This window comes from Mesoplodon mirus (genome assembly GCF_964341445.2).
Source record: "Mesoplodon mirus genome assembly, chromosome: 3".
NCBI classification, from domain to species: Eukaryota; Metazoa; Chordata; class Mammalia; order Artiodactyla; family Ziphiidae; genus Mesoplodon; species Mesoplodon mirus.
The window spans coordinates 90494307-90638485 of NC_138978.1; the positions used below are offsets into that span (position 1 = coordinate 90494307).

General features: G+C 39.4%; 2 protein-coding genes across 6 annotated transcripts; both read left to right on the plus strand.

The window, feature by feature from the left end:
* Nucleotides 1–27531: 27531 nt before the first annotated feature.
* Nucleotides 27532–92127, plus strand: LOC309799007 (TLC domain-containing protein 4-like). Of its 2 annotated transcripts, XM_082611968.1 has the most exons (8): nucleotides 27539–27618; nucleotides 48158–48186; nucleotides 48567–48732; nucleotides 52926–53015; nucleotides 54755–54813; nucleotides 57008–57102; nucleotides 71657–71730; nucleotides 86370–92127. In XM_082611968.1, the coding sequence occupies exons 3-8, from the start codon at nucleotides 48578–48580 to the stop codon at nucleotides 86686–86688; spliced, it is 792 nt and encodes a 263-aa protein (XP_082468094.1). In that variant the 5' UTR covers nucleotides 27539–27618; nucleotides 48158–48186; nucleotides 48567–48577; the 3' UTR covers nucleotides 86689–92127. The 2 variants fall into 2 exon arrangements, with proteins under 2 accessions (XP_082468093.1, XP_082468094.1); XM_082611967.1 differs by lacking the exon at nucleotides 48158–48186 and having other exon boundaries at nucleotides 27532–27618.
* Nucleotides 92128–129349: 37222 nt separating this feature from the next.
* RWDD3 (RWD domain containing 3) lies at nucleotides 129350–140806 on the plus strand. 4 transcript variants are annotated; one of them, XM_082615342.1, is made up of 4 exons: nucleotides 129350–129460; nucleotides 137408–137889; nucleotides 140022–140137; nucleotides 140236–140806. In XM_082615342.1, the coding sequence occupies exons 1-4, from the start codon at nucleotides 129376–129378 to the stop codon at nucleotides 140348–140350; spliced, it is 798 nt and encodes a 265-aa protein (XP_082471468.1). In that variant the 5' UTR covers nucleotides 129350–129375; the 3' UTR covers nucleotides 140351–140806. The 4 variants fall into 4 exon arrangements, with proteins under 4 accessions (XP_082471468.1, XP_082471467.1, XP_082471470.1 ...); XM_082615341.1 differs by having other exon boundaries at nucleotides 137402–137889; nucleotides 140236–140805; XM_082615344.1 differs by having other exon boundaries at nucleotides 137402–137842; nucleotides 140236–140358.
* Nucleotides 140807–144179: the final 3373 nt, after the last annotated feature.

The following is a 144179-nucleotide window of genomic DNA, read 5'->3' on the forward strand; positions in this document are numbered from 1 at the left end:
ATTTGGGGGGAATTCAAAGTAGTTCAATTGTGCTGAAAAATTGAGTTAGGAGCTAGAAATTGCTGGAGAGGAGGCTAATGGGGTAAAATCTGCTCTTCTAAGGAATCTGGACTAAGGGCAATGGGAAGCCATTCAAGTGTTTAAGCAGAGGAGTGACATTTAGAAAGAATACCCCGATTATAATATGGAGAACAGAAGGAGCCGGACAGAAAGCCCGCTACCTGAGTTTGTAAAAACGTTTTATTGGAACACAGCCATATCCATTCATTTACGTATTGTGTACTGCTGCTTCCAGGCCTTAAGTGCAGAGCTGAGTAACTGACCGTCTGGCCCAGAAAGCCTGAAATATTTATGATCTGGTTCTTTAAGAAAATGTTTGCTAATCCCAGGGAGACTACTGTAGTAACCTGGGTAAGACAACATTCCTGTCTTCCCAGCTCTGGGGAAGACTGGAATCCTAGAAAGGCAGTCATTGTCAATAAGTGAAGAAATCATGACCTAGATATCAGTTGTGATAATCTGTTGTTTTTCAACTAAATAAGTGTTCTTCCTATGTTTTCTTCTAAGAGTGTTAGAGTAGCCAGTCTTACATTTAGGTCTTTAATCCTTTTTGAGTTTGTTTTTGTGTATGGGGTTAGAAAATGTTCTAATTTCATTCTTTTACATGTAACTGTCTGGTTTTCCCAGCACCACTTATTAAAGAGACTGTCTTTTCTCCGTTGTATATTCTCTCCTCCTATGTCATAGGTTAATTGATCTTAGGTGCATGGGTTTATTTCTGAGCTTTCTATCCTGTTCCATTGATCTATATTTCTCTTTTGGTGCCAGGACCATACTGTTTTAATTACTGTTGCTTTGAAGTATAGTCTGAAATCAGGGAGCCTCATTCTTCCAGCTCCATTTTTCTTTCTCAGGATTGCTTTTGCTATTCGGGGTCTTTTGTGTTTCCATACAAATTTTAAATTTTTTTGTTCTAGTTCCATGAAAAATGCCATTCATAATTTGACAGGGATTGCACTGAGTCTGTAGATTGCCTTGGGTAATATACTCATTTTGACAATATTCATTCTTCCAATCCAAGAACATGGTATATCTTTCCATCTGTTTGTGTCATCTTTGATTTCTCTCATCAGCATTTTATAGTTTTCACAGCACAGGTCTTTTGTCTCCTCAGGTAGGTTTTTTCCTAGGTATTTTATTCTTTTGATGCAATGGTAAATGGGACTGTTTCCTTAATTTCTCTTTCTGATCTTTCTTTGTTAGTGTATAGAAATGCAACAGATTTCTGTGTATTAATTTTGTACCCTGCAACTTTACCAAATTCATTGATTAGCTCTAGTAGTTTTCTGGTTTTTTTAAAATTTTCTTTAGAATTCTGATTCTCATCTTTTTTTCCCCCAACATCTTATTTTTTTTAATTTTATTTTATTTATTTTTTTATATAGCAGGTTCTTATTAGTCATCAATTTTATACACACAAGTGTATACATGTCAATCCCAATCTACCAATTCATCACACCCTCACCCCCACCCCTAGGCACTTTCCCACCTTGGTGTCCATATGCTTGTTCTCTAAATCTGTGTCTCAATTTCGGCCCTGCAAACCGGTTCATCTGTACCACTTTTTTAGGTTCCACATATATGCCTTAATATACGATATTTGTTTTCCTCTTTCTGACTTACTTCACTCTGTATGACAGTCTCTAGATCCAGCCACGTCTCAACAAATGACCCAATTTCATCCCTTTTTATGGCTGAGTAATATTCCATTGTATACATGTACCACTTCTTCTTTATCCATTTGTCTGTTGATGGGCATTTAGGTTGCTTCCATGACCTGGCTATTGTAAACACTGCTGCAATGAACATTGGGGTGCATGTGTCTTTTTGAATTATGGTTTTCTCTGGGTATATGCCCAGTAGTGGGGTTGCTTGGTCATATGGTAATTCTATTTTTAGCATTTTAAGGAACCTCTATACTGTTCTCCATAGTGGCTCTATCAATTTACATTCCCACCAACAGTGCAAAACAGTTCCCTTTTCTCCACACCCTCTCCAGCATTTATAGTTTGTAGATTTTCTGATGATGCCCATTCTAACTGGTGTGAGGTGATACCTCATTGTAGTTTTAATTTGCATTTCTCTAATAATTAGTGATGTTGAGCAGGTTTTCATGTGCTTCTTGGCCATCTGTATGTCTTCTTTGGAGAAATGTCTATTTAGGTCTTTGCCCATTTTTGGATTGGGTTATTTGCTTTTTTAATATTGAGCTGCATGAGCTGTTTATATATTTTGGAGATTAATCCTGTGTCCGTTGATTCATTTGCAAATATTTTCTCACATTCTAAGGTTGTCTTTTCACCTTGTTTGTACTTTCCTTTGTTTTGCAAAAGCTTTTAAGTTTCATTAGGTCCCATTTGTTTATTTTTCTTTTTATTTCCATTACTCTAGGAGGTGGATCAAAAAAGATCTTGCTGTGATTTATGTCAAAGAGTGTTCTTCCTATGTTTTTCTCTAAGAGTTTTATAGTGTCTGGTCTTACATTTAGGTCTCTAATCCATTTTGAGTTTATTTTTGTGTATGGTGTTATGGAGTGTTCTAATTTCATTCTTTTACATGTAGCTGTCCAGTTTTCCCAGCACCACTTATTGAAGAGACTGTCTTTTCTCCACTGTATATCCTTGCCTTCTTTGTCATAGATTAGTTGACCATAGGTGCGTGGGCTTACCTCTGAGCTTTCTATCTTGTTCCATTGATCTATATTTCTGTTTTTGTGCCAGTACCACATTGACTTGATTCCTGTAGCTTTGCAGTATAGTCTGAAGTCAAGGAGTCTGATTCCTCCAGCTCTGTTTTTTCCGTGAAGATTGCTTTGGATATTCGGGGTCTTTTGTGTCTCCATACAAATTGTAAGATTTTTTAATCTAGATCTGTAAAAAATGCCATTGGTAATTTGATAGGGATTGCATTGAATCTGTAGATTGCTTTGGGTAGTAGAGTCATTTTCACAGTATTGATTCTTCCAATCCAAGAATATGGTATAACTCTACATCTGTTGGTATCATCTTTAATTTCTTTCAGCAGTGTCTTTTACTTTTCTGCATGCAGGGCTTTTGTCTCCCTAGGTAGGTTTATTCCTAGGTAGTTTATTCTTTTTGTTGCAATGTAAATGGGAGTGTTTCCTTAATTTCTCTTTCAGATGTCTCATCATTCATGTATAGGAATGCAAGAGATTTCTGTGCATTAATTTGTATTCTGCAACTTTACCAAATTCATTGATTGGCTCTAGTAGTTTTCTGGTGACATCTTCAGGATTCACTATGTATAGTATCATGTCATCTGAAAACAGTGACAGTTTTACTTCTTCTTTTCCAATTTGGATTCCTTTTATTTCTTTTTCTTCTCTGATTGCCATGGCTAGGACTTCCAAAACTATGTTGAATAATAGTGGTGAGAGTGGACATCCTTGTCTTGTTCCTGATCTTAGAGGAAATGCTTTCAGTTTTTCACCATTGAGAATGATGTTTGCTGTGGGTTTGTTGCATATGGCCTTTATTATGTTGAGGTAGGTTCCCTCTATGCCCACTTTCTGGAGAGTTTTATCATAAATGGGTGTTGAATTCTGTCAAAAGCTTTTTCTGCATCTATTGAGATGATCATATGGTTTTTCTTCTTCAATTTGTTAACATGGTGTATCACATTGATTGATTTGCATGTATTGAAGAATCCTTGCATCCCTGGGTTAAATCCCAGTTGATCATGGTGTATGATCCTTTTAATGTGTGGTTGGATTCAGTTTGCTAATATTTTGTTGAGGATTTTTGCATTTATATTCATCAGTGATATTGGTCTGTAATCTTCTTTTTTTTGTGGTATCTTTGTCTGGTTTTGGTATCAGGGTGATGGTGGTCTCATAGAATGAGTTTGGGAGTGTTCCTTCCTCTGCAATTTTTTGGAGGAGTTTGAGAAGGATGGGTGTTAGCTCTTCTCTAAATGTTTGATAGAATTCACCTGTGAAGCCATCTGGTCCTGGACTTTTGTTTGTTGGAAGATTTTTAATCACAGTTTCAATTTCATTACTTGTGATTGGCCTGTTCATATTTTCTATTTCTTCCTGGTTCAGTCTTGGAAGGTTATACCTTTCTAAGAATTTGTCCATTTCTTCCAGGTTGTCCATTTTATTGGCATAGAGTTGCTTGTAGTAGTCTCTTAGGATGCTTTGTATTTCTGTTGTGTCTGTTGTAACGTCTCCGTTTTCATTTCTAATTTTATTGATTTGAGTCCTCTCCTGCTTTTTCTTGATGAGTCTGGCTAATGGTTTATCAATTTTGTTTATCTTCTCAAAGAACCAGATTTTAGTTTTATTGATCTTTGCTGTTGTTTTCTTTGTTTCTGTTTCATTTATTTCTGCTCTGATCTTTATGATTTCTTTCCTTCTGCTAACTTTGGGTTTTGTTTGTTCTTCTTCCTCTAGTTCCTTTAGGTGTAAGGTGAGATTGTTTTTTTGACACTTTTCTTGTTTCTTGAGGTAGGCTTGTATAGCTATAAACTTCCCTCTTAGAACTGCTTTTGCTGCATCCCATAGGTTTTGGACTGTCGTGTTTTCATTGTCATTTGTCTCTGGGTATGTTTTGGTTTCCTCTTTGATTTCTTCAGTGATCTCTTGGTTATTTAGTAACGTATTATTTATCCTCCATGTGTTTGGTTTTTTTATGTATTTTTCCCTGTAATTCATTTCTAATCTCATAGCCTTGTAGTCAGAAAAGATGCTTGATATGATTTCAATTTTCTTAAATTTACTGAAGCTTGATTTGTGACCCAAGATGTGATCTATCCTGGAGAATGTTCCATGCGCACTTGAGAAGAAAGTGTAATCTGCTGTTTTTGGATGGAATGTCCTATAAATATCAATTAAAACTATCTGGTCTATTGTGTTATTTAAAGCTTCTGTTTCCTTATCTATTTTCATTTTGGATTATCTGTCCATTGCTGTAAGTGAGGTTTACAAGTCCCCCACTCTTATTGTGTTACTGTTGATTTCCTCTTTTAGAGCCGTTAGCAGTTGCCTTATGTACTGAGGTGCTCCTATGTTGGGTGCATATATATATATATATATATATATAATTGTTATATCTTCTTCTTGGATTGATCCCTTGATCATTATGTAGTGTCCTTCCTTGTCTCTTGTAACATTCTTTATTTTAAAGTCTATTTTATGTGATATGAGTATTGCTACTCCAGCTTTCTTTTGATATCCACTTGCATGGAATATCTTTTTCCATCCCCTCACTTTCAGTCTATATGTGTCCCTAGGTCTGAAGTGGGTCTCTTGTAGATCGCATATATATGGGTATTGTTTTTGTATCCATTCAGCGAGCCTGTGTCTTTTGGTTGGAGCATTTAGTCCGTTCACGTTTAAGGTAATTATCGATATGTATGTTCCTATGACCATTTTCTTAATTGTTTTGGGTTTGTTTTTGTAGGTCCTTCTCTTGTGTTTCCCACTTAGAGAAGTTCCTTCAGCCTTTGTTGTAGAGCTGTTTTGGTGGTGCTGAAATCTCTTAGCTTTTGCTTGTCTGTAAAGCTTTAGATTTCTCCATCAAATCTGAGTGAGATCCTTGCTGGGTAGAGTAATCTTGGTTGTAGGTTCTTCCCTTTCATCACTTTAAGTATATCATGCCACTCCCTTCTGGCTTGTAGAGTTTCTGCTGAGAAATCAGCTGTTAACTTTATGGGAGTTCCCTTGTATGTTATTTGTCATTTTTCCCTTGCTGCTTTCAATAATTTTTCTTTGTCTTTAATTTTTGCCAGTTTGATTACTATGTGTCTTGGTGTGTTTCTCCTTGGGTTTATCTTGTATGGGACTCTCTTCACTTCCTGGACTTGGGTGGCTATTTCCTTTTTCATGTTAGGGAAGTTTTCAACTATAATCTCTTCAATATTTTCTCGGGTCCTTTCTCTCTCTCATCTCCTTCTGGGACCCGTATAATGTGAATGTTGTTAGGTTTAATGTTGTCCCAGAGGTCTCCTAGGCTGTCTTCATTTATTTTCATTCTTTTTTCTTTATTCTATTCTGCAGCAGTGAATTCGACCATTCTGTCCTCCAGGTCACTTATCCATTCTTCTGCCTCAGTTATTCTGCTATTGATTCCTTCTAGTGTAGTTTTCATTTCAGTTATTGTATTGTTCATCTCTGTTTGTTTGTTCTTTAATTCTTCTAGGTCTTTGTTAAACATTTCTTGTATCTTTTCGATCTTTGTCTCCATTCTTTTTCCAATGTCCTGGATCATCTTCACTATCATTATTCTGAATTCTTTTTCTGGAATGTTGCCTATCTCCACTTCATTTAGTTGTTTTTCTGGGGTTTTATCTTGGTCCTTCACCTGGTACATTAGTTCTAGTAGTTTTCTGGTAGCATCTTTAGGATTTTCTATGTATAGTATCATGTTAAGATTGGTTCAAGCCCCTATTACACAACTCTTCAACAAAGTATCTCCTGAAGTGTTCTGCCAATTTTCTAGACATATACGGTTTTAGCATTATCTTGGGCACTGCTTCTACTGACAGGTTCAGTTTATGGACTTTCTCATTGTTCTGGGTGTGCTGTCTCCATTCTGCTCCTTTTTGATCCAGCAGTGGAACTTGGCCCCATGCTTTCTTTACTTACCCCACCACCATCTCCACTCACAATGTGTGTACTGTGGGGAGGTGTGGTGGTGTAGGGGTAATGGAAGACTAACTGAAGATTTGGAAGACATGAGAGGAGTTGAAGTAATGCAAATAACTTAGAATACTGCACACGAAGAGAAAGCATTTTAGGCATATTATGGAGTTACTCTGCCTTCTGTCTCTTTTCTTTCTCTTCTGTCTTCTCTTTTCTCCCCAACTTTTTCCATGCCCCCAAGTGAATTTCTAATGTAGAACAGTCTTTCTTTGATTATTTTCTCTCTTGCTGACCCAAGTTCTCAAGCACTCTGTGTCTACTCATAGCAACTCATCAAAGCATTTCCTCTGAGAAGAATTCTGGTGCCAGCTGTTGAGAGAATTGGTTTAACTTCACTACAATAGCAAGGTTCCTTGGAACCAGGATAGGGTTCTGAGGATAGGTTTCGATCAGATAAGGTGTAATCTTACTCATCCAGGAAAGGAAGGAGTACAAATTTGGGGGAGGAGAGTAATGAAGTAGGGAAACCAAGATCACTTCCAAAGAGTAGTGTAAATATCAGACCCAAGGGGCGAGTGAGAGGCTGTAAGTAAAAGAGGAGGCCAGGGATCTAGAATAAAGGAAATCAGCCCAAAGAACTGTATTGTAGATACAATACAGTTTGACTCCTTGTGAAGGGAGACTGTGTTTTAACTATTTATATGTATGCAACACTTAATATAGTGTTGGACACAAGAAATGTTTGATAAACTGAACCCTCAACCTCATGCCATTCCTGAAATCTGGTTTTCTTTGTGCTCCTGGGACTTTGCTGTTCTGATACAGGTCAATTTACTATGTCTGAAAAAATCAAGCAGTATTGGTTTTATTTCTAAACGACCCAGATAAAAGCACACCACTAAGTGTATTTAACATGTTCTTCCTTGAAAAAGGCCTACACTAGGTCTCAAGATATCTGTCTCACAACAAAAATAGCAACAGACAACTGTTAATACAAGCACCATCATTTATTGAATGCCTACTAGATCTAAAGTACAGTCAGGTGCTTACCTATGTTCTTTCATTTACACCTCATAATGACTGTATTATATTCATTTTACAGATGAGGAGACTGGCTCAAAGAGATTCTCTTTCCTTAGGTCGTGATAAGTGACATGGTGTCTGGCTTCAAAACTCTTGATCTCAATAATACTAGCCTTTGCTGCTTCATAACTCTTTGCCCTGCCTCCCATCTAAACCTTTGTTTGCTTTATTCCCTTGCTTAAAGTCATCCACTGTTTCCTCATTTGCTCCTGAACAGAGTCTGCAATATTTAGTGTGGCATAATTTATTTTTCACAATCCCTGAAGTGATCTTTAGGGGCCTCATCTCCTGTTGCTGTTTCTATATATGCATATTGAGTTTCAAACATTTTTGGTTCCTGGGGACAGGCCACGCTCCTCCATGCTCCCAAGGTTTTGGACGTTCTCCTTCTTTCTGGAGTGCTCTTCCTCCCCAACTTGCTTGGGCTTTAAAACCAGGAACCCAGGGGACTTACCTGGTGGTGCAGTGGTTAAGAATCTGCCTGCCAGTGCAGGGGACACAGGTTTGATCCCTGGTCCAGGAAGATCCCACATGCCGCGGAGCAACTAAGCCCGTGCGCAACAACTACTGAGCCTGCACTCTAGAGCCCACGAGCCACAACTACTGAAGCCCACATGCCACAACTACTGAAACCCATGAGCCTAGAGCCCATGCGCCAAAACAAGAGAAGCCACCACAATGAGAAGCCCTCACAATGCAACGAAGACCCAACACAGCCAAAACTAAATTAAAAAAAATAAAATAAATTTATTTTAAAAAGACTGTGAATCGTAAAAAATATATATATTAAAAAAAAAAAACCCAGGAGCCCAGTTGCTAATCAGTTTTTCCTGGAAGTTCTCATAATTTCTCTGGGTTTTGATTCTCTTATTAGTAAATGGAGATGATATTTCCTACATTTTGGAAAGAGGTTATCTGGGATGAATTCTGGCTTTGCCACTCACCGGCTGCATCATCTTGGGAAAGTTGCTTGATTTCTCTAAGCCTCAGGTTTTTTTCTTCATAAAATAGGATAATGAAGGTTATTTTAAAAAGGGCCTGACACAAAGTAAGTACTCAATTAGTGTGCACTATTATTATACGACTCTTGTGTGAATTAAATAAGATTAACATACATAATGATCTAGCACAATAATTGTTAACACACTGTGCTTCCTTAGTGACTTCCTGGTCACCCTTCAAAATTCAGCTCAAATTCACCTTTATAACACTTTTCTGGAAGCATTCTGTACATGCCACACACGGTTAGCCATTTTGTTAATTGTGCTCACATACCTCTATTTTTACTTTTTGTATCCCGTGTAACTATTTGTTTAACTTCTCATCTCCTCTGCTGGCCTGGACTCCTTGCAGGCGGAGACCATTTTATAATCCACCCAAACATAGCATAAATAGGTATTTTATACACATTGGTTGATTGATTGAATGACTACATTCACTCATAAACAAAAATGAGTCTTAAGGAACTTCTAGTTGGTAGTAATAGTACCAGTAGTACTACTACCGCTGTGAAATGTTTATCGAGTGTCACCTGTGCATCACTGTCCTAAGCTCTTGGAACTCATTAGCTCATTTAATTTTCACAATAGCTCTGTCAGGTAATTATTGTCCCCATTTAAACTGTTCAAAAACTATGAAATTTTATTACCATTTTACAGATGAAGTAACTGAGGATCAGAGAAGTTAATACACTCAAAATTGTACAGCCAGTAAGAGGTATAGAAAAAATGCCATGTTTTAGTAGAAAACTTGGCATTGCCTACAAGACACCTTCCAGGTCATCTCACTCTTGCCTTTCATTGTCTTTGAACTATTGCACATCCTTCTGGATTATCTGATTGTAGCCGTTTATCATCTTTGCATCATTTTACAACTCTGTATAAATGTCTTTTTTCAGATTCTCTTTTGAACAGGTTATAACGTCTCCCTGTTTCCCTCACTGAATGACTTAAATAACGTCTTTAACTTTTTTTCTTTTCTATCTGTATCAGAGTCACGATTTTTGCTTTTTCTGAAAATTATCTTTTAACAGAGATACAACTGGAATGCAACTCCCAGTTGGACTGACTTCAAGTCCCGTTTCTGTACCTCACAGGCCTCCAACTTCTCTGTGCCCTTTACTGGGGAGCCTGTTTTCAAATTGCAGAGTTCTGAGTTCTACCTCAAAAGAGTCTGATTCAGTAGCGGTTTTGTTTTGTTTTTGTTTTTAACAAGACTCCTGTTATTCTGCTGGTGGTGGTCTGAAAAGCACTGCTTTGAAAAACTGTATGATACTGCTTCTTTAGTAGGAGAAATAAAATACTTGTACAAAGCAAGTAACAAACTAGTTTCAAAGAAGGAGAGAAGAGGAAGAGAGAAATTTTGTCTGGAAGAAACAGTAAGTTTTATGGAGAAATTGGCATTTGATCTGGGCCTTAAAACTAGGAAAGCTTTTGACAGAAAGATATGAAGACAAGACATCCTATGTTTTGGAAGCAGCATGAGCAAAGGCAAGGAGGCAGGAAAATGCACAGCATTTTGGGGGAGAATGACTGGTGGTTGAATTTGGCTAAATTGAGTAAAGAATATGAGAGGGAGGGTATGAACAAGAAGACTGGAAAGGTAAGTCTGAGCTAGAAAGGAGGATTTTGGTGCCATGCATTTACTTGATAGGCAATAGAGAGTAATAGAAAGCTTTGATTGGAGGTAAAAGGATAAGAAGAAAATCAACAGCAAGTTAGAAGAATCCTGAAGAAACACGAGGTTGGATGTAGAGACAGAGGAAATCAATGAATGGCGAGGAAAGGAAAGATGTGAGATCACGAGGATTTGAAGTCTCTTCTGTAATTAATGAATGCTTATTGATGGTCTGTCATGTGTGAAACCTGTGGTGCTAGGCACTGGGAAGGAAATTATTATCCTGGAACTTCCTGTGTAAAGGCTCAAAGAGGGAATACACGAGAGAGACATCAGAGGTTAAAGAAGGCATATGGGCCTAAACTGGGTGAGTGAAAGAGGAAGGGTAGAGAACATAAATATATGAAAGATCTTTAGGGAGTAGAATTGACAGAATTTGGTGTCTACTTAGATACAGAGGGCTAAGTAAGAGGGAGGAGTCTAGGAAAATTGAGGTTTCTGGGTTGGGTGATTAGGTGCACAATGACTCAAACTGAGAAAAGTGAGAAAGAAGAGTATGGGGAGGAGTGGGGGGATAATGAGTTACATTTTATTGCATTTGAAGAACCTGAGAACACGTAGTAGGATATTGGGAACGTTGGTCTGGAGCTCAAGAAAGAGAGCTTTAGATAGCTATTGTGTAAGTGGAGTTGATATCAGATGTACCTTGGTGGATTGTGGAAATAGGAAGAACAGAGTTGGAGCCAAAGCTGAAATCAGGTCCAAAACTAGATGAGGCTGTTTCCTGGAGTGGATGGAAGTGAACTGAGCAAAGGTTAATTGCAAAAGTTAGAGCTCAGAATTAAAGCAGAAAAGCCCATATGTTATCGGGCTACGCAAGAAGTTGTCAAAACTTGGAGATGAAAATGTCAAGGGGCTAGGAGAGTGTAAGAGTGTACTGAGAAATGAAAGCAAGGGAGGTGAATCAAGTTGAAGAAAGTTTTTCACAGGACTTATTTTAGGATTAGTGCTGTATTTGTTTGGAAGAACTACTTTAGGTAAGCAGTGAAACTCCAAGGAGTTTGAGAGACAGAAGATGCCCATTCAACTGTCATGTAAGGAAAAAGAGAGAGAGGAACACAGAGCTGATGGCAGACCATTCAACTTCTCAGGAATCTCCTTAATCGTATGTAAAGTTGGGGTAAATCATGAAATTCTTGGAGACAATTTTCTATGAAAACTAGAGAGAGGGCTGAACTCTGGGTCCAGGGTGATGAAGCACAACAGGGGTGTCAGTGAGTTGACTCTTTGTATTTTTATGTTGATTTCCAAATTCAAAGAATGATTGGTTTTTACTGTTGTAATGGTCATTACAAACCAAAGAAGGGCAGATCTACCAAAAAACACATCTCAATATTGAGACACATGATTTTGAACTTTAGCTCTATTTGTTTGTTTGTCCCCTCTCCCTTCCAAATCAGTATAATAAATGCTAAATCTAGACAGTTGGTGTTTTTAGCTATTAGTGATAGTTACTTTTTTCTAAGAATTTCTTGTCTGGCTTGCAATCAAAATTTATGCAATTTAAAAAGTTTCCCGTGATGCCCTTACAATGTGCATTCTTTGTTGAAAGATTTAATAATTTGGATTAAGACAAAGTGAATTGAAATTGAGTTCCTTTCACTTGTGATATATTAGAGGGCTTACTTTCCCTTTCTGTACTAGTAGAATATTGTGTGCATAAAACTGTGTTAAAAGCCAAATCCTGATAGTTTGTAAAATGTCATCTGGTACAGCACTTCCTGTACAAACCAGAGGGCAGTTTCTCTGTAGGAGCTCTAAAAGGAAAGGCAAAGTATTTCTTTAAATCACTTGATTCCCTTTTATTAACTTTAGGTAATTGCTCAGGATAAAAAATGAGGGAAAACATGTCGTTCTTTTGCCCTTTTCCACTCTAGAATGTAGACTGTGAGTTTAGACTCTCCCCTAGCCATAGAACTTCCAAGTCTTTTTTTAAAATATATTTATTTATTGTATTTATTATTATTATTATTATTTTTTGGCTGTGTCAGGTCTTCTTTGTGGCACAAAGGATCTATCAACACGGCGTGCAGGCTCTTCGTTGCCTTGTGAGGCCTTCTCTCTAGTTGTGGCTCGCAAGCTCCAGGGCGTGTGGGCTCTGTAGTTTGCGGCACGTGGGCTTAGTTGCCCCGAGGAATGTGGGATCTTAGTTCCCCGACCAGGGATCGAACCTGTGTCCCCTGCTTTGGAAGGTGGATTCTTTACCACTGGACCACCTGGGAAGTCCCAGAACTTCCAACTCTTAACTGAGTTCCTTTGCTAGCTAAGAAAAGTGGGAAAAATAGGTATGGGGAGAACACATAGAGAGCACCCACCTTGCAAGGTGCAGTGTAAGGTGCAAAGGTGGAGAAGACAGAAACTTTGTCTTCAACCAACTTAAAATCCATGTGTGTTCAGTGATCAAACTCCCAGAACACAATTGTGAGGCTCTCAGTTGTGCTTTGGACTCTGATGTACCACAATGTTGTCTCTTCTATTGGTGGTGGGCTTTGATAATTAGGTACTTGTCCAGAAGTCAGCTGGACTTTGGGTGAGTATGTGATTTCATTTATTCCTAAGTTCAGAAAATATTCATTGTTTTCTTACTGACGGCAGCAATTGAGGTAGATTAGAAGATGTGGGAACAAGACTGGAACAAAGGAGACTACTTTGCAGGCAGTTGCTCTAATGCACATCCTAAAGCTTCTGTGGAGTGAGAAAGGAGTCAAAGGTGACTTCCAGTTGCTGGTGGATCATGTTAGCCATGCAGAGAGATAGACAACCACTGCAGATAATATTCTCTTTGCCAATTGGTTATCACCAAACATCCAAATTCTGAAGACCTCACCTTCTATCTCTACATGTTTAGAGAAATAGTGAATTTCACATCTACATCAAAAGAAATAATTTCTAGGCTAAAAATATTGACATTTCATTTTGACTTGGTATATATATTATTTTTGTGAAATGCTTGATGTGTATTTGATTGGAGGAAGAATTCATAGATTAAATTAAATTTCCTTATCCTGATGGTCTTTTTTTTTTTTTTTTTTGCTATACACGGGCCTCTCACTGCTGTGGCCTCTCCCATTGTGGAGCCCAGGCTCCGGACGCGCAGGCTCAGCGGCCATGGCTCACGGGCCCAGCCGCTCCGCGGCATGTGGGATCCTCCCAGACCGGGGCACGAACCCGTGTCCCCTGCATCGGCAGGCGGACTCTCAACCACTGCGCCACCAGGGGAGCCCTCCTGATGGTCTTTTGATTATTGATATTATAGTTCCTAATATGCCACATATAAATAGAATTAATAGTTAAAATTTTCTTTACCCAACAATTCATTTCTACCTACTTTTTATCTATTAAATATTATGTTACCATTTTGGGATACTCCACATTTTATTACAGAATATATTTGTCAAAGTTTGAAGACACTTAACTGTAACACTTGATTATTTTTAACCTTGTACTTTCTGCCAAGGAGAATTTAAAAATCTGTGACTAACGACTTCTCTGGTGGCACAGTGGTTAAGAATCCACCTGCCAATGCAGGGGACATGGGTTCAAGCCCTGGTCCGGGAAGATCCCACATGCCATGGAGCAACTAAGCCCGTACACAACAACTACTGAGCCTGAGCTCTAGAGCCACGAGCCACACCTGCTGAGCCTGCGTGCTGCAACTACTGAAGCCTGCATGCCTAGAGTCTGTGCTCTGCAACAAGAGAAACCACAGTGAGAAGCCCATGCACCACAACGGAGAGTAGCCCCCACTCACCGCAACTAGAGAAAGCCCGTGCACAGCAATGAAGACCCAATGCAGCCAAAAATAATAAATTATTAATTAATTAAAAAATAAAAAATAAAAATCTGTGACTAGAACCACAAATTTCCCATTGGAAAATAAATTTACAAAGGGTGATTTCTTTTTTATTAAAACTAGATTGCCTTCTTAGTATATTGCAAAGTATAACAAGTATTTCGAAAAGAGATGGAAATGGATAATTTTTTTAAATTGTTACTTGCTAGAGGGCAAAAATGTTTTGTTTGTACTAAAATGCAAACAACGCAGGCCTCAAGATTAAGTGGGAGATCTGAATGTAGCATGTGCATTTTCTATATAAACAATAATTATAACTCTCATTTTTTAAACTGTTTTTTTAATTTAATTTTATAATTTTTTAATACAGCAGATCCTTATTAGTTATCCATTTTATACATATTAGTGTATATATGTCAATCCTGATCACCCAATTCATCACACAACACCCTCCCTGCCACCTTCCCCCCTTAGTGTCCATACGTTTCTTCTGTACATCTGTGTCTCAGTTTCTGCCCTGCAAACCAGTTCATCTGTACAGTTTTTCTAGGTTCCACATATATGCATTAATATACGATATTTGTTTTTCTCTTTCTGACTTACTTCACTCTGTATGACAGTCTCTAGATCCATCCACAACTCTACAAATGACTCAATTTTGTTCCATTTTATGGCTGAGTAATATTCTATTGTATATATGTACCACTTCTTCTTTATCCATTCATCTGTCGATGGGCATTTAGGTTGCTTCCATGACCTGGTTATTGTAAATAGTACTGCAGTGAACACTGGGGTACATGTGTCTTTTTGAATTATGGTTTTCTCTGGGTATATGCCCAGTACTGGGATTGCTGGATCATATGGTAATTCTATTTTTAGTTTTTTAAGGAACCTCCATACTGTTCTCCATAGTGGCTCTATCAATTTACATTCCCACCAACAGTGCAAGAGGGTTCCCTTTTCTCCACACCCTCTCCAGCATTTGTTGTTTGTAGATTATCTGATGATGCCCATTCTAACTGGTGTGAGGTGATATCTCATTGCAGTTTTGATTTGCATTTCTCTAATAATTAGTGATGTTGAGCAGGTTTTCATGTGCTTCTTGGCCATCTGTATGTCTTCTTTGGAGAAATGTCTATTTAGGTCTTTGCCCATTTTTGGATTGGGTTATTTGCTTTTTTAATATTGAGCTGCATGAGCTGTTTATATATTTTGGAGATTAATCCTGTGTCCGTTGATTCATTTGCAAATATTTTCTCACATTCTGAGGTTGTCTTTTCACCTTGTTTGTACTTTCCTTTGCTTTGCAAAAGCTTTTAAGTTTCATTAGGTCCCATTTGTTTATTTTTGTTTTTATTTCCATTACTCTAGGAAGTAAATCAAAAAAGATCTTGATGTAATTTATGTCAAAGAGTGTTCTTCCCATGTTTTTATCTAAGAGTTTTATTGTGCCCGGTCTAACATTTAGGTCTCTAATCCATTTTGAGTTTATTTTTGTGTATGGTGTTATGGAGTGTTCTAATTTCATTCTTTTACATGTAGCTGTCCAGTTTTCCCAGCACCCCTTATTGAAGAGACTGTCTTTTCTCCATTGTATATCCTTTCGTCCTTTGTCATAGATTAGTTGACCACAGGTGCATGGGTTTATCTCTGGGCTTTCTATCCTGTTCCATTGATCTGTTTCTGTTTTGTGCCAGTACCATATTGTCTTGATGCCTGTAGCTTTGCAGTATAATCTGAAGTCAGGAGAAGTCAGTCTGATTCCTCCAGCTCCATTTTTTCCCCTTAAGACGGCTTTGGATATTCAGGGTCTTTTGTGTCTCCATACAAATTGTAAGATTTTTTAATCTAGATCCGTAAAAAATGCCATTGGTAATTTGATAGGGATTGCATTGAATCTGTAGATTGCTTTGCGTAGTATAGTCATTTTCACAATATTGATTCTTCCAGTCCAAGAATATGGTATAACTCTACATCTGTTGGTATCATCTTTAATTTCTTTCAGCAGTGTCTTTTACTTTTCTGCATGCAGGGCTTTTGTCTCCCTAGGTAGGTTTATTCCTAGGGAGTTTATTCTCTTTGTTGCAATGGTAAATGGGAGTGCTTCCTTAATTTCCCTTCAGATTTTTCATCATTTGTGTATAAGAATGCAACAGATTTCTGTGCGTTAATTTTGTATTCTGCAACTTTACCAAATTCATTGATTGGCTCTAGTAGTTTTCCGATGGCATCTTCAGGATTCTCTATGTATAGTATCATGTCATCTGCAAACAGTGACAGTTTTACTTCTTCTTTTCCAATTTGGATTCCTTTTATTTCTTTTTCTTCTCTGATTGCCATGGCTAGGACTTCCAAAACTATGTTGAATAATAGTGGTGAGAGTGGATATCCTTGTCTTGTTCCTGATCTTAGAGGAAATGCTTTCAGTTTTTCACCATTGAGAATGATGTTTGCTGTGGGTTTGTTGCATATGGCCTTTATTATGTTGAGGTAGGTTCCCTCTATGCCCACTTTCTGGAGAGTTTTTATCATAAATGGGTGTTGAATTCTGTCAAAAGCTTTTTCTGCATCTATTGAGATGATCATATGGTTTTTCTTCTTCAATTTGTTAACATGGTGTATCACATTGATTGATTTGCATGTATTGAAGAATCCTTGCATCCCTGGGTTAAATCCCAGTTGATCATGGTGTATGATCCTTTTAATGTGTGGTTGGATTCAGTTTGCTAATATTTTGTTGAGGATTTTTGCATTTATATTCATCAGTGATATTGGTCTGTAATCTTCTTTTTTTTGTGGTATCTTTGTCTGGTTTTGGTATCAGGGTGATGGTGGTCTCATAGAATGAGTTTGGGAGTGTTCCTTCCTCTGCAATTTTTTGGAGGAGTTTGAGAAGGATGGGTGTTAGCTCTTCTCTAAATGTTTGATAGAATTCACCTGTGAAGCCATCTGGTCCTGGACTTTTGTTTGTTGGAAGAATTTTAATCACAGTTTCAATTTCATTACTTGTGATTGGTCTGTTCATATTATCTATTTCTTCCTGGTTCAGTCTTGGAAGGTTATACCTTTCTAAGAATTTGTCCATTTCTTCCAGGTTGTCCATTTTATTGGCATAGAGTTGCTTGTAGTAGTCTCTTAGGATGCTTTGTATTTCTGTTGTGTCTGTTGTAACATCTCTGTTTTCATTTCTAATTTTATTGATTTGAGTCCTCTCCTGCTTTTTCTTGATGAGTCTGGCTAATGGTTTATCAATTTTGTTTATCTTCTCAAAGAACCAGATTTTAGTTTTATTGATCTTTGCTGTTGTTTTCTTTGTTTCTGTTTCATTTATTTCTGCTCTGATCTTTATGATTTCTTTCCTTCTGCTAACTTTGGGTTTTGTTTGTTCTTCTTTCTCTAGTTCCTTTAGGTGTAAGGTGAGATTGTTTTTTTTGAGACTTTTCTTGTTTCTTGAGGTAGGCTTGTATAGCTATAAACTTCCTTCTTAGAACTGCTTTTGCTGTATCCCATAGGTTTTGGATCATTGTGTTTCCATTGTCATTTGTCTCTAGGTATTTTTTGATTTCCTCTTTGAGTTCTTCAGTGATCTCTTGGTTATTTAGCAATGTATTGTTTAGCCTCCATGTGTTTGTGATTTTTACGTTTTTTTCCCTGTATTTGATTTCCAGTCTCATAGCATTGTGGTCGGAAAAGATGCTTGATATGATTTCAGTTTTCTTAAATTTACTGAGGCTTGATTTGTGACCCAAGATGTGATCTACCCTGGAGGAGGTTCCATGTGCACTTGAGAAGAAAGTGTAATCTGTTGTTTTTGGATGGAATGTTCTATAAATATCAATTAAATCTATCTGGTCTATTGTGTCATTTAAAGCTTCTGTTTCCTTATTAATTTTCTGTTTGTATGATCTGACCATTGGTGTAAGTGAGGTGTTAAAGTCCTCCACTATTCTTGTGTTACTGTCATTTTCCTCTTTTATAGCTGTTAGCAGTTGCCTTGTGTATTGAGGTGCTCGTATGTTGAGTGCATATATATTTATAATTGTTATATCTTCTTCTTGGATTGATCCCTTGATCATTATGTAGTGTCCTTCCTTGTCTCTTGTAACATTCTTTATTTTAAAGTCTATTTTATCTGATATGAATATTGCTACTCCAGCTTTCTTTTGATATCCATTTGCATGGAATATCTTATTCCATCCCCTCACTCCAGTCTATATGTGTCCCTAGGTCTAAAGTGGGTCTCTTGTAGATCGCATATATATGGGTATTGTTTTTGTATCCGTTCAGTGAGCCTGTGTCTTTTGGTTGGAGCATTTAATCCATTCATGTTTAAGGTAATTATCGATATGTGTGTTCTTATTACCATTTTCTTAATGTTTTGCGTTTGTTTTTCTAGGTCCTTTCCTTCTCTTGTGTTTCCCACTTAGAGAAGTTCCTTTAGCATTTGTTGTAGAGCTGTTTTGGTGGTGCTGAAATCTCTTAGCTTTTGCTTGTCTGTAAAGCTTTTGATTTCTCCATCGAATCTGAATGAGATCCTTGTCCTCACGGTGAGACACAGCCACCCCCTGCCTCTGCAGTAGACCCTCCAACACTAGCAGGTAGGTCTGGTTAAGTCTTCTATGGGGTCACTGCTCCTTCCCCTGGGTCCCTATGCTCACATCACTTTATATGTGTCCTCCAAGAGTGCAGTCTCTGTTTCCCCCACTCCTGTTGAAGTCCTGCAGTCAAATTCTGCTAGCTTTCAAAGTCTGATTCTCTAGGAATTCCTCCTCCCATTGCTGGACCCCCAGGTTGGGAAGCCTGACGTGGGGCTCAGAACCTTCACTCCAGTGGTGGACTTCTGTTGTATAAGTGTTCTCCAGTTTGTGAGTCACCCACCCAGCAGTTATGGGATTTGATTTTATTGTGATTGCGCCCCTCCTACCATATCGCTGTGGCTTCTCCTTTGTCTTTCGATGTGGGGGATCTTTTTTGGTGAGTTCCAGTGTCCTCCTGTTGATGATTGTTCAGCAGTTAGTTGTGATTCCGGTGCTCTTGCAAGATGGAGTGAGAGCACGTCCTTCTACTCCACCATCTTGAACCAGTCCCCCATAACTCTCATTCTTGATGCTTCTAACTTCTCATACAGAGTGCCTAAAACTGGAACTTCAGTTAGTGATGAACAGGATTTAAATCTTGGGTTGATTACAGTAATAATATCACATGAATGATAGTCGTGATGACATTAGGAGATCAATTTGATTGGGACATATAAGGGAGATAATATGTTTGTATATTAAAACAATACTGTCATGGAAATTGCTCTTGTTTTTTCTTTTTAGTTACTTTTAAGATAGTTCATATGACCAGTGCATATGAACACATGACTAGTGAAGTAGTTGAATTATATCAGTACAAAAATTTGATTCTTTTGGAACTGAATATATTTGGCAGAGGATGGGGCTAGGGTAGGAGATGTTTATACTAAGGAATATTTCTAAATTTTAAAATTGTATTTAACTATAATTATGAATAATTTAACTATCAACTTAATTTTTTTAAATTTGTTCATAAGATGAAGATACATACTTGTTCTGATTTTTATCATAATGATATATGGGTTCTTCATATTTCAAAACAGCAAGTATGAATTTTAATATGTTGATAAACAGTAACACTCTAATGTTATCCAGTTAAGGTCTATCTGCCTTGTTAACAAAATGTGCTATAGAACTTAAAGAAAGACATAGCTTCATAAATTTCCCATTTTTTCTCAAAATGATAATGGGTAGATTCCAATCTAAAGAGAATGTAGTGAGAGGTGAATGCTCCAAGTTCAGAGAATAGTGAGAAAGTAAAATAACAATCTGTGTATAAGATGAGGTTGGTTAGTTCTAATTTGCTTATCTTTATGAATGAGGGCCATTTATAATGTGTAAGGGTCATTTTTATATTTCTTTTTCTGTCACTTGTCTGTTAAGGTCTTCTTTTCTTTTTTCTTTTTGAGTGGCAGAATTTTTTCTTCTTGATTTCTAGAAGCTTCTTATACATTAAGGAGGTTAGCCCTTTATCTATGATTTGAGTACCAGATTTTTTCCCCTAATTTGTAATTTGTGTTTCAACTTTGCTTATGTTATTGTTATTAGTTTTTGCCTTGTAGTAGTTTTAGATTTTTAATTAGTTACATTTATTAATATTTTATGGCTTCTAGATTTTGAGTCACACTTAGAAAGGCCTTCCCATTCCAAAGTAAGATGAGAATTCACCTATATTTTCTTAGAGTACATTTGTGTGTTCACAGTATATATTTAAATATTTGACCCATTTGGAATTTATCCTAGTATACAATATGAGATATAGATTTAAATTAATTTTTCCAGATGTTATCCATTTATTAAAAAGCCTATTTTATACCAGTGGTTTGAGATGCCCCTAATTTGGGTCTATTTCTGGACTTTTTATTCAATTCCATTAGTCTCTCTATTCCTATGGCTTATCCAAATGTATTTCATTATTGAGGTTCTGTAGTATTTTTTAATACATAGGAAGCTATTCTTCCCTTTCAAAAGAGTTTTTCTGTGATTCTTGCTTGTTAATTTTTCCATATGAACTTTAGAATCAGCTTGTCCTATTCCCAAAAATAGTATTTTCATTGACATTGCAGTAAATTTAAAAATTAAAGTTTAGGGAGAATTGACATACATTGACTTTTCCTATTTAACAACATGGTCTATCTTTTCGTTGTTCGAGTCTACTTTGGGTCCTGTAGGAGTGTTTTAAAGGTTTTCTCATATAAGTTTTTCATATTTATATTGTTATTCGTATTGTTAAGTTTATTCCTAGGCACTTTATATTTTTCGCTGCAGTTGTAATTGGAAGCTTTTCTGTCTTTTATTTTGTAAGGGGGTATTGTGTGTGTGTGTGTGTGTGTGTCTACAAATATATATGTGTATTTATATATGTATATATACACACATGTACACAGTTATATGTATACATATATATCTATATATATCAGATTTCCACAAATTAATTTTATATCCTGCTCCCTTACTTAATTTTCTATTGTTTATATATTTTTTCAGTTGATTTTCTTGGGTTTTCCAAGTATATAATCATAATCTACAAATATTAACAACTTTATCATCTTTTTCCCCAATGGTTATTGTCTTTACTTTTTCTCTTTCACTAGTACCCTTGACTGATACCTCCAGTACCACTGTATTAGCAGTGGGAGAGTGGCCATCCCCCTTGTCTTCCTCTTTTTTTTTTTCTTCCTCTTGATCTGAGCAGGAATCCTCCAGTGTTTCCCCGTTAATCTTGAAACTGGCTTTGAATCTTAAAATTAATTTCTAGTCAGACATTACTACTTTACTGTATTGGGAAAACTGAAAATTTGGTCCAACAGTAAGGTCTATAAATGTCTAACAGTAAGAGATAGGTTAAATACATTATGGTGCACCCATTGAATGGAATAGTCTGAGCAATTACACAATAATATGTACTGTTTTAATTCGTTTTGTTGTTTAAAAAATCCTAAAGTATATGCAAGTATGCATGGAAAAGTATCTGGAAGGATATTCAACAAACTGATCTAAAAGTTATAAACATATATGTAAACTAGTGATTGTTAACATCTATTTAATTAAAAAAATTTTTTTTAATTTGTGAAAATATTTTGGCACAATTAAAAATATAAGTTAGAAATTTAAGAAAAATAGATCCATGTTCTTCCCCTTCCTCTGTTTTGGGTCCCTTTCTGTTACTTAATTTTTTTTAATCACTTATTCTTTACAGAGTAGCACTAAAATGATAGTGTACAAAGGGCTTTACAAGATATAAGCCACAAGAAAGAAGAGGATGGGAGAAAAGTACACAGCAGATGGGAGATCTCAGTAAAATTTGGAAGCCAGAAGTTGGATGGAGTAGAGATGCAGTTATACCTCGGTATCTTTGGGGGATTGGTTCCAGGACCTCCTTTGGATGTCACAATCCATGGATGCTCAAGTTCCTTACATAAAATGGTGAAGTACAGCCTGCCCTCCTTATGACTGGGTTCCACATCCACAGAAATGGCAGGCCGACTGTAATTGACTTGGCAAAGTGGGAGAGGGGCTAACCTAAGTGCTTGGAGGAGACTTAGCATTTCGAGGTGCAGTGTATGGTGGAAGGCAGGTTGAGGAATAAACCTGAAGAAGGGGGATTGACCAAAGCTGTTTACAAAGCTCTTGGACCACTGGTTCTCCTCCCCACCTCATACAGCCAGCCTGCACTCATGCACTCCACTCTTGACTGTACCACTACCAACACAATCTTTCTGTGAAGTATGAAATTTCTTTTCTGGAGAAAGGAGTTTATTTTTTGATGGAGAGTTCCCATAACAAAAGAGCTAATCAGAGAATGGGAAAGAAAAATATGTTTGAAATAGAAACTTTAGAAGGTTGGAAGATAAAGTTAAGTAATTCTCCTGGTCCAGAATTTCTCAATCTTGGAATGACTGACATTTCGGGCTGGAAATTCTTTGTCATGGGAGGCTGTCCTATGCATTGTAACACGCTTAGCAGCCTCCCTGGCCTTTACTCACTAGATGCCAGTGCATGCCCTTTTTTCCTGTGGTGACAACCAAAAGTATCACTAGACATTGCCAAATGGCTGGGGTGGGGAGAATCAACTCTCCCTCCCCCATTTTTTAAAAATTATTTATTTATTGGCTGTGTTGGGTCTTTGCTGCTGCGGGCAGGCTTTCTCTAGTTGCGGTGAGCGGGGGCTACTCTTCGTTGTGGTGCACGGGCTTCTCATTGCGGTGGCTTCTCTTGCTGTGGAGTACAGGCTCTAGGTACACGGGCTTCAGTAGTTATGGCGTGCGGGCTCTAGAGCACAGACTCAGTAGTTCTGGCGCATGGGCTTAGTTGCTCTGCAGCATGTGGGATCTTCCTGGACCAGGGCTCAAACCCGTGGCCCCTGCATTGGCAGGCAGATTCTTAACCACTGCGCCACCAGGGAAGTCCCCCTCCCCCCCCAATTTAGAACCTCTGTCTTAGACAGTAGAAAAGAAAGATGCAGAGATGATCAATCAGATAAAAGGACAATAAATCTAGAGAATAATATTGAAGTCCCAACATCCTAGTAACAAGAGCTCACAAAGAGGGAACAAGAAAATGGGAGGGAGGAAATTAGCAAAGAAATAATAAAAGAAAATAATTGCAGATAAGATCAAAAGAACCCCTGAGTATCCAGCACAATCAATGAAAAAAGAACCATTCTAAGGTACATCACTGTGAACTTTTAGACTACTAGAGATAATGGGATGATTCTAGAAGGAAAAATAGATCAGATACAGAGGAATGGGAACTAGAAAGGTATTAGACATTGCAGTGGCAACGCTGGAAGTAAAAGACAGTGGAACAATGTTTTTAAAATGCTGAGGGAAAATGATCTTCAGTTTATCCAAATTATCAATCAAGGATGAGAATAGAATAAAGACATTTTCAGACAGTCAAGCCCTCTAAAAATTTACTTCTATGCACCCCTTCTGAGTAAGCTACTGGGGTCTGTGCTTTAGCAAAGTAAAAGAATAAATGAAAAATCATGTGTTTGGGCATTAGAAGATATTATTGATGGGCATTTGACAGTTACATTGAAGCATCTGGATAAAATTCAGTTTAGGTACATTTTTTTTAAAGTGAAAAAATAAAGCATTTTTAACTCCAGAAAGAACAGGAGATTTTCAAGAAAAGCATTATCATAGTAACTTACTTGATTCAGCAACACCCTATATTTGTATTGTCAAGATGATACAACCCTGATTGCTGACTTGAACGAGAGTTGGGATGTGGCTATGTCAGAGGAAGGGTGAGGGCAAAGTGGGTGGTGGTGTGTATAAAAGAGCTAAATCCTCAAATACCGTGACAAGAAGTCAATCAATAATGTCTAAACCTGAAAATCAAGAAACATTGGTATAAGTTTATCATTTAGGAAATGAAGAACACCTAGCAGGGTTGTGGGGAACTGGGTGAAGCTAGGTGGTGGAGAAGTTGGTCAGGGGACAGATGGGACTCCTGGGTATTTTTTGTTAAAAGCCTTTAAGAACCACTTGAATTTTCACTTAACTGTATTACTTTCATTAAAAATAAAAATGCAGGACTTCCCTGGTGGCACAGTGGTTGAGAGTCCGCCTGCCGATGCAGGGGACACGGGTTCGTGCCCCGGTCTGGGAAGATCCCACATGCTGCGGAGCGGCTAGGCCCGTGAGCCATGGCCGCTGAGCCTGCGCGTCCGGAGCCTGTGCTCTGCAGCGGGAGAGGCCACAACAGTGAGAGGCCCGCCTACCGCAAAAAAAAAAAAAAAAAATGCAGACAAATGTAAGACATATATATTATGGGAAGAAAGTCTCATAAAATAAGAGAACCAACAGAACACAAAAGACAGAGAATCTCACCCACCCAGAGATAACCACTGTTAATATCCTGAAATAGTTTCTTCTTGAAAAATTCTGAAAAACAAATGAAAATACTTTTAATTATTAAAAAAAACCTTACAAAAAAACTTCTTAACATACTAAAACTACCAATTAAGGGAAAAGTTGTGCCCGGGGCTATTCATTTCTGACTAAATCAACTTTTCTATCAAAATGTTTGGTGCCATTTTGGTTATAGCTTCACTAACAGAGCAGAATGGAGAACTGAGGCCGTTTCCCCAAAATACTTTTGCTTTACTTATCTTGTAATTTCAGGAAGGAGCAGCTTTTGGTCTCAGTTTTCCAAATAATTGGCTCTAATTAGAAGTTTAGGAATTTTTGGAAACAGACATTTATCAGGAAAATTTGCCTCAAAAGAATTTTAGTATTTTTTTCTCTTTTTAAGTATGGAAAATTTCATTTCTCTGAACAGTTTCTTTGAACTATTTCAATGAACAAAAATATAAAAAGTACAATCCAGCTTTGAGGCATATTCAAAATGCAGAAAAACTGAGGTAGTAAATACAGAATTTGTGGGAACTGTCCTTGGAAAAACAGTATTGGTAAAACAAAGGTAAGAATAGTAATTAAAGATGTAAATGTGAATAATGAAATGGGTATTTTTGAAGAAATTAAGCTGCATTAAAAATTTGAGGAAAAATGTGCAGTTGGTGTATTCTTCTACCTCCTAAGGTCATTGAGTTTTAATTAGTTTAAAAGCTTCAAAATTCAACTAATATTTACTGAATTCCTTTCATATATCAGGCCTTATCCTTGATGTGTTCACTTACGCACTCTCTATAATCCTAAAAACAATCCTGCAGATTTGAGGATGCATTTGTAGAGGTCTAACATGAAGGAGTATGGTGGGATAAGAGTATGCTGGATTCCTGTGGGTTTACTTTGTCTTGGCTACTGCTGTGGGTGTTAGAGAATATGCATATAAAAGATAACCGTGGTGTGTTTATCAGGAAAGAACAGAGCAACTATCAGCCACTGCAGACAAGCACAGGACAAGAGTCTGGAGGAGGTAATCTTTTTTTTTTTTTAAATAAATTTATTTATTTTATTTTATTATTATTATTTTTTAATTTTGGCTGCACTGGGTCTTTGTTGCTGCGTGCAGGCTTTTTCTAGTTGTGGCGAGGGGGGACTACTCTTCCTTGTGGTGTGTGGGCTTCTCATTGCAGTGACTTCTCTTGTTGTGGAGCTCGGGTTCTAGGCACACGGGTTTCAGTAGTTGCAGCACGCAGGCTCAGTAGTTGTGGCTCGCGGGCTCTAGAGCGCAGGCTCAGTAGTTGTGGCGCACGGGCTTAGTTGCTCCCCGTGTCATGTGGGATCTTCCCAGATCAGGGATCGAACCCATGTCCCCTGCATTGGCAGGTGGATTCCTAACCACCTCGCCACCAGGGAAGCCCCTGGAAGAGGTAGTCTAGATGCAGATTCCTGAGATAATGTGTGTAATCTGTACTTGCAGGGCTGATCCCACTGATGTGCACCTACAACCATCCTGTCCGTAGATAGTTATGAAATACCTGAGTGAGTGCATAGACAGGTATGGGGCAAACCAAAGTTGTCAAGGACTATGCACACTGTGAAGCGACTGTGATGGGACAGATTGTTGTCAAAGGTCATTGGTACCCTGGTATGTCCTGAGAATCTTGGGGAGAAAAAGGGGAACATGCACTTGGGGGCCTGCAAGATCTTCCTCCCTGCTTGACTACAGGGCAGGTTTCTGTCACTGTAGCTTGGAATGGGTTTTGTCTTTTCTAAGTCAGTCTGAAGTCCATTTGCCAAGACACTTCAGAGATGTCTGTGAATTATTATCCCCATTATAGAGATGATGAAATTGAACCTCAGTGAGGTTCTTTCTAAAAAAAGTATTTGTGATTTTTTTTTTGCAAATTATAACAGCCTAAATGTATTTCTTCATTATTTTGTTCTATTCAGAACAATTCTATCTTTTTGATCCAGGACACCTGGAAGTTTTTGAGGCCGTATTTAACAGGTCAGAAGAGTTACTATTTAACAGCAAACTTTATGCACTGGGCAACTTGGAATTCTCAGCCAGCACCCAAAAAATTCCAAATCCTACTTCCCCCCACTAACAGCAGAGGGGCTCCGCGTGTAGGTGGTGTTTTTCAGGGATTCCGGAGGAGGCTGCTCCAAAGGAACTTGCCTCTTCCACACACGCCCCCTACCCAGTTTGGAACGCATCTGCAGCCCCAAACCAAAAACTGCGAGGGACTTTGGCTAAGAGAGACGTGGCAGGAAAAATCAGCAATTGCCCTTTCACTTCCTTTCTGATAATCAAATCGTGCGCTTGCTTCATTAACCAGAATTTGGGCATCTAAGGAAAAATGTAAACTCATAATCTGAAAAGAATTTTGGTTACGTGGCTAGTCCAGGTACTGACCGCTGCGGAAGCGGACTCAGACCAGTGTCCCACTTGCTAGTTTTTTACTTGCTTTGGAAAGCCGAGGAACCTTACGCTCTGTCCCTGGCGAGGTGTGCTCTTCCAGGATCCCACCGCAGCCCGCCTCGGGTGTTCCCGGTTTTGAGCCCTTTCCGGGACCCAAGTTCCAGGACCCGAAGGTCTGCCCTACTGCCGGCCTCGGGGCCCCGGGCCCCGCCCACTTTGGCCTGGGGTCGGAGCCTCCTTGAGCCGGAGCGGGAGCCTGAGCCCAAGCGCCGCGGCCCCTTTAAGGAGCCGCTCTGCGGTAACCCGAGCCCGCAGTCCAGGCGGGCGCGGCGGCCGCGGCGGTAGCAGTATCCTCCGCGGCTGTTCCTCCTTGCGGCTCGGAGCCCGCGGCTCCCCTGGCTCCCAAAGAGCATCTCGCGGGGCGCCTCTGGCCGGCGCCAGCCCTCGGGCCGGGCCGGGTGACCAGGCGACTGTAACCGCTCGCCGCCCTCTCCCGGCCCGGCGCACCGCTGCCCGCGCGCGAGTCGCCCCGGGACCCGGCACAGGTGACGCCGTTTGGAGAGGGCTCGGGAGGAGGGCGGGCTCGCTTTGCCCCGTGGCTTCCTGCGCCGCCGAGCGCAGCCCGCTGGCAGGGGCGCCGCGGCTTCCCGCCCCCGGCCTAGCGCGGCCGAGAGCTCCGGCGCCTGGAGGTTGGGTGGGCGTCCCCGGCGCGGGAGGCGGCCCGGGGCTCCGCGGAGGGCTCCAGCAGGTGTGTGCTGCCGGCTCAGCATCCTCCTAGCCCGGCGGGCTCCGGCGCAGCTCTGGGCGCAGATGGTGTCCCGAGGCCCGAGGCCCCAGCGCTGCCCAGACGCCCAGCGTTCCACTCGCGTTTCCCGGGCTGTGTGATTCGGGCTGCTGGGGCTGCCTGGGGGTGCCTCCCGGGTCTCAGCTCGAAGGGATGGGTGCTTTGGGCATCCAGGGAAAGCTTTCTTGTTAGAGGCCGGTACAGGATCAGGTGCATCAAGTGGGTAAGTCTCCCCCTCTTCCACCTTCCCACAACTAAATAAAACAAGAAGCTTTTATTTACGCTTGCAGTTCTCAAGTGGGTCCCATTTTTAGCTACCGAGTGCTGAAGAGTCTAGTGGGAGAGGGACTGGGCGCAGAATCAGAGGGAGAAATTGGTTTCTGTTTCCATCTCTACCACTGTATACCCGAGCAAGTTTATTGAACTAAGTACCTCGGTTTACCCAGCCATGAAATGGGATCCGTAATGCTAGCATTTTCCTATCGCCCTCCGTGAAAGCGCTTTGAGTTGTCTAATTTCATTAAAGGTTCACTGTTGCTGGCCAGTATTTTCTTAGTTGTACACATCTGAGTGTGAATGTGGTGCACATTTTTATATGAAATTATAAAATTATTCTTAAAGAGTGATCTTTGATAATGTTTAATTGAATCTGATTCCAATTTGGGGACAAGTTGGAAGAGTCTGTGTGGATGTTAGGAGTTGATGTGTAGTAGGAAAAAAGACTCACTTTAGTGAAATCTTTACCCATTCATAAACGGAGTTGAGAAAAATGGATCTTAGATTGTGTATTTTAAGTGAGATACTGCTGTGTGAGCACAGGGTATAGTTTGGAATGCAGTTTCATCTTTTTGTAGCCAGTTAAGGTAATACGGTAGAATTAATGCCAGTCCCCTTTTAAGTGTGCTATATGTGAAGTAGAGAGTTTTTCCCTTGTTTATCTTGTCCTTAAATTGTATGGGTGAAACTAAATTAGAAAAGTGGACTCCTGCGACACTAGAAAATTTGAAAGATTGGCTTGAGGAACCATGGATTTTAGTTTATTTGCCATCCTCCTTCCTGTGCCATTAGGTGATCCTGAGGATAATATATTTTGAGGATGCCTTTTTTTCCCTACCCCTGCAGCTCCCTTTTGTCACATTACCTCCCGCCAGAGTTTGAATCCTTACTGTGTGATCTTGCGTGAGTTTTACCTATCTAGGGTGGATGCCTCACACCCAGCTGCTCAGTCAGTCATGATTTTTTACACTATTAGCTTTCTGTTCCTGTCCTTTCACTCTAATCCTTCTTTACCTTGTTGGAAAGAAGAATGGGTTTTTGCAGCTCAAGCTGTATACTTTGAGGTGCCTAGGAATGGCAATGGTCAAGGGGCTGAAACTTTATAGTAAATTCCAAAGAAGGAAGCCTTCTACATAGACCCTAGAGTATGGATGCAAGAGTTGGCCTATCTTTTCCTTCATTTTCTGAAATCTCCATCGGAGAGAGATTCATTTGATTAACAAGGTAAACAGAGGCCTCCGGAGCAGGGAGCCATCAGAAAAATAACTCAGTGCTAGATTGGTTAAGAGCTTTCCCAGCTAGGAGAGGGGAAGGAGGAAGAAGCGACTTGGGTGGGGCTGGAGGGCCTGTCCTCCCAATAACCAGATGACCAGAGAGGTGCTAAAGGAGCCCTGGATTCCTGACTGGGAAATGGGAAAAGGGCCGGGTCGCAGAGAGCGAGTGGTGGGGCTGCGAGGAGAATTCTGGAATGTGCCCTAGATGTGACTTGCCTTTTTTACCTTTCCCTTTGAGAGTGTTTCTCGCCCTTCAGAGCCTAGCACAGCTGTCCTGCAGTTCTCAGACCTGTTCACTCTCTCCCTTGGTGCTCTAACCGATGCCCCACGTTTATGTTCCTCCCTCAAAGCTGGCCTTCCGTGTAAGAGAGGAAACTGAGCAGTTTGCTTCATAAGAGACCTTCAGACCTCATTGTCTCCCCACTACCTTCATGTCGAACTAATGTCCCACATCCTGCAGATTAAGGACTCATTTAGCTTTGTTATCTCTTGGAAGATTAAAAAGTGGGATACTCAGTTTGACTGAGAAAAGTAAACTGAACGGTCTACAGGAAGATACAGAAAACGAGTTTTTCTGTAGAGGAAGATAATGCATGAATTGTCTGGGTGAGAATTGTGGGCAATTGGACATGGGAGGGCAGGACCGGGGGTGGAGCTGTGCTGGACAGCTTTTGCCCTTGTCCTTGAGAGAGGAGAGGATGCCCCCACACTCCTACAATCACCTCGTTGGGCCTTCTCTCCTTCCATTTGCCTTGTGAGAGGAAGAAGAGAGCAACATGGCGGTGGAGTAGCCATCTGTTCTCAAGGATGGCAGACAGGCTTTAGGGATGAGTGAGCTCCTTTCACCTGGTGTTGGTATCAGGCACTGGCTGTATTACATCAGGGAACGCATTACATCAGGAAAGTGAAGTTAATTTTGTAAGAAAATCTAAGGTGTTTCAAGAGTGACTTTGGTGATGTTTTTTCTCATTGGAGATGAAAGGTAGCATACAAAGAAATGGAGTCCTACTGCTGTGGGTTTGTTATTCATAGTGAGACAGTTGGAGGTGCTGTGAGCAGATCCTGAAAAGAGGGCTAAGGATAGCAAATGGGTGTGTGTGTGTGTGTGTGTGTGTGTGTGTGTGTGTGTGTTTGCTCAGAACATAAGTCTTTTCAAGGAGAAGGCAGTCCTGTGGCTACATGAGAAGGAGCTTGTGAGTCACTCTAAAAGGCCAAGGTTTGTGCAAACAGCCGATGAAGAAGACAGCTGGCAGTCTATTCAGAGCTTGAGCCGGCACGGGGAAAGGAGTCGCTGAGCAGCCGGCCCAGTAGCAAGGGGGAAGTCTGACTAGATGGACAAAGACTTGTTTCAGGCATTTCTGGATTACAACACAGTACAATTTTCACATTGACTCAGGGCACAAGTAAAGTGTATGTGTATCTGAAACAGGTTTCATGAAACAATATGTACCCTTAACTGTGTATTGTTTCTATTTTCATTTCTATTTCTACTCTATTTCTGTTTCTGTTCTGTGTTCTGAAAAACTCATCAACTATTAATGGGTCACAGTCCACTCTTTGGAAACCATTTGTCTGCTGGATGGAAAAACAGGTTGCAGTGGAGCAGCCTGGGTCTTGGGGTTGGAGACGCTGGAGGAAGTGGGGGGCGCTTAGAGTGGTTGGGAGATCTCTGGACCCCTGTCGGTGGGGACAGGGGGGAGTGTGGGAGCTCATCTGGTGTCTGGAGGGTCAAGGACTCACGTTAGTTAAAGGCAGCTGGATGGGCAGGTGCAAAAATAGAACTTCCTACCAGTTCTGTCCACTTCAAAGCAAAACAGTTCGTTTTGAGGGAAAAGGAGGCGTGGAAGGAGTAAGCTTCGATTTGAAAGTAGTATCCTTAGAGCAGTAGATTTTTCTCTGTAGGTTAAATAAGAAGACAAATGGATCCAGAACGAATTGGCTGATAGATTTAGGCCACTTTGATCAGCTGGGTAGGGAGCAAAGGGCGTCACAGTGCAGAGTGGGTGAGTAGGCAGCACACGTCTCCCCTTCCAGCTTTGAGAAGTTCTTGCAGAAGAAGCGGATGGATGTGTTGTTTCAAAACCCCATTTGCTGATCAAACTCCTTAGGAAGTTGGCTGCTTGCCTCACAGTGAATTGGAAAAGTATTCTCATTACATTTTATAAAAGGGTTTATCAAGACTTCCTTAGACATCTATTTCAAGATCTACAGTCAAACTGGAATCATCATTCATAGTCTTCGGCATTGCCAAAAAAGCTTCTTGGAGAAATAGGTGAGACAGCGTCCAGCATCCTTGAGCTAATTCCACTAGCTGTGCCCTGGATGTTAATCAAGGGCAGAGTCTATCTGTAGGCCTCTGATTTCCTTTTTATAATAATTAACGTCTGACTCCAATACCTAACACCCTCACCAGTGGACAAATACAACAAAGCTGGGAGGAAAACGTACACAGGTATCAGAGATCACCCGGGTTGCTTGGTTACTGCTTGCTTTTATCATCCACATTCTGACCTAGTTGGATCCTTCCTTTGACCCATCCCTGCCTTGTCTGATTTTCTTAGTTGATATATTTTCAGTGTCTGACTTCGCTGCTCCTCCGCTGTCTGCTATCTAGCTGATGCTTTCAATCCTGGTTTCTCTGACATCATCTCTGAGCTCCAGACGTATAGTCTCCACCTGACTGTTCCCATGGAGCCCAGGCTTGGAGCCCACGTTGGATCCCGGCCTGGGCTGTGTTGGTGTCCACTGTGACATGGCCACTTTAGAAATAACTGGTACATTGGTAGATTTATACATCGGCTTTGATTTAACTTTAAAATTTGGGGGACATGGAGAAACTATCTTGGTCAAGTTAATTTAATTAGCTTTCTTCAAATAGGCGTAAAAAAACCTTTAAAAAGTACATTTTGAAGGCATAGAAAACTTCTCTTTGTTTGGCACATATTTATTTAGCGGAAGAGGAGGAAGGAGGAATTTTTGTTTGATAAAAAAATTGAGAACAAATGAAAAACCACCCTTTACAAAGTGTTTCATTTTAGGGGTATAATTCCCCAAACTAGTCTTTCTCAATTAACATGTTTTGCTCTAATACATGTGAAAATATTGAGCCAATTATGAATTTAAATGCTTTATAATTTGTTATATGCTGTTTTAAGGACTTATAAATTCTATAGCTATGTTCCGATGGAGAAAGATTCTTTGCCTTTTCATATTTTAACAACCTGTATGAGTATTAACTGAACACATCAATTTCTTACAATTTCTTTGTGCAGAAATCCAGGGCAAGATAAAGTCGATAGGGAGGAAGGCCAAGTTGCGGGAAGGAGAGGCCTGGCTGCTTGGAGCAAAGGCAGCATGTTTGGAGTATCCCAGTGGAGCCTCTCGGAACAAACCCTTAAGACATAAGGCATTTTGAGGATTTGAGAATGCATTATACCCTCAAGTCTCTAAATGTTTCCTTCAGTGTTTTTTATTTTTGAATTACAAAAGTGACACTTGCACATTATAAGAAACATTACAGACAGTCAGTGTTCAAGAGAATGAAAGTTCACTTCTTCCCCTTCCCCCAGCTCCCACCTCCCGGGGCTTCACCCCCAACCTCAACCAGTTAGCAGTTTGGGGGGTATAGCTCTTCAGACCTTCTTTCTATACAAATGCCAGAGTGTGCCAAGCTATGTATTTATGACAAATGTATCGTTTCGCAGCCTACTTTTTTTCCTACTTGGTAGTATGTGATGGACATTTCTTTTGTATCCTCTTGTTCATTTCAGTGTCTGTGTAACTTGGGATAGTGTGCCTGTACCAATATATTTAAGCATTTCCCTAGCACTGCACCTTAAGGTTGCTTCTGATAACTAATGCAATAGTTAACGCTCTTGTACGTGCATCCTTTCACACTCATGTGAGCTTGTTTTGAGGATAAAAGATAAAATCATTAGTATACTGTGTATTTCATAGTTCAGGTAACATAGTGCTATCAAAATGTACATATTCTGCCATTTAATTCCTCCCAATATTTTTTTAGCAGTAAAAGCACAGCACTGGACACTGTAGGGATTTTAAAGTGGGGCAATACACAGCCCTTGCTTACAAGGGCTCTCTCTCTAGAGTAGGGGGATTAGGCATACACACTGACTATAATATCTTTACTTTTATTTATACCCCACCTTGTTCCAAAAAAGATTAGGGAAGGGGCTTCCCAGGTGGCGCAGTGGTTGAGAGTCCGCCTGCCGATGCAGGGGACACGGGTTCGTGCCTCGGTCCGGGCGGCTGGGCCCGTGAGCCATGGCCGCTGAGCCTGCATGTCCGGAGCCTGTACTCCACAACGGGAGAGGCCACAGCAGTGAGAGGCCCATGTACCGCAAAAAAAAAAAAAAATTAAGGAAGGCTTGCAAAGATGCATACAGTATGACAAGATAAAGTAAACTTAGGATGAAAAAGAAAAATAAGTCAGAGGAAAATAAGATGGAGGTATGAGGGTGAGTGTACTTTGAAGCACTGTTCTCTTCTTCCTGGAAGTTCTGGCTATCAGCTTTCCAGCAGCCAAGGAAAAGAGGCAAACAATCCAGAACAAGCTTCAAGGTGTCCAGAAGAGAAACCAAATTGGAGAAGCCCATCTAGTCCTGATTCTAGGAGGTGAAACAAATTTCTCCTTTGGATTTGCATCAAGAAAATGCTGCATTTGCAGTGGCCAGCCTTCTCAACCACATTCCTGGTATTGTAGTACAGTAAAACCTAGTGACCTTGCTTTATGATGCATTTCATATCATGTTCCTCAGTTCTGGCCAGGGGTGTCATGCCTTGGCACTGAGCAGTGAAGGATCATTAGGATGAGGTGTAAGTTCATGGGTTTAATCCAGAAATAGCTTTAAGAGGATGCATGACCAATGAAAATAGCAATCTGATATTGTTCCTGGATAATTTTTTTCTACAAGGTAGTAGAGAATATATAATTTTAGTGGAATTTCTGTGAGTAGAACCCATTTGCCCAAGAATACTAGGCTTGCAACTTAAAGAGCAAGAAGTGAAGATGTTTTTGATGGCATTAATGTATTCGAACCATAACAAAGATTGAACAAAAGGTTTTCCTTTAAAATAAAAGAGCGGGCTTCCCTGGTGGCGCAGTGGTTGAGAGTCCGCCTGCCGATGCAGGGGACGCGAGTTCGTGTCCCGGTCCGGGAGGATCCCACATGCTGCGGAACGGCTGGGTCCGTGAGCCATGGCCGCTGAGCCTGCGCGTCCAGAGCCTGTGCTCCGCGGCGGGAGAGGCCACAACAGTGAGAGCCCCGCGTACCACACACACAAAAAATAATAATAAAATAAAATAAAATAAAAGAGCAAAACTCTGCACTTGATCCATGTAGGAAGGATGGTAATCTTCACATAGATCAGCTCCACAAGTTAGAAAGGTCAAAGCCATCATTCCAAGAAGCCTTGAGTTCATCACCAGGCTTAAAATTGTTAATAGGTTATAGAATGAGTATTTCTGGGATTAGGGGGTCTACAAGCTGGGGCAGCTTGATCCTGTTTTGTAAAGCTGGGGAAAGTTCAACTTTCCTGAGCCATCTGGATCTGAGCTTCTATAACCCCATTCACTTAAGTCTGGCCTCAGGAACATTGCCCCAAAACAGTTCTTTATTACCAAGTCTATGGGCCAAGCTTAGGTATTTGACAGGGCTTAACACTGTATTTAAACATGACGTTTGTAATAAATGTTAAACTTGAGGTCACCTGAAGCCACATCAGATGTGTTTTGTGCATGATCACCTCTCTGGCCCGTGAAATGGTTCAAAGAAACATGTCACTGCATTTAGATTTTGTGGCTACCTGATAGTGTCCAACCAGATACAGAGTCAGATAAGTACCATGTTTATTGGAAAATAGTGCAGTTGGAATCAGTGTGAGGCAACAGCAGTCTTATGGGAGGAGGTCAGAAGAGAAACCACTCTCAAAGTACCCCTGGTAGTGTTTTAAGTTGCTCTTAGGTAACAGGATAAAAGTCCACTTAGAGAATTTAGTAACTCCTTGGCTGTCTTCTCATTTAAGCCACCAAATTTCCCATTTGGATCATAGGTGTAGACAAGCTTCAGGGCCCCTAGGCCAAAGGTTAAAAGGAGGCGGATATGATCATATTGCTTAAGATACAGAATACCCTATCCCTGTGTGACTTGGTGCCATCGGAGAGATAGGTGTAACCTTTCCCCATTAGGAAATGTGTTAGGAAAGGGTGGTAATAATAAACAATATCCTTTATGGAGTGGTGTTTGGATCTATTGCCAAACGACAAACCACCCCAGCACCTTGTGGCTTAAGACAATTTCTCATGATTCTGTGGGTGGCTGGGCAGTTACTCTGCTGGTGATAGGCTCACTCGCTCATGTGTGTGCATTCAGCTGGGGGGTCAGCGGAGCTGGAAGGTCCAGGATGGCTTGCCACCATGGCTGGCAGTTGGTATTGAGTGTTGCCTGTCAGCTGGGCAGCCTCAGTTCTCCGTGTGGCCTCTCATCCTACAATAGGCTAGACAGGCTTCTTTACACGGCAGTTTCAGGGCAATGCTCTAAGAGGGGGAAAGGCAGATGCTGCAAGGTCTTTTGCTATGGGTGGTAGGATGGCAGTGTCACATTGCAAAGGAATGTGTGGTCATTAAATGATCTACCACAAGTGGCTGGATGTGCCAGGCACTGTGCTAGGTGTATTTAACTTGTCTCACTTAAGTCTTGCACCATTGGCGTTCTTATCTCCATTTTGTAGCACTTGCAGGTCAAGAGGTCATATTCCTCTTGTGCAAGACCACTTGATGAATACTGGGACTAGGACTGGGTTCTAGCTTGCTCTCTCTAGCCAAATGGAATTTGGCTTAAGAACTCAACAGGTGGGAGAAATTTGCTCAATTGTTCTTCAGCCCCTCTAACCCATTTAATGCAGTCTCCTGTTTCCTGTCGGGAGCAAGCAAAAGAGAGAAATAGGGGGCAGGCAGGCAGAGCCCTGCCTCAGTCACTTCCTTGCATCCTGAGGACTTTCTCAGGGGTAATTGGATCGACAATTTGGAGGTGAGAAGACCTCCCTGTCTCCTTAGGTTCTGACTTCCTAGGTTGCTTGGCAGGTGTCCCAGTGATTCCTTTAAAAAAAGAACAAAACATAGTTGCCCTATTATAAATTGTGTTATTTTAAGTTTATAATTAAAAAAAACCATAGTTGCAAAAATCTTCCTCTGTCCAGCTTTTCCTTGATTTCGTAGTGTTGGCAGAAAGCCAAGAGATGTCCCCAGCTGAGAGGCTCCTTCTGTGATCCCTCCAGGAAAGGAAGAGCAGAAATATGGAAATAAGTACATCAGAAGCTGGTAGAGGTTGAATGCAGAACCTCTTGCCTCTTCCGGAGTCCCCCAGGTGATATGGTGTCGCCCGGTCCCTACTTCAGCTTCAGAGCCCCTCACTCACACGGACCCCGTCTGAGGCTCAGGGAGTGTGTTGTATTTGAAATGTTGAGTTCCTTAAAGATGGGCTCTCAAATTACATAAACTTCCAGCACCTTACTTTATATTTGTGTCAGATACTGTATTAGTGTGACCTTCTAATTGCCATTGTCTCTGGCTTAAGGCATTCTGGTTTATCCCAAATCCAGTGGCTGTGGTTGGAGCTCATAGGTTTAAAAAACAAAGACTTCTTTATGAAAGTTTTGAGTGGAGTAAGATGCTAAGAAGCAACATTTACCAAGTAAATAAAATGTGCTGTCTGTGCTTTGAGCCTTAAGACCCTAGAAAATGAACTTTTTTTTTTCTTTTTTTTGCCTGCCTTGGGTCTTTGTTGCTGCGTGCGGGCTTTCTCTAGTTGCGGAGAGTGGGGCTACTGTTCGTTGTGGTGCGTGGGCTTCTCATTGCGGTGGCTTCTCTTGTTGCGGAGCACGGGCTCCAGGGCTCAGTAGTTGTGGCGCATGGGCTTCAGTAATTGTGGCACGCGGGCTCTAGAGCGCAGGCTCAGTAGTTGTGGCACACGGGCTTAGTTGCTCCGTGGCATGTGGGACCTTTCCGGACCAGGGATTGAACCCGTGTCCCCTGCATTGGCAGGTGGATTCTTAACCACTGCTCCACCAGGGAAGTCTGAAAATGAACTCTTGAATTTCCTAAGGGGAGAATTCTTCAGTGGGTTGGGAGCTGGGAAAGAAGGGCTTTTTTCATTACAGCCACACTTCTTGTTAGGCATTATAAAAACAAATTCCAAGCCAGGAGTCAGTGTAAAATGAAATAAAAAATTTTAAATAAGAACAACAAAAAAGTTGCCATGACAGATTAACTATATTAGATTTCATTTGATTTATTTTTAAGTTAATAGCTAGAACATATAAAAAGTATCAGTAAATGTAATCTAGGAGAATAAGAATAAAAGTTTTGTTAAGATTCTAATTAAAAATACCTATAATAGGAGGGAGAATTGATCAAGTGTGGTAGGCAATTAAGGTGAAACATTATTTCTTGAAAGAGCAGGAATTCTCAGGGAGGGTTTAAGGATATGGGATAACCCCTCACCCTTGTTTTGTCAGAACCTCTTGGTGGGGACCCTGGGCTATGTGAAAAATATATGTCAAGAAACCTTGGGCTTCCCTGGTGGCGCAGTGGTTGGGAGTCCACCTGCCGATGCAGGGGACGTGGGTTCGTGCCCCAGTCTGGGAGGATCCCACATGCCGCGGAGCGGCTGGGCCTGTGCGTCCGGAGCCTGTGCTCCGCAACGGGAGAGGCCACAGCAGTGAGAGGCCCGCATACCGAAAAAAAAAAAAAAAAAAGAAACCTTATCCCCCCGACCCCCTGCCCAGGAAACAAACTATAGAAAGGAGACTATAGAATCTTCTTGACTGGTAGGAATAAGCAGAACATATACTGAGAAAATATTGTGTGATGCAGGAGGGGTTGGGGGAAGCTTTGGGATATGAACATTTTAAAACCACTGAATTAGAGATCAGAGATTCCTAGAAAGCATTTAGCATAGGATGTAAAGGGACAGGATTATGAGAGATAAAAGGGAAATCTTGTATGAGGAGATAGGTAGCAATATGAACTAACTGTCAAAACAGTTCTCTGAGTTGTGGTACAAGATGGGGCCACCCCAGAGCCCCTGAGTGAGGGTGTTTCTTGCTGTGGGTGGATGACTCTTACAGCCCGTTTGGGGAACAGAGTTCTCTCTTTCCTGTCCTAACATACTGTGATTGTAATTACTATGTAGAATTGTGGGGAAAATAAAGGCCAGTTAGAAATGACTATTTAACCTTAAATGTTTCATTCTTTGTTTTCATCAAACAATCGATAATCCAAAAAAATTGTTTCAGGAGAGTATCCATCACCAAGGTCTGTAACAGGAGGAATCAAACAGTTTAACTTGAATTCTGTTATATGCTTTTGGAAGAGAAAGGGTTGAAAGTATGGGAAAAATATAAAGGACACCCTTATTCAGAGTTTAGGATCTTAACTGACAGGGAAGAACCATGGAGAAATCTTTTCTATAGTAATGAGCAATTCCTTGTTGAATCTTAAGTAACATCATATCACCGAGAGAAGGAGTGTAACTTAATCATATTAATGTAGGGTTCCTTAGCCTTTCCTGGTTTAGACTTCATTTCTTTCCATTTGCTTCAGTTTAAAAAGCAGCACCATGAATATTGGAGGATTTATAGAAGTTAGGTTGACATTTATGCCCCTGGCTTCCTTTAGACTTCCACTCTAATGCTAATGGTTCTTGAACTTGATGCTCAGAAAAGAAAAAGAGGTGGAATTCTCCTAGCTTTTTTTCATATAGCTCTCAACGCAGAATTAACAACAGCAATGAAAAATAAAAACGGTGACTGCAGTTAGCTGAAAACTTTGTACACATTTGATTAGATGCTTAAATTTTTACATGAATGAAAAGTCAAAAGTGGGTAGTATGATGAGTTATTCTTTACTAAGGGGTTTTAACGTCTCTGGTTAATTATTGACATTTCGTGAGCATTGAGAAAGATGATTGCAGTGTACCACCTGTATGAAAATGCAAATAAAACCAGAATGGGTGGGGAGCAGGTATTTTTCTGGTAGGGTTTTTGTTTGGTCTGGCAAATATCTCATTTTCTGTAGTCATGTGTTCATTTACAAATGATTTACAGTTTGCTAATAGAGACTTTTAAAAAACTTTTACGTGTTAGAGCTACTGACATGGTAGATAAGTTCAATAAATAAGTACATCTGTAACTGATAAGAGTATGAAAATACAGTGCAATTTACAGTTAAATATACACATGAAGCCTTTGAACATATATCACACGTTGTAAGGAGTTTGGCATAGACAAACCAAATATCATACTGCTGTGGTCTGAATGTTTGTGACTCCCCCCCACCAAAATTCATGTGTTGAAATCCTAACCCTCGAAGTGGTGGTACTGGTAGGTGGGGCCTTTTTGGGTGATTAGATCATGAGGGTGGAGTCCCCATGAATGGGATTAGTGCTGTTGTAAAAGAGATGCCACAGAGCTTCCTCGCCCTTTCGGCCATATGAAGTCTGTGACTTGGAAGAGGGCCCTCACCCAGCCATGCTGGTACCCTGATCTCGAACTTCCAGCCTCCAGAACGATGGGCAATAAATTTATGATGTTTATAAGCCACTCAGTCTGTGGTATTGTGTTACAGCAGCACAAATGGACTAAGGCACACACTCAATATTATTTCATTTATAACATTGGTACTCTTAGCTTTTGGATATTTGGAGCTGAGAATCCTTTTGCAGTGAATATGTGTTCATACTATACCACTAGGGTTGTCAATTTAGAAAATTTTCCTTTCCAGTGTTCTGATTATACTGGTAAAATGAGGGACCTGTGACTGATCAGGTACTAGCAGAATGGAAAGCACCTGTGAGAATACGAATGTCTGTTGTTATCATTATTATATTTCATAGACATTTATTGAGCACATGCTGTGTGGCAGGCACTACGTTAGGTATGGGGACACCATGGTGGGGGGGAAATGTTTGTGTTTCCCACCCTCATGGGGCTCACATTCCACTGGGGGAAGGAGATGTTCATTTAAATTGCAGCTGTAAAGGAGAGGGACATGATGCCATGTGAGCAGACCAGGGGGGGATTGCTCCCAGAAGGCTTCCCTGAGGAAGTGATGATTGACCTGAGAGCTGAGGGGGCATGAGCGTTACAGTGGGGGATGGAGGGGCAGGGTGGGAGTTGGGGGATAGCTTAGGCAGAGGCCTTGTAGAGGGAGGGAACATGGCATCTTTAAGGGTCAGAAAGAAGGCCACATTAGCTGGGGTGCAGCAAGCGAGGGCAAGTGCCACTTGAGGCTGGGGAGAGCAGGGCCCTCATCAGAGGACTGGGCAACCAGTGAAGGTTTAATTTGGGGGTAGGTGACATGACCAGAGACAGCTTTTAGAGCCGATTCCCTCGGAGTCCTCCAGTCTGTTCTCCACACTAAGGAGACCAGTTTGGAGACAATTCAGAAAAGTGGTGGTAGCAGCTTGAGAAAAATGGATGTTTTTGAAAGCTGTTTATAAGAAGGGGAAGGATATGGTGGCTTAGTAGGAGGGTGCAGAAAGCAAGTTATCGGGGATGGCTCCTAGGTTTCTGGCTGTCAAATGGGGGATGTACAGTGGTACCATTCACAGAATGAAGAACCTGCAAGAGGACCAAGTTTAGAGATTAGGCCATGAGCTTGGTTTGAAATGTGTTTGAAATGCTATGTGGTGCTGACAGCTAGGCAGTTGGCCACACATGTCAGGAGCTCAGAGAGGAGACCTGGGATGGAGATTAAAACTTGAGATTTTTCTGCATGTAAGTGGTAACCGAAGCCACAGGTATAGGTGAAATCATACAGGAAACAAGTAGAAGAGAGTCTGGGACTGAGGCTTAGGGAATTCTGTTACTCATTGTCTGGGCAGAAGAAGAAGTGTGGTGTCATGGAAACACAGAGAAGAAAGTGTTTCAAGGAGAAAGTGGTCAGTGGCGTCTAATGTTGCTGAGATGTCAGGTGACACGAAGGCCACACATAGAAGTCATTGCTGACCTTAGCAATAGCTATTTCAGGGGAGCGACGAGGGTGGGGACAGGAATGGAGTGGGCTGAAGAGTGAGAGACCTGAGAAATGATGACAATACGGAAAAACCATTCTAGAACTTTGTCCTTAAAGGCGGGGGGGAGAGAGAGAGGGCAAGAGGCTATACTGGAAAAGAGATATAAAATTGAAGAAGAGGTGGTGGGTCTGTTGATTTTTGTTTTTACTGGGAACTTGAGCCTGTTTAAAAGCCAATAGAAAGGTCTAGTTGAGGAGAGAATAAAAGATAATGGGGAAGAAAAGTTTCCCAAGAAGGCCAGAGAGGATGGCTCCAAAGTGCACAGGTTAGGTTGTCTCGAGATGGGAGGACAGGTGGGTAGTTTGAATGGTTGATAGTATGATATTGAGACTTTTCATATGTTGGCTTCTATTTTTTGTGAAGTAGGATGGGGGTTATCTGTTGAGAGTGGGGGTGGATGGTTGGAGGTTTGAAAAGAGTAGGGGCAACTTGGAAATTTAATTGTGGAGTGTGAAAGGATTGGTTGGCGAGGGCAATGTGTTAGGAGTGCAGGGCAGAGTTGAGAGCTGTTTGATCCCTCTGTAATTTCACACTCACCAGTATATGACTGGTATAAACTGTGGTATATGGCGTTTTCCAACAGTGCTCCGACTGTGTTTGCCTTGTCACTGAGTAAATTGTTGGACATATCCTTTGTTGGAGTTTCACCGGCTCTTGGCAGTGGAAAGGGGATGTGGGGTGTTAGAAAGACTGTTCTTGAAATGATGTGCTCTAGGATCTAAGCTGATTAAAGAGGGAAGTAAAAAGAGCAAAGGGCTACTGAATTGAGGAAAAGCTGAGAGGCCAATGTAACTTGAGAACGTCGTAATACTGAGCACACTTGAAGGAAAGGTCAACAAGGAGAATTCTAGAAATGTTATTTTGGAGGCAGAAAAAGGATGGGTAAGGGACAGCAAAGGTCCATGAATGGTTGAGGTGGCATGGAAGGGGTACCATCCCAGATGAAGATTAAGGGACTGAGTTGTTAAGGAAACCTGGGCCTTCTACATATATAGGAAGTCATTCAGGATAATGGCAGGGCTTGAGGACCATAAGTGAACCAGAACCAAAGTCTTTGAATGGGAGGAAATGTTCAGGAGGTTGGAATATCATATCAGTGAGAAGAGGGAGAAGGTGGTATAACTGAATAGCAGGACCAAAGCACCCTGCGTGTTTATAGGAGGTGAGGGAAGGGAGGAGTAAGCCCTGAAGGGAACCATGAGAGCAAAGAGGCTATAGGGCCACTCCTGATACTGAAGGATGAGGGCCTAGGCAGCCACTAGCTGAGAGGTTGCAGAAGAAGAGGGGTGTCTTCAGAGCAGGCCGAGGAGAGGCCAAGCATAGAGCATTGTTTTCTGGGTGTGGAGCCCAGTCCCAGGGGACCAGTGGAAGCATTTGGGAGGTAGAGGGGGTGATGGGCTGGGTCAGGTGGCTGGGAAGGAACGTTGGAGCATGACAGGGATAGTCCAGTGATGGAGGCTAGATCTCTGCAGTGGGGCTGCCTACATTTTGAGTGTTGACTAATGTAAAGGGGATGAGTTAGAGGTATAGGGCCTAGTGGCCAGAGAATGGTCTTGTTTCCCTGGGCTGGAGTGACGACAGGCCCAGAAATTGCATGTCTTGCATGCTGCTGGAGGTGGTCGATGGTGGAAGGAGAAACAGTACTCCCGAGTGTGCACCACACGCCAACTACTGTTCTAACCGCCCAGCGTTCTGTGGTTTATTCCCCATGTCAGATTAGTACTGTCGTTATCTCCATTTTCCAGATGAAGAAACCAAGGTGCAGGTAAGGCAAGGCAAGTTACTTGCCCCAGGTCACACAGTGAACAAGTGGTGGAACTGAGGTTCAAACTCAAGACTGTAACAGAGCCTGTGTACTTCCCAACATGTCATACGTACTTACTATTTTCTTACACGCGTAACTTTGATTTTGTAAAACATAAGTGATAGACTGTTGAAAAGCTAATGTAGTATTTAATACAAAATTATCTTTTTAGATGCCACAATTAAGTTCAGTCCTAGAATCCCAGAATCTTACTTTGCAAGTGCTCTAAAGGTTAGACCAGCGCCCAACCCCTTTGCAGACCAACCCTCCTTGTGGTCATTTTACCACTTCCGTGACAGATGCTTGGGCACTTCTAAATTGTTAGAAGGGTCTTCCTTAAATTAAGCTGAGCTCTTCCCTTTCTGTAATTTTTGCCCATTTGGGTCATTTAGAGTGGTGCAGAGTAAGTTCCCTCTTTCACTTTTCCACATGACTGTTCTTTAGATGACCGAAGAATGCCCTTCAGTCCTCTCTAAGTAATCTTGTTCCCAAGCTGACATTACTCAGCCCTTCAACTCTTCATGATATGATATGGTTTCTAAAAATCACCATCTTAGTTACACTGCTCTAAAGGTACTTTGACATGTGAGTAATTCAGAGTAAAGTGGGACTGATACGTGTCTTGATCTATACTCTCTGATTGTAAGTGGTTCTGAGGTTTGTTTTTTGTTATTAGTATCTTCATTACATTATTATTTCTTGTTGGTTTGTGTAAATTAAAATGCTAATATTACGTGTGTGTGTGTGTGCGCACGCGCGCGTGTGCGTGTGTTATATAGCTATTATGCTAAGTCCTATACTTGGGTATTGCCTTTTAAAAATTTATTCAGGTTTTTATCTTTCTGATTGGGATTCATTATTTCAGCTTCTGAAGATCATTTTGAAACCTGATTCTGTTAACTGATTATATTAGCTATCTTTCCCAGCTCTGTGTTATATGCAGATTGAGTAAACATATAAATATTTGTAAAAATATTACTGAAAGGGCTTCCCTGGTGGCGCAGTGGATAAGAATCCACCTGCCAATGCAGGGGACACAGGTTCGATCCCTGGTCTGGGAAGATCCCACACGCCACAGAGCAACTAAGCCCGTGCACCACAACTACTGAAGCCCATGTGCCTAGAGCCCGTGCACCGCAACGAAGAGTAGCCCCTGCTCTCTGCAACCAGAGAAAACCCGTACACAGCAACAAAGACCCAATGCAGGGAAAAATAAATAAACTATATATATATATATATATATATATTATATATATATATATATGTATATATTACTGAAAGAGACCAAAAAGAGAGAACGTTATGGGATATCACAGGAGATATTTCTCAAGTCTCTTTCAGATCATTGATCTAAATGCTGGTTCTAGTTTTTCAGCTAACTCTAGATTTACCTAATTTTGTTATCCAGCCACATTTCTTTGTGTAATTAAAAGGATCTCATGAGAAACTTTCAGAACTTTCCTGGAATCAAGTTGTTCTTCATTTGGTATTCTTCGGTCTACAAGGATTTGGCAGTCAGTTAATTATGTGAGTAGGAAATAGGAAGGAGACCAGGATGACTGAGCTGTTATAGATTAAAGGTGAGGAGGTGTTTGCGGGTGATAGTGTCATCCTCTGAGATATGGAACCCTGAGGGGAGGACTGGTTTGGGGTTAAGTTCAGCTTGGGTCACGTAGAGCGTGTGGGCCTCCAGGATGCCCTTATGGAGCCATCCAGAGGGTAGCTGACCATCCAGGACTGGTACATTGGGAGATGGTGGGGTTTGTTTGCACACAATGTAAACCATGTTGAATGTGTGGGGCATACACCCCAGCAGAGCCTATAATGTGCAGAGAAAAATTCTGGATTGGGGCGAGGGGAGGTAGTAAACATTGCCATCATCAGGAGTTTATGCTTGATGGCCTCCATTTTTTGGTGAAATGGGAAGAAACCTCATCTACTGTAAGACAGGGAGAACTGGAGGTTTGAGATCAATGAGTATTTGGAGTCAATGTGGGAAAAAGGAAAAGGGTGGGAAAAGGACTGCTAAGCATGTGTAGGGCATTCTTCCTAGCTCCCCCTTCCCTGCTGCCCTTAAAGACAACCACATAAGACTTTTTCCCCCTGTATTTAAGGATTTTTACTGCTAATCAGTACAGCAGTGGTTCTTCCCTGGAAGTTGTATCAGAACGTGAAGGTTGTGTATGTGTATTGATGATTGGAGGTGACATTGGTGATTCCAACGCACTCCCTAAGGAATCCCTTGTGCTACAAGGAGATAATGAACATGGGGAAATGAGAGTAAAGGTTGTATTCCCAGGTCGGTATTTCTAGAGTCACCTGGCGGAACTGAATCTTTAGGCGTTTCAGCCTTAAAGTATCTTGTTGGGATTTTAATAGATGAGAAGATGTTCTCTTGGTTTAGCTTGAGTACCTTCAAATATCTCCTCGCTGTTTATATGTCTTCTCTGCTGGGTATTTATTCCCAGGAAAGCAGGGAGTGCCCCCCTTAGCACCATGAATTTACCACTTTATGTGGGGGTGATCAGTTTCTTGCTTCCTTACTGGCCCATGAGCATGTCTCCCATTTTGTATTGTGAGTCCCAGCACAGTGCCTGGTATGTGGCGGACTCATGACAGGTATTGGGTGAACTGTTGGCGGAAGTAAAGACTGAATCAGCCTGGCTGGGCTGTTCCCAGTGGTCCTGCTTCTGGGAGTCCTCCTGGAGAAGGGCCCTCACAAGCTGGTGGTTGAGAGGCATCCTTCAAACCTTTTCATGGTTTTCTCTACCAAGAAATCAACTTGAATTAAAGTTTATGGAAACCATCTTATGGGGAAAAGTACAAACATCCTTTGTATTCAGGAAGCCTCTGGAAGAGTTTCTTTGGTGTCCATAATTCCTGTGAATCAGGATGGGCTAATTAAATTTCATGTCTAGACACTCACCTTGTAAATTGGCACAGAAATATTTCCCACTTCTGTTCTAGCTGCTGTGTTCTAGGATAGTATCCAAGCCTTCTGCCAGCTACTAGCCATATGTAGAGGTGTATGAACCAAGTCTAATACTTTTCTACTTTTACAGTGTATTCCTCTACTTAATAATCACTAAACTCTAAAAGGCCCTTGATCTGTGTCAGTAATGAGCATTATTTGGTTTTATTCATTTTCACCATTTTCTTGCCTGATTCAGTGAATGAACAGGGGCAGTTGCTTCCTACCGGAAGCTTTGGTTTTCTGGGAAATTTTTTTTTAATTCCTTAGATTAGTCCCTGACTTGGCATGAGTGATGAAGCAAGCAGCTGTTTAATAAGAAGCAAAGCTGGGAGTAGAACAATTTAATTAGCTTCTGTCTGTTGAGCCTTTAATGGAAGCCATAACTTGAGTATGTGGAGCTTTTTAGTTTTAAATGGAACATTTTTGCAAAGGGAGATTCTCCATATGTACCCCCCAAACTCTAGTTAACTGAAAGTCTGTTGAAAATATAAGATACCCAGTATAACAAAGACTTAATAAAAACTAAATTTTTTTAGGAATGAGGAATTTAATAGTGAATTGTTTGATTTTTTAATGTATTGCTTAAATTAACAATTCATAAAATAGATAATGTTGCATGACACATACTATGTTTTATAACATAACTTTTAGCAAACATTCATGAAATAAATACTCATTGTATACATTGAATTTTAACTGAGGTAAATAAGCAGCTCTTGCCTAGCCACCCTCCATAACCTCCAGGAAACACACAGAACCCTTCAGGACAAATCATCCTCACATTTAAGATTAGATTCTCCACTCACTACTGGTTACTGGTTTCATTGTCTTTGTTTAGCTGCCCACCTGGCATGCAGATCCTTATTTGCTTCATCTTAGAAAAACATTTTCCTTTTTACATCTCACTTAGCAAATTACAGTGATGTTTATTTATGTATAAAACTTACTTTTATGTATTATTTTGTTAATATTAAACCTAGGTTAAAAGACCAAGATAGGTTAAAATTAAATTTTGTAATGCCCAATAAACACATGTTGAATTAAAAACAATTAAATGAGCAATAAAGTTAATGGAATCTCACAGAGAAGAATTGTGATATCAATATTTTTACTGTGCACACACACCAGAAAAAAAGAATGAGGAAAGAATTCATTACAGACACGTGAATTCTGTCAGAAGAGGCCCTGTGGGAGACTGATTCTTATTATGATATCCTGGTTGGAAGGGAATGAAGTGGGGTTATTGCTAGTGCAGTCAATGATGTGGTTTTTCTCTAGTGAATTGACTTCAGTAGGTGACTTTATTTCTTCACATTAGGCAGCTGGAAATATGTATTGATTCATTTCCTTTTCATTTGAGGGTCAGCTCTATCAAAGATGGAGCCGTAGAAATGCTGTATTTGCTGGATATGAGCAAGTGCTTCAGTGTCTTTTTTTTTTTTTTTTTGGTCTGAATGTTCCTAAGGTTTTTAGGAGCCAGATAAAGTTTAGCTCAATGAGATAGAAAACATACTTTGAATGTGTATATATGCATATTACCATTCTTTGCACTAACTCTCTCCTTAAAACTTGGAGCTCTTTTATAAAAATGTTTTCTTTTAGAGATAAAAAGCCATGGAGGATTTTTGGTTCAAGGATATGTGTGATTACAAAATATTTTTTTAAAAGTTAAATACTAACTTAAGCAGTAACGGTGGTATGATTATTTTCCAAGATAGTATTATTCTTCTTAAACTTTAAATGTTTGTCACACTGTACAATTATTTTTTTCTTATATAATTGGTTTTTGTTTTGCTATAGCAGATAATGTTAGTTCTATTCTTATTTTGGCTTAATTGTTTCTTAGAAATTATCTAACCAACTTTCTTATTTTATAGATGAGAAAATTGAGGCATAGAGAAATCAGGTGATTTGTCCTTAGTTTAATTAAAAATATTACTAAAAGAATACCTTCAGTTATAGTACTTGAAATTCCCTCTTAATTGTAAACTCTAGACTTAGGTAATTTTGAGTATCATGATGTTAAATTTGCCTCCTGACATTTATCATATTGAAATCTTTAAGATAATAGATCTTCCCCTCTTTTATTTTAAGTACAAATATAAGATACATGACAAATAGCTGGTAAAGGCTTAAAATTCATATAGTTTCCTTGTATTCTTACATTTGTGCTAAATTAAAATAAATCACTAAAAATACAACCACGTACTCTTTTAAAATTAAAAATTAATTTAGGTGTATTATGAGCAATTTAAAGGATTTTATAGCCAACATTTCTCTTAACAGGTTGAAGAAATATGGATACCAACACCATATTGGTCATCAGCGCTGGTTTTACCAGCTTTTTCACCTTTCAGCTTCTTTTCCACTTTGTAAGTTATTGGTTTTCAGCAAAAGTTTCTCCAGGTTTTAATAATCTCAACTTCGAAAAGAAGATTGAATGGAACTCAAGGTAAAGCATACGAAAATGTAAATGACTGATTAAAAAAAACCTAGTCTTATGAAATAAAATTATGCATTTAAAATATTTCCAAAAAGTCCTTTTCATTTAGGATCTAACAAAATCTTAGGTCAAATTTTTTTATTTGACATTAGGAATAAAAGGAAAGACAAGTTGATAGATCTCATACAAGAAAAAATTTTCAATTCTTACTCTGAAAGATGTTAGGAAAAATTTATTTAACTGTCTAGGGAAGTGTTAAGTAGACTCTGGCGGATTGTGGTGGAAGGCACTGTTTTGCATTCTCCTGTGAAATATTTATGATAACAAACACATGTTCTTTGGAAATGGTGACAGAAGTAACATTAGTTGGGGCTGTGAGTAGCCTATATATAGTATCAGGCTGGCTTAGCCCAACCTAGGACAGTTAAACACTACACACCAAAGAACCTGGTGCACAGTTAGCACATCTGTCTCTCTTTTAATGAACTTTTCATTTTAATTCATAGCCCTCCAGAATCTGTTCTTTTGTTATGTAATTCTAAAGTAAAAATTGCTTTTTAGATCTTTTAAACAAAAAAGTAAATGGAAAACGAATAAGACATCTAAGGATATAGAAACCTGCCAGAGTTTTAATTACTTGGTTTGCTAATTTTTTGTGTATGTGCAACTCATTAATCTCTCACAAGGTTTCAAACACAGACGGACTCTGATGACTGCTTCGCTTGCTTTAGAGCATTTCAGATGCCCAAACACCTCTGTGCATTTGCAAACCTCAGTGAATTAGAGCAGCTATGGGATACTGTTTATTGTTGAAGTTAATGCTAACTATAAAATGAACTCAGCAGACCTCCAAAATTGCTATAATTATTTTTTCATTGAAATTTCCTTTTAGAATTAAAAACTTCTGCCAAAGTCTATTTATTTGAGAATGGTCATATGTGACCTGAAATGCCCTATCTGTTTGAGCCAAATTGTTTTACAGGCATTCACTTTTATAACTCAGACTGTGACGAAGACTAGTTGTTTTCTTCTGCACCTTACACTGATTTGTCTGGTTCATACATGTTATATATAGCTCTTCTCCCCAAAAGTGAGAATTATTTCTCCACATATTTTTGAAAAATAAGAGATATGATTCTTTTGTCTAAATAATAGCACAAAAGTATCGTTCAAATGTGGGATACAAAAGATACTAACCATTATTTTGTAAAACCATTTCTAACATAAAGATAGAATAGTTGCGAAAGAGAAGGAAAGGGATATGGAGGGGGACATAACATTTTCTGTGACTAAATTTTGAACTATTTCCATTTCAACATGGTTAAGGTAGGTAAAGGCATTTGAATCTTGGTGAGCCGTAAGCCAAAGAAACAGGGAGGGTACAGATAGATTGAAGCAAAGGTAAAAATGAAATGAAATGAAATGATGCAATTAAGAAATACTTTGCATTATTCAGTCTTACTATCACTGCCATTCTATGAGACATGGAATCACCATTTGGGAAACTTAGTTCCCATTTGAAAAAGGAGTCTGGGATTATATGATTCATTACGCTATTCAAATACTATTATGCTATGCTATTTCTCTTAAATTTACTCCTGTTTCCCATTCCAGCTTGGTTTACATGGGACTTAAACTATGAGGTGGAGAGTGCAAAGAAGGAAAAACAGTTGGCTGCTTTTTGACTACACATATATGTCTTGAAATCCAGATTCCAGTCTTAAAACAGATCAACGCAACCCACATAAGTCTCTCTAGTAATCAGGAAAGAGTCTCTGAACGATGAGTGGCCCAAATCATCTAGTAGTAAAAGGACAGAAGGCAGAAAAGCTCTCCAGAAAATTCACACCTGAGAGTAACAGTTGAGTTAATTATAAGTGAGAAAATCTTATACTTAATTGTTACTTTTCCTGCAAACATACATACTTATAGATGTTATTAATATTATATAATTAAATAAATTTTTTATTTCCACTTGCTTTCCTATGGCATGGAAAGTCCTGTTGTGCTGAAATATTCCTAATTTTTAAATCTGTTTCTTCAAAATATAACCCTTTTGTCTGATTGAGCTATGTAATTTCTGTTGGTAATACTCATACTACTTGCGAGTGATTACATCAGTAATTTTAAAGTGCTATTCTAAAATTGTCATTACTTCCTTAAAAAAAAAGAAACCCACAAACATTCCTTTTTAACCTTCTTTAAACAAAATTGAAATATTTTATCTTGGTGTTTTTCTTAAGACCCTGAGGAATCTACATTTTGCTTTGCCAGGAATCTGATTTTAAAGAATGAAATATGAACTTTTTACTAACAGAAGTTTCTGAACGTATAGACTTTTAATACAGAATAGCATGTAAGCACAGTGTGTTTGTTTCTCCTGTTCATTATAGTGGGAGCTATTTGATCCAAGTAACATGTAACTTTTCTCTCGTGAATTATATGCCATTTCCATCAGCTGAAGGCTTGTAATTCTTCCCTTTTACCATATAACATCTCAACAGAGTAGGGAATTTGAGGCCTGAGTATCAGGAACAAAAATTCAGATTTTTTTCAAAAGGAAACTTTTTGATAGAAAGTTACTAAGCCAACAGGTTAGTAAAAGGTTATGCTTTTTCCTTTAATAGAATTTTTGAATGGCAACAGAAAGCTGTTTGTCTGATTATTTAGATGGCATGTTTTATTTGAGATCAAGGAACTTACATTTTTATCTTGCTATGTTCAAATGGAACACAGGTGTGCTTGGCGTGAAAATTCCAGACTTGTAAACCAGGTTAATTGCGCTAATTATCACACTTCAGAATGTATTTTGGTATTACAAAGGACTCAGTGCTTTTAAATTAGTGAGACTCTTTGAGCATTTAAAATATGATTTGATTTAATTTGATATGTTTACTTAGGACCACATCATATATTAGATCAGGTATATTGATTTTTCAAATTACAATGAGATTTTTAAATATCAAACTTTGTATTGGTTGATATATTTCACTTTTAAAGATTTGGGTCATATTGTAGAGAGATTCATTGCATACCAATTAATTTCTAAAGAGAAAACTTTGCTATTCCTCTCATCCTTTATTCTAATGAAGAGAAGAGAAACTTCATTACTCATAAACTTTTTCATTATGTGAGTAAGCATATAGTATCCTGTATACAGTTCTTTAAGTAGGATATCATAGAACTTGCATATTGGTTAAGTCATTAAATTTTTAGCAAGATATGTTCATAGAAACTGATGTTTTTCAACTAAAAGTTATTCCTTCTATAAAGAAAATGCTACGTAGATCATGTGAACATTTTGTTTCACTTGGGCATTTCTTTTAAAAACAGATTTTTTCTGAATAAATTCATGGTCCTCCATTTTTCTATTTAGAAGTGATTTCATAATAATGATGAGACACTAATAATAGCCACCTTAGCTTTCTCACAAATTTGTTTCAAGAATCAAGTACAATAATGTGTGTATTAAAACTGAAATTTCCAGGGCTTCCCTGGTGGTGCAGTGGTTGAGAGTCCGCCTGCCGATGCAAGGGACACGGGTTCGTGCCCCGGTCCGGGAAGATCCCACATGCCGCAGAGCGGCTGGGCCCGTGAGCCATGGCCGCTGAGCCTGCACGTCCGGAGCCTGTGCTCCAGAGTGGGAGAGGCCACAACAGTGAGAGGCCCGCGTACCGCAAAACAAACAAACAAACAAAAAACCTGAAATTTCCAAGGGAATACATTTTCATTTCATGATCCATTCCAATTCTGATCCATGGATATAGAGTTCGTTAAGGCTAGTAGATTTGGAAGTCATTCCTAACTGATTGGAGCAGGAACTAATCCCGCAGTGATGCTGCTGGGGATGGAGCAGGGTGCAGGGTAGTGTGCTTACCAAATGCCATCTGTTTACACAAAACTCTGTCAACTGGTTCATCAGATATGCTTCTGCTTTAGACCCTTTAATCAATAAATGATTCATCAGTTGTCTAGCAGGAAATTGTAGACCTGGGCATCTTTCTTGTTATTGATTCCAAAGTAAAGTTGTGGCCCTTGGATTTCTAAATAGCAATTTTGTATTATATTCTCAGATGTACTCCAATCCTATATTTAAATGCTTCCAGATTTAACTTCTTCAGAGTGTTAAATGTCTTGCCAGAATTAGTTAAAATTTATTGCACAGATTCTAAAATCTTTGTGTCTATTTCATCTCATTGCAGGGTAGTGTCTACGTGTCATTCTTTGGTGGTTGGGGTTATTGGCTTGTACATTTTCTTGTTTGATGAGGCTACTATTGCTGATCCACTTTGGTAAGCTGTTTCTTTCCAATATAGTCAATTTGATTTATGTTTTGATTTTAATTATTAATAAGAACATCTCTTTACTTTAAAACAGAAAACATATTGATGGTATATTGTTTTTTAAAATGCTTGTGTTCAGACATATTTCAGCAAGGTGCATTAGAATGATTTATTTTAGATTTAATACAAATAATGAGGGCCATTTTGCATTAGTATTGCAATTATTATCCGAAACAGGGAGAATATGATGATTATGTAAACGTTTATACCGTGTTAGTGAGTCACTAAGTTATTGTAAACACTTCTGAGCAAAAATGAGTTATTATTGAGATAGGATAGTCAGATAGATAGGATAGACTTAGTCTTTAAATTTATGTTTGACCCATCATTTGATATCAAAGATAGGAAAATGAGAATTATAGATGTCCATGTAAGAGGAATTTAGTACCACATGAGATGATTTGAAGCATGAATAATAATTATGTTTAGCCATAACACGACAATTTGTAAGATGATTCTTTCTGAAGAATTTAAATGTCATTCCAATGGCAGAAGTTTTACAAACTGTACTTCCTGACATTATATGAGAAGACTTAGTTCAGTTTAGTTTGAGGGATTGGGAGTGTTTTGAAAAAGCACTGCACAAGGATGTGATAGATGTGGGTTCTGAGGGATGTGGGGCAATTTGACCAGGTCTTTTGACCATCTCTATTTGACTGCAATGATGTGTTTTTTATTCATAAATATGGAATTATGCTGGTCAGAGTTATACCAGTATTCATACATTTTCACTGAGAAGATATTTTTCAAAGTGAATTAATTTAGTGAATTTCATTCCTTGACCAGGTTTTAATGTGCTCTACCTAAACAATTGCTACTTCTTTTTCATATTTTTATTTTACCCACATGATTGTCAACAGAACCAGTTGTTTTTGGAAGTAAGTTTTATAACAAAGATTTGATTCGTTGACCAATTTGTCCTTATCAAACTTTTACCTATTATACTTTTTGATATTTTAACATTTTTTTAGATACCATAATTTATTCCAGGTCCAATTTTCCTGGATCATATTTACAGATCAAAATTTGTAAAGAAAACATGACTTCTACTAAATATTTCCACTTGTAGTTTACCTGTTGTCAGTTTTATTTTATGTTCATTTTACCAGTAGTTCATATTAAAAGTCAGATAAAGGACTGATAATTTGTATTTGTTTCTTGGAGCCAAGAGCATGAACAGGGCAAAAGTGTAGGATCTTGATATGTGTAAGGGTCGAAACAGCAGGATTAAATTGTTCTGTTCCGATCATTTTCTAACTTGTGATAATAGGCAAATCTCTCCAGTCCTCAGTAAAGTGAGGATAACAGTATAGTGCCTCTAAATCAGGGGCAGCCTAGATTATTTCTTGAGGCTGAGTCTCTGATTCAGAATAAGGAATCAAAACAACAACAACCAGCGTCTGGAATTCCATTTGAGTTCTTTCACAAACAAATCATATGAGAACACACTTAGAAAATGTCTTTTGGTAATATTATTTTCATAAAACTTTGGGCTAATAAGTATAAGCAATTATGATTATTGCAGTCAGAAGCATTATAGCTAACACAGTACCTTGTGCAAATGACAAGTTACCATTTGAGTGCCTATAGAGAACATTTAAATTATGTTTAAATCTCAATAGAAAAAAAAGTAGCTGTCATCTATAACCATGTGCTAAAAAAAGGAACCTGTTTTTTAATATTTATAGGGGTGATCCATCTCTTGTGAAAGTGAATATTGCTATTGCTTCAGGCTACCTCATTTCTGGTATGTGATATGTTGTTCACTGTCTGTTTCTTTTTAGACTACTTATGGAATTATGCAAAGAATACATACATAGTCTATGCTTTTGGTTTATTTATTTAAGAAGCAACTTTTAGGATCCATACTGAGGGGAAAAAATAATCTGCTGTAATGGTAGAACATGAAACATTTTTCATGTTGGCTCTCTGGTTCTCAAAGATCAGAGCTGCAGAGTGGGGCCTCAGTTAGGCCTGGATTTTTTTTTTTTTTTTTTTTTTTTTAACTAGTGATGGTTCCTTTTTGGACTAAAGAGTCGCTCAGGTGCAATTACCATGACGCTAAGGAAGTTTAAGCCTCAGGGTCCTCACTTGCAAGGGCCCTTGAAATGTGCTCCCATGGTCATGGTTTTGTATTGTTTTGGTAAGGTTTGCAAAAGTAAGGTATTTTAGTCATAATCAGTTAAGATCATGGGCTCTTTCTACTTCACATTTCCCTCTGTCATATTTTCTCTCATGTTGGATGAGGTTGGAATAACCTTTTACACAATGAGACAGAGGGGAAGTTAAGTTGAGAATATGCCATTTAAACTGCTCTTTGAAAAGACATTTTGGACTGTCTCAATAAAACAAGAGAGAAATAAGAGATCTCTGATTTGGACATTTATTCAGGGAACCCTATTTTGTAATTTTCAAATTTAATAAACAGCTGAAGGAAAATCCAAGTAAAAATAATGGACTATGAAACAAAAGCGATAAAGATGAGTGATGAACTTGGTAGAAAATTTTCTGCCATCAAGAAGTGAATTGTAAAAAAAAAAAATTAGATTAAACCAAAACACAGTAATTTATTAAGAGGAAAAAATACATTTGGGATAGAAATAATGAATAGGCTATTGGATTATTCAACGGCCCAATTAAAAGAAGAGTGAATCTTGTGGACATATTGGGAAAAGATTTGCTCTTTGGCACAAAATGCTGTCATTGACAAGGTTAACGCAAAATTTATAATATGCCTCATACACTGGTTAATGAGTATCAATTCAGAGAGTAGTTACTACCCAGGAAATCTTGTACGAAAGAAACTTGATAAAGATTTTCTCAAATAAGGTAATAATTCAAAACACTTAAAAATAAGTTATGAACTGAAACAAACTTTCTAAACCAAGCTGAATGAAAGGTGAATTCTTTTATTCTCTCTATAGAAAATATTATAAGATCATTATCATATAAATTGGTGACCAAAGAATATATAGCCAAATATAGGAAAAATGTATCTAGAGAAGCATATCAGGCAGTTAATTACTAATAGTTTTAAATTTTCTTGATTTCCACATTTGTGGTATTTTTCCCTCTCCTTAAAATTTATAATTTGATGATTTATTTTACCTTTATATATATTCACATCTAATTTTATATTCGTAATTTTTATTTTTTATAAAAGAAGCTCCTCATGCTATAAGCTCCAAACCCACAAAACCTGAATCATCCTCTGGTTTCCATCCATGATAGCCATTTGTTTCCAGGTTTAAATTTCATGTTTAACCATTTGGTAAAGAAAACACTTGTGTTCACAGTTTGAGATGTTTCTGTTTTATTAAATGAAACAATTTTCTGAATTTTGGTATTGATTTAGAATTTAAAGAAAAATTGATGCCTTGAGCTCTTTTTTAAGATATCTTTTTAATAGTTATAGTTCTTCGCGTTTTGGAGGGTTTTTTTGCTATTTTGAATTAATATTTAACCACATTCTTTGTTAACTTTTAAATTTTTTGCTGAATTTGTGTTATAAACGAGTTGGTCGTTTTATACCTTTTCTGAGATCGTCTTATCCATTTGAGTTATTATAGTGACAAAAATCAGTAATTTAGTCTTATTTTAAAATTATTTTTATTCTGTAATATTTTCATTTTATTTAACCCTTGTAACAAGTTAATTCGTTTATACTTTCAACAAATACGTTACATTACATAGCTATACGCCTTGCACTGTGCTGGATGCCCACACTTGGTCCTCTTCCTAGAGAAGTCCCAGTAGTGTAGGGGAGACAGTTATCTGGAAGCACATACTTCGTGGTAAAAGGGGTAGTTGAACTCCTGATGTACGAGATGAGTGCTGTGGGCTCAGAGTGGACTGTGATGTGATGTCAGGAGAAAGTTAAATACACTTGAAAAACAATGAAGCTTTCTTCCTGTGTAATATCTTATTTTTCCTTGTTACAGATTTGTTGATTCTCATTTGGTATTGGAAAGTGATTGGTGACAAGTATTTTATAATTCACCATTGTACAGCGCTGTATGCATACTACTTTGTACTGGTGAGTGCCAGGATTTACAGTGGTCTGACAAGGAGACAAGATTGGGAGTAATGACTCAAGGGTGAAGATAAATCTAAACATACAATTCTTAATTTATAAAGATCAACCCCAAATGCATTCAGGAATCACTCTTGTGATATTATCCTGTGTATTAACAAAAATAATAGCTTTACATACACGTTTGTATTAGTGTGTCTGTTTGGATTCACACACTTTGAGAAAGTCAGATGACCCCAATTTCCTGAATGTTCACTCAAAACCTTTAGGATCATGTGGCTACTGATATTTGTCTGTCTTTCTAGATGCATGTATGTGTTAACAGCCGGAGCTAGGTATAGATTCCTGTATAACCAGCTGAAGTATTTCTTTTCTGTTTAATTTCATGTACAGTTCCACGTACATGCATAGTTACACTTAAGTATGCTAGAGCAGGAGGGGAGGGGGAGGGGGAGGGGGAGCCTTGTTCAGAGGCTTCATCAGAACTTCCAGACTGAGCTATTAGAGGATCCAGCAAATCTGGGGCACTAGTGCATATTAATGTTTATTTCTAACATTATTTTTCTACATTATACATTTGTAAATTAGCAATTTTATATCCCTTGCATCTTTGTTAGGTTTCTCCTCAATCAATTATTTTTCAACCTAGATATACCACCAAACCCAAGATAGATACTGGGAAATAATAGACGTATGTAAACTCGAATAGTATAAATTTTATGTAATACATGTGGTATACCATTCCATGTTTTTCCTATTTTAAAACATAAATGTAACCACTGGCTTTTTTTTTTTCTTGTTTTGGTATTACTAAAATCTATATATTACTGGACATTTGTGATGATTTTGAGGGCTTTTAAAAAACTCATACAAATGTGTATTAATAATATTCTTCTATTTTTCTTTATATTGCCCCACACAAAGATAGCTGGTGAATAAGACATCAGATTACATTATTTCTGCAAGAATAAGATACATCAAAGCATCTCTTTATATCACCCATTTAAGGTTATAAGTTTAAATAATTAATGTAAATGTTTTAAAAACTATGCTGGTTTTAATGTTATAAATAAGTAGGTATTTATAGGATCCCAGTAGGTATCCATAATCACTTTATTCTTCTGAAGCAATAGGCTATTTTTACTGGCACTTCCTACTGTTTATTTCCTTGTCTTCCTTTTTAGATTTTAATATATTATAGGTAGTTATAACATATAGACTTCTACCTTTTACAGGTCTTAGATAGTTGCAATACATGCACTTTGTTTCCTGAACACTTTTGCTAAAAAGACGTGGAAACTGACTAACAAAATATTGGTTGACTCAGGGAAGAATGTGTGTGGGTACTCGTGTGAGTTTAATACCCTACTTCAGGTTAGGAGTATGGTCTCTAAACATGAGTCACAAATAATCACTGTCCTATGAAAAGAATATAAGCTGGTGAAAGATAACAGGTCATTTTCATGCATTTGTAAATGTGACTAGTATGAACTGCTGTTCTCTCTCAGCCACTGAAGTCACAGGCTTGGCAAATGGCTGCTGTACATGGAATGGCAAGTTGAATATTTCATTATATGGGAGGAATACTGTTTTCTCTTTGGACTTTTATGCCTTTATAAAATGTTAGTGAAGTGAATGCTGGATTTTTAAAAAAGAAATTAACTGTTGCCTTATTTAGTAAAGTTGATAAGAAAATCAACTGCAATTTTTTCAAGAGATGGTTGCTTTTTTGATATGTCTTCCTGTGTTCTATTGTATGAAATAAATGGTATGAAAGAAAATTATCTAATTAAAGTGAATCTCTTCATAGGGAAACAAAATAGAAACAGAATTGATGAAATAAATGTTTATAGATATAGAGATCCTATGTCATTTATAGATCTTACATTTACTATTTGAATATAAGAAAATTTTTTCCCATGCAATGAATTCCCAGGTTACTTTGTGCATTTTAAGTAAGGCTAACAGAATACCAACAACAAGTACTACTACTATTATTATTTTGTATAAACTTTTATGAAATTCTTATCCCTTATGCAATGAGAACTGGCATTTGGAAAGCACTTCGACTTGATACTTCTGCAACTATTTAAGCTGTTTGTAGTAAGCTTTTTTTCTTAAAAGATTTTCTAACTGGAACTAATTAAAACTTAAAGTGAAGAATAGAGGCTAATTACCTGTAGGTTTTAAATGTACGCCCTACTGAATAGTTGAATGTAAATAACAACTTTACCTTATCTGACATAACAAAAGTAAGAGTCTTTTTTTTTTTTTTTTTAAGTAAGAGTCTTTTGAACTTAGGGTATTGTAGGTTGTAAATAGGTTATATAATGTCTTGATCCTCTCTCTAATATATTTACTGGAGTTTTAAAATTATCTCATGGAATAATTTAGAGCTTAAGAAATCTTCTCTTCTGCCTACATAGAAAGGTAAAAATCCTACAGCTTTTTTCTTGATATTCAGCTTTCATCCCTTGGGCAGGATACTCATTATCAGGGAAAATATGACAGGTTAATCTCTTATCATAAAGGAAGTGACACATTTAGGCTTTAATGTCCTATGTTTAGGGATAAACCATCCTCTTTTGTTCTCCCTTTCTGACTTCTTGGATAACGTTAGTTTTCTCCTGTATTCCTTGTGAATCACCTCCTCTCCCCAATCAAACCACATCTTTAGATACTGAGTTATAGTATATTTGGAAAACTTTTAAACTTGACAAGAAAATCACTGAGTCTCTGCATACTTTACCAACTCTTCTGCATCTTTCCATTACCCTAGGATCTAATCATTAAACCATTCTGCTGCAATTTAAGAAGAAAATTTGGTTTCAAATGCCTCTTGTTACATTTATTTAAGGGTATTAGTATTAGGTGTGATACTTTGAAGGTGAAGATTTTTGATTTTTGTTTAATATTTTACCCCAGTTATCTATGTTTTAAAAACATTTTGCAAGCAATTGTATATGAAGTGGTACTGAAAAATGAGATTCGTTATGTAAGATAAGGTAAAGTTGTAATTTATGTCAGGAGACAAGAAGTAGAAAAATACTGGTCTTATGTTTAGTCTAAACAAAAATTTCCACAGTGCTGTGAAACAAATGCCATGACTCACTAACATTTTATCATTAACAGTGTTAAAAAAGAAAAACTGTTTTAAGGTGAGTTAAATAGTGTTGCATGTTCTCAGTTACACTTAAATAATGTATTTCCTTTTTTTCTCCCATTAAGATAGCCTTAAAGAAAAATTTTAGGTAACTATAGTGGCTGTTACAGCAACATTTTAAGATAACAAAATTTCAAAAATTAACATTTCTGTAGACTAGGTATGCATTAAAAATAGGTACTTAAGCAAGATTCACTAGTAAGGTCTTTGTGATTTCTATTTTCCGCTAAATTTATATATAATAAGACATCTTAAGTATTTAAATCAAATAAAAATATTTTTAAAAGTTGTATAATATGTTAGATAACTTTTTTCCTACTGAAATAAAAGATTGACAGCTTTCTTATACAGTAATAAGTGATAGACTAGCAGAAGTAAGTCTTAGAAATTGTTTTATTAGTATTTCTATAGCTCACTTATACAAATCCATATAAAAGCGCTATGATACAGTTAGTTTATTACTTTTACTACTAACTGAGGGATTAGCCATCGTAAAAATATTAAGTGCTCAGTTTTTTATTCATAAAATATGTGTTCTATATGTGTGTGTATATGTAAAGATACATACATATTCCATATATGTATGTGTGTTTTTGGTTATACCTGATGTGAGCATTTCCCATATTTCACGAACATAACAAACCTCCTCTAAGGCCTTCCTCAGTTTCGGTAAGGAGGAATTCTTCTCTTTCTTCCTGGTTCTGTGTTTACTGCTTCATGCTCTTTTATGGGCACAGAGCATCTCCTCAGATATGCGTAGTGGGATTACCTTAGCAGAGCTGTGTCCCTTTCTTTCTCTAAGCTGGCTTGATTTTTTGAAACCTATTTCCCTTTAATAACCAGGAAAGAAAACAGTTCATGTATTGGACTTGATGTGTGATGATAAAATAGATGTCAACGAAGAGGATTGCCATGTCCACCCTAGTCGATATTTTGTTCTTAATTAGGTTTTTAAAAAAGAAATCTTATCATATGATTCTTCTTACATGAGGTAACTAAAGTAGTCAAATTCCTAGAGACAGAAAATAAGATAGGGGCTGGATGAAGGGGGTGTTGGGAAGTTACTGTTTGTGGGTAAGAGTTTCAGTTGGGAATATAAAGAAGTTCTGGAGGTGGATAGGTGATAGCAGCACAACATGAATGTACTTAATGCCACTGAACTGTACACTTAAAAGTGGTTAAAAGGGTAAATTTTGTGTTATGTATGTTTTACCACAATAAAATAAAGTTTAAAATATGCATGCTTGGGGCTTCCCTGGTGGCGTGGTGGTTGAGAGTCCGCCTGCCGATGCAGGGGACATGGGTTCGTGCCCCGGTCCGGGAGGATCCCACATGCCGCAGAGCAACTGGGCCAGTGAGCCATGGCCGCTGAGCCTGCACGTCCGGAGCCTGTGCTCTGCAACGGGAGAGGCCACAGCGGTGAGAGGCCCGCATACCAAAAAAAAAAAAAAAAAAAAAAAAAGCAAGCTTATCAATTGACTGAAGCAAGGTTAGGAAGAGGAACTAATAATGTGTTGGATGATGTATTACATTTTTTAAAGTTTCAGGCTGGAATAATCTGAAACAAATAGATGGAACTGAATAGTGATGAATGTCAAGTTTTGCACTTGGACTTGACAATGTATAAAAAGAGGGGAATGACTGGGAAGTGGCAGATGACCACAATTGTAGTTGTACCAATTGCATGTCACATCTGCTAAAAAAGAAAGCTGTTTTTAAATGTTTATTCTATTAGGGGAGGTACGGTATCCAGTTCAAACAAATTACAGTTTCCTAGTTAGACCACACCCACAGCATCTGGAGTCTCTAAAATTGCATATGTTCTGGGTCGAGCTGCCAGATAACTGTAGAGGGGAGATTAGATTAGGTGGCTATTGCCCTGGGATAAACAACTGAAGGACCCAGAGAGGTCAGCTTAGAAAAGATAAGTTGTAGGACAACTACATGGCTTTGAAATGTCCTTGGAAATGTGAAAGGACTGTTAAGTGGAAGAGGAAGTAGACTAACTCTGATTTAATTCAGACATTGGAATTAGGACCAATGGGGATGGTAAAGAGAGGTAGGGGAGACTGCTGTTTTACAAAAGGGACATTCCCAGCGAATAGAAGATTATAACAACAACCTTTTAAAGTGGTTCTTTTTACCATAAGCTATCTTCAGTCGGATAGATATAAAAATAGATATAATAAGTAGAAGCTTTAGGTCGGAGCTTATACTAAATCGTCTTTAAAGTTCTATTCTAAGTCTGAGATTCTGTGATTCAACTGTTTTGATGAAATAATTGGACTTAGTTCTAATACTGGAGAGCTAGGCAATGGGCAAGTAAGAATAAGCTACGTTTTGTCACTGATTCTTAAGTAACCCAGGGAGGAAGGGGTGAAAGCAGCTGGTCTGCAGATCCATTCACTTCCTTGGGAGAAAGGGAGGGGAAGAAAAGAAGGCAAGTGACCCAGGTCTAATCCCCTTGTCGACAGGACCTTTGTGTAAATAGGGTATGTACCGACATTTGTTAGGAGAAAGAGGTCTTAACTCTGGAATGCTCTTAGCCTGTTCCTGGCTAAGGATTCCCTATAGTAAAGAGGACCCAGGCTCTGTGAGGCCTGGCTCTTTGGAGAATGTCATGTAGTCTGTGCAGGTTTTTGGAGGTATAAAATGGAGATGTTTTATAAGATAAACTCTCACTGCATGTGAGGAACTTGGTCAACCTCACCTAGTAGAGCCTTCACATCTGGGCCAGTGCTGCTTGTTCAACACAGGAAGGACCTGGCTTGCCAACTGCCCTTCACGTCCCAAACCTCTCTCTACTTCCTCTGAATTATCTGATAGCCTCTATCCTTGTAGTCATTAGCAAAGCTTAATTCTAGGTAAGATCACTTTTTCACATGAGCCAGATTGGGCAATCCAATCCGGTCCTGTGTGTTAGCTCAAACCTTCAACTCTATCTTATAAGTAAATCATCAAAAACCTTGAATGATTAAAGTTAGGCAAAGAGTAATTAAATATAGGGTGGATTTTGTTCCCAAATCTCATTTCTAGATTCATGGTGCTCTGAAAGGGTTTCCCGTGGAAATGTCCTAAGATTATGGGTCAGTCTAAATAGCCTAGAAAAAGTACCTCATAATTGCTACAGTAGAACATAGTCACATTTTTATATAAACCCCAGTGCCCATAGCTTACCTCACACCAATTACATAGCCCTAGTGGTGGGAAAGTGTGCCCATCCCACTCCAAGCCATTGATAGTGGCACGGTATTTAGTATCATGCTAGCAGTAGTAGGTGCGTAATAATTTTATTTATCTTTCTCCCTCACCTTCTAAATTCCTGACCCTAGCCACTCTTGGCTGTTAGAAAATTAAATGTCCTGTGATAAGAAAATCCAGATTTTCATAATCACTGGCTGAAAGGAAAATTTTCTTTTAAGCTCTGGAAGAGATCAGACAAATCTTATTTTGTTTTCCCTCATAGAGTCATGCAGAGGCCATGGCCAGTATGAATTTTACTATAGGCAAAGCTCCTTAAAGATAGATGGCAGAAGTGGAAACACCACATTGACCAGAGTCAGTTGTGAGTTTTGCCATAATTTACTAACAGTAAAGTATCAAAATGTATAATTTATTAGAGCTGAATTAAACCTGTCCTCTTACTAGTGTCTATCTCACTTGTATTTTAGTAGGTTTTGTTGGTGGGGTAAGGATAAGGTAACAAGGAATTATACATAACCTGAATCTTATCTAATGGCCACCTGTGCCTGTGGAAGCCTGTGCCACACGTGATGCTGACTCTCATGGGTGAACTGGATTAAACAGGTCGAGAGTCATTGATGTACAGGATCAGAGACTATGGAAGCCAGGCTACTGACGCATAGTTCACTGGCTCGCAGTGGTTTTGAACTGAGGAGGTGGTGGTGGGGAGAGGTAAGGAATAAGAATATGATAGCTACCTAATTCAGTCCCGTGGGTTCCAAGATTTAACTATGGGAAACTATCTTTAAAAATTCAAGTAACACATCACCCAGTGACAACTCTGTAATGCTATAGCAATTTAGGAAATGGAAAGAATGTGTTAATTTCCATTATTTTTTTTGTCTGAATATGCACGTTTATAAAAAAATTCTGAGTTTGTAGACATACAGGGCTTAGTAAGTATAACATTTTCTATGTCTGAGTCTCCAGAGATAACTACTGACAATACTTATGTATATTCTTGAAGTTTATATAAATTGTGCAGGAATTTTCATATATATATATATATATATATATATATTTATTTATTTATATTTATATTTATGTTTCTTTAAAATTTTCCGAGAGAGCTTTTGAGGTAGATGAGACTTAGTCTTCCAAAAAAAAAGATAAAAGCATGTTTAGGTCAGCAGAAAAAAGTAGGGAAGGCTTTCTAGGTTGGAAAACATGAGGAGAAGAGGTCAGATCTTCATGGGTGGTAGGAAGGACTTGGGTTGTCAGCCTATGGGATTCATGTGGGCTCAGCGGTGGTTGTACGTTTGGATGAGTCAGATGGGGTTGCCTGATGGAGTGAACATTCTAACTCATCAGCCTTGCGTTTTACTTTTCACAGAATTGTTGTAGGACCTTTGGCCAAAAGATAACTTGATGCAGTTGGCATATTAGAAAAACAAATCTGGTGGTGATAACATAGGAAAAAGAAAGCTGCGTGGGAGAGGATCTCTTTGAGGAGGTTATTGGAATAATGTAGATGACAGATTATGAAGAACTTAGCTTTGGTGGTTTTATTAGTGAGGAAGAAACTAAACTAAAAGCCATTTTGTAGTCAGTAGGTCATGGTGACTAATTTTGGATTTCAGAGAAGGAAGGGAAAGAAGAGGGCAAAGTGACCCAGAGCACTAGAGAAATGTGAGACCCTGAAGGAAATGGGAGAAAGAGTTTGGGCAGGAATACGCTTGTAGATGTTGTGAGGTTTGCGGTGATACATGGTTATTCCAGGGGAGAAGGGCCCATGTGCCATTAGAAATAAGGTGTGTCTTGTGGGGGGAGGGCGATCAGGGTCAGGGACCTGAAGAAGGTTGGTCCTGTAAAAGAGGCAGAGGAGAATTTCAGAAGGGTAGAAAGAAAACCACAAAAGAATACATTTGGAAAACAGTGGTTAAGGGCCCTTACAGCAACACTGTAAGTTAAAAAGCTATGATAAGTAATGTACAAGCAGAGGGTATTTGAAAAAATTAATTAGGTCATTCACTGTTATTTGAAGATTAGAATATATTGACAAGCTAAAAAGAAAAAACAATGTCCCAATCCCATAACCCAGAGATAACTTTATATTTACTTAATTACCATTTACATTTAGGAGTGTATCCTACTTGTATATATGCATAAGTAAAAAAATAGCATTCTGGGTATGAATATATATTACAAAAATGGGATCAAAACTAAAAATTTTAAATTTGTTTTACATATTGAAGTATTGCATACAACAAAATAACTGGTAATCTTGTGTCAGAAAGCAAGGAACCTATCAAAGACTAATAGGGTCTTGGTGAAAAGACACAGGAACCAACATGATGGCTCTCACTTTAGCTAAAAATGTGACATTTTGATCATCAGTTAGAATACTGACTTTGGCCAGTGAAACCCATTGACTCGTGAGATCTTAATTATATTTTAAAAAAAAAAGAAAAGAAGAAGGAAGAAAGCTTGGTGGTCCTTGCACGAGGTCTCATGTGGGTGCTGTTAGGTAGCTGTTGGGACTGGATCATCAAAAGGGTCAACTGGGTTGAAAGGGGCTCATTTAAGTAGCTGGTAGTTGATGCTGGCTTCCTGCTTGGACATCAGCAGGCTTGTTGCCTAGAGCTCCTGTATGTGGCCCCTCCATGTGGCTTGAGCTTCTCACAGCCTGGATATGGTGTTCAGAGAGAGAGCATCTCAAGAGTGAATGTTCCAACAGACCCAGGAGGAAGTTGCATGGCTTCTTATGACCTAGCTTCAGAAGACCCAGAACTTCACTTCCACTGCATTCTGCTGGTCAAGTGAGTCACTGAGGCAGCCCAGATTCAAGGGGAGGAAAGTAAGACCACCTCTTGATATGAGGAAGGGAAGGAATTGATGGTGGTCACTTAGGTGACTGCCAGCCACCTCTTGATTTGTCAATGTTAGACACTCTTAATTATCTTCTTGCCATGATGGGTAAGAATTTAACACTCACACCTCTATTTTCCTTCCCTTCTTTTTTCCCATGTAGTTAAAGTAATTTGATTTTCTCTCTCCATTCCTTTGGAAACTTTAAACACTTTTATTTCTGGTTTGTGGCACCTCTTGATCCTTTAAAGTGAAAATGGCTGTGCTTCTGTCCTTCCATCCACTTCTGTCACTCCCACTGTGCTTCCCAGTTTCTGTCATTTGTACTTGTACTCTTGTATCACCAAGATTTTAAAATATTTGCCTTTTATTCTATAATCATATTGTTTTCCTTTATATCCAGTTGACCCTACACAGAGAAAATAAAGTGTTTATTATGACTGTATTAAAATAGTTCACTGCACAACCAGGATTACATTTCCTGTCTAATTTTTGCTTCGAGTTTCTAATTGCCTTCCTTTTTTTCTTGTAACATATGCCTTTGTCTTATATTTGAGTTGTTCCATATCTTGGAGGATAGCATCCCATCTCTGCAGTCGTCTTTCCCCCAGATACCTGCTCCTGGAGCTCTCCATTCTCCTGCTCTCTAGGTCTGCTACTTGATGTCCCAGGCTTCCTGCCATTACTCCCCTGGTTTGGGGTCACTGTTTCCTGCATCCCATATCTGTATTGGTTTACTGACTTGTGCTGCAGCATATCCTCAAATAATTGTCTAAGAAAGAGAGTAAAGGAAGTTCACTCTCTAAGCCTTCAGCAGGTTCTGAAAATGTTTTTATTTTCAGGCTATTTGGTTGTATCATTATCTCTGTTGATGGCATATGGATATATAATCATATTTAATCAATTCCCTATTGTTATGTGTTTGTTCTAAGTTTCACTATTGTATATAACTTGAGGAAACATTCTCATGTTTTCATATTTGTGCCTATACATAATTATTTTCAAAGACTAATTTTGTGGGATTTCTGGGCAGATGGTATGTACATTTTTAAGGGTAGTGACATGTTCTTCTAAAATTCTCTTTAGAAAGGTTACCCTGTCCCCTCAAAAAGATGTATGTGTGTATGTGATTTAACTGGTTAATGTGTAGGGATTATCATGTGTAAATGGTTCTTTTCATCAAGAGATTGGTTGGTTTTTGTTGTTGGATCTGTTTGTTTTTGTTTTATGAATACTGGCAGTTCATAGGGCTCAGAAACTTTGAAGAGGGTGGGCCAGAATTTTCTGAGCAAATTGGAAACGGTATCTGGAAAGAAGATAGACATGTACTTGGACAGTCATTAAATATTTGAAGAGTTATCGTATGAAAAAAAGATTTTGGATAGCCAGGATCAGGAGTAGGACTGGCAGGTGGACGTCAAAGAGGGTACAGTGTAGTTCTGGAACTTTTGGAAAACTGCTTTAGTGAATGCTACTCTACTCACCATGGAGTTGTCCATGCTGGGGGGCAACCTGGCAGAGCTTTTGTAGAAGGGATTTAAAAAATCTTTGGGTAATTGAAATAGGCAATCTTCAGATGCCATTTTAACTCTACCATGCTGTGATGGTCATGAGCATAAACTTGTGGTGAAGAATTAAGTTTGGGTTGGGTGCAGTATAGTTGTGCAAAGTGAGGTAAAAGGTTGATATAACCTATTGGGTAAATAAAACAGGTGAGTCTTCTCTTAGAAGTATTTATTTTCCTTTTCAACCTGGATTTTTTTCTGCAGCAATTAGAAAGTAACTAACTATTTTTGGAGGAGTGATTATTAATATGATTTACCTTTTATAGTAAAATAGCAGTAGTGAACCTACATTTAGTCCTTACTAATTGTGATGGTGATCTGTCTTTCTTATCATCCGTTCATCATCATCATTTTAGGCGTGGCCCTTAGTCCTGTGTAGTCATCCAAGGATCAGGGATCAGTGACTAGAGGTGGAGGCTTCTATCTAGGAAAGAAGGAATAGGTCCTTTTAGGACTTGTTCAAACTTATTTAATCTTCTTTATAGCTATAGTAAGAAAAATTACCTGGTTCAATTTCACTTTTAACTTAATTTTTTTTAGAGTGCCTTTTCTGTTTTAGTATTTTTCCTGTTTGCCATTAGTATGCATTTTGTCTTTTTAAATTTTTTAAAAATCTATTTATTTATTTACTTTTGGCTGCATTGGGTCTTCGTTGCTGCGCACAGTCTTCTCATTGTGGTGGCTTCTTTTGTTGCCGAGCATGGGCTCTAGGCACGCGGGCTTCAGTAGTTGTGGCTCACGGGCTCTAGAGCACAGGCTCAGTAGTTGTGGTGCACGGGCTTAGTTGCTCCGCGGCATGTGGGATCTTCCCGGACCAGGGCTCAAACTCGTGTCTCCTGCATTGGCAGGTGGATTCTTAACCACTGTGCCACCAGGGAAGCCCCTGCATTTTATCTTATTCTCACATCAATTCTGTCATAAAGATGGTATTCTGCCTGTTTTACAAATGGAGAAACTGAGGTTTTGGTCAGCTTTGCCCAAGGTCACTTAGGAGAGCTAGGGTTCAAATCCTGGCCTGCACACCCCAGGCCCATTATCATTCATTAACTATGCCTGCCTCCCCAAACTTAATTACTTAATTATAATGAATTGCCCAAATAGAATATCTGCAGTGAAACAGATATTCATGGACTGGTTCTCCAAAACTGATGATCATTGAAGAGGCCACGAGGAGCTAGAAAAGGATGAACTCTCGGAACCTGCATTGCTTGATGTTATGTGCAGATTGTGACAAAAACTCATACAGTGAAATAATGGCTCATTTTTTGGAAATAAAACTGCTTCACAACTCAAAAATGGGGGCTTCTCTGGTGGCGCAGTGGTTGAGAATCCACCTGCCAATGCAGGGGACACAGGTTCGAGCCCTGGTCCAGGAAGATCCCACATGCTGTGGAGCAACTAAGCCCATGCACCACAACTACTGAGCCTGTCCTCTAGAGCCTGCGAGCCACAACTACTGAGCCCGTGTGCCACAACTACTGAAGCCTGTGTGCCTAAAGCCCATGCTCTGCAACAAGAAAAGCCATTGCAATGAGAAGCCCACATACCACAATGAAGGGTAGCCCCCGCTCGCCGCAACTAGAGAAAGCCCGTGCGCAGCAATGAAGACCCAATGCAGCCAAAAAAATAAACTAAATTAATTAAAAAACAAAAAAACACAAAAATGTTACCAGAAAAGGGTAGCTACATTAAATAGTACTTTTTTTTAAAACTAAAATTGTAACTTATTGGAATCCATCTAGGGTACTCTAGAGTGTCTTAAAATGATAGATATTTTAGAAATAGATGGCATATACGATGAATTTATACATACAAATGAGCTTACAAACAGCTGATCTACCAGAATAAGCCTGTAGATACAAAGTGGATAGATACTCTTAGAGAGCTGGAAACTTAGTTCTTATAATTCTAAAAGCCTGCTATTGCTAGTAAGTAAAATTTTATGTATTTTATGCTTAAACACCTTTGTTGAGAAAATATTTAGCTTGAGATCATCATACTGGACTGATAACAGTAATGTGGGCCTCTAAGAGCAGAGTTACAAGTCAAAGTGAATTTTACATTTAACTGTAGTTGTTTTACTTCTGCAAAAAAATAAGGATATCCTAAAGGCCGCAGGCATTTCAGAAAAGTATTATTGGAAAAGGAAATAAGGAGTAAAAATATCCTACTGTGTCATGGATAGAAAGATATCATTATTATGTTTTTATTAAATACAGGTAATAACTGTTTAGTCCTATTGTATTTACATTCTCCTTTTTAAAAGTCTTACATTTATTCTTCTTAAAGACATAATAAAAAAATAATAATATAACCTACTACATTTAAATATCTAACAAAGAAAAGTAAAAGGCCAGAAAGAAACATTATAAAAATATTATATTTTTCCACAATTTTATTTGTTTAGTCCCACTATTAATTACTAATTGCCACCATTAACTGGTCCTGTTGTTTAAATAAATGCATTTATTGTAACAGAAAAGTAAATAGTACAAAATAATATATAATTTCAAATTTACACGTATTTCTGTGTTAAAGTAATAACACACGCGCATAGTTATTTCCCGTGGATTGTCATGTGGTTTTGGACTGCTGTGGCTGTGTCTGGTTGACTCTAAAATGTTGAGCATCCTCCTCTCCCGCCACCTCTGTGCACAGTGCTCGTCTTGGCCACTGTCTTTGTCTCTCTGCTGTCCTCCTCTTCTTCCTCATCACCCATTTCAGTTTCACTAAGGACAGTGAGTTTGAGATTATAAAAAGTTTTAGATTCATTTTGGAAAGCTAACTCTTGCAGTCCAGCTCTCAGTTTTTAATCCCTAAAATAATTTACATAGAGGAGAACTGAGAATCTTCAAATAAAAAGTCCATTCATTATTATTTTTTTCATTATTGCTTTATATTTTTCCCATTTGGAAGGCAGTGTGGTATAAACAGTAGGAAAAGTATTTCTGAAGTTCTGGTATATCTAATGTTTTGAGAGCAGGTTCTTTTGGTGTGTAATCATAATTGATTTAATTGGAAGTGCTAGAATGACTCCATTTACCTAGTAACACTTAAAATTACATAAAATTTTTGGAATGTATACTTTCAGTTTTCTTTCTGATGCTTATTAACTGTACTATACTTTTCCGATTATTAAATTAGTGGAAAGTACTAGGCATTATGTTTCTAAATTCAGAAAGGTCCCCAAAGTGTGTGTTTTAGCTATAGTATCTTCTGATTGACAAATATATTTTTCAGGTCAAATATGACAGATATGGTTTAACATGTGTTGTTATGTTTGACAAATGTGTATCTGCTCACAGGCTTATATATTGTTACTTAGGAAGTGAAATACACTCTTGAGATTTTTAAGGTGCTCCTAATGGATATTAAACTACATTCCTATTTGATATTTAATTGCTATAAAATTTCTCAACTTCCTAAATGCACACTACTTTAATCATTATTTCTACGGTAATTTGAGAATGCTGTTACTAATGGCTATGTGCAGAATTCATTAGTTTAGCGTGAGACAACTGCTTGAAATCTGTTTTTCTAAGTGAATATGGTATACATAAGTGAACATAAGTGTACAATACGTTGTCTTTAAAAAATGCTGTAGAATTCTAATGACATTTCTGAGTTTTCACGGAGAAGAAAATCTGTTTAGCAGACTTGGTTTGTGTTTATATTTATCATTATTTTATGCTGAGAAGCTATTGAATGTTTCTTCGATGTTTGGAAATTTTGATAAGAATGTTTTCCCTGACATTATGTTTTATGTTTTATCACCCAGAGGGATGGAGTGCTGGGATACATTGGGAATTTTCGCCTGCTTGCAGAGCTTTCCAGCCCTTTTGTGAATCAGCGGTAGGTTACTGATATCACTAATTATTTTAAACTTGGGCTGTTTGGTTTGGGGAAATTTTTCCCCAAGATCCTAAATATAAAAATGAGAGTATGTGATATGAATTATCACCACTGTACAAATGAGGAAGCTGAGCCTTGGAAAGGTTAGGGAAACTTATCCAAGATTCCCAAGCTAGAAGGTGGTGGTCCTGGCTCTTGAACCCAGCTCTCTTTGTGGTATGATGATACTTTCTTTTACTGGATTTATCTTGGGTCCAGTTAATATTCCTGACACCAACTTCCTCCTGTTCCCAAATTCTGACACCAACATTATCTTATCATTACCTCTTTTAAAATAATCTTTTCATTTTATATTTACAGGAAAGTTACAAAGATAACACAGAAACTCCCATATACCCTTCACCTAGTTTTCCCTATTAATATCTTACATTATCATGGAACATTTGTCAAAACTAAGAAACCAGCATTGATACTTTACTATTAAGTGAACTTCAGGCTTTGTCGGATTTCAGGAGTTTTTCCATTAGTATCTTCTTTTTGTTCTTCGATTCAGTCTAGGCTGCCATATTGCATTTAGTTGTCACGCCTCCCCAGTCTCCCGTCGTCTGTAACAGATTCTTAGTCTTTCCTTGTTTTTCATGACCTGACAGTGCTAAGGGTTACTGTCCAGTTATTCTGTAGAATGTCCTCCAGTCTGGATTTGCCTGTTTTTCTCATAACTGGACGGAGGTTATAGGTTTTCGGAAGGAATCCTATAAAGGTGAAGTGCCCTTCTCATCACATATCGGGCTACATGATATCCATGTGACATCACTGGGGATGTGAACTTTCATCATGTGGTTGAGGTGGTGTTTGCCAGGTTTCTCCACTGTGAAGTTTTTCCTTTTCTTTACTCTCTTTGAAAGCAAGGCATGAAGTATAGCCCACTCTCAAAGGTGGTGGGGGGAGAGAAATTAAGCTCCACCTCCTGGAGGGAGGTAGTTGCTCATTTTTGACAATGGGTTTATTATTATCCTTTATTACCCTTATCTTGTCATTTGACAGGGTCTGCTGACATTTTTTCTATGAAATGTTTAGCTGCTCCTTTCATTCCACATCCATGGTCCCAGTTTAGGGCCTTCGGGATCTCCACGGTTGATTACTGCAATAGCTTTCCAACTGACTTCCTAATTCTAATTCCACATTCACCCACTCTTCAGTCCTTTCCTCACAGTGCTACCAAAGTCATCTTTCTTGTGTTCCACTTTCAGTGCCTTACTTTCTTACTAAACACTGTATCCTCTTTAGATTCTTCTCTGAACTTTCGAAGTGCTCTGTGATGTGGGCCATGTCTCCAGCCTTATTTCTTACCACTCATTAGAGTTAGTTTTACACCCTTACTGTCTCGCACCTGTGGATTTTCCTCACTTTTCTTCCTTTATTCCCATCCTCTGTTTTCCCTCCATCTTCTAAAAATTTACCTATCTTTCAAGTCTTAGGTCAAAATCCCAAACCCAGGGAAGGCTCCCACAATTACGTGTAGCCTTTTGTCACTTAGTACAGAGATAACCCAGAGAATTGGGGGTCAAATCAGACTCATGTGAGTTAGGGAGCTTACCCTGTATCAGTCCTTACTAATTATCTCAAGAATACAAGTAATCACGAGATACTGGCAAAGCAAGGATATGTTCAGGACCATCAGCATGGCTCTCTAGGTCTTTTTTGCACTGGGCATGCTCTGGAATGAGGTTACCTATGAGGTCTCAAAGTGATATGTATAGTTCATATTGCTGACATGGAAGGAGCTCTCTTGGTTATGAAGCCATCTCCATGTAATACTCAGATAGTTACATAGCTTATATAACTTTCCTGGGGCAGGGGTCAGACCCCATAAATCCATACATTCTAGGTTCATTTATCATAAGCAATACTAGACTAGGTATATCCTAAAAGCATTCCATGGATGAAGACTCTTCTACTACAAATACCATTAGTATGCTTACCAAGCAATTACCCTCATCACCCTTTTTTCTTGCCAAAGGTGGAAGGGATGGTCCTTCCACCTCCAAACAGGAGAGATTAGATTACAGATCTGCTGCTTTCCCAGGTACTTATGTACTGTTTTATATTGTTTGCCAGTGTTTCATATGTTATAATTTTGTTTCTTCAAGAAGATACTAAGTTCCTTAGGCTTGGCCATTTAAAATTTTTAAAATAAGAGTTCTTTTGCAATTTTTAAAGACTCCGATGATGTGAAAGTATAGAGAGCAAAGAGCATGTTCTTTGAAGGCAGAAGACCTGGATTTAAATTCAAGCTCCCCCACTTACCATTGTGTGTGAGTGGGAGATTACTTAATCTTCCTGAGCCTTAGTTTTCTTACCTATAAAACAGGGATAATGATACCTATAGGCCTTACAGTTTATTGTGAAGATCCTATGTGGTTATATGTTTACATATGTGTGTAAAGCACCCGGCACAGTGCTTGTCATTCAGTACATATGCAGTAAGTGTTAAATGTAGTGTATATTCAATATGCTAAACTTTACTCAGCACTAGAAGTGCATAGTTTATGTTTGCTTTATCTACTTTGTAGTATCTTTTTTGTCCTTTAACCCATCAAAATTAGGTTTCCTCTTGTGTCATTTTGCTGCAACGATTTCATTAGAGGTACCATTGACTTCCAGATGCAAAATCCAGTGAACTCTCTTCGGTGCCTATCTTATTGTATCTCTCTGTGGACTTGATGCTGTTGGCCACCTCCTTCTTGTAATGACATAACTCCCCTTGCTTTTGTGACCCTGCACTCACCTGGTTCTTGTAGTTCTCTGACCATCCTCTCTCAGTCTTCTTTGTTGAAGACAGTTCCTTAAATGCTGGTGTTCCCCAGGGCTCTCTTCTGGGCCCACCGATCTTCTCTGTGCTTCTCCCTGAGTGAGTTGTGCTTTCAGGGTTTCAGCTATTACCCATTTGCTCAATGTGGTGTAATGGACTATGCATGAATTTTAGAATCATATAAGCTCAGGCTGCAATTTAGCCTTGCCGCTTACTTGCTCTGACCTTGGTTGGCTAAGTTATGTAACATTCCTGTACTACAGTTGCTTTCTCTATAAAAAGAGCATATTTAATATTACCTACTTCTTTGTATTATAGTCAAGTGTTTTCTCCTCCCAGGTGGCACATCAGAATCAACATGTCTAAAATAGAATGCAACATATTTCCCTCTGTATTCTCTTATATGCTCCTGTTCAGCATGTGGCCTGGCCATTCTCTTGGTTATCTCTGCTCAACATGTGGGAATCATCTTTGTTTCTCCCTCACCTGTGTTTGGTCCATCCCAGGTCCTACATATCACCTCCTAAACATTTCTTGCCTTGGCCACTTCCTCTCCATCTCTGCTGTCAGCGCCCTAGTCCATCATCTCTTGCCTGGGCTCCTGCACCAGCCTCTAACCCTGTACTGTCCAGTAGAGTAGCCACAAGCCACATGAGACTATTTATAGTTAATTTAATTAAAATTAAATAAAATTAAAAATTTAATTCCTCAGTCTAACTTGTAACATTTCCAGTGCTTCCTAGCCCCATGTGTCTACCGAATTGGGTAGAACATCTATAGACCATTTCATTATTGCAGAAAGTTCTTTTGGACAGAAAAGAACTATTCTAGACTGGGGTCGGCAAACCAAGGCGTGAAGGCCAAACCTGCTGCCTGTTTCTACAAATAAAGCTTTATTGGGGCACAGCCATGCATATTTGTTTACCACGACTGCTTTCACACAATAATAGAGTGGATTAGTTGCCACAGAGACGGTAGAGCTTCCAAAACCCCTTACTTTGTGTTACTCTCTGGCTCTTTGTGGAAGAAGTTTGCTGATCCCTGCTCTAGGCAGTCTGCCTGCCTCCAGTCCTATACCCCTTTCATCCTCTCCTGTATTATTATCTTCCATGGTGATCTCCCTAAAACACAAAAATGAACGCGAAGCCTCCTGGTTAGATCCTCTCAGTGGCACCTGCTACTTCCAGTATAAAATATGGGCTCTGTAATGTGATGCAAGAAAGCTCTCCAAGTAGAGCTATCTTCTGTCTTTCTGCCATATTCCTCCTCAGAAATCTCCTCTCACCCCAACTTGTCCCTGTGCTAGAAAGGCCTCCTGGCTCCTTGCTCATCCTTCATGACTCAGCCCAAGTGTCATTTCCATCACGAAACCCCATTTCTTCCAGGCTGGGCTGGGTGTCTCTCACCTGTGCTTCCATTATAGTGACACACAGTTATACCATTATGATTAATAAATTAAATTATTGTAAAGTTCTCTTTCTCTTTTTCCTGTTTCTTATTTATCTCTGCATTTCATTAGGTCAAGAGCCAAACTTTGTTGAACTTTGCATGGGTCAGCATCCACACATTGTCTGGCACATAGCCATTTAATTGCTTTTGAATGAATGAGTCCCAAGAGGTGATCAGTTAAGCTTTAGCAATGTCTGTCTCTTGAAGATGATTCAGATTTGAGATTTTGAAGCAGGAGAAAATTAACCTTGACACTTAAAGGAACTTTAATTTGTTTCTGTTTGAAGCTCTTTTTGAAAAATCATAATATTAGAGAGTTTAACTTATTCTTTAATTTTGTAGTAAAAAGCTATGCTATACCTTTATTTAAAAGCTTCAAGTCTTTTGTAAGTTAAGAAATTGAGAAGTGGGGTTGGAATATGAGCAAGAAATGGTATAATGGAACAGCAAGGAGATTATGACAAAATTTAGCACAGCTACTTAAGTACTGTTAGAGTTTTCCATAGTTTAATTGTTTTCTTTAGTTTCTGATATTTTATGTTCTCTCTATTTTAGAGCTTTGTATAATTTAAGAAGACTCATGGAATGCATGTGGTGGGGCACAAGGGTTAGACACCTGGGCTTCAGTTAATTTTCAGCTGCTGAGTTATACCCGTGCCTCAGGTTTCTTTTTGTAAAAAGTAATTTAATGGTGGTAACTTCTTTTTTGCCTAAATGCCCTTAACTGTTATGAGGACATGTTTTTGAATTGCTGTTAAGGTTAAATACCTTATAAAAACTTGTACCTATGCTCCTTAATATGTTCCTTCAGTATTTATTGAATACCTTCCCAGTACCTAAATGTTCCATTCCCTGCCTCAGGGAGCTTCACTAGAGTGTCTGGTGTCATGTCTATGTTTGAGAAAATAGGACTTAATAATACAAAATAATGAGCTAGTAAAATAAGACATTGTGTGAAAAAGGGCAAGAAGAAAAGTGCTGTTATTAATGGTTTAAAACAGCCATTCTCAGACTTGTTAATCTCATAAATTATTGAGGACCTCAATGAACTCTTACTTCCTATAGGCTGATAGCTATGGATATTTACCAGATTGGAAATTAGAACTGAAACATTAAAAAATATTTATTAGATCATTTAATATTAACAATAATATTTCATGTTAATGTAATTTTGTGAAAAATAAACTACATTGCCAAAATGAAAAATTTTTCGTGGGAACAGTGTTGTACATTTTTTGCAAATCTTTTTAATGTCCAGCATGATAGAATTCAGCTGGATTCTCAAGTTTGTTTCTGTTTTCAGTCTGTTGTGAAATGTTATTTTGGTTGAAGCATATAAAAAAATCTAACTCTCAGGGTTAACAGTGTAGTAGGTAAAGGAGTATTTTAGTAGCCTTTTCAAATAATTGTTGATATCCTGCTTTAATACTACACCAGAATATACCAAGAGATAGCTTCTTAAAGATTAGTTAAATGTGGAATCTCAAACCATATCACTGGACTTTTGATACACTGTTATATTCAAATCCATTGGTCTGTCATGTACTTTGAAATCTTTTACTCATTCATAATTTTGTGCCATCATGCCTTGGTCATTTGGAAAATATTGGTTCACTGAGTTATGTAGGTCTTATGATAAATGCTGATACAGTTATTAGATAATATTTTTTTAAAAACCCATTACTGACCTCATCAGAAAAGTTTTTAACTCTTCAGAGGCTCTCCAAGAGTTTTTCTTGGATAAGACAACTGTGCTTTGTGCGTACTTCCCATTTTATCACAGAATATTAAAAAGACATGTACTCAAAAGACATGATTTAATATAATTGATCATTCTTACTGCTTCATCCAGGACATTCTTAAGTGAAACTTCTCCACTCAACCCCTCTTTTTTTGTTTGTTTTTAACTGCAAATATGTGGCATAGATTACAGTGATGACTAGTACCATTTTGTACCACTGCTATGATTCGTGCTAAGATGCCAACGGTCTTATCCATCAGTACTTTACATCATCAGAATAGAAGTCAGCACAATTAGAAAGGCAGATAATATTTTAGTATCATTATGAAAATAGTTTTCCCTTGTAGACTCCCCCAAAAGTCTCAGGGGCCCATGAATCACGTTTAGAGACCTATTATTGATTGATGTTTGTCATGCAAGGCTTCAAAGAGAAATTGGGACACATTCTTAAATGTTTTAGGATTTTTTAAAGAAGTGGATGGGAAAGGGAGAAGGGAGAAAGGCGTGAACATAGGGTTTTGAAAAGTGGAATAAACATGCCATGTGAAAGAGAAACTGCATAGACTTGTAGGATCAAAGAGTATGTCTTAGGAGGATAGAGGATAGAGAGGGTGTTGAGTGCCAGGGAAAGCTGATTGAACTTGACCAGTGGACAGTGAGAATGTATTGTAGTGGAGAAAGACATTCTGAAAATAGCACTGAGTAATTCTAGTTTTTGGTATTTGTGGGATATATTGTAAGATGGAAGGCAAAATCTTGGGTTAGAAGGTTAGCATATAGCTCTTAGTTGTGTGAATGACTGGTGTAATTTCATTAGTCCAGGAAATAAATAGGAGCCCAAATTAGGCTGTCATGATAGAGTAGATATGATGGAATAAAGATTTTTGAGGGAAGAAAAAGTGAAATTGGTAATAAGAAATTAGAGATAGAGAAAAAAAGACAAGTTTAAGATATTTTCTACAGTGGACTTAGAAGAATGAAAAAAGATGAGGATCAGGAAGAATAGACGGGAAGATGATGAGTTTGCTTTGGAGATGCTGCGTTAGAGGACAAACAGAGCATCTGAGTGGAAATGTAGTAAGAGGTAGAGAGGGATTTTGAAATGATCAGATAGAGGTTACATTTGAAGCCATGAGAAAGATGGTGTTTAAAAGGTGTAAAGTTGAATGTCTAGAATTGAGAAATAAGAGAAGGAAGAGTAGATACAATAAAGGAAAAGTATAGAAGTAGAAGGGGAGCCAGAATAATATTGGGATGGAGGACAACTTTTCTAAAATTACGTTTTTGAACTCCTAAATTTCCAGAGTTAATATTTATTAAATACAGTGTTCACATGCCTGAAAGAATTACATTTGCAACCAAGATAAAACCCATGGGGCAGCTCACGACCCAGTCTCCATGTAGAGTCCCAGCAACAGTACAACATGTAAATCCTTATTGGAGTTTTTCCAAGGATGTCAACAAAGGTCCAGTTTGTTACAGCAACACTTCTTAAAAGTCTCTCCATTCCTCTTGAACTCACAGTATCTCCTGGACCCTGTAGCTTTCCCAAAGCTCACACTTCTGACTCTCAACTCCTAAAAGTCACCAAACTGGTCGGTACCATATAGGGGGATGGATCCTTTGCTCCCATCCTCTTTTTTTCTTTCTTTCTCTACCTGAAAGTAGCCCTCTCTCCTCTTTCCAAATGTGAATTATACCTGCTAATGCCTTGTTTTTACACTGCATGTGCTTAGTACCACACTCTGCACAATTAACTCCCAGGGAACTTAATCAAAAGCTCCAAGTCCCTTTAGAAGAGCAGGAGGAGGAAGACGTGCTAAATGACCAAAGACAGAGTTTTCTCTATGGGGTTGGGGAGGATTACACACACATACAATCAAATATGCCTAAAACCCAACATGCATAAAACCAATACCCTACTCTTTGCCTAACCTCCCTTTCCTCCATGACCACCACCACAGAAAGCTTCCAGTATGAATCAGTGGGATCACCATTGACTTAGTCATCCAAGTCAGAAACCTGGAGTCACCCTAGACTGTTCCTAGCCTGGAAGCAAGCCCGATCCATTTTATCTCCTAAGATTGTTCCTAATCCTTCCCCAACTCATACCACTCCACCTGCTGTCATTATAATTTTTGGTCCTCGGTGTCTTTTCTTCTTTACCCATCTAAGTAATAACTGTGGATGGTGGTGAAAGACAGTGTTTTCCCTCTCTCCTTCCATCCCACATGCATGTCTTCTTGCTTCCTCCTGCTCCTCTCCCTCTCGGCATCAACACATATATTCCCAAACTGTTAGCCCTTATTTGTTGGAATGAAGGGGTGTTCTCATTAGGTAAGACAAGGTAGATTCCAATAAAATAAGTGGTCCTTCTGACATGAGAGAGAAAGATAAGGACAATTATATAAATATTATTTCAACTTGAATTAATATGTGAGTTCTTTCCTTTGAAAGAGACTGGCTTAAAGATCAGGCACCAGTCACATGGAAAAATTGGCCGAAGATAAATACAGTGATTGTACAGTAAAGCCAAAGCACAAGTTCTTAAAGTCTAGATTTTTAGATAATCACCTTTCCAGACAACGAAAAATTTGGAAAATGCATAAAGTGCCAGAGAACAGGAAGTAGTCTAGGCTAAATATAATGTAGGACTTGTGGCATCGAAGAGAAAAGGCTAGAAATGTAGAGTTAAGGGAGACCAGTTGGGTTATTGCAGTCATCTAGGTAAGAGACGCCGAGGACCACAAATTATAATGGCAGAAGGTGGAATGGAATGAGTCGGGGAAGGATTAGGAAGAATCTTAGGAGATAAAATGGATCGGGCTTGCTTCCAGACTAGGAACAATCTAGGGTGACTCCACGTTTCTGACTTGGATGACTAAGGCAATGGTGATCCCACTGATTCATAATGGGAGTTTTCTGTGGTGGTGGTCATGGAGGAAAGGGATGTTAGGCAAAGAGTGGGGTATTGTTTTTATGCATGTTGGGTTTTAGACACATTTGAGAATTGGTGATTTGTCAGGTGAGGATGCTCAGCAATAAATCAGAAATATGGAACTACAAGTAGAACTTAAGAGAAGACTTGAAACCAGAGATTTCTGTCAGGGTGTTTGAGCCTTTGAGGAGGAAGAATTTTTCCTCTACTCATCAAGGTTCTTTGGTGGATCTAATAATAAGTTTGACATGAGGCAGATTAACAGAAGAAAAACATTTAATTACATATATGTGAGGGTCCCACAGGACAATGAGACCCAAGGACAAGCTGGGCAGTAGAGGCTTATAAGCTGTCTTGAGCTAAGGAGTGGGATAGAGGCCGCTTGGAGGAGGATGATTCACAGGATGATAAGAAGAGCAGATGTTTGGTAATTAGATGTTTGTCCTGCCATACAGACAGATCATTCAGATAAAAAGTTATCTCTTGGTAATAGCTCTCTTTGTGGGCCAGGACACCTATCTAAATTCTTTCAGGTAATTCAGGGAGAGGTAGGAGTTTTTCTTGAGTCTGCTGGGTCTTAGTTGCTTTCAGCTCAAAATATTCTGCATGCCAAAGTGGCACATTTTGGGAAGCTTGTTCTGAACCCCTTTAAGCCCATGAGAATGTATAAAATGGCCTTGGTAGAGCATATGGAAGGGAGTGTGCCTGGGAAGCACAAATATTTAAGGGACAGGCAGAGGAAACGGAGACTGAAAAAGTATAGGTAGGGAATCAAGAGAAAACAGTATCATGAAAATCAGGAGAGGAGAAAGGAAGTATGATGGTTGGCAGTGTCATATGCTATAGAAAGGTCACCTGGGATGAAGGCTGGATGAATCCACTGTCTTGGTTATGGGGATGCCACTGGTGACCAATTTCTTTTGTAGGGGAATGCAATCATATTGTACTGGGTTGTGAAGTATAGCCAGAATGTCTGTGAATACACTGTTGACTTCTCTTTTTAAGAGTTTAATAGGGAAGAAAAACAAAAGGAGAGATTTTTTGGATTAGAAAGAATCAGGCATGTTGGTAATAGAGAAGAAAGAATCAATCTATACATGGGGAACTGGATGGAGCAAGGGAAAGGAGATAACTGATGGCCTAAAGTCACAGAGCATGGGTACAGAAGCAATTGGCCTTGGAGAGGGCAAGAGAAACCTCTTCATCTGAATATAGAGAAAAAGGTGCTTGAAAAGAAGATTTGAGGCCTTGGGGTCAGAGTTTGAGGAATTCATTTGATGGACTCCAATACCTTAGTAGTAGAAGAGGCCAGTTCCTCTGATGGGATTGAGAAATAGAAGTGAATAAGGAAGGGAAGTGACTTGATTGGTGAGACAGAGGTTGGGGAGCAATTCTATGGAGAATGTGGAGTTAAGTAAAAGGAATGCCAAGCAAATTTGAGAATTCAGTTGAAATTCAGAGCTCTTTAAGTTACATTTGTGCTATTTATGTTAATATCAATATTGGTGAGTAATAATAGCTATTGATTGAGCTCCTAGTACAGGGGAGTTCTTATGTGTCAAAACAGCTTCATGGTATAAGGGAGGTGCTATCATTATCCCCATTTTGTAGGGATCAAACTGAGACATAGAGGTCAATAACAGAGAGGTAAGACCACACAGCAGCTAAGGGGCAGAAGGAGGTTTGAACCTGGGCCTTCTGACTGCAGAATACAGTACCCACCTTCCCTCTATACTCTGCCTAAGGAAAGCTGGCCTGATGAGAAGCTGGGGATAGGCAGGGTGAGTGTGATGGATGAAGGGGCAAGAGAACTGAGGGTGCTGATGTGTGTTCTGAAGGTAAGTGAGTTCAGGTAGGTAGGAAAGGAAGTGAATCAAAGGCTGATAGTGAGGGATTTGTGAGTGGAGGTCAAAAAAGAGATTTAGATGGAATTGGGTAAAGAGAAATATGGGGTACTACCAGTTGTGCTTAGAAGGGGATGGGTTATTTGAGGTATAGCATTTCTGATTAAACCCAAGGCCACCATGTAATCAAAGAAGGGAATGGCTGAGGATCAGAGGGGAACTCTTTGGAGTAGAGAAGTCTGGAGGATAGGAGATCTGGATAGAGCAAAAGATGTTTACTTTACTGCTTTAGTGACATTTTTCCTATTCGTGATATTATTTTATTAATTTGAGCATTGCTCTCTAAATAGTTTGTTTTTAACTGCGTTGAATAATTTAGCCCTTCTCTTTTCACACTACATATACTTATAAATTGTAATACCCCTCTTATCCTACAAATTATTTCTGTTTGATATTTTAATATCTCAGTAAAATATTTTAAGGTTTTTTTAACAGTTAATTTTTAGTTTCTGAAGTTGAGCAGTTTCTAGCTTAGTCATGACTAATTCTGTCAAATTGAATATTAAGATACATGGATACATTTTACTACATTTACAACTTAACCTCTAAAATATAATGAGGTAACATTAGGCAAGATAGTTTTTTTTAAGGGGGAAAAAGTAGAATACAGCAAATACTAAATTTTTTTAAAAATAAGCTTTTTACTTAAGAATAATTTTAGACTTCTAGAAAAGTTTCAGGGATGATTCAAAGGGTTCCCATATACCCCACACTCAGATTCTCCTATTGTTAATATTTACATTTATATGGTACATTTGTCATAATTAATGAACAAATATTGATACATTATTATTAACTAAAGGCCATAGTATTTTCAGATTTCCTTAGTTTTTACCTAATGTCCTTTTTCTGCCCCAGGATCCGATCCGGGATACTACATTGGATTTAGTTGTCACGTCTCAGACTCCTGGTTGTGATAGTTTCTCAGACTTTCGTTGTTTTTGATGACCTTGTCAGTTTTGAGGAGTCCTGGTCAGCTGTTTTGTAGAATATTTCTCAATTTGGGTTTGTCTGATGTTTTTCTCATGATTAGACTGAGGTTATGGGGTTTTGGGAGGAAGACCACAGAAGTAAAGTGCCATTCTCATCCCATTATATCAGGACTACGTGCATAAACATGGATTATCACTCTTGTTGTTTACCTTGTTAACCTGGCTGAGGTAGAGTTTGTAAGAGTTCTCAATTTTAAAGTTACTGTTTCCACCCCACCTGCCTTCTATACTGAACTCTTTGTAACGAAGTCCCCCCTTGAAGAGTGGGGAGTTATGCTTCACCTCTTTGAGGATGCAATGTCTACATAACTTATTTGCAATTATTCTGTACAGGACATTTACCTTTTCTCCCCTATTCATTCACTCATTCATTCATTTATATTACCATGGCTTCATGGATATTTATTTTATACTTTGAGTTTGAATCCAATACTACATTACCTATTTTGTTCAAATTGTTACAACTTTTGCCATTGGGAGCTCTTTCAGTTGTCTTCTGTGTCCCTTTGACATAACTTCATCATCTTTTTGGGAACACTTCTTTACTTTCTGACACTAAAAAAGTACTCTAGATTTATATTGTGTATTCTCTGTCCCAGTGCTAGAATCAGCCATTTCTCAAGGAGTCTTGTTTTCTTTTATTGGACAATGGTATTAGAAACCAAAATATGGGCCCTGGGTGTGCTCATTGCTAATGGGGCATCATTGTTTCTATGCCCTCCCAGCTGACAACTTGGAAATGTACTAACCTGTGTATACACACATATCTATAATTATTTCTATATATGTCCATCTGTATATATGTATTAAACTAAGCATGAGTTTATACTGAAGTTTCCAACTCTAATCCAGTATCACATGGATCAATCTAGTCTTTTGCACTCAATTATCGGTAACTTTCCACTCCCACAATGAGAAATCTGTTTCCCACTTCACCATCAGACAAATTTACTTATTTGTTAAATCCCAGTATACATGTATAATGGTTTCAGAATTGTTAACCTCTTCCCCCATTAGATAATAATTTTACCAGCTAGAGCAAAGTGCCTATGTACAGTTTCTTTTGTCTTTAGTCTTACAGTATTAATTCATTTTCAAAGTTACTTAGGTCACCTATTTTTACCCCACTCCCTCCAGTGAGGTTATGTCATGTATTTGGAATGCAGTTAGATTCTTTTGTCACAGGCTACATTCTGCCTGGCATGCCCCAACCTCCTATTGATTTTTTAAAAATTTGTGTACTCTCTTCATCTGTTCTGTGGGTTTTGACAAATGCATAATGTCATATATCCCCCACTACAGTATCATACAAAATTGTTTCACTATCCTAAAATATTGCCTGTGTTTCACGTTTTCTACCCTCTCCTGCTCTCTCTGAACCTCTGGCAACTGCTGATCTGTTTTTTTGTCTTTATATTTTTGCTTTTTCCAGAATGTCATATAAATGGAATCATACAGTAGGTAGCATTTTTCAGATTGTCTTCTTTGATTTACCAATATGCATTTAAGATTCACCCATGGTGTTACATGAATTGATAGTTTGTTCCTTTTTATCACTGAATAGTATTTTATTGTATATACATACCACAATTTGCTTATCTATTCACGTACTACATTGTGAATAACATTATGAAGCAACCTATAACATTTTGGTTGCTTCCAGTTTTGGGCAATTATGAATATGGCTGGTGTAAACACTTGCATGCAAGTTTTTGTGTGGACATATATTTTTAAATCAATTGAAAAAATACCTAGAAGTGTGATTGTTGGATTGTGTGCTATGAATATGTTTAGCATTATAACTGCAATGCTGTCTTTTGAGGTGGCTTTACCATTTTGCATTCCCACCAACAATGAATGAGTGTTCCTATTGTTCCACATCTTTGCCAACAATTGGTATTGTCAGATTTTCGGATTGTAGTCATTCTAATAGATATGTAGAAGTATGTCATTGTTTTAATTTACATTTTTCTAATGACAAATGATTTTTAATATCTTTTTATATGCTTCTTTTCCTTTTGTTTATCTTCTCTGATGAGGTGTTTAAGATCTCTTGCCCAAGTTTTAATTAGGTTGTTTCTTTATTGCTGAGCTTTAAGAGTTCTTTATATATTTTGGATATAAGTACTTTATCATATATGTATTCAGTAAACAATCTCTCCCAGTGTTTGGGAGAGATTGTTTCATTTTCATTTTCTTTTGACAGTGCCTTTCACAGAGCAAGTTTTTAATTTTAGCGAAGTCCAACTTATATTTTCTTCTATGGATTGTGCTATACTATCATCAAACCCAAGATCATGCAGATTTTTTCCTGTTTTTTTTCTAGAAGTTTTACAGTTTTGCATTTTACTTTTAAGTCTGTGGTCCATTTCAAGTTAATTTTTGTGTAAGATGTGAGGTCTCTGCCTAGGTTTATTTTTCTGCATATGGATGTCTAATTGTTCCAGCACTGTTTGTTAAAAAGAGTGTTTTTTCTCCACTGAATTACCTTTACACCATTATCAAAAGTAAGTTGAGTATATTTGTGTGGGTCTGTCTATGGGCTCTCTATTCTGTTCCATTGGTCTGTCTGTGTGTTCTTTTATCAATGCTGTGCTGTCTTGATTATTGTAGCTTTATTGTAGGTCTTGAAAGTGAATCTATCAGCTTTATTCTTTTTCAGTATTATGTTGACCATTCTAGGCCCTTTGTCTTGCCATATAAATCTTAGGGGGGTGTTCTGAATTTTAAAAATGAAAAACTAGAAATTGTTAGTCCTCAGAGATGCAGAATAAATGTGATGTTTCTTTAATTTTTTTCCCAGGTGGTTCTTTGAGGCTCTGAAGTATCCTAAGTTTTCCAAGGCTAATGTCATCAATGGAATACTCATGACTGTGGTGTTCTTCATAGTGCGGATTGCCTCAATACCTCCTTTTTATGGCTACATTTACTCTGTGTTAGGAACGGAAGCCTACCAGAGGCTTGGATTTTTAATTCAGTGTTCCTGGATCTCTACTTGTGTTGTTTTGGATGTAATGAATGTCATGTGGATGATCAAAATTTCAAAGGGGTGCATCAAAGTCATCTCTCTAATAAGACAAGAGAAAGCCAAAAAGAGTCTTCAGAATGGAAAACTTGACTAAAAGTGGGCTATTGATAAACATACTTCATTCCTACCCACATTATATCTTCTGATAGGTTGAATTCTTGGCATGTTCTTGTGCTTCTTTATTAATTATACTTGTTATTCTCGGTTTCAACGTCCTTTTTTTCCTAACCGTTAGAAAAGAGAAACTAAAATTTAGTTTTTATCTGAAGATTTATTTTCTGATATTCTTCTGCATTATAAGCATGGATAAAATCTTAAAGGTTTAAATAAAAATGTATAAATATGGTGGTGAATCTTTTTAGAAATCTGTTAACCGGCATTGGTATTTTTCTCTGAAAACATGACTATGCTAATTTGGTGCACTTGGTTTTATGTCACTAATTTTGCTGAAAGAATGGGAACTGCTTTTAAATCTGTAGATAGCTCTCCACATTTTGTTGTATTGCACTCATTTCTTACTATGGCTGTCAATACCTGTGTAGTGTTTAATTTCCAAATTGTTGAAGTGTTCTTTTTCTTAGGCTGTTAGAAGTGATGTCTTTTTCATTTAGATATGCTGTCATCTACTAATAATGAAGTATTTTGCTTATTTTCGGAATCTTTAGTTAAGTTATGGAAAATATTTCTTGCATTTTCAGATTTTTCTGACATCACTTTATTATTTCTATTTTTAACATTTTATCAAATTATTGCTTTTTTCTTTTGTAGTAAAGCTTAAGACCGATCTAATAGAGCTCCTTAAGAGATGAATTCTTCCTTCTAAACGTGCATGTTCTAGATGACTATTTGGGCTAATAGGAGGAATCATTAAGAAAAAAGCTTTAATACTGCTGTCTCTATCTGCGTCCCTTGCACTTTTTCTATGAAAAATATATTATTTCTATTTGCAAAACCTCCCCTGAGTTCAGAACCCAACATCATTAGTACCAAATCTTATGCAATATGTATTTATCATGCTCCTAAGGTAGGCCTCTTCTTGATGAGACCAAAACTACAAAAAAAAATCAGTATTCATATTTTACTCACAATTTACACCCATGCTTTTGCTTAACCAGCACTTTGAGTGCTTTGAATTTGTGTCTTTCCTAAAGGATAGGAAAATAATAGATAATTTAATCCAAGCATTCTGATTATCAATATTATTGCTTTATCTGAGGATAAATGACTGGTGACTTATTTTTTCTGTTTGTGTGTGTGGGTATGTTTGTGTTTGCTTTGGTCCTTACAACCCAAATATAGAATTATATAGTTAGCTATTATTGCCTTTATTTATTTTTCTCAAGTACTTTAATGATCATTCTTACCTAAGGAAAAAAATTAATCAATGGTAAATACTTGAATTTAGTTGAACCCAAACCAAAAGATCCAATTCATTCAGTTTCTCAGTTTGAAGGAGAATGTGCTACTTACTCTTATTGTCCATGTTATGATGATGAAGGGAGGGTAACTGGATATTTCAGGACTTTTGATTTGATGTGATTTGATTGATTTGGCTGTCCAATGCAGATAGGGCCTGACCTGATACATTGTAGAACATTTGAAGAAGGTAACTGAGATCTCGGTCAGTAACTAAATGAAAAATAGAAATTGATCGGCTTATACCAGGTACGTTTATTTTTGAAAGACTTAATTAAAGTAATATAAAATATAGGTATTTGTTTTTAAATCTGCTAATATTACATTGATAATTTGTTACTAAATTTAGTGCCTTCTACACATAGGCACTTAAACATGTATTGGTTGTTTAGCAGGGGTAGGAAAGCACGTGGTTTTATCTTGTTCTTTTCTTGCTCTTTTGCAAGAAAAAATGGCTTTTTAAAAGGAAAACATTTATATTAGAAAACTATTTTGGAAATTCATTCCTTTAGGAAGAAACAAAACTTGAAATAAATATTTTTGACTTTGGATATTTCTGTAGCTTCTGAACACAGATTTTAAACCCACCATCAAAAGGAAGACAATATAAAGATATATATTAGTAAATTTCCATATAGAAATTTCCATTTTTATAGTTATTTCATGCTTAAAACTTCATTTTTACTTTCACCAACAGCACCTTTCTGCAGTATAACCCCTCACTAAGTAAGTGTAATTAAAATATCAATGTGTTGAGCTAAAGTTTGTTATTCCCTTAGTCAGCAATTCTTATTTTATGCTGGCTGCACGATAGTTAGTTTAATATCCAGATTCAATATCCAAAAATAGATTCTATGCATTTCCTCATAAAACAGACATGAAATGAAAAAGACACTGCAAGCTGCCATGCTACTTGAAGTCAGATCTTTACAGGAGCTATACTTTGCTATTCTGTGATTGTATCCACCTACGTAAGATACAAGTAGTTAACGACAGAACATTTCATTTATTAAATGATGAATTTTTCATTTATTAAATGACAAACTTTTGCTAGACATTTTACATATTAAATATTTTGACTACATGGATTAATTTAAATTACTCTATTAGGCATTCTGATATTTAACAACTGTTAAAATATTTATAGAAAATGAAAGCAAATTGGTATAAATTTTTAAGCAACTCTATTTTTGTAGAAAAAGATTAGTGACAACCTGTAACTATAAAGATGTTCTCTGAACGTGTAGTACTCTAGAAAATAAAAATTCTTACAAAATTTTGAAAAGGAATGAAAATCAACTAAATAACATGCAAGATCATAGACTCTGCATTAGATATTTTATTTGGGAGAATTTAGAAATTATGAGCTTGAGTTTATAGCATCTGCATTATTGTGCCTAAAATCTTTTTAATGAATATTATTTGCATTTATTTGAAACAATATAGAGTTATATCTGAATGCAAAGAAATAAACTCCTGCTTAAATTGTCTTGATACATCATAGTAAGTTGAAATGTAATTTTTATTCCAACTGTTCGTTTTGGTATTTCATGGATTAGCCCTATGTTAAGAGAAATAATGTCTTCACCATTCCTAAGAGTGACTGATACACTGTGGATGACCCAGTACTGTTGTAAAGGACTAGTTTTAGAAACTACCTAGTTTATAGGTGTTTGAATCAAATTCTTTTCTAAATTTTAATAACCTATTTGACTCAAATCAAAATTTTGCTAAAAGTATCCGTTTTTAAATTGTATGCTTTCTCTGAGGTGCATTGGGCATTTGGAGAATGGTTCTTCCCTTTACTGTTGGTTACACCAGTTGTTATGTATTTAGAAATATTCTTCTCATGGAGATATACAGGGGAAAAATGTGTTGTAATATTCATGTTTGTTTTGCTTCATTTTTAAGGAAAATAAACATGTTCCAAAAGGCACTATTAAAATAAGTGTTTGAACAAATCTCAGTTTCTAGGTTACTCTTCACTCCAAATATGTAAATATACATTTGAATTGGCTTTAAGTGGTTTAATCTGTTGGATCAAATTGAAAAGTCCATGTCATTGTTGACATCATCAGTTATACTTCATAGAAGACTATGTATTTATGTGTTTTGGATTCTATAAGAAGCAAACTGGTATAATTTTATCAGAAGTGTGGTACAGTATGTCTCAACAGGTACAGACCAGCACAGCAGCGAGACCCCTCCTGTGCTGAGAGGCCTGGGGCACACACACACCTTCCCAGCCTTAACCACAGCTGGTTGACAATAGACACACTAAACCTACTGAAAGTGAATTCTCACATGAAAAACACGTGTGATATGTGTGAGAACAAGGAAAAGCCAGCAGGACCTGGGGTTGGAGGAGACAGCACCACTGATTTGCCCTTAAAAGCCATGATGCTCCTCCTTCAATCCAGAAGTTTTCTGTCTGAATCCTTTGAGCCTTCCATCTCTTCCTCCTAATACCCTAAAGACTTCATCAGCACCTCCCTCCTTTATACTAACACCTTTCTATGTCAACTTTTGAGACCTCCCCATACCTGTAAGCTTGCCAGTCTATTGTGGCAAATTTAAAAGTTCACAAGTGTGTTCTTTCACTGAAAAAAAACCCCAAAAAACATTGCAGTAAGTTTCAGTAGTGAACAAACCATAATTTATTAAGAGGCTATAGGAAGCCACTTAACATTTAGTACTTATTTACAACAACAAGCAAAGCTTACAATGTTATGGTTTTATTGAGAAACATCCGTAGTCTCTTTCTTAAACTGGCTTAGCAATAAGAGCTTTATAATATGTTTCAGCTGGGGATTCATTACAAGCATGTAAATTATCTAAATGTTCTTCCTCAGACCCTCTGACAGGCAGAGGAGGAACCGAGGTAGCTCTGTGTTATGAGGAGGGTGTGCTGGCCTGTGGCAGCATTACTGAGTCCTGCTCTTTAATCAAGCAAACTTAGTTATGGTCCTGTTTCTTTTAAAAACAAGCTTATAGCGAGTGGATTACTCAGGGTGTTTTCCAAAGTACAACACCCAAGGATTTGAGCCCTGTCCCTTTTTAGCCCAGACCTCTTAACTATCTCTGTTAGCTTTGATAAGGTCATACCTTTCTTTGGAAGATATTTCGGGTGGCAGTGAAGCTAAAGATTGATTTGTTTGCATTGAAAATGTTTACACTGATTCCCTGTAAGCAGTAGACAGTTTTGAAATCAGGCCCGATATTTAAGACCAAAAAAAAGAAATTTCTAAATCTCAAAGATATAAATACCTCTGGCTGAAAACTCGTTAATTATTATCTGTATGTTTTGTCCTTTATATCTTTATGTAATTCTTTCTGTAATTAAGTGTGCATTAAGGTATTTGCTACTTCTTGGTTAATGAAGCATAAAAATATAACTGTAAATAAAATATGCTATATATTTTTCCGTTTCTTGCTTGGTTTGCTTCTAATATGATTATGTCTACTTTTTACTCAAGGAATTTTTGCATAGATAATACTCTTACTAACTTGTAACTGGGATGAGTTATGAGATATTGGGGTAATTATTTGATTTTGTAATAATAACTTTTAGACATAGATTTAATTTGAAAAAGTTACTTGAAAACTGAAGTAAATGTGACAGCTATAGTGATACACAATTTTCCTCTGAGAATATATTACATTAATATTTAATTGTCAAAGATTTTAGAAGTCTTTCAAAATACATTTATTAACTTTGAGAACACACCTTCTAATGTATTTCCATAAGGCTGAAGAACTTTTATTTACAGAATGTATGACTTGGTAATTTACAAATCAGTGTTACTCAGATTTATCAGATATTAAAATAGCAACTTAGTATCCTTGTTTCTGGTTGTGCTTTGGAGGGATTAGTAGACATCTTTAGGTATTTCCCTTAAAAATTTGAAATGTTTGTATACGTTGTATGTGTGCCATTTTAAAGTATATGCAAGTTCTAAGCAATAATCTGCATGTTATACAAGGTTGGCATTACTTTGTCATGACAATTTTATTATTTTAAGAATGTATAAAATCAATATCCTATATATAAATCACTCCAAACCCACCCCCCAATGAAAACACTGGGATTTTCTTGTGTTAGAACACTACTATAATGTGGTGCAAAGCTTTGTATTTTGTGAAAAAAATAAAATCACAATTATTTAGTGCAAAAGTTTGAGTCTACAAGGTGTGCGCTTGAATAATAATTAATGGGTGATAAAAATTGCTTTTCTCACATCCAATCATCTCTCCTAGCATCTGAATCCTAACGTTAATATTCACTCTTCATGATGCTTGTGGAGCTTGTTTACCCCCTTCCCTCCCTTCTTTCCTCCCTTTTCTCCCCGAGGCCCCAGCCTTGTAGCAAATCAGAAGGAACAGTAAACATTTTAGTCCTGCTTGTTAAGGAAAGGAATGGTGCTATCTAATCAATAGGCTCCTTTAGATTGAGTAGAACTTTGGCAATTATGTTTTCAGTCTCCTTCCCTTTGTCCCTTAGGCCTCTCACGTGGTCTTTAGTGTTTTTCCCAAATGTCTTGGCTGGAATTCCTACCTTCCCAAATTGCCTATGGTCTTAACGTTGCATCTTGGTCTGAGACTATCCAGTAGATCAGGAAGCAGAGTGCTAATTGAATAGAATACTGAAGTGGTTTGGCCTTTGGAGAGTAGCATGAGTCATGCTTCAGAACATGCCTAAAATGTTGTGTCAGGACTGCCAAAGGAACAGCTGAATTTCAAAATTAAAATAGTCACAGCTGTCAGTGGAGGCAGGTCACAGGTAAAATTCCAAGGATTCAGAAGTCCTCTAAGCAAGTGGAAATGGGCGCTCTTTCCCCTACCTCAGGCTGTCTCAAAGATGAGTCACCCTTTATTCTGCTATTTTCCAGTCTTCATCAAAGCCTGCATACTGCTTTCCCTCCCTTTTGATTGTCCTTAAACATACACAAAATAAGCGATGATGGCAGATTTGCAACTTTTGCTCATGTGAGTAACTGATCATCTGACAGATGTTCCTGGATGCTCCCACAAAATTAGGCTCTTCATCTATGGCCTGTGTACCCCCTTCTGCCCAATGAGCCCATTGTTGCTTCTGGCACAGTGCTCCTAGGTCCTCCCCGCCCTGGCTAAACAGCCCCTTCCTCTTTTCATCTACCCCCAACTAAATTTTACTGCCACATCTAGTTTTATTATTTTCCCCAAATCTTTGGTTTTACCACTCCAGAAATTACCTGAGCAGAACTTTCAAAGAAGGTGACTTGTAGGGAGAAAGGAAAAGTCATAGCAATGGTGGGCTGCATTTCTGCTGAGGATAAAGTTCAAGGATAGATGAAATTTGGAAAGAATGACACAGGAAAGGAAGGAAAAGGACTTCAGAGAATAGGAAGAATAAAGAAAATGCTATGTACGTGTTCACTGCATTGGGTGACATGAACTTATCAAGAAAAATGAATATAGTGAAATTCCTATACGTGGTATAAGAATTTTAATGTCTTTTCTGTATTAAGATAAAATATGTACATTATTCATTTTAGATGCCTTTCTATATGTTTGTGTTTATATGTAGGGATATTTGTGTGTGTGTGCGCACACATACAAGAGAGCATATCTTAGCAGTGTTTCACCCACTGCGGACAATCAGATGCCTTGGACGCAGGAATGAGGAGGTGGCCTTTGTGGAGCAGTGGTCCTAGTGGGCTGCCTGAGCCTGCAGGAAACTCCACGTCCTGAGCTGTTGTAGTTACCAAAAGCCAAACTATGCCCAACAATTCAGCTTCCTGGAATGATTTGTATTGTCAGGTAGCCTCATCATGAGAGGTTTTAGAAGATCATGAGCAGTTTCTAAAGTCTACTGTGCTGTGGACAGAAAGGAGGCATTAATGGATGCGGCACAAGAGGGTAGGATTTTGTTTGAATTGTAAATTGGAAAAGAACAATTTGGAAAGAGCGAGGTGCCTGAGAGCCTAAGGGAACCAAGAAGATGTATCTTTTTTTTTTTTTTTAAAGAGAGACATCTTTTTATTTACTTATTTATTTATTTATTTTTGGCTGTGTTGGGTCTTCATTTCTGTGCGAGGGCTTTCTCTAGTTGCAGCAAGCGGGAGCCACTCTTCATCGTGGTGCGTGGGCCTCTCACTGCCGTGGCCTCTCTTGTTGTGGAGCACAAGCTCCAGATGCGCAGGCTCAGTAGTTGTGACTCACGGGCTCTAGAGCGCAGGCTTAGTAGTTGTGGCTCACGGGCCTAGTTGCTCCATGGCATGTGGGATCTTCCCAGACCAGGGCTTGAACCCGTGTCCCCTGCATTGGTAGGCAGACTCCCAACCACTGCGCGACCAGGGAAGCCCTAGAAGATGTATCTTAGTCTCTGTGAATCTTAGTTTACCTGTAAAAACATTTGAAGTATCTCTGATGTTTCTTCCAACTCTTGCGTCATATTTGTAAGAGCTTCAATTTGAACAAAACAACTAGGAAGGAGCAGAAGTAGCTGTAAGCTTGGTCATGTGATTGAAATAACATTTGAGGGAGATTCTCAGTGTCCAGTGAATGGGAGGACAGTGATAGGTTAGTGATGGAGAAACCGGCCAAGCAACTACAAAGTGGTTAGTTAAGCCAGATGTGTGCCCAAGACAAGGAGGAAAAAATAGATGGGCCAGATCTGATAAATATTGCAGAGGGAGAGCCAAAGAGATTAGAAAAACTCAGTGTGACTCACGAATGAGTCTGTGGAACTGAAAGGTGACAGATGCTAGTGGTTGTGACATCAGAATGTGGGGAGCCATGGACTGAGCGGGAGGTTGGAAAGTAGGCAGCTCTTAGGGGATGTCGTGGATGAGACGGAAAAGGGGGAAGTAAGGTCTGGGGTCTTTTGCCATGAATGAGGAAGGAGAAGGTATTATAGTGGAAGGGCAGAATGGAGCCTGTGGTGGGTGTCACATAACGGCAACGTGAAGAATTCAATCTGGGTGAAAGAAAATGTCCCTCAAAGCGCCTCACTGTTACTGTGTGGTTTCAACTGCTTTTCTCATTTCAGATCCACAGTCTTGCCTTGACCCCTCGTGTCTGCGTTCCAGGTTCCTGACTGGTCACTGATTCAGGCTCTCCACTCCATCCTCATGAATCATTACTCCCCATGGTGTCTGCCCAGTGCCATCCAGAGTTTAGGAAAGGTCCAGAGATGATGGTAAGAGGCCCAAAGAACAAGGCCCTTCTATGGAGTCTGGCTGCAGGTTCCTGGAGAGGGCGCAGCCTTGCAATGCGGTTGACTCCTCAGGTGAGCTGGTCTTTGGATGGTGAGAGGAGGGGCAAAAGTTCCAAGAGTGTAGCAGAAGCTGGCATGTCCTGGAGCAGGGGCAGGGAGGCTGCAGTGATTGTGCTAGGGCTCCAGTCTTAGTTCATGAATCGCCAAGGGGTTCCCTCTCAGACTGCCGTAGTCTCCTGATTGGTCTCGTCCACTCCATGCTCTCCCTGCTCATCCATCACCCCTGCTACTGACCAACACATTTAAAAACACAGCTTCAATTTGTGTCACAGCCCTCCTCTACTCCCAAGTCTAAATTCCTTAAACCAACTTTCAGGATTTCGGGGATTTTACCCGACTGCATCTACTCAAGCCCCACCAGCTGGGTACCATGACCAGCACCTGCTCATCCAGCCACAAGCCTTTGCACTTGCTGTGCCTCTTTCCGCTCACCCATCTGTCACCTACTCATCACCTACTCAGACACGTATTAAGAGTACTGGTTCTTTTTTTACCAGCAAAAACCAAAACAGACGGGCTTCCCTGGTGGCGCAGTGGTTGAGAGTCCGCCTGCCGATGCAGGGGACACAGGTTCGTGCCCTGGTCCAGGAAGATCCCACATGCCGCGGAGCGGCTGGGCCCGTGAGCCATGGCCGCTGAGCCTGTCCGTCCGGAGCCTGTGCTCCGCAACAGGAGAGGCCCGCGTACTGCAAAAAAAACAAAAAAACAAAAACAAAACAGACAAATGCATTCAGGTAGAACTGAGAGGAATAAGCTCATCGAATCATTTTAATATTTATTAAGCACTGGCTAGATTGCTAAGTGGGTTCCTGGAACAACCGGGGTGAAGAAACCCATTCTTGCCTGAGTCTGGATCTCAGAACTTCCTATCCTGAGTAAGCCTCTGAGCCACAGCCAAGCTGTTATGTTTTCTCTCAGCCTAAAGGTCAAAATTAGTTCACCCACCTCCACTGATTGGGCAAGTTGTGGGAGCTCAGCCCTCTTCAGCCTTCTGCACAGACTTTGATGTTTTTGAGTAACGTAGAGGAAGGACTTCATCTGGGAGCCTGGAAAACTGAATCCCAGTTCTGGCTCTACCACCAACCACTAGCCATCTTAGCCAAGTGCTTTCACCTTGCTGGCATTTGTTTTTTCATCTGTAAAGTGAGGAGTTGAGTTGGGAATTGAAGGCCCCTTTTCTTTCGGATTCCATCGTTCTATGATAATGGTAATTAGAATCAGGGTTAGGGTTTAGCCCAGGGTATGGCAGACCTGGCAGACTGCAATTCTAGTATATTGGTTTAAGTTGTGTACGTTTTTGGGAGCCGGCTTAGATTCTACTTTTGATTGTGAATGTATGCCCTTGAGTGAGGCCTCTTGTTTATGATTCTACCTTCCTCACTTGCAAGAGGAGATGGTATCACTTGCAGTCAATGAAGCTAGCCAAAAAGGCTGAGTATAATATTTGCTGAGTGCTTCAACATTTTTAGGGGAAAGAGATAAAGTTTTAATGATGTTCTTTCCCACTATAATTGAAGCCAATTTTTAAAATGCTTTTCCTAGTGTTAACCTTTGGAAGATGTAAATATCTTGATCGTGGTATCCAAATATGGAACCCATTTTCTTTGTTTCCCACAATGAAATATCAGAAAGGAAAATAGATGACTGATGAAAATGTAAATAGTAAGTTATTTATTTCTTTCTCTCCAAAACAAAAAATCTGAAAATCTGAATCGAATTATTTTGAGAAGCCAGTTACCATCAATGGGTCAATTACTTTGATTGACTCACTATTGTGTAATCAGACTTTCCATAAGATTTCTGTGTTCTTAGTGACCCTAAGTGTGGGCTGCTGGAGTTGTTTGGTGGACTTTGTGCAGAGGCCAGGATGAACTGGGGTGGGGGAATTATGCTGACAGTGTTTATTGTCTGTGACTTGGTTGGGTAGTATACTTGTTTCCTGCAACTTGATTGGTCTTATCTGACTGGTGATGGAATTATCTATAGTAAAGATCCACTCCAGATTTTTCAATCAGTAGATGGACTCTCTAAGGCACTGTATCATGAAGAAAGTAATGTAAGAAGTAGCTCTGCATTGCTCTAGGGGAAAATGTGAATGATTCCTTAGCATTGTAATGAGCTAATTGTAAACACTAATCAGAATTTATATTCTAAAGAATGGAAGAGAAAATGGATGTGACATTATGTTAGTTTTTTACTTTAAAAATGACTAAAAGGGGGCTTCCCTGGTGGCGCAGTGGTTGAGAGTCCGCCTGCTGATGCAGGGGACACGGGTTCGTGCCCCGGTCCGGGAAGATCCCACATGCCATGGAGCGGCTAGGCCCGTGAGCCATGGCTGCTGAGCCTGCGCGTCCGGAGCCTGTGCTCCACAACGGGAGAGGCCACAACAGTGAGAGGCCCGCGTACCGGAAAAAAAAAAAAAAAAAAAAAAGAAATAAAAATGACTAAAAGGAAAACTTTTATAACCTGGGACCATTCTTTTTAGAAAGGGATCTAAGGTTTTTATTAAAAATGCGAAGCCAGAAGGAAGATGTTTACACTTCATTGTCTATCCCTTTCATGACTCCCCATTCATTAGTTTCAACTCTTAAATATCCTTATCCTGGATCTAACCAAATATGTACATTTTCAGTGCTTAACTAATGCTTCAGAGACCTGCTGGAAAATCATTCAATCCTGTGTAATTGGAGCCGCCACAAATTCATGATCTCGGTCATTCACTTATAAAACATTTACTCTCTAGGTACCAGGCACCATGCAAGGCAGAGGATATAGACAGTGAACAACACTGTTGGGGGCCTTGCCCACAGAGAGCTGGACGGGAATAGAGAGGTAAGGAACAGGAAAGCATATGGTATGTCAAGCGACTCTGTAGGGCGTGCCTTCCCTCTTTGATCCCAGATCTCTCATAGTGTTTCACACATAGTGATTCACACAATCAAAAAACATTTCACCAGCACTTACTATGTACCAGGATTTATTTCAGGCTCTGGAGATACATCAGGGAACAAGGCAGGCAAGGAAGTCTGCTCCCTTAGAACTTATATTCTAGCAGTTGGAAAATGGCAGTAAACAAGTCTGAAGAAAAGAAATAAATATACAAGGTAATTTCAGGTAGTCAAAAGTGCTAAGAAAGAAATAAAAGACAGGGGAGATTGGGGGCATTTTAGAAAGTCCACTCTGGTGGAGGTGACCCTTGCACTAAGACCAGGCAGAATCTGCAAGTATTGTGAAGAGTATTCTAGGCAGAGAAAAACAGCAGGTGAAGATTCCCTGAGGTGGGGATACTTTGGTGTGTTCAATGAAAAGGCAGCCAGTGTGACTGGGGCACTGTTAGTGAGGAGGAGGAAAGAGATAAGACATGGTGAGAGATAAGTAGGCACCAGACCACATTGGGCCTTTAGGCCATTGTGAAATGGTTGTCTTCTCATCATGCTTAGAATAAACATTCCAGGTTTTAAGCAATCCAGGTGAGAAATGAGGGGGGCTTATGAAGGCTTTCAAACATTTTTTTTACCACAGTCCACAAGAAGAAACATATTTTTTATGGTAACTCATTACATAAACACATATTCATAAACAAAAATTTCATGAGACAATACTCTTACCATGAGTGATGCACCCTGAGATTTTCTATTCGATTTCTCTGTGAAAGAAGAAATACTGGTTGTTACCTATTAAACTGATCTCATAACTCACCAGTGGGTTGCAACTCACAGTTTGCAAAATGCTGGTTCAGACTAAAGTGCTGACAGTAGAGAAGGAGAGAAATGAACATATTCAGGAGGTATTTTATTATTATTTTATTTATTTATTTATTTTTATTTTTGGCTGCGTTGGGTCTTTGTTGCTGCACGCAGGCTTTCTCTAGTTGCGCTGAGCGGGGGCTACTCTTCATTGTGGTGCGCGGGCTTCTCATAGCAGTGGCTTCTCTTGTTGCAGAGCACGGGCTCTAGGCATGCGGGCTTCAGTAGTTGTCGCTCAGGGCTTTGTTGCTCCTTGGCATGTGGGATCCTCCCAGACCAGGGCTCAAACCCATGTCTCCTGTGTTGGCAGGTGGATTCTTAACCACTGCGCCACCAGGGGAGCCCTCAGGGCATATTTTAGAAGCAGAGTTGACAGTGGTAGTTGATGGACTTGAGGGAAAGTAAGGGGAAAAGCCTGATAAATGATGATTTTCTATGATTTTGGCTTGAACAAATGGGAGAATGGTGGTCCTGTATCATAATATGGGGGAGACCAAGGAAGGAACATGTTTGAGGAGTAGAGGGGAAATCGAGAAATCTTCACTTAAACACTTCAAAAAACTCTGATCGTAAATGTTCACGTGCATAGAGATCTGTAATATTAATTGCTCAAATTACAAGCCGACAATAAAACAATCTTTTTATGTAAACTCTTAAAATTAAAAACTTTTTAAATGTTAATTTTATTTTTATCATAGAAAAAAAATCTGCTTACTAAACTAAAAATGAAAGAAATGTGATCCATGGTCTACCCACAAAAAAAGGACCACGGTTAATTTTTTAATGTAATTTTTTTCCATGCGTTTTGTTTGTTTGTTTATTTTGCTGTACATGGGCCTCTCACTGTTGTGGCCTCTCCCATAGCACAGGCTCCGGACGTGCGGCTCAGCAGCCATGGTTCACGGGCCCAGCCGCTCCGTGGCATGTGGGATCTTCCCGGACGGGGGCACGAACCTGTGTCCCCTGCATCGGCAGGCAGGCTCTCAACCACTGCGCCACCAGGGAAGCCCTCCATGCATATTTTTTTGGTCGTTGTCTAAGCTTTCATAAAGATAATTGTTTAGGATTGGAATTATATAAGCAGTTTAGAGATAATCAGTGGTTTTGGAGGCAGAGAAATTTATGATCATTGATGTTTAATGAGTAGCCTTACTTTTGTAATAAAATCATTTTAATGAGGAACCCAATATTCAGTCCAATGTTTTTTCAAACTTTAAAAATCCGTATACATGATCACATCATAATTTATAACCAGCTTTGGATATGTGCCGATATTTGCACATCTATACTCATCCTTCTGTATCCTCAGGGGACTGGTTCCAGGACCCGCTTCAAATACCAAAATCTGAGGATGCTCAAGTCCCTTATATAAAATGGCATAGTATTTGCATATAACCTACAGACACCCTCCCATATACTTTAAATCATCTATTACTCATAATACCTAATACAATGTAAATGCTATGTAAATAGTTTCTGGCCCACAGGCAAATTCAAGTTTTGCTTTTGGGGACTTTCTGGAATCCTTTTTTCTATATATTTTCAGGCTGCAGTTGGTTGGATCCACAGATGTGGCACCTGTGGGTATGAAGGGCCAACTACTTCACACACTCTCCAACATCCATCTTTGTCCCCACTGAGAATCCTGGCTACACAGGCTTCCAAATTTTTCAATTATAAAATAATTAAATATGCTTGTCTGAATTACATGTGCTCTTTCTGGCCTCTTTGACTTCCCATCTGATGCATCCCTTAAAAAACTTCATGCTTGGGACTTCCCTAGTGGTGCAGTGGTTAAGAACCCGCCTGCCAATGCAGGGGACACAGGTTCGAGCCCTGGTCTGGGAAGATCCCACACGCCAAGGAGCAACCAAGTCCACGCGCCACAACTACTGAGCCTGCATTCTAGAGCCTGCATGCCACAACTACTGAGCCCACACGCCACAGCTACTGAAGCCCGGGCGCCCTAGAGCCTGTGCTCTGCAAGAAGAGAAACCACTGTGACGAGAAGCCCACGCACAGCAACCAGAGAAAGCCCGTGCGCAGCAACGAAGGCCAATGCAGCCAAAAATAAATAATAAATAAATATATTTTAAAAAGCTACATGCTTCTCAGCCTCCTCCAAGACTCCATTCCTCTATGACACATGATTACATCAAGCCCAGCTGGGCTTTCATACAACAAAGCGTATTTCACAGTTCTGATAAGACTCAGATACTGTGTTTGTGGTAACCTGAAATCCACAAAAATATTTTCTCTCAGACTCAACAGTCTGTGAAGCATTGTCCTAGGCTTTATGTAAACAAATATGAGGGCGAACAAGGCCTCTGCCCTCAAGGAGTTTATAATCTGATCTCATTGCCAAGCAGCTTTTTTTTTTTTTTTTTGCGGTATGCAGGCCTCTCACTGTTGTGGCCTCTCCCATTGCAGAGCACAGGCTCCGGATGCGCAGGCTCAGCGGCCATGGCTCACGGGCCCAGCCGCTCCGCGGCATGTGGGATCTTCCCGGACCGGGGCACGAACCCGTGTGCCCTGCATTGGCAGGCGGACTCTCAACCACTGCGCCACCAGGGAAGCCCCTAAAAGTTTGAGACCTGCTTTTTTTTTTTTTTTTTTTTCAAGCAGCTTTTTGAAAAGAAATTTTTCATTTTAGAGCAATTTAAAATTTACTTTAAAATTATGAAGATAGTACAGAGTGCCCATATATGCCAAACCGTTTCCCCTATTATTAACTTTTATATTAGTATGGTGCATAATTTTACAGTCAATTTAAATCATATCATTGATAAAATTTTGAATTCTGACCTTTTCACATTACAGAATATCCTAAACATTGTTTCCACTTAAAATGAACATAAATGTTGGCCAGATACTCTAGATATTACCTGTGCCAGCCACTTCCTTTATTAGATGAGGAAACAGAGGCATGGAGAGATCTCATGTGTTTTGGCAAAGACCAGAGTAGTGTATAAAACCACAGCTGCAGGTCCTTCAGTGTCACGTGGCTGCTCCTTACCTAGCAGGGAGAAGACGTGAGGACGTAGGGGATACTTCGTGCATTCATTCAACCAAGTCACTGAGTGCCCATGGAATATCAGAGATTATTCAGGTGGTGGGGAAAAGGTAACAAAGCTGTTCAATCTCTACCCACCAGGAGCTGATGTTGTAAACGTCTTTGAATTGAGATCACAGGGTACAAGGATATTGAGTGTCTGCTTTACTTCAGTGAAGTGGCCAGGGGGAAAGTGTACTGGGAAATGGAAGCCGAACATAATTTCAGAGGGTTTGTGTGGTAGGATGACTAATGGTCCCCCAAAGATGTCCATGTCCTAATCCCTGGAATCTGTGAATGTGTTACCTTACATGGCAAAAGGGACTTTGCAGATGTGATTAAGGATCTTGATTATCCAGGTGGGCCCAATGTAATCACAAAAGTCCTTATAATGGAGGGAAAGAGAGAGGCATGAAAATCAGAGGAGAAGGGACAAGAGATGCAGCTGGCAGTGACGGGCCTCACAGGCTCACAGGAGGCCAGGAGATGAGGAACATGGGCAGCCTCTAGAGGCTGGAAAAGGCAGAAAACAGACCCCCCTAGAGCTTCCAGAAGGAAGGCAGGCCTGCCAAAGCTTTGATTTTAGCTCTTTAAGACCCATTCTAGACTCTGACCTCCAGAACTATAGGAGAACAAATTGTGTTGCTTAAAGCCACTAAATTTGTGGTAATTTGTTACAGCATCAATAGAAACTAATAAAGTTGCTAAATTGGCTATGTAGAGACTACTTTTTATACAAAGAAAGGTTATTAAGATTATATGATTATAGATTATTAGACTCTAAGTTTCATCTCTGCTCTATCTAATCCAATAACCTCATCTTTTTAAAGGAAAATAATGATGAGAAAAAAAAGTATTGCCAAACATTTCTTTGTTCAAACTGATTATGTAACTTTCAATTAGAAACTATAATGTGGGGCTTCCCTGGTGGCGCAGTGGTTGAGAGTCCACCTGACGATGCAGGGGACACGGGTTCGTGCCCCGGTCCAGGAAGATCCCACATGCTGCAGAGAGCAGCTGGGCCCATGAACCATGGCTGCTGAGCCTGCGCGTACGGAGCCTGTGCTCCGTGACGGGAGAGGCCAGCGTACGGCCAAAAAAAAAAAAAAAAAAGAAGAAGAAACTATAATGTAGCAGCACGATTCATAATAGCCTTAAACTGAAAACAACCCAAATGTCATCAATAATAGAATGGAAAACCAACTGTTATATATTCCCATAATGGAATATTATACAGCAATGAGAATGTATGAACTACAATTACAAGCAAATATGGATGAATTACATGAACTCATGCTATTTTTAAGCAAAAGAAGTTCAATACAAATAGTGAATACCATATGATTCTGTTTACATAAAGTTCAAAAACAGGCAAAAGTGATCTGTGATGTTAAAAGTTACATTGATCCCAATCTGTTACTGAAACTCTAACACCTCTGTGAAAATTATATAATTCAGACTTACAGCAACAGTTTCAAAAATAGATTTCAAAAGCATGACAATTGTAATCATTGTATCCAAAACAAATATCAAAAAATATTGACAAGACAAGACAAATGGTTAACATGGTAAGGTGCAAAAGTATTAAATGATGAGTGAAATTAAAAAAAAAAACAGTTACACTGGAGAAGGGTGAGGGTAATGACGAGGCAGGGCAGGATGGAGGCTCCCGGGATGCTGGCAGTGTTCCGTTTCTTGATCTCAGTGCTGGTTACATGAATGAGTTCACTTTGTGAAACCTCATATGATTTGTACAAACTTCTGTATGCTGCACATCAATGAAAAGATTACTTAAAATAAAACTATATAAATGTGTGGCCTCAATGGTTGTTTTAACATTGGGGTTGTGGCCCCAATGGTTGTTTAGCTTGATATAAAGACTAAGAGCCTTTAGAGGGAAAATAATGAGCAAACCCCGCCTCTGGGCCCTTCTTGGATCCATTGCCCAAAAACAAAGCCAACAGCCCTCCCTGGCTTTAGAATGTTAGATTTAAGATTTGTCCTAAAACATTTGAAACACTTGCTTTGTGCTGCACTTATTAAACTCACTCCCCAACTTCCCCCAGAACACTTTATTTCCAATTGGTGTTTAAAAATATTATTTAATTATTGGTAAGTAGGCTGGAAGGAAAGTCTTTAATAAGTTAATGATAAATAACAATTGCCTAATTATGATTCTGTGGAAGAACGAGGCTTTCTGGTGTGCTTGGAATTTTATCTACTCTGGGCACCCCTTATTTTGAACAGGCTGCTGGTGGAATGCTAAGCCTAGAGTCTGACTAAATGACCCTTCACGCTCAATGTCGTGGGGGAAGAATTTGTACAAGGCTATTGAGTTCATTTAAAGAATGGTGAACAATTTAAATTTAAATACTAAACCATCTGTAAATTAAATGGTTTAAATAATAAGCATTTAAATAATAGATATCCTTTAGATGCCATGGAAAAAGATAATTTCCTATAACAAATATGATTTCTAAGATGTGCAGTCCTGACATAATTTTTGATTGCCTGTAAGAATCAAAATTTTGTAGTTAATAGTTGAATATCTTGGGGGAACTTCTTGCCCTTCAGCAAACATTGAGAACGGCAATTAAATTTAAGTAAGTCTTGGGCTTCCCTGGTGGCGCAGTGGTTGAGAGTCCGTCTGCCGATTCAGGGGACACGGGTTCGTGCCCCGGTCCGGGAAGATCGCACATGCCGCAGAGCGGCTGGGCCCGTGAGCCATGGCCGCTGAGCCTGCGCGTCCGGAGCCTGTGCTCCGCAATGGGAGAGGCCACAACAGTGAACAGACCCGCGTACCGCAAAAAAAAAAAAAAAAAAAAAAAAAAAAATTAAGTCTTTACCCCTCCAGGCTAGTGCTCCTTGTTTATTCTGTTCTTGAGGTTGCTGCAGTGTGAGTGCTTCCAACATTCTCTTATCTTTGCTAAGGAGGAGGAGGGCCAGTGCTTGGAATTCTCGAAGTACTTATAGCAACAAGACTATTTCTGCACAAGGTTCATTATCAAATGTCATTGTGACCTCCAACATTAATTTTACCTAAAGATGAAAGAAATTTTGGAGGGTGCTTGTAATTTTATGTCACAATTTTAAGGAAGCCCAAATCCTAAAGTTGAATATTGACTTAATACAGTTTATTTTTGGTAACTAAGTTCCTACCAAAAAAAAAGAAATGAGTGAAAGTTGGTGCTCAATTCTGGTGGAGAATACTAACAACAACAAGGGCAACAACCACATCACCTTAAAAACATAAATCAAAAGAAGATAATATATAAAAACCACAGTGCTATCTGGGTAGCTAAAAAAGAAAAAATATCGATGCCCTTAATTTTAATTCAAAGCTGGCAACATTTTTATGTCAAATTAGTTAAGTAATAAAAAAGATGATTTCATGTACTACTTTATCCATACTAGCACTTACGTTAAAAAATTAGTTGGGAGAAATTTGTGACAATGATGTGAGATATTAGAGAACAAAGGAGACAAACAAATGAATACAGGAACATATTATGGACTGCATAAAATTTATACATTTTAATTTAAAAAATGTTTTCCTATCTTCTCGTTGTTCAAGTCCTAAAATACTCATCGATAATCTAGTGTAAGAGCTTTCGAAATAAGATTGCTTTCCTTCCTTCCATCCTTTCTCTCCTTCAACAGTGAGTGAGGTATAGTACCTGACTCAGGTTCTTCTCAATTTGCATACAAAACATCAAGGACTTTATTCAAATGCAGATTTTCATTCAGTAGGTCTGGGGTTGATCCTGGGTTGGTCCTGGGGTTGATTAGAATCTGTGCTTCTAATAGGCTTCTAGGTGATGCCAATGCTGTTGCACCGTGGACCACAATTTGAGTACCAAGGATTGGAGAGAACAGCCAATCCTCAAAGAGTTCATAGTCTAGTTACAGCCATTTCCATTCTCCACTATAGTTCAAAACGTTTTAGCTTATTTTTCAGATTATGTATACAGCCCAGATGGCATCAAGGAGCTTCTTCCTCCTCTCAAGGTCTAGATAAAATTAGATCAAAACACATCCCTAATTCTCTAGCCTCTGAAAACTCGAAGACTTTCCCACAATTTATGGAATGAGCCCAGAGATGAAACTTAGACCTTTTCCAATTTCCACAAAAAATCCACCTGCACTAGAATGTTGTCATTAGTAGAGAACATTTTGTAGGTATTGTCTGTTTATAGAGACAGAAGAAGAAGACAAAGGGAGAGTTGACCTAACACTAGTACAAACACTCTGAAAGGGACTACGGGCTCCTGCTTCCACAGGATTAGTTCTGCGTCTGGATCGTGTCACTACTTGAAGTGCCATGTTCATCCTGCACTGTGTGCTGTAAGTGTCACCCATAAGCTCATGCTTCGTGAGGGAGGGAGCCGGTATTTGAGCTGTATCTGGTCAGACACCTATTTAGAACTCTCCTTTAAACAAACAAGCTAAAAACTTCCTTCTGTTTGGATGGATTCAGGAAGCTCCATTGTTTAGTATAAATGTTTAATATGTAATAAAATTAAATACAGGCACATCTTGTTTTATCGTGCTTCACTTTTTTTGCACTTGCAGATACTGGTTTTTTTTTTTTTTTTACAAATTGAAGGTTTCTGGAAATGCTGTGTCAAGCAATTTTCTATTGGTACCATTTTTCCAACAGCATTTGCTCACTTTGTGTCTCTGTGTCCCATTTTGGTAATTCTCACAATATTTCAAACTTTTTCCTCGGTATTATAGTTGTTATGGTGACCTTTGATGTTTGATGTGATCTTTGATATTCCTATTGTAAAAAGATTATGACTCACTGAAGGCTCAAATGATGGTTTAGCATTTTTTAGCAATAAAGTATTTTTAAATTAAGATATGTACATTTTTTAGACATAATGCTATTGCACACTTAATAGACTACAGCATGGTATAAACATAACTTTTATATGCACTGAGAAATGAAAAAAATTTGTGTGACTCACTTTATTGCAATATTTATTATGATGGTCTGGAACTGAACTGACAATATCTCCAAGATATGCTGTTAATATTGAAAAACCAGTGAAATGATAAGACATGGTAATAGACAACATAAAGCAATGCTTAATTAGTTGGTAAATGCTGGATCTATACCAATGGACAGGTCAAACATCAGGTGTTAGTAACTTCTTGTCATTCTTAGAGTCACATAAGCACATAAGCAATAATATAAATACATTTAGTATTTTACTTAGATATAGGACAAAATATTGCCAATGCCCTCCATCCAAAGACCACCAGGAACATACTTGTGGTTGAACAAGGAAGGTGGATTTATTACTCATGGCAGAAAGGAAGAATGTACACCACGAGGAAGTGTGCATCTCAGTAAGATGGTGTTAGAAAGGGTTTATTGTAGGATTGGGGTTCGGGGTAAGTGACTTCAGGAGAGTCTGAGGAAGTGGGGCTTTGCTTAGCATTAAATGTTGTCAGAAAACAGGTAATTCTATGATTGGGTATGATGAATAAATCTTAACTCAAAGGAGGGAAGACTAGTTGGAGGCTAGCCTTTAATGGGTAAAGAAGCAGCAGTCACTCATATCAGCCAGGATAGGAGGATGTTTGGCCATTTTTGTGGTTTGGACACTGTTCATGTTATGTCTCTGTGCAGACATGATTATGGAGTGGCCTTGTTTTTGTCCTGACCCATCACAGTCAAAGAGCAGCCTTGTCTCTTGCTGACGGTCTATGAAACTGTTTGTGTTCAACAGTAGAGCCTTAAGGCATAGCTGATAGTAGCAGGCCAGCTCCTGGAGGTTGAGGGCTGCTTTTCTTTTTCTCAATAAATTTTAGAAGAAAAATATCATAAGCCTTGCTTTTTTTCTCAGAGCAGTGTAACATGGAACACTGTTTCAGATACACTACGTTGAACAACAGGAAAATAAATGATGAGTTTTAAGCTGTAGAGTAACATGACGTTTTAGAATCACATGTGGAGAATGGACTGTGGTGGATGGACTGGAGGGGGAAGACTAAAAGGCAGGAGCAAAAGTTAATGTTTATTCATTTATTTATTCATCAAATTATTATTAGATACCTACTGAGTGCTAGGCACTGTGCTGGACTTTGGGGCTGCCATGGTGAATGAGACAGCCTCTCCCTCAGGAGCCCACAGTTTCCCAAGGACGACAAATAAGAACCAGGTACAGCGTGACGAGCACTGTGATAGGGCATCTCGCAAGAGAGGCCGCAAATCCTGACTTGGGAAGTGAAGGAAGCCTTCTGGAGAAACCAATTATGAGTTGGAAAAGACAGATGCACGGAGTGGGAAAATGGGAAGCATGTTTCAACTTGAGGAATTAGCATGCTTGGCGAAGACATCAAGAGGCAATTGCAAAGTCCAGGCAAGAAGCAGTGAGGGTCTGGATTAGTGCAAAGAAGGTGGCAAACAAGAGAAGGTGGTAAAAAGAGGAGAGATTAGATGTGGGAGGTGATGGAAAGGGGGCAACTAAGAAGAATCCCATATTTCTGTTTGGGGTAATGCCACTAGTAAGGGTAGGGGAATAAGTTTTTTGTGGGTGTGTGGTGCACTTTGGGGAAATACAATCATTTTTGGACAGGCTGCATTTGCAGTCCTATGGAACACCCAGATGAAGTTAAGAAGGCATTTGGAGGTAATAGATAGCTCAGAATCCTTTTTTCTAGATATAGATATGGGAGACATTGGATAAAGGAGGTAATAAAGATACAGACTGGATGGAATTATCCAGGTGGAGTACAGAATCTTCAAAAATAGCAATATTTAAGGGTTAGGTAGAGTGAGCAGAACTTGTGTGACTGGTGTGACCTTCAGAAATTTAGGGTACAAATATGATCACATCTTTTGTTTAACAAACTGACTGAGTCCGTATTAGCAAGGTTTCATAATTTCCTTCCTCAAAAATGTCCATTAATGGCAGGTACTGATTCAGCCCAAGGATCAGGAGCTTTGTTGGTCAGTCTTCCAAGCATCAGGTGGAGAGAGCACTGGAATCTGGTAAGTCCATTGCCTTTGTTTCTTGAGTCCACAGGGTATTACCATTGAAGACTAATCCTGCAGTTTGATGGATGGTGTTGGGATGCCCTTGCTGGCCTGTTAGATGACTGTGCAGACCACGGCGGTGGGTATTAGGGTCACAGCTACCCTTAATTCACAGTTATGCACAGCAACTTTCCCCCAACGTGCAACAGCAATAGCAGGATGGTTGGGGAGGTAATTCTGCCACTGTGTGCTGAAAACAATGTACCCACCTTCCACCCACATGAATTCTGGGGTCTTTGTGCTGATGTATCTTATTTTCCTGGTATATTCAGATCTTGGAATCCTTGGTCACTTCTCCCCTAGCAGACTTTACTCAGGACTCCTTGATGGATCCTTAACAGGCTTCCCTGACTTTGAACCATGGAGTCTGGAGTTTGGGGCTCTGATGTCTTTTCCTCAAGCAGGCCTTGAGTTCTTTGTAGGGACTGAGTCACCTCCTCCCCAGTGTCTAGCTCTGCACACCAATGGGAGAGACAGTTTTTGCTAAGACAAAAAAGTGAGTCATGCATGTCTACTTGCCCTATATCTGCACAACTAAATGACCCTTCTCCAGACCAAGAAGCTCAGGTTCTATCAGATTTAAAAAGAGATCAGCTTGGTGCTTTGTGACCACCTAGAGGGGTGAGATATGGAGGGTGGGAGGGAGATACAAGAGGGAGGGGATGTGGGGATATATGTATATGTATAGCTGATTCACTTTGTTGTACAGCAGAAACTAACACACCATTATAAAGCAATTATAGTCCAATAAAGATGTTTAAAAAAAAAATAGTGGAGGGTGGATAGGCAGCTTTTTTAGCCAAGGAGAAGGAAGGTTAAGAGAACAGGAGAGACTGTGGCAAGGAAACTGGGAGTTTTAAGAAGTGAGTGATCAATACTTTCAATCTTTATCAGATTAAATAAGTGAAGACTGAGAAGGATCCACTGGATTTCGACTTGGAGTTATGGCTGGCTAGTCACATGACTGCAGTGGTTTGAAGAGTGAATGAAAGGTGGAGTAGAGGCGGTAAGTCTACACTCTTCTTACAAGAACCTTGGCTGTGAAACCAAAGTAGAAGGATAAAGTAGGAGTGGTGGTGATGTAGGAGGTGGGCTTCCTGAGAACCAGCAAGGGTAGCTCTGAGGAATTCCAGCCTCATTTTATCTGCTTCTTTAGGAATTTTGAATTAACTGAAGGCCTGGTGTAGTGCGATCACTTACTGAAATGTCAAAATGATAAATGAGTTATTTTCTTAAAACAAACTTCATTCTTTAGAACAATTTCAGATTGATAAAAAAAAGATCGTAAAGATAGTACAGAAGTTTTCCATGTACCTCACACGATTTCCCCTATTATTAACATCTTTCATTAGTATTGGTATATTTGTTACAATTAATGAACCAGTGTTCGTACATTATTATTAACTAAAGTTCCTACAATATTCAGATTTCCTTAGTGTCTACCTGATTGTTTTTTTGTTACAGGCTCCCATCCAAGATACATAACATTTAGTCATTATATCTCCTTAGGCTTCTCTTGGCTTTGACAATTCTCAGACTTCCCTAGATTTTGATGACCTCAACCATTTTGAGCAGTACTGGTCAGGGTATTTTTTTTGTAGAATGCCCCTCAACTGGGATTTGTCTAATGCTTTTCACGATTAGACTGGGGTTGTGAGTTTTGGAGGGGAAGACCCCAGAATGCCTTTTTTTTTTTTAGGCAAGTAAAGCCGGCAGACCGAGAAGATGGCAGACTGGTGCCTCTGAAAAAAAACATCTTATCGGGGTTTGGATGCCAGTTTCTTTTATAGCACAGAGGGTGGGGGGAGATGAGGAAGTAAAGTAAAAAGGCCAGAAGTTTTGCAAATATCCCCTGGAATAGCCAGCCTCGGGGAGGGGATGTGTTAATTTCTTCTTTCTTGAAGCCATCCACAGGTGGGCGGGGTCAGATCCTCTCCATGTGAGCTGACAATAACATTCAGGCAGAGGGGCAGGGTTCCATGAGGCAGGCCATTATGTATGGTTAAAATAACAAAAGCAACGAAAAGCAAAGGTTAAAGTCAAAGAAACAGATTGAACATGGAGTCTGATTTAGCTCTTTCCTGTTACAATTCCCCACTGTCAATGTCTATTCCACAATCTTATGGAAAAAGGGGTGACAACGTTTTAACTGTTCAATCTGATGGATCTTTCTGGGAGTGTCCACCATCGGGTGTCAGTGACCCAAATGTTGAGATTCGTCTTTTGTTACACTTTGGAAGTGTCTACTTTACGCTTGTAGACTTGAAAATATTTATAACCTAAAAGTTGAGAGTTATCAGGAATTTTGAGGTCTTCAAGCCCAGGAGGCCACATCTCAAGGAATTTAGCGTTTTTCTATATATGGGAAGATGCAAGACTCTGGGCTCACTGAAATCATTTCTTTGATATGCACCGCAGCTATCTGGGGCCTGTATCCTGGATTTTCATATCTTGAGTTTCCTCAGAGCTCACCATAGGTAGTGGCTGCAGTTTGATGGCTGCTAGATGGCAGGTATTCTTCTCCTTCCTGCGTTTCCTCAGGGTTCACCGGCTCAAGTTGGAGGGCTGCAATCGCTGATGACTGACCCTCTCCTCTTCGTCACGAATTTGACCAATAGTTGGGAGACATTTCATGATCAAATTTTGTCCCACGGTGCTGGAAGGCTCATCCCAGGTCAGGCGAAAATTCTTGATATTCCACTCCAAGTGCTAATTTTCGGATTAGGCCTTATTGATAATTAAAGATTCTCTGGATCCTCTGTTTAATTATGATCCAGGAGACATTTTCCCTTGTTGCTTCTTCCCATACCTAGAATCGCATTATTACAATTATGTTATAAAAGTGATCTACTTCCTTAAGATGTTTAGCCATAGAAGTTTTATTGGAGGCCTGGTTACACACTTGGTACTGCAAGAGACAACAGTCATAAAATAGACAGGATATAAGTAATGCAGCTAGTAACATTGACAAAGACATAGTGCAGCAGGGAGATACAAAGCACAAACAATTTGGAAATAAAGAACTAATTAAAACAATGATTAGCATAGTATGAAGTACACAGGAGAGCCAGCTGGAGAAAACAAATTCTGGCAGGGTCAGGTAGAGAGAAAAAGATAAACATTTCCTCTTTGTTTACAAAGGCATACTTTATCAACTGTTGTAGGTCACAGCATAAGAGAAAAGATTTTTCCGAAAAACAAAGATTAAAGCCAGAATATTTTCCAAAGTCATAAAATTATAAATCATGTTTACCAGTTCATTCATTCCCACGTAATTAATTCCCATTGATCTGGATGAAATAATCAGGTTTCCCATTAGTTTTGTCATTTGTTACCCAGTCCAGTGATATTATCTAAAGGCTATCAGAAACTTATATTTGTTAAAAAGTTCCTTTTTATCAGTCTTCTTGAAAAATCTTCATTTTGTAAAAGCATCAGGACAAAAAACTTAAAATAGCATGGTTAAAGATTTGAGTACAATGCAATCTTGGATATAACATTTTAGAATAACTAGTATTATGATTGATAACATATCAGGACATATCAGATATTAGGGATTCCATATAAAATTTGGAATATCTATATAAATGACATTTATCCATACTCTGTAATCTAAGGTTCATCTCCAGTCACTCGACAATGTTTTTGAAGTAATTTAACATACCAAATAAGCTTAGTTTGACATCTCTCTCTGAGATGTTTCAGAGGTGTTCTTTCGAAGTATACCGGAGTCAGATGGAGGCTAAAAAGCTTTAGTCAGATTACGATATTTGGGAATTTTGTTAAAAATATCAGAAAGGTTTTAAAATAAAACAGGATCATAGGTCACTGTGAAAGAGTACTTATTCATTTAACCAAAGTCACAAAACGATTCAAAGAAAACAAATATGGATCACTTAAGGGCACTTATCTGTTATCAAAAGAAGCACTTCTAACACAGAGAGATCAAATTCCAGTCTCGTATTAGCTTACCTAAAAAAAAAAAATCCATTTACTTAGTTAACTTCAATCTAAATTTAGTTAATCCTGATCATGTACAAAACTTTCTCAGCAAAATGTAATTCCATTCCTCATACATTCTTAACTGAAAACACACATTCTACCATACTGAAATGTTTTATTATTTTCAGTAGCTTTAATTATTTATTTAAATTAGAATCCCCAACTCTTGAAAACCTTAATTTCTAGTGACAACCAAGAGGCAAGTAATAGTTACCAAAATCTGGAGAACCTATTTTAGATGATTTTTAGAACACAATTATTCTTATAGTTTACCTAAAATCTCTTATTTATATTTACTTTAAAGTTTCATCATATCAAGTTATTTTTCTTGCTGACAAATTTGCAACAGATGTAACAAGATTTCATTTAACTTCTATTAAACCTAGGTGCAGTGAAAGTACTATACTTAATGTTGATGGCTCTAAAGACATGTCTATATTAATTAGATCAACAAACTTAAACATTAATACCAGGCATTAATTTAATACTAAATATTTCCCAGTTCACATGAACCTGAAACTCATTTAGCTTAATTTCTCTCATATTTAGAATTGTTTGGTTTGTAAGCACTTTTCTTTAAGCCAATTAAATAGAGCTCATTTACAGACTAACCTCAGCAATGTTACCCAAAGACAAAAACACACACAGAGAGACATCATAGTTCTCATTTCAAAATTTCAGCCCGAGTCAGGTACAGCAATGTAAACCCCATCAGTTTACAAAAGAGGTTGGATTAAAGTTGGGTTTCTGGCAGATGGAAAAAATTAAGCTCACTTGTTTAGATGGTTAAACCCTTTCTACTAATATTTATGGAAAACAACTCAAGTTCTAAATTACTTTTTATTTAGTACCCTCTTTTTCAAAATTTGCATTTTAAAAAGATGGCAGAAATAAGCATTTTTGAGAAGACCAGTTAGGACATTTGTATCTCAAAGATATAGGCAAGTTTCTCCTAGGATGACTTTGTTTCCCCTTTGTTTAATATTTATAAGCCTCTTAAGATCACCCGTATTTATTAGAAAATCAATCACCTTGTTCCCCACTGTCAATGTTACCTGGGGCTCCTGTGGGGAAATCAGAATCGGATGTCTTAAGTCCAAGGGAGTCCCCTGGCCTTTTACAGGATATCGGGGCACGGGAAATTGCCCTGCTGCAGAAGTGGCCCCGGTCCAAATTGGGTGCCCTGTTGGGTCTTAGATGGTGATACTAAACCAGGTCCCTGTGCCCTGGGGATTACCATAGAAACTTGTATTTGATCCCCACAGGTAGGGGAAACAGGAGGCGGTGAATCTGTTGGCGGCACGGGGGGAGGAGGCGGGGGCAGTTGGAACAGCTGCTGGTGCAGCCTGCTCGGCCACTGGGGAGATGAACAGGCTGGGTTGGGGGGTTAAGTTTTGAAACACCATGTTCCCACTCTCTCTTTTTTTTTTTTTTCCTCTTCCCTTGTAGAACACGTTTCCCTTTGTGTTTCTTTTCAGACCACTGCACTATAAGGTGGCAGTCCTCTGACTCCTTTTCCTCCTGATGCAATAGCATAAATGCTCCTACATATGGAATCTTATCTCTTTTCCCTCCTCTTTTGCAGAACATTTCTAACTGTGAGATTGTATGATAATTGAGTGAGCCACTCAGGGGCCATCGTTCTTCTGATCCTAACATATATTGGGTCCACATCTTATTACAATAGTATATCATGTCTTTCTTAGTTATAGGCTCATGGCTATGTTTTGCCCATTTATCTAATATATTCCCCAAAGGCCTCTCCTTAGGGATAGATGGAGTATTTTCCATCTTTAAAAGTTTGATAACACCAAGACACAAAAGGCGCAGACAAATTCCAACACAAAAGGCACAAACAAATTCTAGCCTCGATGTACACAAAACCAAGACAAAACCAATGAACTAGTTCCAAGATCGGGTAGACTTACCCTACAAAACCAACGAACTAGTTCCCAGCGAACCAGTTCCCAGGATCAGGTAGAGTCCAACAAATTACCCCCTCCAACAGGGTACCCCAACCAGATTGGCTTGGCCCGTAAAGGAAAAGCCCAGATTGTGGGGGGAATATGTTCCCGGCATGCACGCCGGGTCGACTTACCCTCCAGAATCAAATCGAATCCATCGACTCATAGCCACAAACTGAAGTTTGTCGGTTCCTTGCTTCAACTGCCAAGCTCGGGGGTAGCCAGTGCCGCTTCAGGGAACTTTGAAGGGAAGATCCTCAGGACAAATGGTCCTGGCAGCTGCTAGGGCCTTGCCCCAGTATTCCCTGACCGGGGCCAGTTAGCCACAAGCAGCAAGGCTCCTGGCTGGCTGAGCCAAATTTGTTACCGAGTCCAAGCTCCCTCTGCTGGCCACATGATAGACCAGTGAATCGGAGACAAGGTGTTGAGGCCAAGGAGTAGGACTTTATTCGGAAAGCTGGCAGACTGGGAAGATCTGCGAGTCTCTGAAAAACCATCTTGCAGAATGCCATGTTAATCACTTCATGTCAAAGGTACATACCATTAATGTGACTTATCACTTTTTTAAAATAAATTTATTTATTTTATTTATTTACTTTTGGCTGTGTTGGATCTTTGTTGCTGCGCGCGGGCTTCTTCTAGTTGCAGCGAGCAGGGGCTACTCTTCTTTGCGGTGCAGGCTTCTCACTGCGGTGGCTTCTCTCGTTGTGGAACGTGGGCTCCAGGCGTGCGGGCTTCAGTAGTTGCGGCACGCGGGCTCAGTACTTGTGTCTCATGGGCTCTAGAGCACAGGCTCAGTAGCTGTGGTGCATGGGCTTAGTTGCTCCGCGGCATGTGCGATCTTCCCAGACCAGGGATCGAACCCGTGTCCCCTGCATTGGCAGGCGGATTCTCAACCACTAGGCCACCAGAGAAGCCCGACTTATCACTTTTGATGTTGACCTTGATCACCTGGATGAAATATTATTTGTCAGGTTTCTCCACTGTAAAGTTACTCCTTGCACACCGGCCTCCCCCATTCTGCCCTCTTTGGATGGAAATCACTATGCACAGCCTACACTCAAGGAATCGGGAGACAGGCTCCGCCTCTGTGCGGGTGGAGTATAGTTTATGTGGAAGTCTTCTGAACCACAGCCTTTTCTTTCTAGGGTAAGTGAATTTTTAATCCTCCTATAAAAGACTCAATGACTTCATGCCTTGCTTTCTAAGATTAAACCTGTAGGATAAATTTCATCCAGGAAGTTAGCTATTTCGTTCATATTTTTCAATACAGATTAACATGCTGACACTAGCAGAAGATGAGAGCAGTGAAGAAGAGCCTCACAAAAATATCACTGAAAGTGTCTTATGCACGTATTTCTTGTACTAGTCGTTAACATTTCCATAGGCCAAGAAAAAAGTCATTTAATAAGAACTGCTGATAACTGAGTGATTTGAATAACATGAAGCTGAAGTACCAAATCAACATTTTTTGTCACTTTTTATTTTCTAATTTCTCAATAGATAGAACAGTTAAAAAAAAAGTCAAGGTTAGTGAGTTTCATGTCCTTATAATTAGCCCTAAGAATGAAAGAGAAACCACAGAGTAAAACAGACTGGTTGTGTTAAGCAGCCGTAGGTAGTTTATCTAGGCTCTATGCCTTACTAGTTGTGTGAGCTATGGCAAATTACTTAACTTGTGTAAGCCTCAGTTTTCTAACCTGTAAGTTAGAATGATAGTAATGCCTACATAACATAATTTTTGAGGATTAAGTGACATAACGTATTTCAAAATATATTTGTAACCTATAAAACTGCACTAGTCACTCAAGCTACTAATTCCTGGGGCTGACTCTCAGCCAGGGTGCACTGCTGCATCCAGTATAGATCTTGATGCCTAATGTTTGTTAGATTGGTCAGGGCCCAAGCTGCATTAGTGTTTAACATTTTGATTATCACTGCTGCTAGCTGCTTGTGAGCTGCACGGAGAGCCTGCTTCCTCCTGGCCCTCACAGTCATTTATTATGTACTGTTGGGACTAGCACAGTATCTGGGCCGCTCTACATGTGAATAATTAAGATGCTGTGATGCTTGGAGATCTGGGGGTGGGGAAGTTGAAAGACAATCTTTCCTCTTGCAGAACGTGTACTTGTGATGGCTGAGTCAGCAAGCCAGGTTGGTACAGCCCTTCCCAGTGTGTGGTTCTGTGTACCCCCATCTGTTGCTGTGAACATTTAAGGCTGTGTAGATTTAGTATTTAGGAAAGGTAGTTTTGTTCTTTCCTTGATTTCTTTTATTAAAATGCTACCCAAAGTACTGTACAAATGAGAGAAATTATGCCCCTGAATAATTTCTTGAGTATAAGCAAGTTAGATATCATAGAAGGCGATCAAGAATTCCAAACCATAGTTGAACTGAGTTAGGAAATAGCTGCTCCAGGGAATTATATGACACCAATAAATAAGAATAATATTGAGGAGTATCTCCTCAAATACATTATATATAACTTGAAGTTACTTTATTGAATCACTTCCACTTTTGCTGGAAAAAAATGCTTAGTGCTTTTGGAAGAAATATTTAATAATATAATTTTCCAATCACATTTCATGTTTTGTTTTTCCAAGTCACCATTTTGACTAAAGGGTTTAGTTTTTGATTTGTAAAATTATACTGATTGTCTGAGATTGAATACACAAATATTTTTTAACAATTGCAAATCACTTATTAATACGTTTTTTTCTGGCAGTGAAAGCTCCGAGTCTTAACCATTGGACCACCAGGAAATTCCCTTAATGTGTTTTTTTAAGGGCATCACTTTGGGAAAAGAGTCATCATATATTGTATTTTGTGCACATAATTGAAGGAAGAACTGTATCACCAGATCAAGGATGAAGCTGTCTTCAAGAATAACCTGAACAGAAACTGAATGATGCCCGGATTCTCATCTCTCTCTCTCTCTACCTTCTGTAAGCTTTCACTTTGAACTTATGGTGATGGTGGGGTTGGGGGAGAGGCAGGGGAAGAATCTACTATACAAAGATCAAGAACTTTGGGGGTCACTCAAAACTAGGTTCAGATTCGGTTTTGCAGACTTAACTTGGACATGTTATTTAATGGCTCAGAAGGGATAAAGGTCTGCTCAGTAACAACTCTCTCTCAGGCTTTTTGGGGAGAATTACATGTAATGATATACATAAGGCACTTAGCATAGCAGCTGCCCATAGTAGCCACTCAGTACAACGTATTGTTATTATTATAAATTTATGATATTATTTGATGACAAGTCTTTCTTGCCTGCTCTTCTATCATCCCCCTGGCTGAAAAGCAAGCATGCAAAAAGTGCAAAGATCAGCTTTCATAGATTCTAAGATGCCATCAGTTGTAAGATGGGCCATTATTTTATGTACCACTGCAAAACAAAACAAAATATGCTGCCAATTGTACTATGACTCACTTTCTTATCACTGGAAGTTTCTATTTTACACTTCTTGAAAAAGCTTTTTTAGACTTATGTAGATGTACATTATCAAATATCACTCTTGTGCACACATAAACAGGAAGATATAACCAAAATAACTAAAGTAATCCTAAAGCAAGTTCACATTCTGTGTCTGTCGACTGTGAATCATACATCAACTCGGAGGCATTGGTGTCTGTTTTTTCCACATATGTCATCCTTTGTTCCAATGAAAGCATCAGTGAGACAACGTTTCTTAAAAAAAAAAAAAAAAAAAAAAAGATGCTCCACTAATGCTAGAATTCTAGGATTTTTTCCAAGTTGCTGATACCCATTCTGCCATTCTGCAAATTTTGATGCTGCTATTTTCATGATCTCACCAGAAATCAAGTCATCAAGGAAAACAACCAAATTAACGCACGTGCAAGCCACATCAGTCTTTTCTGCTGCCTGGCCAATGGCCAACAGAAGGTGCCATCCATGGTATAAAGCTTTTCAATTCCAGAGATGCTAAAATGTAAAAAAATATGTTCAGCTAAGAATTGATGTACCAATGGTAGATGGTCTATGTCATTACACATTCCTCACCTAGCAAAAAAATCATCATAAAATTATTTGTAATAGTGAGCTCATCTAGTGCATTAGTAATATTTGAATAATTGCTCTTTAGTTTGTATAAAATGAGGTGTACTTTTACCGGTCATATTTTTTTTTTTTTTTACATCAACAGACAATGGTAGGCTGAGCTTTTAGGCTAAAAACAACTTGCCCTGAGTGAAGGGATGGTTTTCTTCATTTTTATTAACATCCTACTCACAGAGAGACAAGTTGGCCATTTGAAGATACTTGAAACCTGCAGCTTTTTCTTGCCAAGATTTGTTGTTATACATAAAAATCAAGCAGCAGCAAGGTTTCAATATTTCAATTATTTCAAGAATAATTCCCTTCAACTTCCAGGTTGAGGGCATACTCAGGTCAAATTCAGAAAAATGAAGAAATCTTATAAAAGTATTATAAACTTTCTGTTCCCACCAATACTCTTTTTAAAAAATTGAGATATATTATACATAAAATAAAATGCACAGTTCTTAAAGGTATGGTTAAATGGCATAAACTCATGTAACTACCACCCCAATCAAGAAATAGAATGTTTCTATCGTGACAAAAATTTCCCTGGGCCTCTCTCCAATCAATCCTCCTGTCCCTTCAACATAATCTATCTTTTAAATTAAATCATGGGTCAACAATCTATTGAAGTATCAGAAAAAGAAAAGAGAAAAGAAAAGAATCTTTTTAAGTGATCATGAGTTACACAGTGGAAAATCTGAATCTCATAACTTTGAATTAATTACTACAGCTGCATTGTTATATATAATACCCTGTCGTCAAGTGACCTTTTTATTTTTAAAATGATGAGTATTAACCTGAATAATAAATAAAATATATACCCCAGTCACACATTCAGGTAGAAATATGATATATTTCTAGCCAGACTGGATCATGTACCATGTGGTGTCCCATTTCAGTTTGGGACGTAGACACTATATAGATTTACCTACCACATGACTTCCTGACTTAGTATTGTGTATTAGCTGTAATAATTGCTTTAAAATTCATTTTTTCTTTGTTCATAATATAGTCAAGCAAAATGGTAACTGTGGACTACTATTACTCACAGGTTAAAAGTTACTGTAAACGTGACAATACACTTCATCTCCCTTTTCACTCCCCTCCCACAGTATGAAACTGTGGGGCTTCGTTAGGAGTAATCCAGTCTTTCCTTTGCCCATTCATGCTTTCTTCATTCCTCTGAATGTGATTCAAGTAAAGACATGGGTAGTAATCTGCTTGCTTGATGTTGATGTGTATCAACATATTCAAGGGTGAAAAAAAACTGGTGGGAATCAGAGTAGAGGTAACAAGAAAAACAAAGCACAGCCTATTTACTTTGACACTATGACCATGCATTCACTCATTTTTGATTTATTCTACAAATATTGAGTTCCTTTTGTATGCCAGTCACTGTGCTAAGAGTCGGAGATACTTTCAAAGATGGAAGAGAGACATCTCCTCTCATGAAAGTCATACCCTACCAGGATCGTAGATGCATGAGCAACTATAATATAGCCCGACAGGTGTGCAAATATGATAGGTGGAGGGGAAATAGAGGAGGGGTCTTCAACTCAGACTCAGAAGGATGGGTGGGATTCAGACATGAAGAATGAATAAGAATTCACCAGGCAAAGAGGTGGGAAAATATCTTACGAAAAAGGAGAACTGGAGCTAAGGACAAAGTATTTGGTAATATGATCCCAATAGTAGGAACGCTGGCTCTGCTAATTCCAGAAGTATAATGTTCCTTTTAAAAGTAATGAAGCTATCAGTGAAGAAATTTCTGGCCAATTAATGTTTCAAAGGGCACTAAGAATCACATAAATATAGTAGGATTTTATCTGAAACAACAATAGACAAAGTATTCTAGCCCAGTGTTTTATTCTCAGATAGCTTTTATATTCCAAAGGAGAGAGAGACAGAGACAGGAGACAGAGACCCTTCCAAGTACTAATTGTGCCACAAAGGAAACTTTTTTCTGTTTTCTCGGCTTGATTTTTCTCACTAAACACAAAGTAAAACAAATAAATGAAAACAACGGGGAAATACATAGACACTACCACAAAGCAACTATTGTTCTGACGCAGATTGTGTTAGAAACTGGCAAACCAGTGTTTCTCTGTTCCAACTGCTGGGAAATAACTTCACCTTCATTGTGAAATTCTTGAGATGTGAGCAGGCAATCTCATCTATTCCATGATTTCAACAGGCTGGCCATTGCCAAATGTGTGGTCTTTTAAGACCTGTCTCCCTCACTTCACTACAACCACAGTTTCACCAGGACCCAGTGTAATAATACTCGGCACATAGTAAGGCGCTCAATAAATGTTTGTTAAGAATGAAAGCAGAGGGCTTCCCTGGTGGCACAGTGGTTGAGAGTCCGCCTGCCGATGCAGGAAACACGGGTTCGTGCCCCAGTCCAGGAAGATCCCACATGCCGCGGAGCGGCTAGGCCCATGAGCCATGGCTGCTGGGCCTGCGCATCCGGAGCCTGTGCTCCACAACGGGAGAGGCCACAACAGTGAGAGGCCCGCGTACCACAAAAAAAAAAAAAAAAAAAAAAAAAAAAAAAAAAAAAGAATGAAAGCAGAGATCTCTCTCCAGTCATCTTTCCCTGTAGTTTTCCTCCTCCTCCCCTGGCCCTGTGATGGGGAACCTCTAACACAATAGCCAAACCAGGCTTTTCCTGGGCCTCCTCTGATGGCCTTCCGTTCACCTGGCAGGACACTCATCACCCTACCCCAGGAAAGGTTGATGTCTCCTAGACTGGATTTGGAGCTCCTGGAGGGCAGTGATGTGTCTTATTTAGCCTTGAATGCCTGAGACCTCACGAAGTCACTAGCATATAGTAGGCACTGTGTGATCCAGTTGAATATGCAATTGTTATGAAGAGTTTATAAACTTTGCAATGAGTTTAGTTGTATTAAAACATATGTTTAGTGCGTTCCTGATTTGCCAGGTGCTGTTTTAGACGTGGAGGATACCGAGGTGAACAAGAATGATAGGGCCCCTGGCTTCGTGGGAGTTAGAATGCTAGTGGAGATAGACAGTAGACATGCCTGACTCTGTTTTTGATGTTAGACTGCCCACAGCTTTCAAGGCGCCCCCCACCACCTTTCCCCTCTGTCTCGCCTCTGGAAAAGTGGGTAAGAAAGCCTGGGCACTCCCTCTCTCCTTCAGACCACAGAAACCCCTGTGGTGCCAAGGAGATCTCCAGCCCGGCCCCACCCTTGGCCAGATGAACCCCAGAGCCACTGGCCCCTGCCTTCATTCAGGCCCTGCTCTTCCCAGAAAATCTCAGCTTGTGAGTAACATACCCTCTCAGACCCTTTTGGGGCCTGTGTGTCCTCGTCACTCTGGACATCTGAACCAATTTGGTGGTACTGGTGGGAGGCCGATCCTGCTCTCTCTGGGGCAACCATGAGATGCATGTTAGCAAATAAACAAGATTTCAGGTAATGGTAAATGTTGTGGGAAAAATAGAATGGGACAGTGAGACAAGGAGTAAAGGTGGAGGTCGAGGGACAGGGAAAGGGTGAGCTCTACAGAATTATGGTATGTGACTACTTAACCTCTTGGTCAAAACTTGACTTCATGTGGGGACTGCCAGCTGTCTCCTGGTGCTGTTTTCCCTCTCTCCATAATAAGAAAGAAATAATAACAATAATACTTCATTTCTTCCTCCACCTTTAGCTGGGTACATGGCCTCCAAGAATAACAATGACATTTCCTGGCCCCCCTTTTAGCTGGGAGCACTCATGGGACTAAATTTCAGCCAGTGGGGTGTGCCTGAGCCCCATTCTCCTGACCACATGTAGACTTGGTGGTTGGGGCGCCAGTGGACACCCCAGACCATGGCATGACCGAGGGGGTCCCAGCTGTGGGGAGCAGAGCCACAAGAGAAGAGTTTGGACAAATGAACTTATTTACAAAACAGGAGTCACAGATGTAGAAAACAAACTTATGGTTACCAGGGGATGGGCAGGGGGAGGGATAAGTTGGGAGGTTGGGACTGACATATACCCACTACTATATATAAAATAGATCACTAACAAGGACCTACTGTATAGCACAGGGAACTCTACTCAATATTCTGTAATGGCCTATATGGGAAAAGAATCTAAAAAAAGAGTGGATATATGTGTATGTATAACTGATTCACTTTGCTGTACACCTCAAACTAACACAACATTATAAATCAAATATACTCCAATAAAAATTAAAAAACATTAAAATTAAGTCAATCCAAAAAAAAAAAAAAAAAAGAGAAGTTTGGAGCCTTACACTGAGGGGCCCAGCAGCTCTGCCTGCCTCCCTCTATTTGAAGGTCTAAGAGAAAACCATTTGTATCTTGTGAAAGACACCGAAGTTTTAGGTTCTGTGCTTCTCTCACCTGAACAGATTCTGAACACATGCATTTGTTGAACATATCACTTTAGAACCTGTTATCTTCTCTCTTAATGTCCTTCACCAACTCTGTTCTCTCTACTTAGCTCTAGTTCTTTTCTTCGTTTCCCTTCCCTCTTATTTTTCCCTTTTATTCCTGTCCTTTTTTCCTTAATTGAGTACTGTGCAAATTTCAAGTATCTTGATATATTATCTACCAATCACATTTTAAAAATTAACTTTTATTATAGAGAGCATAAAATATACAAAAGTAGAGAGAATAAAATGCCAAATACTGTACCCACAACTCTGCCTCACCAATTATTAACTTACGGTCAAGTCAGCTCCATCCATTCCCCAGCTTCTTCCCCCTTCCTATGTTATTATTTTATTTTATTTTATTTTATTTTATTTATTTATTCTTGGCTGCATTGGGTCTTTGTTGCTGCGCACAGGCTTCTCTAGTTGGGGCGAGCGGGGGCTACTCTTCGTTGTGGTGTGTGGGCTTCTCATTGCGGTGGCTTCTCTTGTCGCGGAGCACAGGCTCTGGGCACGCGGGCTTCCGTAGTTGTGGCGTGTGGGCTCAGTAGTTGTGGCTCGCAGGCTCTAGAGCGCAGGCTCAGTAGCTGTGGCGCATGGGCTTAGTTGCTCCACGGCATGTGGGACCTTCCTGGACCAGGGCTCGAACCCGTGTCCCCTGCATTAGCAGGCAGATTCTTAACCACTGTGCTACCAGGGAGCCCCTTCCTATGTTATTTTGAAGCAAACCTCAGGCCTTGCATTATTACTGAATAAAGTTTCAGGTCTCTCTATGTGTAAAAAGCTGATAAATCAATCTTCTTCTAGAAATAAAGTCGAATTCCTAACTCATGGTTTCCTTCACTTCATAAAAATCATCCTTTTCACATCACCTTCTGAAGTGTTCATCTTCCTAGTTTCCCTCTTTGCCCCACCCCCTTCCTTCTTTTCTTCCTTTCTCTCTCCCTTTTCCCCTCCCTCTCTCTGCAGCTAATACATCTGCTTATGGGGCCCTCACTCTTTTTTTTTTTTTTTTAAGGAGATTCAGGTCTAATTTTCCCAGTCACAGTTTTGATTTGTTGATATACTCCCTTTTAATTGTCAACCACTGAGAATCTATTTTGCCAAAATGGCAGCATTTACTCATTTATAGTCCCTTTACGAGTTTGGAGAAAAAGATTTTTTATAAAATTCACACAGTCCCTAGCCCCGCGGACCACCCCCCAATCCCCCCAGATAATAAAAATTCGCTAAACTAGTAATATGCACTGGCAAAATACAATGAATAAAAAGAATACACTTACAGTAGTAACCAAAATTAACTATTGGGTGTTAGACAAAGTCCAAATCCCTAATGATACTGAAGACTTATTTTTATAACATTGATAAGGCATTGAACTTTTATGTCAGTGAACTTGGGCCATGTGGATGTTTTCCCACAAAGCAAGCTGAAACTGTTTTGGTATCACTCATGTGTGAGAATCAAGCATGTTTCTCCCAGGCAGAATGTGAGCAATTTTTTGGAGGGAGTACAGATTACTTGGACAAGGTGGAGGCAGATCTTTCCACAAAAGGGTATGATTACAGTGTCAGTATCAAATCCTTACACACTTTATTTGCTTTTATTTTGTTATCTGGGTGGAAAATAAATTTGTGACTCGCACATGGTAACGGAACACAAATAACTATGACCAATCAACACCACTGACTTCTTTTTGTACTTTTGGAAACCCACTATGCTCCTGAGCATTACAGACATATTTCTCCTCTGGGAAGTGGTAGGAGGTACATGTCACGCAGCACCCCTTCGCTTTCACCTCTACCATGATAGTGAGCATCACACCAGTCAGGGAATGTGGAAATTCTTGTAGCCTCAGCATGATGAAATAACTTGCAATTGCTGCACGTTGGGTTTACTTGTCTAGACCAAAGACTGAAGAGAGCAAAGGCTTGCTGCTTTCCTCTCTGTATCTTTTTTTTTTTTTTTAAAGAAGATGTTAGGGGTAGGAGTTTATTAATTAATTTATTTATTTTTGCTGTGTTGGGTCTTTGTTTCTGTGCAAGGGCTTTCTCTAATTGTGGCAAGCGGGGGCCACTCTTCATCGTGGTGCGCGGGCCTCTCGCTGTCGCGGCCTCTTATTGTGGAGCACAGGCTCCAGACGCGCAGGCTCACTAGTCGTGGCACACGGGCCTAGTTGCTCCATGGCATGTGGGATCTTCCCAGACCAGGGCTCGAACCCGTGTCCCCTGCATTAGCAGGCAGATTCTCAACCGCTGCGCCACCAGGGAAGCCCTCCTCTCTGTATCTTAAAACACCTTGTCGAGCCGACCAACAGTCAACTAGCGCCCAAGAACACTTATGAAGTGAGTAAATACAGAAAGCCTTTAGACAAAACCAGTAGCACACAGCTTATTGGAGTACAGGTTCATTTGGCAAATTGGCATTTAATGCCTCTCTTGTTCTTTACTCTTAGTGGTTCTTTTTTATTTATTTATTTTTGGCTGTGTCGGGTCTTAGTTGTGGCATGCGGGATCTTTTCGTTGCGGGGCTTTTTGTTGTGGTGCAGGGGCTTCTTTCTAGCTGCGGTGCATGGGCTCCAGAGCATGCAGGCTCAGTACTTGCAGCACGTGGGCTTAGTTGCCCCACGGGTTGTGGGATCTCAGCTCTTCAACCAGGGATCGAACCCACATCCCCTGCACTGGAAGGCGGATTCTCAACCACTGGACCACCAGGGAAGTCCCCTACTCGTAGTGGTTTTTTTTTTTTCCCCAATTCATTTATTTATTTTTTTTGGCTGCGTTGGGTCTTTGTTGCTGCGTGCGGGCTTTCTCTAGTTGCGGCGAGCGGGGGGCTACTCTTCGTTGCGGTGTGTGGGCTTCTCATTGCAGCGGCTTCTTTTGTTGCAGACCACGGGCTCTAGGCACTCGGGCTTCAGTAGTTGTGGTGCATGGGCTCAGTAGTTGTGGCTCACTGGCTCTAGCGCACAGGCTCAGTAGTTGTGGTGCACGGGCTTAGTTGCTCCGCGGCATGTGGGATCTTCCCGAACCAGGGCTCGAACCCGTGTCCCCTGCACTGGGAGGCGGATTCTTAACCACTGTGCCACCAGGGAAGCCCTCTTAATGGTTCTTGAAGGCATTTTTACTTGCCTCATGGTCTTAATATGATCACTTTTCTTATCACACCCCCACTCACTTCAGAATTAGAATTCTCAGCTTTTTTGACATGATACTAACACTTAACCTCTCTTAATACTCTTAAAATTGTGTGTTCTCATTTCTATGTCCAATTCTACAAGGTTTGACTTAAAATTGCAGACAGAGTTGAATATTTAAATCTACATACTACACATGATAAAGTGAGTAGAAACGTTTTCCTAGAAAAGTTAAAATAACTCTCTCTTGGGCAAGTGGTTTTAACTGGAGGTGAGAGATTTAAAGCTACTCCTTTGTATGGTCTTGGGAAAGCAACTATTTAGAAAAGTTGCATGTATAAATAATATTGTTCTAGGAAACCATACACTACTGGGGGCAGGCGAGTGGAGAGAGAAAGAGAAATGTTTTAACCAGACATTCATCCACATGTCTAGACATCATAGCACATTTAGATATTTAGAATTTTCAGTAGCTTACGAATACAAGAAAACTTACTGCATTAAGGTAGGCTTTAGATATTTGACATGTAGCTGATATTTTCATAGTGTGAGAAATATCAAGCTGACATTATGCTTTCTCTGTGTTGATTACTTCCAAATGTCAGAGAGTAGAAACTTATTCATGGGACTTCAGGGCCTTAGGATAGTATCAGTTTAAAAGACATTCATATCGACTTCTTTTTTATTTAAACATACTAAATGGAGTATGAGAAGTAGGTTAAGAAATCAATGAAGAAAGGAAGAGCAAAGAAAAAACCTACTGACAAGAAAATTTTAAATAGATTGATGTACTCTTACATCACCTTGCTGACAGCAGGCTTTAGGGATTGCCTCCAAATATTTCTGACAGCTGTAGTCTTACTGTTCACATTATTTCACTCATATCACTTATATTTAATTTGGGAAATTAAAAATAAGATATGAACTACTTGATTTTTGGTCAATCTTTAATAAATAAGTCAAACAACTAAATTAATATTTTCCTACCACTTTTAATACTAACATTGGACTTCAAGCTAAAATCAAAAATAATTTAATGATATTTTAAATTAAAAATTTATTCTTTTCACCAAACTCTTTAGCAGCTAATTATGAACCTACTGAACTGCTATTTTGGAAATAACTCAAAGGAGTTATTATTATTAAATAAAAATTGGCCACATCAGAGACAATTATGCGTTTAAATAAACCTTTGTCTTTCCAGTTATGTACACAGCAGTGCTCTTAATTGCTTGGGGTCACTGAAATCCCATGGCATCCTCTGAGAAGCATTTCTCCTGCAGTTTATCTTGTTGGATTTCCTTTCTGTTCTTGGAAGCCAGTATCTTTTCCTTTTTAAAATCTCTTTTTAGTAACAGTGGGAATGATGCTTATGATGGTAATATGAATCCAGTCTTCAAATCAAACCCGTTTTCCTGACTTCTGTAGGTCAATGTCAGGAGTCACTGTGTAGCCATCTAAATTCCCTTATTTATCTCAGAAAATGTTATCTCTGATACAAACAAAAAATTGTGGGACCTCCATGAGCTAGACCAGCTACTATCTGAGGCTGCAAAATTTTAAATTGTTACCTGACAAACAAAAGGACAAGCCAAACATGCTGACTGACAGAGTATCACACACAATCACTGTAACCTTGTTCACGAAATCAAAGTTGAAACAGAATGGATTGCTAATTCTGTTACCCTATTGGAACTGCAAACAATCTTAAATTTAAGTGCCGAGTTCAAGGATGAGCATTTCATTATTAAACTTCAAGAATCACATTGCTTTGTATGCGTCAAGTATCACAAAATAAGTAATACTGAAAAGCTAGCGTTTGCTATATTGTCATACTTTTTGTACCCCTAAAGGCCCAGGAGTTCTCCTGGCCGATTTCAGCAGGTCTGTCCCCTGTGAAGGCGGGAGACAAATGGGAAATTCTGTCGTTGTTCCCGGCACCCGGGCGCATAGTTCCCCCAAAGGTTCCGGGTCACCCCAGTCACATCCTTAGAATGCCAAAGCTGGTAGGTCCAACCCTCCCCTTCTGCAACAGTTGTTAGGAGAAGGACGTCCCAGAAACCCGGTTCTGGTCCAGAGTCCGAGCTCCAGTTGCCGCTCAGCATCTGGGGGTTGCTCCTGCCCCGGACGTTTTCCGGGTGTCCCAGACCGCCTGGGTCGCTAGTGCCTCCAGGAAGGCGGAGAATCTCGTCTGTTCTGTTAACTGCAGTACCCCCAACACCTAGTTCAATTCTGAGCCAGACAGGGGCTAACCTCTTCTGGTCACTTCGCTGCTTGTTTTTTCCTCTTAACCTCCAAGTTCCTTTCAAGGCCAAGTCTGGGCGGGAAGGGCTAGTGTTCAAAGCCCGAGCTAAAGTTAGAGAATTTCGGGCTTTGCTGGGAGGCCTCCCTCTGTCAGGAAAGCAGCGGGTGAGCTGCACGGTGACCTCTGGCAGACACCACGGGGCCTTCCCCCCTCGGACAGAAACCCCCCGAGAGGGCGCGGAGCCTCGCATCTGGAGTAAGTGAGCGGGAGCTTGCGGGCGGGGCTTCTCGGGGCCTCCCGCCTGCCGCGCGCTGAGGAGACGCGGGGCGCCCCCCGGTGGCAGCCCTGCAGCGCTGCTCGGGGCCGGGGCGGGTGCCGGGGCGGGGGCGGGGGCGGTGGCGGCGGCGGCGGAAGGGGAGGTGTTGAGCCAGCCGAGCGGCGCGGCCATGGCGGAGCTGGTGCGGGAGGAGCTCTCGGCCCTGGGTGCGATTTTCTGCGGGCCCGACGAGTGGGAAGTGCTGAGTAGTTCAGGTGACTACCCCCGCGCCAGACGGACCGGGCGCCCTCTGCTCCCCGCCACCAAGGCTGGGCTCCCCGCCCCAGGCCCACACTTGGGGGCCGGGGTAGTTGAATGATGGAATGACACGCCCCGGGACTGGGCGTGTGTGGGAGCAGGCGGGAGAGTGCGGCGACCCCCAAAACGTGAATAGTATCGCGCCCCTGCTCGCTACTCTGCAGTGAACGGAGAGCATAATGCACAGGCTCGTGCGGCCAGTGGACCGGTTCCTGCTTCCCGCGCCGCACCACCCACTCGTCCGTCCCACCCTCCACTCTCCCGTCGCACCCGCACTCGCCCTTCCCCCTCCATCCGCCTGTTACCCCCCCTCCCCACTCTGCCGTTGCACCCTCTAATTCGCCTGTCTCACTCCTCAACTCGCTGAGCGCTACGAGCCAGCCGCGCCCTCCTGGAAAGCGTCCCCCCACGCTTTCCCTGGCCGTCCTGTACTTACCCGTCAGATCTGACCTTGAAAAGAGGTTTTTTCTGACACCCCTAGTTTAAATCCAGCTTCCCCAAATTGAACTATGTGCTTTGTAAGCACCATGCAGTATGTCCTTCAGGGCACCCACCACAGTTTAACTATATGGGTATTTGGTTGTCTCAAGTTGCAAGAGGTCAGGGACCCTGTCCGTTTTGTAATGCAGGAACCTACGACAGTGCCAGGCACGTGGTAGGTATGCAGTAAATGTTTGTTAAATGAATTTTTGAATTCGACCAGTGCTCAGTCAGGACTCTCAGTTTGATTGCTTTTCTCCTGCTTTTTCTAGTCGGCTGAAAGGTGGCTGCCAATTACAGGCTCTTGGGGGCTCATTAATCATTCAACTCATTTATTGAGTCCCCGGAAGCGCTGACAAGGTTTCAAAGACACTGACTGCTCAGGGCCTCTAGGAGCTTACAGTCTAGGACGGTTCTTTTGGCTATATTTTCATGATAGTGAAAACTTATTCTCTGCCTGTCTATGGCTTCTATTAAATAAAAACCAAAACTTCAGTTTATGAAAAAGTGCAGTGATGCACATAATTTTCAGTTTTCACTTAGCTTTCAAATACATTCTGTGAATTTTTTGGCATAAGGTTTAAACTTCTATTATGTTTCAGCTACTATTAAAATTGTCCTTTTGACCATAAATTGGTTGACCTTTAAGAAGGTAGTCTACAATGTTCTGAATGTTGTGAGAAAGCCATCAAGGGTTAGGATCCATTCCTGGTATCTGTGTGGTGTGTTATTCACCTACAGAGCAGGAGTTGGCTCCTTTTCATATATTCTTTCTTGATCACCCGTGTTCATACGTTCATTGAGCACTGTTATGTTCTGGGCACTGTGAACCAATTCATGTAATGAAGCGGCTTTCTTTTCAGTGCCTAGCCTGTCTTGTAGCTTTCTGAAACAATCGTTTAAAATCCATATGAAAGGATGTACTCACTTTTAGTGTTTTCTCATCACCTCTCTTCTGATTAGATAGCATTTGTTATTCTTCGTCATCTTACTTTGCTGTCTCTATGGCTCTCTTTATTGATAATTACTTCTGCTTGAGGCAGGCTGTTTGAAGAGGTCATCAGTTTTCTTAAATTCCTTTATTATGGCTCAACTAGGAATATCCTGGGAAAATGAACCTATGATTTCCCATTACACCTGAAAGAGGATGGAGTGGTGGTGGTCTGGGTCATGAGTATGTGGTTGAGCATACGACACTGCTGACAGGCCAGAGAAAACCCAAAAAAGTAAGCATAGAAAGAAAGAAAGAGCAATTTCTTAATATGAAGAGCACTGTGGACCCTTTATCTGCTGTTAAATTGAGCATGACTTTCAAGCCATGCCTCCTAATTAATTTAATTCAGTGTTCTGGCATCAGTAAGTAATTGAATTATAAAAGAATTCAGTGTAACAACTTAGGACACTTTGTTGCTGAAAGGTTCATTGGAGAATAGAACAATTCAGTGATTGAAATTGGGACGTTTGATGTTCACAACTGGGAATTAAGGGTAAGGTAAGGACTTCTTTAATAGACCTCAGTAAATATACAGTGGGCTGCTGGCTACCACTGTCATGGTCACTGTCAGCTTGGGTTGGAGAATATAAGAACATTCTGAACACCAGAACATTCTGGACACCATCAGTTCCTTCCTGGCCTTCCCCTCAAATAAGCTGCTCCTTGTTGCCACGGGAATCAGGTTAACATTGGGTAGGATTGCACTTCTGGTACGAGATAGCCCATGAAGGCTCAGGCTGCCAACTCTAGGGTCATCTATGAAGGTCATAAGATTGAAGAGTTTGAATAGTTGGATTCTTTAGCTGGACTAATTTGTGCTGAGAATTTCAGGGGACTTACATACACTGTGGCCTCTTTGTGATGGTTGTAGAAAGGTCATAAGAGGCATCAGGTTTAACTGTTTCTGATGGGTGCAAGTTATGTAAGCTCCTATTTCTGTCCACTAGGGAGGGCTGTGGGCAGATCAAACCAGGGGTATTCTGCTTCTCCCTGTGCAGTGCAGTCAGGCAAGGTGCCAGATTTAATGGGGTCACCTACCACAGACCTGATACTTTAAATGCATCTTACTTGATGAGGGGTATTCTTTTTTTTTTTTTTTTTTTGCGGTACGCGGGCCTCTCACTGTTGTGGCCTCTCCCGTTGCAGAGCACAGGCTCTGGACGCGCAGGCTCAGCGGCCATTGCTCACGGGCCGAGCCACTCCGCGGCATGTGGGATCTTCCCAGACTGGGGCATGAACCCGTGTCCCCTGCATTGACAGGCAGACTCTCAACCACTGCGCCACCGGGGAAGCCCAATGAGGGGTATTCTTAACTTTATTTTATAAAGAAGATAACAGATGCTCGGGCTGGTTGAGTAACCACCAGGCTCCAGAGTATATGGACTCTTGCACTGGGTCATGCTCCTTAACAGAGATGCGGCCATTGCATCAGGAAAACAGTTCTTGGAGAGCAAGGATGACACCTGTCCAGAAAAAAGAGAACAAGAGGAGCACCCAGAGCAGAGAAACGGGGATGACCCCACTTACGTTCAGAACGGTTCTGAAGGGGAGTGTGTGTGCATGCCTGTGTAGGTACCTGTGAGGTAGATAGGATTGGTATTGTTATAAATCTTCATTTTCCTGATGAGGTAATTGAAGGTCACAGAGATTATATTGCCATAGTTAGTGCTCATTATATGTGGAGTTGTGTTTCTGGAAACCATCTTACAGATAAAGAAGTTGTAAAATGGGAGGTGTGTAAGACTCAAAATCATATGATATGTTCACACAGTAGCTTCAGAGTAGCTTTTTGTATTCTGCTAACACTAATGTTCAGATTGGATTGGGCCGTCTTGCAAAATGAATCGTGACTGTCACCCACTGACCCCTCTAAATCTGCTCAGCCCTGTTTCCTGCTGATTGTCAGTACTGAGGTCATCTCTAAAATCAAATCAGCCTTGAACTTCACTTCTAAAGGATGGGATTGCCACTTTTAGCTTCACTTACTTTTATTTCTTTTTTTTTTTTGCGGTATGCGGGCCTCTCACTGTTGTGGCCTCTCCCGTTGCAGAGCACAGGCTCTGGACGCGCAGGCTCAGCGGCCATGGCTCACGGGCCCAGCCGCTCCGCGGCATGTGGGATCTTCCCAGACTGGGACACGAACCCGTGTCCCCTGAATCGACAGGCGGACTCTCAACCACTGCGCCACCAGGGAAGCCCGCTTCACTTACTTTTAGTTTTCTTTTTTTTTTTCTGTAACCACGTTAAACATATATAAAAATCCAGCTGTAACATAAAAAGAAGCACTGGTGGATGTATACTTGTGGGGAGCCACCTGGGAGCGAGAGGAAAAATATCCTGTGCAGTGAGGTAAGAGAGGGTGTCGGGGGCTTTTTAGTGGTTTTCTGAACAAAGTCTTACCCTGAGGACATATAAAACTGCAAAAAAGAAAAAAAAAAACCAAGTATAGGGAAATTCAGTTGTATATGGTATATAAATGATTTCTTAATGGGCTCTAAATGAATCTTGAAGAACTCATCCTCTTAAATTTTGTTTACATTTTCCACTCTCTTCTGTTATTGGACAGCATTTATTGAATTTCTATTGCGTGTGATTATGAAGTAGGGTAAAGTCTTAAAAATAACAGTATGGAATTTGGGGTTCAGTTCAGTTTCTCTAGTTTGAATTTCTGTTGTTTGGAGTGTGGTTAGGAGCATAATTTACTTCATGTACTTGTAAGGAAGAATAAGGTTTGAAACTAACCTATTTTAGTTATGAAATTGATATACTTATTTTAAGGTACAATGACTTATTAAAAAAAAACAAAAAAAAACCCAAACTAGGGAATATGTATGCAAGCTTCAACCAGAGGCCAGACTTACATCTTTTGGTAGGATCTTTAGAATAGATGAAAACAGTCTTGGAACTCATGAAAATTTTAGATTTGTAGGGCAGGCATAAATTTTCTAGGGCATAGATGTTTATTGAGAATGATGAGTTTGTGAGTTAAACTTAATGACTAGAGTTTTTTGGTGCCAGGGAAGGCCAGAGATTAGCATTATATGTAGAACACCATTATTTTTCTGTTAATCACTCTGTTTCTAAGCTGTTAATAAACTTAAAGTAGATAGGGACAACCTTGTTTTCTTTTTTTTATGGAAACCACCCCTCCCCAAAATCAGACTGACAGTACATGTGATTACATGAAAAATTCTGAGACAAAAAAGAGCCAGTTTAATTGCATGTATAAACAAGGCAGATGAGAAATGGAAGGGTAATATACATACTTCTAGAGTTTTCGCGAGAAAATGAGGTTTTTTTTTTTTTTGCGGTATGCGGGCCTCTCACTGTTGTGGCCTCCCCCGTTGCAGAGCACAGGCTCTGGACACGCAGGCTCAGCAGCCATGGCTCACAGGCCCAGCTGCTCCGCGACATGTGGGATTTTCCCGGACCGGGGCACGAACCCGTGTCCCCTGCATCAGCAGGCGGACTCTCAACCACTGCGCCACCAGGGAAGCCCAGGAGAAAATGAGTTTTTAAAAGATACCTAATTTTATTCCTGCATTAAATATCAGCAGAATGGGGTATGTTGTTGGGATTTTCATTTTCTTACAGAGATAGCGTCGTTTTTTGTAATTTCAGCTTGCAGCTCCTCTGTTTGTGTGTGTCTGTGTGTGTGTGTGTGTAGCTACGGAGGGAGTCAAAGAGAACACCAAGTAGGAAGGTAGTTAATACTTTCCAATTCTTGATAAAATTAAAGCAGTTTTCCTTCTAAGCTTATAACTAATAATTTCACGGTTTTCTAAGGCGGAAGTCAGGATTTTCTCCTATTGCTTTTTTCTTTGCTGACTAGGGCCAGAAAATCACTAAGAGAGAAGAATGAAAGTTGGTAAGGATTTGAAGAGCCAGCTCAGTAGGCTTTCAAGACCTTCTCCCTGGACTGCCTGTTTCTGTCAGTTAGGTCACTGCCCTGGGGAGGAATAGGTGGCTGTTTAGATGGCAGAGATTGGAGAACACTCTAGGTTTCAGGGTTTTTACCAGAAAGGGAGTCTTGCTTGTGGGGAAAAGCTTGCTTTGTGAGCACAGATACTGTGTTAGTTTCTTGTCGCTGCTGTGACAAATAACCACGAATGGGGTGTCTTAGAACAACACATATTTATTCTCTTACAGTTCTCGAGGTCAGCAGTCTGAAATCATTTTCACAGGGCTGTAGTCAAGTTGTCAGCAGGGAGGCACCCTTTGCTCAGAAAACATTAAAAAATGCCATTCCCATGGAGAGTTATCTCCATGGAAATAAAAAATATATAGAATACAGGTTTATAGAAATTATATGTATGTATGTTTATAAGTAAAGACATTTTTAGGTGTAGAAGAGAAGTTGAGGAAGATCACTTTGGCTCTGTCCACTTTTTCATGTTATGAAACTGGATTGACTTAAGAGGACAGGATCTGTGTCTTACCTGTTGTTTTCTCTCAGACTAGTACAGTGCCTTGGGCCTAGTAGGTACTCAGTGAATGTTTGTTGAATGATGAATGAAGAGCTTTAAAAGTTATGCCTCCCCCTTGAGAGGGAAAGTGGACCCTCTAGATGATTTCTGATGGGTTTATTTAGCCTAGTGGTCACATGTCTGTAGGTCTATTTATAATGCCCATTTTATCTAGTGAAGTGCAGTGATCTAACTGATATCTAGGGAGCCTACTTTACTAATAAAATATTTTTTACAAAGGATAAGTAACAGGATAGAAGAAAGAAGGGTTTTGAGAAACTGGTGATGGATTTTAGAGGAATGTACTAAGTTGTTTGGAAAATCTTCCATTATGCAGCATATATTTTACTTATGTAATACAAATTTAAGTTATATCACTTTAATATGATCTTTTTTTAAAAAACTTATTTATTTTATTTATTTATTTTTGGCTGCATTGGATCTTCATTGCTGTGTGCGGGCTTTCTCTAGTTGCGGCGAGCGGGGGCTACTCTTCGTTGTGGTGCATGGGTTACTCATTGCGGTGGCTTCTGTTGTTGCAGAGCGCAGGCTCTAGGCACGCGAGCTTCAGTAGTTGTGGTACACGGGCTCAGTAGTTGTGGCTCGCAGGCTCTAGAGCGCAGGCTCAGTAGTTGTGGTGCATGGGCTTAGTTGCTCCACGGCATGTGGGACCTTCCCGGACCGGGGCTCGAACCCGTGTCCCCTGCATTGGCAGGCGGATTCTTAACCCCTGCGCCACCAGGGAAGTCCTAATATGATCTTTATAATGGTTACTGCCTGGGTTTCGGGGTGGTGTCCTAAAACGGCAGTGCTTTGCAGCTGATACTGAAGATTCTATTAAAGAAAAACCTGGTGTAATGGATGTGTTTGGTCCCGTATGAGTCCATGTCTGTAACAACAGCTTCTGTATAAATGGAATTGGATGGCTAGAGAGCCATTTTAATGTTCTGTTAGGTTCTTTAAAATGGGAATGCACTCAGGTTTCCATGGTTGAGGGTGTTGAGCAGCGATCCAGGTATGAAAATTAGAACAATCTGCCTGCCTGTCTTGTGAAGGAGAATGAAACAAGGGCTGTGGAGAAAGAAGTGGGGTAGACGGAGGCAAGTTAGCTTCAAAGAGCCTCGTCAGCACCCAGTTCGGTTCTACTCTGCTCTTCTGATCTGTGTGCTTCTGCCCCCTGCAGAATGAATCAGCCTGACGTTTTATCAACTTTTGAAAAGTGGGGTGAAGTGGTGTGGAACACATCAGAGGGGTGAAGTGGAGCAAATCTGAAAGAGAGCAGAGTGTTTCATCTCGTATCCTGTGTGCGCTTTCCCCTTTCCCCCTCCTCCTTCTGGAGCCAGAAACAGCTGAACTGATGTCTGCCCAATTTTAGTTCCTCCCGCTGCCTTCATGTTACACTGATACGAATATATTTGAAGTGAGAAAGAGCGGGTACAGGCAGTTACTGTGTACGCACAGTCATGGTTTTCTCTGTACCCCTGCAACCACACGGGATCCAGTATTTGGTTTGATTCAGACTCACTGCAACATGACTTTCACCAGATTTAGTGTATAACTTTTAAACTAATCACTGATTTTATAAATACACAATACTGTTTCTTTGAATGTTCATATGAGTTTATCAGGAATTTCTGAATTATCAACTAAGTCTGGGGAGGAAAAAAAATCATATGATGAGAAACCTTTCTGGTAACCTTAATAAAAATGGGATAATGGCAATTATAAATGCCAGTGAAATCCTGGGTGCTGGTGAGCATGATTCTATGAATATATATGTATGGCTGAAAGTAAGAATCTGTAAATCATGGCTTTCTTAGAGTGATGTATCGCTTCATAAAATAACTTAGTTTTCACATGAAAAATAAATTGACACTTGAAACAAAAATTTTAACTTGTTAGTGTTCCATTCAGATTGAATTAGGTGCAGCTAATCATTATTTTTGGATGCTTTCCAGAGACAGATGGGACTGTGTTCAGAATTCTCTCAAGAGCCGAAGGATTTATGGATGCGGATATACCCTTACAGTTGGTGTTCCATTTACCGGTCAATTACCCGTCGTGTCGGCCTGGTATTGTGGTTAACTCCGAACACCTGACCAGGGCTGAGTGTGAGATTGTGAAGGAGAAGTTACTGGAGCAAGCAGAGACCCTTTTGTCGGAACCTATGGTTCATGAGCTAGTTCTCTGGATTCAGCAGAATCTCAGGCACATCCTCAAGCGGCCAGAAGCTGGAGGTGGCAGTGAAAAGTGCATTTCTGCAGCAAGCACGACTGTGGATGATGGATTGTGGATGACTCTTTTGCATTTAGATCATATGAGAGCAAAGACTAAATATGTCAAAAGTGTGGAGAAGTGGGCTTCCGATTTAAGGCTGACAGGAAGACTGATGTTCATGGGTAAAATAATACTGATTTTACTGCAGGGAGACAGAAACAACATCAAGGTGCCAAAAAGTTTTAATGTTGCATATGAATTTGGCTATTTTCTGCTAAAATGGTGTGTCTATAAGTGTTTGATAACAGTGGGACAGATTAATCATTAAGATGTTTCTGCTTTCACTCTTACCATGTTAATGGATCTTTCTTTTTAAAGACTGTCTTTAACTTCTAATTACAACTACAGACTTGAAAAGCTTGAAGAATAAGTAGAAGATTATGTTTTAAAAATCATGCCACTTAATGAAAGTGATAGGTTATTAAAAAAATCTCTGGTACATCAGTGTTTGTTTCTGTAATCAGCTTTGAGCCTAAATTTTATAAATTTGCACTAAAAGTTTGTGCGTATTTATAGTTCTTTCCTTAGTTAGGCACACAGCAAGGTGTATATTTGTGGGTAGCCTGCAAAAATTTTAACTTTTTGTTAGTTAAAGATATGTTCTGACACTTGAACTTGGTATCTGTTATACCTGAAAAGAGGAGCTGTTCCCTCCTAACCAGGATTTAGTGTGAGTGGAAGTAGAATCATTAGGGCTGTCAGCTTGTCACCTCCTCCCTAACTTTTGCTTTCCACCTGACTTGTCTCAGCAGCTGCTTTCAAAATCATCATCTTCTTCAGAGTTTTCAAGTTCTCATTCTAAACTCATCTAACCTGCTTTATGTGGGACCGGACAAAGAAAGCTGCTTATTATATTTTAAATCTTAAAAGAGCTGCAAATCACTTAATAGGTTTTGTGCTTTCAGGTGGGTTGGGTCAAGAATAATTACAATGGAATTTATTTGAAACAGATTTATCTTGCATAACCTATCATCTTAAAGATTTGTAGGATAACTACCTAGCTTTTTTGTGATGGGCTCTTATCACAAAACTTGTTGGTTAATAACTTCAGTTGACCAGAGTAGTGCTGGGTTAAAGTGTATAGGTACAACAGATTTTCAGATTTAATAAAGATATTGGGTTGGGGTCTGACCAAGGAACCACATATATTTTTAAAAATTTATTTAATTAATTAATTTATTTTTGGCTGCATTGGGTCTTTGTTGCTGTGTGTGGGCTTTCTCTAGTTACGGTTAGCAGGGGCTGCTCTTTGTTATGGTGTGTGGGCTTCTCATTGCGATGGCTTCTCTTGTTGTGGAGCACGGGCTCTAGGCGCGCGGGCTCAGCAGTTGTGGCGCACAGGCTTAGTTGCTCCTTGGCATGCGGGATCTTCCCGGACCAGGGCTCGAACCTGTGTCCCCTGCATTGGCAGGCAGATTCTTAACCACTGCGCCACCAGGCAAGCCCTGGAACCACAAATTTTAAGGTGATTTACAGTGTATCTATAAAGCTTGATCCTTTTGGATAAAATACTGGCTGACAAAATGAATACAAATTAATTTCTTTGCTCATATATCCCCAAAAGGCTCAGATTTTTCTTTAAGCCAACTTCGGCATATTAGGCTAAGTGTAGCTGTTTTGCAGATGTTGTTTCTCAGATTGGATCCATCAGTTAATTAGTTTATTTAATCATATGGCTTGACCTCTGGTAATTGAGGGTACTTTTAAGGAGTTCTTTCTTTTTTATTAGCTGTCCCTAAAATGCCATTTAATGTAAATATCCCTTAAATTTTTATAAGATTGTATATCAGGATTGAGAATTACAGGTACATATTTATAGATGCCATCAATTTGGAGTGTTCGGTACTGTGTGCCTGTTAACTTCATTCCGACCTTGAGGAAGTGATAATAATGACAGTAGCTGGTACTATATTAAGCACTGTTGTGCCAAGCACTCCTCTAAGTGCTTTATATGTATGAACTCATTTAATCATCACAACTTCCCCATAAGGTAGGTGTTATGAGTACCATTTTATGGAATAGGTTACTGAGGCACAGAGCATCTAGATAACTAACCCCAGAATCAGATCTAGTCTAGATTTAAGCCTACGTAGTTCGATTAGACCCTTCTTTACTCCAGCATTCACCAGAATGTTATGCTTCAAAGTATGTGAAAACACTGTGTAACTCTCTTACTGCTTGATTCAGAAAGCGAGTACTCTGTAAGCGTGGAAATAAGCCTATAGGTTTATGGCTCCTTTCAAACTAGGACTTTGAGATTCAGAGTAAGATATGTATTTAACGTACTGATTTATCATTTAGGAGTACCTGATTCTTCAGAAAACCTGCAAAGTAGATGTGGACTCAAGTGGAAAGAAATGCAAAGAGAAAATGATTAGTGTACTGTTTGAAACAAAAGTACAGACAGAACACAAAAGGTATAATTTAGTACCATTGCAGATGGAAAAGCAACTGAATCGATAATTATACTCTGACAAATTTAGGCATATTCATGAGTTTCTCTTGTATAATGCAGGTTTCTGGCATTTGAAGTCAAAGAGTATTCATCGTTGGATGAGTTACAAAAGGAATTTGAAACTGCAGGACTTAAGAAGCTTTTCTCCGAATTTGTACTTAGGCTGGTAAAATGAAGTGGAAGACAGGTATCTTTTAGTGAAACAACAGCATTTTTTGTTTTGTTTTGTTTTTGTTTTTTGCGTTAGATTTTGATAGTGGCTAATTGAAATACTCATAAGGGAACAATTTTAGAGTTTTCTCTGAAGCAAAATGACAGACACCATCATAACTTCAGGACAAAAGCCAATTCTGTTTATGGAATATTAAACAGTAAAAATATCCACGTATTCTAATTTTGCCAGTATAGGCTGGGTTCAATAGATGGAATGTTATTTGAGATATAAATACAAAAAGATGATGGTGAATGAGCCCTTGTGTTTATACAGAGGATTTGTTTGGAACTGTGCAATTTTCTGGCTAATTTTCTTGTAATTAAATGAATTTTTAAAAAGAGATTTGTTTTCATGTTTACTTCCTTCATGTTTACATTTTTAGCATTTGATAATGATTTTCCCCCCATTCAGATTATTCTGTCTAATGTTTTAAGTTGAATGTTAAGAAAAATGTAACACTGATTTCATTGTGGAATTGGATAAATGGTTAGTTTAAATACAAATTAAAGAAGTTCTATAGAACTTGATTTACAATTGCTTTCTTTGGGGGTCCCAGAATTGCATGATGCTTACTAGTGATAGGACTGGAGAGTCAAATTAAAATAAAATTCTTCAATTTAAATGAAAACTTACAAGGGAAGAAGTGTTTTACACAAAATGAACTTGGCTTACCAGAGGGAGGAAATCATATGGAGATACTATTTTTTTATTTCTGATGAAATTTGTTAAAGTCTGATAATCTCAGAATATATTTATTATGACATAAGGAGAGAAGCCATAAAATAAAAGCTTGTGTTAAAATCTGTACCAAAAGTATAGACAGGCATTTATGTTTGAGAAAGGATATTTGTGTTCCTGAAGCCACCTGTGCTTCTAAAATAAGGGGCCAAGTGATGGAAGAAAGGCCAGGCAAATCTCCCTCACTGTAATCTGAGGTACAGTGATGTCATTATAAATTATAACTGATGGGAGAGAGAAATAAGGAGACGCTGTGGCATGCCCAGTAGCGCTTCTTGGCAGTGCTTCTCTGTGACTGTGGCAGTACCGTCTGATTGTCTCATTTTCAGACACCCTTGTAATTAAATTAGACCTACCTGTTGATCATTCCATTAATTAGAGGGGATTTTTGGTTCGTTTTATGTCATTCTAGGGTGTTGATGATTTTTTTCCTGGAGAACTGGTAAATGTAGTTAGGTTGTTCTATGGGAGGGTGATATTCTCAGAGTTCAGAAACTGCTAGGAGCCTGTACCCGCCGCTGCACTATTGCCGACTGTTGTAATTGATCCTGGATCTGCTCAAGTGGTACTGCCTGGACCAGAGCTAAGGTTGCTGATAGGTACTATCTGTGGTCTGTTGGCATTCACAGTCACTCCACCCCTGCTGCCGCTGCAGCCACTGCCAACAACTACCACGGTGCTAGAACCTGTGCTGCCTCTGACTTCCCAGTGGTGCCTCCTATTGACCAAACCTAACAGGAGTCCAGTTGGCAGAGGAGTCGGGAAATGTAGTTTGCATGTCCCAACCCCAGGAGAACAGAGCAGAATATAGGAGGGAGGGTGTGTAGGTGAGGGAGCTGAGTGCCTATGGCGAGTAACGAGCACAACCTTCCCTTTTAGCTATTAAGCAGCCACGCACACCCTTCTACCCAGGTTTAAATGTCTGTACAACAGCAACAGTTTATGCTTCAGTCTATGCAGATTTTACTATCTTTTGTACAAAGGAAGAAACTCTCACCTCTCCCCCAAAAGGGGAAAAGTAAAGTTCCATCAGTTACTATTATCCTTAGTGGTGTTACTTATTCTGGTTCAGTCACAATCCCACCTCGATTAAACTGTCAGGTGCACTACGACCAACATTTCTTATATAACTTGATGGGGGTAGGGGAAGGAAAAAATGGTTAATATATACAAAAATATACAGAACAAACGATGAAGTAGATTTGCTTAAGTACTTGTTTCTATAACTGGTCATGAAGCTGTAGTTGATATTTATAACTTCTTCCTCTACTCCATTTTTCTTTGCTCCTGGCCACCTCTTTACCTAGTAGCATGGGCGAATCTTCATTCTGGAAGGTCTGAGTCCTTAGGAGTTGGTTGTTTCTTAACTTTCACTCTTGAATAAGAGAATATTAAGAGGCAACCCAGAGAACCCCTGGGCTCCTGACATAGTTCTTATTGACCCCATTGTGTAGCAGTAGATCCATTTCCCTGTAATAATGTGGATCAACCACCCCAGCAATTATAGGAACCTCTTTTATTGCTTGTTGGTTTAGTGTCATAGGGACCCTAATATATTCAGGTGTCAGTCTCAACTTCAAATTCACTTGAACCATTTTGTGTGCCCTGGTAGAAACATTTTTTTTCCATGGGAACTAAGACCACCAAATCAGCATAGCCCCTTTATAGGGATGGTAATAAAAAATTCTGTGAGTGAGTTATTAAACATAATACTGAGAGAAATCCATCCTTTTTTTTTTTTTTTTTTTTTTTTTTGTGGTACGTGGGCCTCTCACTGTTGTGGCTTCCCCTGTTGCGGAGCACAGGCTCCAGACACGCAGGCTCAGCGGCCATGGCTCACAGGCCCAGCCGCTCTGCAGCATGTGGGATCTTCCCGGACCGGGGCACGAATCCATGTCCCCTGCATCGGCAGGCAGACTCTAAACCACTGCGCCACCAGGGAAGCCCCATCCTATTTTTATTCCGCGATTCCTGGACCCATGTATTCTGGCAGTGGGAGAAATAACATCATATATTGGTCACTGGTTCAAAGTCTTAGTAGGTCATTATATTATTCTATCAAGCCAGCCACTTCTGGGTGATTTGGTACATGGAAAGACCTATGAATTTCATAGCTATGAGCCCATTGCTCCATTTCTTTTGTTGTGAAATGAATTTCTCATTTAGAGTTTATGTTGTGAGAGATAACCATATCTGTAAGATTATGGTTGGTAGTCTTAAAGGAAGAGACTTAGGATTCATATCCAGAATTAATATTTTCATGAGAACAGTTGCTGACCCTTCCACTAGAGAAGGGATCCAATGTAATTAATTAGCCACCAGGTGGCTGGTGTCTCCCAGGAAGTGAGGCCCTACTGGTGGCTCAGGATTCGTCTCTGTTCTAAGCAGGTTAGGCACTCAGCAGTGACAATAGTAAGATCAGTACTGGTGAGAAGAATTTCATGTTGCTGAGTCCATGTATAATGTCTGTCCCTGCTGCCACAGTTACTTTGTACATGAGCCCGCTGAGCAAGCGCTGGGATGCTAGGGAAAGAGGATGACTGACATCCAGAGGATGAGTCAGCCTGTCCATTTGAGCAAGGAAGTCATTCACTGCAGTGGTTGCCCTATGAACATCACATGGGACACGAATATCCTCACATTTTGTGCTCATCCTGAAAGGTCCATTCACATACGCCTGCCCCAGATTTCCTTGTCATTAGGCCTCTGATCTTATTCTTTCAAAGTCCCTGACTACCTAGTCAACCCATTAGCCACGGCCCATGAAATACTGTAGATCTACACCTGTGGACATCTCTTTACCTAGATAAGTAGACAGTCAGAAGTACTGCTCAGAGTTCTGCCCACTGAGAAAATTTCTCTTCACTACCTTTCAGAGACACTCTAGATTGCAGTGATAATTGCCAAAGCACATTGTGAAGAACCATCCCTATACCAGGCCTGAGTTCTTTCTTCCTCAGTAAATAAGTTATGGGTATCCCCATGACAGCATAGGTGTGGACTGAGGAAGAAGCAGCAGTGCAGGAGTAGTCGCTATAGGCATTTGAGCCAC

Excerpts from the sequence above, each read along its gene's own strand:
- LOC309799007 (XM_082611967.1), top strand. The coding sequence starts at position 48,578 with ATGGATACCAACACCATATTGGTCATCAGCGCTGGTTTTACCAGCTTT. Across the intron at positions 53,016-54,754 it reads ACTATTGCTGATCCACTTTG|GGGTGATCCATCTCTTGTGA; the intron begins GTAAGCTGTTTC and ends TAATATTTATAG. Across the intron at positions 71,731-86,369 it reads AGCCCTTTTGTGAATCAGCG|GTGGTTCTTTGAGGCTCTGA; the intron begins GTAGGTTACTGA and ends TTTTTTTCCCAG.
- RWDD3 (XM_082615341.1), top strand. The coding sequence starts at position 129,376 with ATGGCGGAGCTGGTGCGGGAGGAGCTCTCGGCCCTGGGTGCGATTTTC. Across the intron at positions 129,461-137,401 it reads GGAAGTGCTGAGTAGTTCAG|AGACAGATGGGACTGTGTTC; the intron begins GTGACTACCCCC and ends GATGCTTTCCAG. Across the intron at positions 140,138-140,235 it reads GTACAGACAGAACACAAAAG|GTTTCTGGCATTTGAAGTCA; the intron begins GTATAATTTAGT and ends TGTATAATGCAG.